At 50.7% G+C, this 104702-nt stretch overlaps 1 protein-coding gene across 10 annotated transcripts; it reads right to left on the bottom strand.

Moving 5' to 3' along the window:
- Positions 1-19419: 19419 nt before the first annotated feature.
- On the bottom strand, positions 19420-102516 carry Ptprf (protein tyrosine phosphatase receptor type F). Of its 10 annotated transcripts, XM_076934344.1 has the most exons (35): positions 102336-102516; positions 95911-95990; positions 88470-88605; positions 80476-80621; positions 80135-80276; positions 68196-68384; positions 59797-59907; positions 49347-49616; positions 47485-48066; positions 47121-47257; positions 46547-46691; positions 42931-43236; positions 42137-42330; positions 39320-39346; positions 37858-37975; positions 37204-37782; positions 36443-36540; positions 35963-36216; positions 35784-35877; positions 34975-35199; positions 34447-34601; positions 31829-31944; positions 29171-29203; positions 28259-28356; positions 24919-25042; positions 24634-24809; positions 23870-23989; positions 23487-23641; positions 23123-23408; positions 22842-23020; positions 22494-22620; positions 22173-22298; positions 21796-21950; positions 21554-21689; positions 19420-21090 (listed from the first exon to the last, which is right to left on the bottom strand). In XM_076934344.1, exons 3-35 carry the CDS (start codon positions 88558-88560, stop codon positions 21022-21024), a joined length of 5763 nt encoding a protein of 1920 aa, XP_076790459.1. In that variant the 5' UTR covers positions 88561-88605; positions 95911-95990; positions 102336-102516; the 3' UTR covers positions 19420-21021. The 10 variants fall into 10 exon arrangements, with proteins under 10 accessions (XP_076790459.1, XP_034357500.1, XP_076790462.1 ...); XM_034501609.2 differs by lacking the exon at positions 29171-29203; XM_076934347.1 differs by lacking the exon at positions 37204-37782.
- Between the last annotated feature and the right edge of the window lie 2186 nt (positions 102517-104702).

Raw genomic sequence — 104702 nt, 5'->3', positions numbered from 1 at the left:
TGTGTCTGAAGTGCTTTCAAAACCAACCCCTCGGTACAGAGAAAAGGAAGAACATAAGGCTTATGTTATGAGGTAAACCGTTGAGGAAGGAGAGAATCAATACAAGTTCACAAGATGTCCTTCGACTTTTGTGGGTTGCAGTGCTGCTGCCGCCACAAACACACTAAATAAATAGGTAATGTTTTTAAACAACTTCTCATCCATGCCTAGATTTTTCAAGGGGAACAAATTCAGGGGAGTTGAGATGGATGGCAAGAGTTTACCAATGTTAACTAAAAGGAGATACTTCATAGAATGGCACATATCTGATGAAAAGGTTGCTTCAAAAAAAAAAAAAAAAAAAAAAAATGAGAGGCCAGCCTGAAGTAGGGAGTTCCAGGACAGCCAGTTATATAGTAAGACCCTTTTCTCAAAAAGGGAGAGAGGCAGAGATAGATATGTGGACATCGTGGATCAACCCTGCCAATCTCAGCCCTTGAGGGGTAGAGGCAGGAGACTCAGAAGTTCGTAGCTAGGCATAGTGGTGGCACATGCCTTTAATCACAACTCTTGAAAGGAACAGACAGGTGGATCTCTGTGAGTTTGAGACTACCCTGGTCTACATAGGAAATTTCAGGACAGCCAGGGCTACATTTTAGACCTTGTCTCAAAACAAAACAAAAAACGTTGTTCAAGGACATCCTTGGCCGGGCGGTGGTGGCGCACGCCTTTAATCCCAGCACTTGGGAGGCAGAGGCAGGCGGATTTCTGAGTTCGAGGCCAGCCTGGTCTACAGAGTGAGTTCCAGGATAGCCAGGGCTACACGGAGAAACCCTGTCTCGAATCCCCCCCCCCCCAAAAGGACATCCTTGGCTACATAGCAAATTCCAAGCCAGCAAGGACCACATAAAACCCCAACTCCAGGGTTGGAGAGATGGCTCAGAGGTTAGAGCACTGACTGCTCTTGCAGAGGTCCTGAGTTTGATTCCCAGCAACCACATGGTGGCTCACAAACATCTGTCATGGGATCCGACGCCCTCTTCTGGTGAGTCTGAAGACAGCTGCGTTAAATAAATATTAAAAGTGTCTCATATATATATTTTTCAATATTATATTTATATTTTCAATATATATAATTTATATTTTAAATATAAATCATGTATATAATTTATATTGATCATATATTATGATATATATTGATTTTTCAAGACAAGGTTTTTCTGTGTAGCTCTGGTTGTCCTAGAACTTGCTCTGTAGACCAGGCTGACTTCTCAAACTTAGAGAGACCCCCGCCTGCCTCTGCCTCTCAATTGCTGAGCACTCCCAAATATTTTAATTGACAATATTAATTTTTCCTAATTCTTAAAATTACATCTATTTAGGCTGCACATGATGGCACAATGCCTTTAATCCCAGCACTCAGGAGGCAGAGACAGGTGAATGTCTGTGACTTCAAGGCCAGCCTGGTCTAAGGAGTAAGTTCCAGGCCAGGCAGGGATAATGGTGAAACTCTCTCTCCAAAATAATAATATGTTCATATATTTGTTGGAGGGCAGTGCATATTCACATGAAGACCAGAGGACAAGTTTTGAGATCCAGTCCTTTTACCCTATGGGTCCTAGGGACTCAACCTGCATTGTCTGTCTTGGCCGCAGGCACTTTTACAAGTTAAGTCATCTTGCTAGCTCTTTGTTCTTGTTTTAAGCTAGCCTTGAGTTCTTGAATTTAAGGTTCTCCTGCTCCTGCTGTTTGGAGTTGGAGAGATTGTTCTGTGGTTAGAAGCACATGTTGCCCCAGCAGACAGATCCAAGAGTTCGGCACCCAGCATCCCAATCTGATGGCTCACAACTGCCTGTGCCCCTGCTTCAGGGGACTGTGAGCTTCTGACTTCCACCAGCAACTGCACTCCTGTGCATATGCTTGCTCCACACACAATACAGTCCATCCACGCACACACAGGCATGAACGTAATTTAAAATGATAAATCTCAAAGTTTTAATCACCAAAATATCTTGTCTAATTTTGGACCATTTTTATCCATTCAGTAAGAACCTTCATCTCACTTCTAGAGCCTATTTACAAGTGCTCTGGCTCCCACCCCAGCTGAGGGAAGCAGTCCCTGTGTAGATTTCCTCTTCTGGTTGTTTCCTGTAAATAAAGCCGTGCCGTATGCGGTTGGTCCTTTGTGTCTGGCTTCTTTCACTGAGCATAATGTCTTTTGGAGAGAAACCCATGTTGCACTTGCATCCGTGTTTCCTTCCTTTCTGCTGTTGAATAGCATCCCATTGTGGTTTTGATTGACAACTGGATTGTCTCCACTTTGGGGCTGTTATGAATAGGGCTGCTATGAACATTTATGCACAATTCTTTGTGTGAATGTCTGTTTGCATTTCTCTTGGGTAGATAACTAGAGTGGAATAATTGCTGGGTTGTATAGAAAATTTGTGTTTATCTTTTTAAGAAACTGCAAAAACTGTTTTCAAAAATGTTCGTTCCCATTAACAATCTATGAGGACTCCCATTTCTGCACACTCTTGCCAACATTTGGTGTTGTCTGTCTTCCTGATTATAGCCACTCTAGTGGGCACGAAGTTGTATCATGTTGTGGTCATAATTTGCATTTTCCCAATAACTAATGAAGTCGACCATCTTTTTATGTGCTTATTAACTGTGCTAATATATACATGAAGGCATCGTCCAAATCTGTTGTCTGATTTTGAATTGGGTTGCTTGAATTGTTATTATTGACTTGCCAGTGTTCTTTGTATATTCTAGATTCAAATCCTTTGCCAGACATAGACTTTATAAGTATTGTCTCTGATTCTGTGGCTTGTCTTTTTCAGTTTCCTTCTGGTGTCTCTTGAACCATGTGAGTTTTCCATATTGATGCAGTTCCAATTTGTCAACTTTTATTTTAGCAATTGTTCTTTGACCTTAACATGGCCTTGGTTCTGATTTGCATCTAAAATACACCTAAGAAGAGAGCATTGCCCTTGACCTCCACTGCACCCGGTCTCAGCCATCCATCCGTAGCTTGATAGGGTAACTGTCATAGGCTCCAAAGTGTCTGCTTCTGCCCAGTTCCTTGCAGTCTCCTCGCCCCAGCAGACAGTGATCCTTTTCTAGAAGCTATTTCATGTCTCTCCTCTCCAAACCATCAAAAGACATCCCAGCTTGTTTTGGAGAAAAGCCAAATCCCTTCAGACATTAGGTCAACTCCTGCCCCAATATCTCTACCCCGAATTCCCATTTGCTTCTCTAGTTCCTTATTCCCTGATGTATGGCTTGTTCCCTCAGCTCCTTGATGAAAATGTGACTTCTTCAGCGAAGTCCTCCGGAGCCACCACTGTATGCTTGCTCTGGACTATGATCTAGTCCTGACCTGTGCTGAGGCAGGAGGATCACAAATTCAAGATCACTGTCTACAGTGATTTTAGGGCCAACTTGGATGACTTAGTGACTTAATGGGACCCTATGGCAAAATTAAAAAGTGATGGGGTGGGGCACTTAGCTAGTAAGAGCACACACACACACACACACACACACACACACACTGAAGGAACACTCATACACATAGGATAAAATATTTTTTTAAAGGCAAATTGGTGGCAAGTTGGGCCAGCAGTGAACAGTGTTTGTCGCCAGCCTGAAGACCTGAGTCCAATCTCTGGGATCAAGATGGTAGAGGGACATTACCCCTCTGGCTTATACTGTGTTTTATTTTGATGCTTACACCCCACCTGACCTGAAATTTTCATTGCAAATAACATAAGAGATAGTCGTTCAAATGATGCCTCTCCTTTATTAGAAGAAGAAGGAGGAGGAGGAGGAGGAGGAGGAGGAGGAGGAGGAGGAGGAGGAGGAGGAGGAGGAGGAGGAGGAAAGAAAAAGGAAGAAAGAAAGAAAGAAAGAAAGAAAGAAAGAAAGAAAGAAAGAAAGAAAGAAAGAAGGGAAGGAAGGGAAAGGTGCTGTGGTACAGTTGAGCGTGCTGGAAGCCCTGAAACCTCTGAGAGGACGGTAGGAGCTTCACCTGCTCCTGACCAGGACCCTGTCACAGGACTGACCACACTCCTACCTAATGTATCCCAGATCAGAGTTCTCCATGCTAATGAGGTATCTATAGACCCTGAAGGTTTAGCAATAAGCATCCCTTCCCTGACATTTCTTCTTGCAAGGTACTTAATCTTTGGTCCGCTCTGAGCATATGGTATGCACCCATTTCCCATGATGAACAATCAATAAACAGTTTAGCACAAAAAAAAAAAAAAAAAAAAAAAAAAAAAAAAAAAGATGGTAGAGGGAGAGAACTTCTGCAAGCTGTCCTCTGACCTTCATACCCCCACAGTGGCATGCATGTGCTCATATATAAACACACCAAAAAGAAACAAATGTAGTTTTAGTACACCTTTAATTCCAGCACTTAGGACACTTAGAAGGCAGAGGCAAGCAAAGCTCTGTGAGTTCCAAGACAGCTAGGGCCACATAATGAGATCTTGTCTAAAAGGGGGGGGGAGGGGGGGATTCATGGTAATACATGCCTTTAATCCCAGCACTTGAGAGGTGAAGGCAGATAGAACCCAACCTGGTCTACATATACAGTTCCAGACTGGACAGGACTACATAGTGAGACACTGTCTCAATTAGTTAATAAATTTAAAAGTTAACAAGTGAATTCTGCGTGTGGGAGCACATACCTTTAATCCTAGCACTCAGGAGGCAGAGCTAGGTGGATCTCTTGAGTTCGAGATTAGCCTAGGCTACAGAGTTCCAAGACAGCCAGGACTACACAGAGAGACCCTGCCTCAAAACAAAACAAAACAAAACAAAAACAAAACAACAAAATTAAAAGTGCATAAGAAGCCGGGCGGTGGTGGCGCACGCCTTTAATCCCAGCACCTGGGAGGCAGAGGCAGGCGGATTTCTGAGTTCCAGGCCAGCCTGGTCTACAGAGTGAGTTCCAGGGCTACACAGAGAAACCCTGTCTTGAAAAACAAACAAACAAACAAACAAACAAACAAAAAAGTGCATAAGAAGCTTCGGCTGTGGCTGAACGGTAGAGGCTTTGCCTAGCATATGTGAGGCCCTGAGATGAGCACTGCCAGGGAAATTAAACAAATACCTATTGAGTGGTATTCTTTCTTTTTGCTTGCATAATGAACTTCAAATTTGGAAGTCAGCAGTATGACTCATTGCCCTTGTTGTATAGTTGAGAGATTGTAAGTATACTAATGACTTTGGCCTTCACCTCTGGTTCAATCACACCTAACCCCTGCCTGTGGCATTAGCTGCTGAAAGTAAACACTTTCCCCTGGGTACTCTTGGACGCTTTGGGCACAAGAATAATAAGCAGCAGAAACCCTCTGATTCAGCCCCAACCGTTGAGCCAGTTCACTGGGCAGGGGACTTCTGCAGCCAGCCCAGTCATGTAAATGAGGAGAAAATCTGGCCTGAACTTCACCTTGCAGACAAAGGGCAGTTGAAAAGACTAGGCATCCTGGACAATGAAATATAGAAATACAAATACACATTTGCATAATTAGACTGGCAAGATGGCTCAACCAGTAAAGATGCCTGCCACACAGCCTCATGACCTGAGTTTGGTTTCTGGGACCCACGTGGTGGAAGGAGAGAAGTGATCCCCAAAAGTTGTCCTCTGGCTGGCACATGTGTTCCATGGCATGTACACATAGAATAAGTACATTTCATTTTTAAAATGAATCCAATAAATCCCTTACCCCACTGAAACTTCTTTAAAAGCCCCACTGGTTAAGAGCAGAAGTGTATGCCTATAATCTCATCCTTCGGGAAGGAAGAATGAAGAAAGCTTAGAGTTCTCTCAGTTACAGAGTTCCAGGTCAGCCTGTCTCTAAACAACAATAAATTAGCTGGGTGTGGAAGTTCATGCCTGTAGTCTCACATGTGGAAAGTAGAGACAGGCAGTAGCTGCAAATTTGAGAGCAGCCTGGTCATATCAAGTTTCAGACCCAACTAAGTCTATAAAGTGAAATCCTGTCTCAAAGAAGGAGGAGGTGAGGAGGAGGAAGAGGAGGAAGAACATGAGGAAGAGGTGAATGGGGAGGAGGAAAGAGAGGGAGGGAGGGAGAAAGGGAGGGAGAGAGGGAGGGAAGAAGGAAGGAAGGAAGGAAGGAAGGAAGGAAGGAAGGAAGAAAAGGGAGCTAGGTATGGTGGCACATGTTTTTAATCCCAGTACTTGGGAGGCAGAGGCAGGAGGATTTCTGTGAATTTGAGGCCAGCCTGTTTTAACTAATAAGCATATAATGAGTTTCAGTACAATCAGGGCTACATAGTGAGACCCTTTCTCAGGGAACAAGGTGTGTGTGTGTGTGGGGGGGAACAGTAAATAAAATAAAATGATAAAACCTGGGTGTGGCCAGGCAGTGGTGGTGCATGCCTTTAATCCCAGCACTTGGGAGGGGCAGAGGCAGGAGGATTCCTGAGTTCGAGGCCAACCTGGTCTACAGAGTGAGTTCCAGAACAGCCTGGGCTACACAGAGAAACCCTGTCTCGAAATAACCAAAAAAGAAAAATGAAAAAAAAAACAAAAAACAAAAACCTGGGTGTGGTGCATGCCTTTAAGCCCAGTGCCTGAGAAGCAGAGGCAAAAAAAAAAAAAAAAAAAAAAAAAAAAAAAAGCAGAGGCAGGCAGATCTCTGAGTGTGAAGCCAGCCTAGTCTCAGAGAAAGTTCTAGGACAGCCAGGGTTACAGAGAGAAACCCTGTCTCTGGGCAGAGGAGGCAGGGATAATACAGGGGAAATACTTCTCATATTTGGTGCTTAGAAATGCTACCAGATATTATTATGCTTAATAACATAATAGAGATAGCACGGAATAATTGTTTAAGATCTTACAGGAGTTCAAATGTTGAGTGGTAACTGCACAGAAGGCCCTTGACACATACCAGAGAGAGCTGGAAAAGGCAAGATTTAGAAAAAGGCAGATACAAAAAAAATCTTTGGCATACTCCACAGAAAAGTCCAGGCTTGGGTGGCATTTACTTGAAACATGATGTTGCCACCAAGTAAAACACCCACCCTGCCCACCCCACCCCACCCCACCCCACCCCACCTTGCCCCTGCTGTGGGAGCCATTGCTACCCAGTGGTGCTGGAGGTTGGCAGAGAAAAGCAGTTTGTCCTTGAGAAGACTTGGTGGATGAGTTCCTGAACTATGGGCAGCTGGGAAGTCGCTGACTAGGGTGTGTGCTCATTGTGAGAGCTAAAGGAGAGACTGAGGAGGGAGTCGGAGATTCTGAGCACTCAATTTGAGCTACAGTTCTTAACAATGAATTTCTCTCCTACCTGAAGGCCAGATAAGCATGTCTCCTTTATCCATTTAGCAAACATGGACTGCTCTAAGAGTCAGGCTCTAAGCCAGGAGGTGAGCGAGACTTTGTCCTGGCTCCAAGTACACAGTCTAGTACAGACAGACAAGACAAGCAATAATTACCACGACAGTTTGCATTGCATTCGTGCCCTGCAACCTGGATTGTTTCCTTGATATTTTTCTACCTGTTACTATTTGAACAGCTGAAGATGCAAGATTTTTTTAAACAAGTCTCAGACACACTTGCTCCTTTTATTTATTTTATGTATGTGAGTACACTCCAGAAGAGGGCATAGGATCCCATTATACATGGTTGTGAGCCATCATGTGGTTGTTGGGAATTGAACTCAGGACCTCTGGAAAAGCAGTCAGTACTCTTAATCACTGAGCCATTTGTCTAGCCCTTTTTTGAGACAGTTTCTCTGTGTAGCCCTGGCTATCCTAGACTCACTATGTAGACCAGGTTGGCCTCAAACTCACAGAGATCTGCCTGCCTCTGCCTTCCCAATGCTGGGATTAAAAGCATGTTCCACCACACCCGGCCCATATAGTCACTGGATGGACAACACAGCTGGACTTGAGTCTGATCTGGTGAGGTCGGGGAAGGAGAGGGCTTCAGGGAGACTCCTGAAAGGACTTGTGTAAGGCGTGCCAGGAAAGGCATCTGTGAAGTGGGAATGATGACGTCTGCAAGTACAGCATGGTGCTTCTCTACCTCTGACAGTTATCAAAAGCAGTGCATGTCAAAGGTGGAAAAACTAGAAAACGCACTTGCCATAGATAGGGAGCGCCATCCCGGATCACTACTGATGTTGCTGGCACTCGTCTTTGTCAGCCCGCCTCTAATTTTAACACTCATACAAGTGCCATAAGGAGCTGACAGAGTACAGGTTCTGAGTCAGCAGGTCTGTGGCAGGTCTAAGATTTTGCATTTTAAGAGTTCCCAGGAGACAGCGATCCTATATATGTGTCTCTATATCTCTAATTTGGGTTGCTTCCAATGTTTCAGCATTATGAATGTTGCTGCAGTGTTTAAATTATTTGTGTTTCCCTTATATAAGTTCCTAAGTATGTGTAGCTGGTAAATGATGAGGCACATTTAATTTTTATCTATGTATGTATGTATGTATGTATGTATGTATGTATCTATCTATCTATCTATCTATCTATCTATCTATCGACTTTTTGAAACAGGGCTTCTCTGTGTAGCCCTGGCAGTCCTGGAACTCACTCTGTAGACCAGGCTGGACTTGAACTTAGAGATCCACCTGCCTCTGCCTCCTGAGTGCTGGGATTAAAGACATACACCACCATTGCTTGGCATTATATTATTATTATTATTATTATTATTATTATTATTATTATACATGCCTGGTGCCTGCAGGGCCAGAAGAAGGACTCTTCTTTGGAAGTGGAGTCACAGGTGGTTGTGAGCTGCCAGGTGCTAAAACAGAACAGGGGCCTTCTAGAAGAGCAGTCAGTGCTCTTAACTACTGAGCCATCTCTCTAGCCTTATCTTTTATATAATTGCTTTTTATATAAGTGCTTTGGGCTGGAGAGATGGCTCAGCCATTAAAGGCTAGGCTCACAACCAAAAATACAATTGCTTATCAGTAATCCTACTTGGATATGATTATCAGTAATCATACTTGGGATATGGAGGTAAGAAGATCAGGGGTTCAAGGCCAGTCTGAGATACATACAGTAAGTAAGTAATAAAAATATTTTTATTTATTCTTGGAAAAATCCATCCATCCATCCATCTATCCATTCCAATATATTTTATTCAAATTTAACTCTAATTCCACTCCCCTGTTTGGCTTGGGAGTTTGTTTGTTTGTTTGTTTTGTTTTTTTGAGTCAGGGTTTCTCTGCATAGCCCTGGCTGTCCTGGAACTCACTCTGTAGACCAGGCTGGCCTCGAACTCAGAAATCTGCCTGCCTCTGCCTCCCAGGTGCTGGGATTAAAGGCGTGAGCCACCACCACCCGGCGTTTGTTTGTTTTTTAATAAGGTTTCATGTAGCCCAGACTAGACTTACTGTATATAGCTCAGACTGGCCTTGAACCCCTGATCTTCTCACCTCCATATCCCAAGTACTAGGATTACAGATAAGTGTTGTAGGACACACTTCCTGAGGAGACAGGAACAAATGTCTACTTACTCTAGGTAGGGAACTGACAACAGACCAAAGTATAGATACCACCAAAGTCCAACTTAGTAAAGCAATGAGCTTTAGTGGGGTTACTTCTAGGAACACGGGTGAAGGGTTACTACAGGAGCACAAATGACTCAAATACAGTTGCATCACCAAAACCCCATCCCTTTATGAGTGACAGCTCACAGAAGCTGGAACCTGGAGCACACCGCATAACCTGCAGGCAGCTCAGCAGCTTGGAAAGTATCTTCTCAAGGTAGCTGAAGATGGGAGACTAATAATAATCCAGTGCTATGGACACTGGACCAACAATGCAGAGTCTTGGGTGTCTCTCAGCAGTACTTACTGTTTATGTATACTTGGGGAGGGAGAAGACTATTGTGTCTGATCAGTTTCAGGGACTTCCTGAAGTGCTGAGAGGTTCCCTGAAGGAAGGATTGTTTTACCTTCCTTTAGAGAATCCTTAGTCTTTTTTTTTTTTTTTTTTTTTTTTACATTTTTTGTATGTTTTTGCTTACATGTACAGATGTGTATCATGTGTGTGCATGGTGTCCTTGGAGGCTGGAAGAGGATATCAAACATCCTGGAACTGGAGTTAAGTAAGGATGATTAGAGCCACTACATGAATTCTGGGAACTGAATCCAGGTCCTCTGCAAGAGCAACAGATACCCTAAACTGCTGAGCCGTCCCTCCAGTCCTAGAACAATCTTAGGCATGATGAGCTTTGGAAGATTTTGTTTGTTGTTGTTGTTTTGGTTTGGTTTGGTTTTGAGACAGGGTCTTACTATGTAGCTCTGACTGTCCTGGAATTCACAGACATCCACCTGCCTCTGCCTCCTGGGTACTAGGACTGAAGGTGTATGCCACCACCCCTGTTTGGATGGAAGGTTTTCTCTGACAGGAAGCTGTTATAAGATAGCATGTATACCACTATGGCTGGCTAAAAATGCTCCATAGTTTCAACTAAAACTTTCTCCCTGCTAAGTACTGAGCATGGGATGACATTAAGGGCTCTTCACATGCTAGAGCAGTTCCCTACCACCGAGATACCACTCTCTCCAGTAGAGAGAGTTTCCTAGAGTCTCATGTTTTCCACACTGACTTGGAACTTACTCTGTAGGTGGCAATGAACGTGAACTCCTGATATTCCTGTCTCCACCCCAAGAGGATTGGGAGTGGCAAGATTATATTCCACCCAGTTTATGTGGTGTCAAGGATTGAACTCAGGGTCTTGTACATGCTGGGTAAGCACTCATTAACTGAGCTACATCCTCAGCATCCAATATGACCTTTGATAGATATTGCAAAATATCTATCAATACCTTAAAAGGTAGAATTGGTCTATATTCCCACTAGCAACATGTGTCCAATTCCCTGTGTCAATATTGATGTATAACTTTTGCTAATTTATTTTTTCTTTTGCCTATTTGACAGTCAAACACCAGCACCTCATCCTTGTTTCAATTTGCATTCCTTTGACTACTTAGTGGGGCAGAGGACCTTTACTGTTATCATGAGATTTAGTAATTTTCTTTTGAATTTGCCTATTTGCCTCCATACCCATTTTTCTAGCCAGGGTATTTACTTTTGCTCCTACTGATTTGAAAGAATCTTTAACTAGTAGGTCAAGGTTTAAACACTCCCCACTTTTTTTTGTTCCAGACAGGATGTTACTATGTAGCCCTGTCTGGCCAGGAACTAGTTATGAAGCCAAGGCTGGTCTCTAACTCACAGATCCATCTGCCTCTGCCTCCCAAGTGCTGGGATTAAAGGCATTCGCCACCACCACCCGGCTTTTTTTTTTTTTTTTTTTTTTTTTAAATTGAAAGCTCAGTATAGAAAGAAGCTGGGTTTTTTGTTTGTTCGTTTTGTTTTTGTTTGTTTTTTGTTTTGTTATGTTTTTCCCAAGACAGAGCTTCTTTGTGTAGTTCTGACTGCCTGGAACTCTGTAGATCAGGCTGGCCTCAAACTCACAGACATCCACCTGCCTCTCCCTCTGAGTGCTGAAATTAAAGGTGTGTGCCACAGCCACCAGGCTGCAAACTAAAGTTTTAAAAAGATTTTAAAAATTTAACTTGTGGGGCTGGAGAGATGGCTCAATGGTTAAGAGCACTGACTGCTCTTCCAGAGGTCCTAAGTTCAATTCCCAGCAACCACATGGTGGCTCTCAACCATCTGCAATTAGATCTGACGCCCTCTTCTGGCTTGCCTGAAGACAACTACAGTGTTCTCATATATGTAAAATAAATAAATAAAATCTTTAAAAAAAATTTTAACTTGTATTTGCATGTGTGTATGTGTATATGCATTTGTGTCTCTGTGTGTTTGTGTGTGAATGTATGCACACCCATACTGTGATAAAATATCATGACCAAAAGAAAAGGATTCATTTCATCTTAGACCTTATATAGTTCATCATCTAGAAAAGTCAGGGCAGGAACTCAAGGCAGGAATCTGGGGGCAGGAAATGAAGCAGAGACCTTGGAAAAACACTGCTTACTGGTTTGCTCCCTGTGGTTTTCTCAGCCTGCTTTCTTAGACACTCTGGGACCTCTTGCCCAGGGTGGCACTGCCCACAATAAGCTGGGCTTTCACACCTACTAAAAACATACCAGACAGGCTTGCACACAGGACAATCTTATGGAAACATTTGTCAATCGTGGTTCCAGTTCTCAGATATGTCTAGGTTTTTGTCAAGTTGACAAAAAAACAACCAGCACATTTGTCTATTCTTCAGATGTGTTCCCATTGATTTTTAAGAGATACACTAAAAATCTGTTAGGAAAACTGAGGGGGAGGGCCTGGAGATTTGACTCAGTTGACAGAGTGCTTGCCCAGATGAGGGATGCCCTGGGTTTGATTCTCAGTACCTCATAAGCTCTATAAATTGGGTTTGATAATGCAGTTCTGGAACCTCAGAACTCTTTGGAGGCAGGAAGATTGGAAGTTCAAGGTTGTCTTCAGCTACACAGGGAGTTTGAGGTCAGCCTGGGCTACATGAGAGAGACCCTGTCTCAAAAAGAAAGAAAAAGGAGGATGGTAACGCTGGGGAGGTGGGGTCACTGGTTGAGAGCCCAGGTTTGATTCCCAGTACTTACACAGTGGCTCATAACTGTCTATAACTCCATTTCTAGGGGGGCAGCCCTTCCTTCTCACCTACTCAGACACTAGACATGCATGGAGTGTATAAATATACATGCAAGCAAAATATTCATACAAATAAACAAGGCAGTGAGTGGTGGCAAAGGCCTTTAATCCCAGCACTGAGGAGGTAGAGGCAGGTGCTGAGTTCGAGGCCAGCCTGGTCTACAGAGTGAGTTCCAGGACAGCCAGGGCTACACAGAGAAACTTTGCCTCAAAAAGCAAAACAACGACAGCAACAAAGCTCATAACATAAAATGAAAAAATATAAAAAAGAAAAAAACCCTAGTAATACACTACTGCAAAAGGAGAAAAAAAGGAAGGAAGGAAGGAAGGAAGGGAGGAAGGAAAGAAGGAAGAAAATAGATAAAAATTGAGAATTTCCCCTAAATAATTTAATGTTCAATGTTTGGAAGAAAAACATGGACTAGTCAAAATAATTTGAAAAATATAAAAAGATGACTGTAGTGGACTAGCTGGGTAATAAGGCAAGTCAGTAAAGCCAAGTTCTGGCTAGACTTGACACTCCAGCAGTGTACTCTGTCCACTCTGCAAGCAAGTACTTCTTCAGACAGCGTCTCAGGGAGCTCAGGTTATGCAGCCAAGGATTACCTTGCCATCCTGATCTCTTATTTGCTTCTACCTCTGGAGTGCTGGAATTGATAAAGGTGTGTGCCACCACGGACAGTGTGCCACCACGGCCAGTGTGCCACCATGGTCAGTGTGCCACCATGGCCAGTGTGCCATCATAAGCACTGAACCATCTCTTCATCCCCTTCAAAATACTTTTTAATAATCAATTTATTTTATATGCATTGGTGTTTTGCTGCACGTATGTCTGTGTGAGGGTGTTGGATCCTCTAGAACTAGAGTTATAGACAGTTGTAGACTGTTACGTGGGTCCTGGGAATTGAACCTGGGACCTCTGGAAGAGCAGCCAACACTCTTAACCACTGAATCATCCCTCCAGCCCCACTCCAAAATATTTTTTAGAAAACAAGGATCTAAGTTAGTGAAATGGCTCAGTGGGTAAAGCATTTGGCATTTAAGACTGATAACCTGAGTTTGAACCCTGGAACCAAAGTAAAGGTGAGTGAACCAACCTCACAAAGTTATTCTCTGACATCTGCATGGATGCTGTTACTCATATGCCACCCCCACATATAATTAATAATAATAATAATATAATGATAATAAGCAAAAGTTTAAGACCACATATGGTGTTGCATGTCTTTAATCCCAGCTCTCAGAAGGCATCAGCAGGCAGATCTCTGAGTTTAAGGCCAACCTGGTCTACATAGCAAATTTTTGGCCAGCCAAGACTACATAGTAAGGCCGGGCAGTGGTGGCGCACGCCTTTAATCCCAGCACTTGGGAGGCAGAGGCAGGCGGATTTCTGAGTTCAAGGCCAGCCTGGTCTACAGAGTGAGTTCCAGGACAGCCAGGACTACACAGAGAAACCCTGTCTCGAAAAAAAAAAAAAAAAAAAAAATACATAGTAAGACCATGACGGAAAATTAAATAAAGAAAAAAGTCTGCAGCAAGGTCTTTTGTAAAGAACCTGGAGTAGGGAAACTCCACACAGAATGTTGATAATCTCGGCCATGCAAGCATCACAAAGTTTACAGTCCTGTGTGAAAAGCTTATGAGGAAGAATGCTCCTCAGACAGGACTCAGTCCTAAGAGGACCTGCATGTCTAATCTACAGGGCTGGATGAGTACAGCCCTGAAACAAAAGGGACAAGAGAAAAATCATCAGAAGACCTGCTTGAAGCCGGGCTGTGGTGGTGCACACTTTTAATCCCAGCTCTCTGGAGGCAGAGACAGATCTCTGAGTTTGAAGCCAGCCTGGTCTACAGAGTGAGTTCCAGGCAGCCAGAGTTAGAGAGACCCTGTCTCAAAAACAAAAAACAAAACAAAACAAAACAAAAAAACAAAAAGGAAAGGAAAAAGAAAAAGGAAGAAACAGATACTTCAAAGATTTTTTTCATAACACACAATTAAAACGCTATTTATTGGCTTTTAATTTTTAGAATGAGAGGCTTCATTGTATCGATGAAACAGAGTATTATAAACACCAACAACATGAGATCAGGGGAAAGGTAGTGGAAGGAGGCAGAGAAAATAGGTACACTGACTTCCTCATTTTCCCGGAGGGTAATCAATAGGGACCATCCACAGGTGATAAACCAGCAAGGAGAGGCTTAAATATCAACGTTTAAAGGCGTGCAGGGAGCGCTAAGACGGATTAAAAATAGTAATATATCTTACAGAATTAGGAGGTAGAAGAAAGGCAGAGGCAAGGGGTCAAGTAAATTTGCTAAACCTGTCACATTTATAGCCAAGGAGTCAACAGACATTAATCTGCTAAAGACATACGAAGTCTTCCATCAGAAGAGCTGGGCGCAAACAGGAGACTTACTTTTCAATTTGGACCCTTTAAAACTGAGCTGGTGTAGCAGCTTAGCCAGAGAACTGTTGCCTAGCAAGTGCACAGCCTAAGGTAGATCCTCAGCAGGTGCACTCAGCACACACCCAGACACAGACAGAAAGAGACAGAGACAGACAGACACAGACAGACAGACAGACAGACAGACAGACACACACACACACACACACACACACACACACACACAAAGATACACACTAATAGTTTTTCTGGCTGGGTATTTGGAGAAAACGAGGAGAGCTTCAACTCCTTCTGTACTACTCAGGCAGGCCTTTAACTTCCATTCCTCCTGCGGAAATTACAGGTCCGCAGCAGCAGCCTCAGAGCTTCCTGGCTACTAGTGACAACTGTATTTGTGCCTCTTTTCCATTTGACCTTATCTCCTGCTACTTTCTGGCCTTTGCTCAGAGTATTTAAGCCATCCTGGTCTCAAAGCACAGCACACATCTCTACCCCTTTGCTCCAGTGACCCCTCTGCCCAGATGCCACCAGCTTGTATGTATAATTGCATGCCTGGCATCCTCGAATGTCAAAAGAGAATGTCAGGTCCCCTGAAACTGAAGTTAAGCTTACAAACCACCATGTGGGCGTGGGAATTGAACCTGGGCCCTCTGGAAGAGTAAGTGCTCTCAGTGGCTGAGCCATTTCTGCAGACCCCGGATACTCATTTTGAAGATGGTGGGCAACCTTTTTCCACAGTGTTCAAGTCTCCCCTGCAACTCCATCTCTGGTGATTAATCTGCATGGTCCACTTGGCTGGTTTGGGAGGCACATTTCTGGGTGCAGTTATGAGTATATTTCCAGACAAGATGAACTGAGAGGGAAGATGCACCCTGAATGTGGAGATCTGGACTGAATTAAGGGTAAGAAGGAGAGAGCTGGCGACACCCTGCTCTACTCTGTGACCCACCATGACCACCTCCGCTGCCTATCATAACAGATGGGAACCATAAGCCAAGAAAAAAGTCCCCCCTCAGTTCATTCCTTCCTTCTTTCCTTTTAAAGTTTATATGTGATGAGAATGCTGTGTGTATATATAATGCATCCATGTTAGATGTGCAGGCATGTTACATATGTGCACATGTAGAAGTCATCACACAATGTCTTCTAATACTCTGCTTTATTACTTCATGGTAGGGTCTTTTACTAAACTGAAAGCCATTTTGGCTAGGCTTGCTGTCCAGAGAGCTGTGTCTGGAGATCCTGCTATGTCTGCCCTCCAGTGGTGGAGTGACAGACACCCACCACCATGCCTACCTTTTTTTTTTTTTTTTTTTTTTTTAAGTGGATGCTGGGAATTTGAACTCAGATCCTCATGACTGGCTACACTCTTACCCTCTGAGCCATCTCACCTACCCTTGAGTTGTTTCTGTCAAGTATTTAGGGAACAGAATAGGAAAGTATTTAATATGCCATTTTTCAATGAAGACGGCTTGATCCCTCTTACTGTACCACCGGGGCACTTACCACCTTCTGACACATTACAAATACATTTATTCACTAATTTTCATATGTATCCTTTGTCTCCTCAAGAACACATGCCTGTAGGCAGCCATCTGTGGGGTTCACTGACGTGTTTACTCTGAACTCTCAAATGGTGACTGCCACATGGTAGGTTCTCATTAGACACCGGAGAAGTGGATGAAATGAAATATTCCAAGAGATAAAACAGGCATAATCAAAGCGACCATATAGCTTGTTGTGAGGATTACATGAAATAATAGACTTCAGATCCCTGGTATAGTGAGACCTCACTATACCACTGGCTTCTGAAGGAATTATATTTTCAGCTGAGACTAAAAAAATGAGGAGTGTATGGGTTTGGGTGGGTGGAGAGATGGAGAGAATCGAGGTGGGAGGAGTTGGGGAGAGGATCAGAATATACTGTGAAAAAAATTGCTTTGCAATTAAAATAAAATGAAAAAAAAAAAAAGGAGTTATCTAGGCAGACAGGAAGGATGCTTACAGAAAGATCTCCAGCCACTGACTGGATGCTGAGTAGATGGTCAGGTCCAACATTCAGAGAACTGGTTTGGAGGCTAGAATAGTTTGCCTAGTATGTGCAAGATCCATCTGCAACATTGCATACACAAACAAAAAAGTGGCTTGTGTGTGTGTGTGTGTGTGTGTGTGTGTGTGTGTGTGTGTGTTTGGGAAACAGGGTAATAAGACCAGATCCTCCAGACCTGGAAAACCAGGGAGTTACAGCTGATTTTGAGAGCTTGGTGGATCTCTTCAGTCAGGTCTACCTGGCATGATCATTCTGGCTGCCATGTTGAGAACGAGTTGGCTAGGACAGGCTTGGGAACAAGCAGACCACGTAGAAGGCATGCCAAGTGGGAAAGGATTGCTCAGGGATGGACACGGTGGCTCATGCCTGTAATCCCAGTGCTCAGGAACAATACCATGAAAGTGGAGCTAGCCTGAGCTAAAGGGTGAGTGAGACTCATCTCAAGCTGGAGGGCCTGGTGTATGGCTTGGGTCAGAAGCAGTGGGAATGAAGACACACAGGTATAAGAGGCCACACGGGCAGGGTTCGGTGCTAGAATCAGGAGAGATGCCTGATTAGCAAACTTAGTGCCTGGGGTGCTAAACTCTGCAAGGGGAGACCTCAGAGGAGCAGGCCTGAGGGTAACAAGAGTGGGGTTCACTTGGTAGAGTGCTTGCCTCTAAACCAGGAAGCCAGGAATGGTAGTTACCACCCTGTAATCTCTGCATTTGGGATGTGGAGGCTGGAGGATCAGAAGTTTATCAGAAGTACATGAATCTGAGGTCTGAACCATGAGGCCCTGCCTGTTAAAAAACAAACAAAACAAAACAAAACAAAACAAAACAAAACAAAACAAAACAAAAACCCCAAACCAAACCAAACCAAAACGGGCATAGTGGTGCATGTCTTTAATCCCAGAACTCAGGAGGCAGAGGCAGGCAGATTTTGGAGTTTGAAGCCAAACTGGTGGTCTATGAAGTGAGTTCCAGGCCAGGCCAGCCAAAACTACACAGTGAGACCCTGTCTCAAAAAAACCAGCTGACACAAAATACAGTGGAGATTTGATACTGTTGGGGATAGAGAAAAGATTTTGAAACAGATACTAGTGTGTGTGGGTCCCAACTCTGGTGCTTAACCTGCCATGTGGTCTCTTTGGTGGAAGCCCTTACTCCCTGATCAGGGAAGGCCTCCCTGATCTACAGCAATCCCTGTGATTTCCGTCTATAAAGGAGTGTGTGTGTGTGTGTGTGTGTGTGTGTGTGTGTGTGTCCTTGAGGGGCAGGTCTGCATGCTGGCATTCAAGAGTAGGCTTGGAATTTACTCTTCCCTTGACATCTCACAGTTCAATCTTTGAATTAGCAAGTAATTCTTCAAATTTCATCCCATCAGAAACCATGGCACGCTGGTTACCCTTCTCTGAATAGAAATGGATTGAGCACTAAACTCTGTGTGCTGGGAAACCAAGGAGGGGCTGGTTTCTAGGCTTGGCCTTTCGAAGTGAGGGGTGGGGACTGATAACCCTGGAATAGCCTGGGGGTCTCATGCTGAGTCAGCACAATGCAAGGCAGGTAGTGTGCAGGCATATCTTCATCCCTTTCACAACCAACTCATTGGTCTGGCTCCACCCATCCCCTTTCCAGCCCTAGGGGATCACTGTACTACTTGGAACTTCCTGCTTGCTATGGCATAGGCTCCCAACCTTTGCACTGGGCCTTCCTTCCACTAGGACTCTTCCTCCCTCTTCCAACTAATTGCTACTCATCCTCTAAAAACACCACCTTTAGGCCTTTCCCAGGGCCACAGCAAGTCTGTGACAACTCTGCTGTGTGTGACTTGAGTATTTCTTTTTCTGATTTGTCCAGGATTCCAAGATCAGGGAGCCTTCTGACCACCAGGGTCAAGGCTGCAGGGTCAGCGAACCCTCCTTGCTGTGTCCGTGAGCCCAGAGGGTCTCACTGTGTGTGTCCAATACCCACATGGCAAAAATTACAAGATTTCTTACTGATCAACTTCCATATGGTCATTTTCTAAGTCCACAGAATTATCTCATTCGTTAGAGCCTGGGAGAAGATGAAGGAGGTGATGGGGAGGTGCACTGCACCCTCCATTTGGCAATCCACAGCATCACAAGGTGAGGAGAGACAAGGGTCTGAGAGCCCTGGGTGCTCTCCACAGCTGCAGCTCAGACAGGTGGTTCCATTTTCTATTCAGGTGGCCATGGCTGGGACCTGCCCCGTCACAGGCACTCACTCAGGTTGGGGCCTCATTGTCCTCTTGGAATGGACTCCTCAGAACCCACCCTAGCCACAGACTTACGATACCACACTCTAGATACAGGAGCTGAGACAGAGGCCCGATATGTAAGAAATCTGATTATTCAAATTTATTACCATCAAGAAGTATGCAATGATGCTGTAGTTTTTCTTAACAAATAGAAAACAGACTGTGTACAACAGTGAACTCTACAGCACTAGCATCCACAAGGTAAAAATGAATGTTTCATCCAACACCACCAACCCCGGACTGCTGATCTTGACTTAGCCTAGCTATATCTGGGGACATCGGCATCGAGTCCCTCGGCTAAAACAGCTATGCACCCTTCCCCGCCCCCACTTACCTATCTAGATAGTGCTGCCCAGAGGAAGAGACCCTCTCCCTGCCCCTCAGCAAGCTGAGATACGAGGACTGAGTGTAGTGCCATGGATACAAGTCCAGTAGTCTTGCCACATTGGTTTGTGAGGGCAACTAGAAAGAGTGGGAAGAGCAGGTCATGGGGGATTTGAAGACAGCTGCAAACCAGGAGAGAAAGCATCTGTCCCACCGAGGACAGACATGTGCTACCAGGCCCACTGGCCTAGACCGGAAGGGCCAGCCACGCCCCCGCTTGGCCCTGAGGTGTGTGGGGCGTGGCATAGGCCCTCACCTGTGCCATTCATTTACCGAGGTGGCCAGAACCCACAGCCTACAAACACCTGCCACACTGCAATGCTGAGGATGATAGCGAGACTCTGTGGGCCCATGGCGAGCCCCAGGCACATTGAGTTGCCTCCCACTTCAGATCTGAAGTAGAGGCCAGGGGATGAATCTTTATTTCTTTTTTTTTAAAAAAAAATATTTTTATGTTTTTTTTTTTTTTTTTAATTTTTGTTTTTTGAACCTTTGCAAACACGATGGTGACGAGGAACGCCTTGCCAGGCTCCCCCAGACACGTCTGTGGTTGTAGGCTATGAATGTTAAATGCACACTGGGGATGTGTTTCTTATCGCCTCCCCGCCCACCACTGTCTGTGGGGCCTAAAAAAAGGCTCTCAAGGAAAAACAAAACCTAAAACAAACAAAATAAAGTGTTTCCCTGCATTTGGCTGGAATAGGATCTCATCTGAAAGGCTGGAGGACAGCAGGAGCCGCACTGCCTCCCGGGCCACAGCCGACTTGCTCAGGTAGGGCCCTAGCTCTGCACAAGGAAGGTGTGTACTGCGTCCTTCCGCAGAAGTTGTACAAGAAAGGATCCAACGTGAACTCAAAAAGGAAAACAAACAAGTCCCAACTCCCACAGCAGCCCAATCTGCAGTGAAAGATCTGCAAAAGGAAATTCGGAGGAAGAGGCTAGGACCCCGCAGTCTACCCCGCCTAATGTATAAAAAGTGAGGGCTTTGCCCCCTTTCCCACCCCATGAGAAGCATGAGAATCGCGGAGCTGAACAGAGAGCTTGAAGCGGGGCTCCCTTTGGGCCCGGATGGACAAGGGCCCAGAGCCAGGCTGCCAGTCCGCCTACTCGCCCAGGTGTTCTGGGCTCTCTGACTGGTGTGGCAATGTTCCCGAAATGCTGTGATCCCAGTGGGCTGTGCTCTGCCGGCAACAGCATCCGTGCAGGAGGGCTGGACGATGGTCGGTATGGCTCAGAGGAGCTGGGTCCCCTCCGGAGCCCCTCAGGGGAGCGTCGGAGGAGAGGGGAGCAGTAGTTACGTTGCATAGTGATCAAAGCTGCCGAGGTATTCCAGGGCCGCACGGTAGCACAGCTGGTATTGGTCCTTTGAAAAAGAGGGGGTCCTGGTCAGTGTGAACAGTGCCAATAGCTATTCCAAACAGAAGGACACTCACACTGTAGCCAGAGGCCACAGGAATAGCCTCTGTTGGCTAAGAGCAGATGCTGGACCCAGAGAACTGCTCAGGTACCCTCCAGTTGAAGCCTCATCGGCCCACTTCTCCTTTATCCCTTGTCCAGGCCTATGCTCACCCCTGCTACTAGAACCACATTTGTCTGTTCCCAGACTCACATGTCTTACAGACTGCTACGTCTAACCCTGACCCTGAAGGCAGCATGACACACTAGAAAGGATTACCAAATGAACATTGCTCTCCTGTCCCTGCATGTCATGCAGGACAAGTAATACCACACAGCTAGAACATGAACAAATACACGTGGGCCAGCAGCTGCAGGTGCAGCTGTGACTTGTAGGGAGACACCTGTGTCCTTGACTCTGGTGTGCATACCTCTGTCTGCACCATTGCAGGGCGCTGTGTACGGAGGGTCTTCACGGTCTGGAACATGTCAACCACACCCTCGTAGCGCATGCGCTCCAGGACAATGCTCAGGGTGATGAACACACCGGTGCGGCCCACACCAGCACTGCTCAGAGAATGGTTGTGTCAGGAGTCCCGCTCCCCTCACGAAGTGAACTTCCCTGGCCTTCGGGACCACTGTCCACCCCACCCCTCCATGGGGACCGTCCCACCTGCAGTGCACTGTGATGGGCCCATCCTGTCCAAACTGCTCCTTGGTCTTGTGCACCTGACCGATGAAATCGATGAAGCCTTCGCCCGTTTTGGGCACCCCTTGCTCCGGCCAGTCTGTAAACTGGAACTGTCGGATTGTCCTTGACTGCCCATCCTGGGAGAGAAGGTCAGGGGGCGGCATTAAGGTTTGTACCTTGGGCCGTCTTAACCGGGAGTACAGCCACACAGGGACTAACTAACTCCCGAGGCCACTCTAGGAGGTGATGCCCACGACTCACATTCCCGCAGTGAGCTGCAGTGCCATGAGGCACAGAGACCCACGTGTGCCCAGGTAGCGTGAGGGACACATTTATGTCACCCTTCGGCCACCACTCACCCGGGCATCTGTGACTTTGAATTCACGCAGGATATACTGGGGCATGTTGTATTCGGCCATCGGGTCAACAACGAAGTACTGATAGCGGGCAGAGCGCTCTGCTGGCCAGTACTGGTGACATTTCTCCTGTGGACAGAACACCAGGCACCGCCCACAATCAGGGGAAGCCAGTCAAAGAGAATACCATGTTTCAGAGGACTTTGGGACAGGATGCCTCAGGTGGGGTATGAGAGCAGACAGTAAAACAGGTCCGTCTTTCCCAAGGGTAGCTAGTGTCCTCCCTGGTATGAGAGGGGGCCCTAGGGGAAGGGGTGGGCTCACCCTGCCCATCTCCCGAAGCTTGGTCAGCATGACGATGATGGTGGAATTGTGCTCCCATAACATGCGCCAGAAGTCCTCGGTGCTCTCTGCCAGAGGCCCCTGTGTAGCTATGTAGGCCTTCTGCTGTCTGGGTGACATAAGACTTGACATGCTGGAGGTGCTGCTGCCCCCACCTGTCCCGACACTGCCTAGCTCCTTAGGACCCTGCTCAAAAAGCAGCCCTCCTCCAGGAAGCCCTCACTTCTGTACCCAACCCACTCTGATCTTTTGGGTTAGCTCTTAACTCTCCCAATCAGAAGCAGACCAAGGTACCGAAAGGCACGGTGGGATAGGGGGAAGGATGCCGACCTGTAGCCATCTAGAAAGCTGGCGTTGATGTAGTCAGAGCCCTCCACACCACGGATGGGTTGCAAACACACCCGAGTCAGCTCATAGGGCATGATATTCACCAGGCGGTTCTTGAACTTGTTGCAGGGCAGGTTGGCACTAATGAAGCGAGATGTGTGGGCCTTGGAGTTGGCCAGCAACTGTGAAGAGGAAGGGTTCCGTCAGGCCTGGCTTCCTGCAAAGAGGCCTTCCCACGACCGAGTCCAGGACCCCGGAGTCAAGCAGGCCCTCTGGAGTCCCACCTTGAACTCAAGCTCCATGGCAGTGACACTCTCCCCGGGAGGCACTTGGCCTAGCTTCTGGATGTGGGCATAGAGGTTGCGAGCAAGCACCTCAGTGTGTCCGCACATGGCAGCCTCTAACAATGCCTCATGGATGAACACATACTGGTCCTCCGTCTGCACCATGTAGTTCCTTTGTGAGCGCATGCATGTCATGTGGCCATAGATGTCCACTGTCTTCTCGTGCTTCATACGCTCCAGCATTGCATCGATGACAATAAAGCAGCCTGTGCGGCCCACACCGGCGCTGAGGAGAAGAGCAGAGCTTGGGGCGGGGGGTCCCCTCATCTCCCACCCCTCCCCTCTGGTGGTGCTGGACTCTCACCTGCAATGCACCACCATGGGGCCTGCATCTAGTGGGTTACAGGCCTTGACCCGTCTCAGGAAGGCCAAGATGGGAGTGGGGTACTCAGGAACCCCATGGTCTGGCCAGGCCATGAACTGGAACTGACGCAGCTCACGCTTCTCACTGGAGCCACTCTGGGGAATGGTCAATAGAGATGAGGTCTGAGGTTTGCCTGCCACAGACCCAGGGAAGGGGCCAGACCAGCTGCTCTCAGGTGATACCCAGAAGCCACACTAGATACTCACCTAACACAGGCTGTGAGAACCCCTCATACACCTCCCAGCCCTGACCCCAAGGCCAGCCAATAATACTCAGGCTACAACCTAAGTGATGGACGAGTGCTTGGGCACTCAGGGCCATACCTTATGGAGTGCAAAGGTGCGCATGGTGTATGTGGCCAACTCCACAGTGTCCACCAGGGTCACCTGAATGAGGCCATAGGTCTCAGTGCCACGGGCTGGCCAATACTGATCACACTTCACCTGGAGGAGGATGGGCAGGACAGGGGAGAAGGTATAGATGACAATGTGATAGGATGCACAAAGGCAGAGCAGGGGAAAGGTCCAGCTTACCTGGCTACACAGGCCCCAGCTCCGGATTCTCACCTGCCCTCTTCCTCACTAAGCTACCACCCTTGCCCTCACTGGCTGAAGGAGGACTATAATTGAAAATTATTTATTCAACACCAGATCGCACCAGGCACATTTTCTGCCAAATTTACCCATAACGTTTATGCCCCATTTTCAAGCTCTGTAAATTTTATGTTCCAGTCAATGCTTCGCAGTACAAAAGCAGACATCGGCGGCTCCTTCCACTAATTAACAGATGTGTGAACACCCCAGGAGCATTCCGGCATCTGGGGAACATGTGAACACCCCGGGAACATCCCAGAAGCCGGGGAACATATTAACATCCCAGAAAATGACAGCATTTGGTGAAACACATTAACATCCCGGGAACCCATAAGCACCTGGGGAACATGCTACATCACATCCCAGCAGTTCCCCTGCATCTAGGGAGTGAGACAATGATCCAGGAAAACCATAGACCTTGGGGAGTCCCTTGAAAACATTCACAGAAGGTGGTACCCAGCGTCACCAAGTCATTTCCTGTCCATTCTCCTCACCCGGGATTTCTCCTCTAGCCTGGTCATCATGACCACTGTGGCTGTACGCTGTTCCCACACCATCCTCCAGAAATCGCCCATGGTCTCAGGCAGCGGACCCTGTGTGGCGATGTAGGCATTCTGCTTTCGGTAGCCATCAATGTAGTTGGCATTGATGTAGTCACTCCCAGGAACACCTAAAGACGCAAAGGGATGTGAGAGCATTAACCTAGGGCCCAGGCCAGCCCACTGTGCTCACGGAATTCTGGAGAGCAGGGCAGAAGGGGCAATGTGCCCCGGGCTCACCATCAATGGAGGTGAGGAGGACTCGAGAATGGTCATAGGCAATGACATTTGCATAGCGGTTCTTGGGCTTGTTCACCTCCGAATTGGAATTCTCCCATGTGAACTGCTGTCCAGGGTCAATGGACTGCCGGAAATGGAAGAAACAGGGAGAGTGAGAGCCAAGCCAAGGGAAGCCTACCCACGGAGCTTTGCAGCTAAGTAACACCTACATTCCCCAGCCATTGGGCTGACACATCCCAAGTCTGGAAAAAGACAAATAGAGGACTCAAACTTCCACGGCAGCCCGTGGAAGAGCAGATGAGGACTGGGTGGGTCATGGGACAGGACCTGCACCCGACCAGTGGAATGATATGATGATAATGTGGCTGCCTGGGCTCCAGGTCCGCACACCATGCTGCCCAGCTCTCCTCTCCATCTCTGCCTTTTCCTACTCTGCCAGTTCCCTTGTTCTCTGACCCTGCTGTCTCTGCATGTAGTACCTAACTCCTCCGCATCTCCTACCCAGCTCTCATCTCATCCTACATCTTCATTGCTCAGGAAACGTTGCTTGGTTTGTTTAGTTTTTTTTGGACAGGGTGTCATGTATACCCTGCTAGGTTTGAACTTACTACCTACTATGCAGCTAAGAATGACTCTGAAGTCCCCATCTTCCTGCTTCCATGTTATGTGTGGGTGAGCAGTGGGATTACAGTGTGTGCTACCCCCTTTATGTGATGCTGGAGGTCAAATCCAGGGCTTGGCAAATTCTAAGCAAGCACCCTACCAAATTAGTTTCATCCATAGCCCATTCACAGGATTTTTTCCTTTTCCCTCTCTCTTAAAATGCGCGTGTGTACATGTATATGTTTGTGTACCTGTGTGGTGGACAACCCTAACAACACTCTGCCCTCGAACCAGGACCTCTCAGTGACCTCTATGGCTCACCAAGTAAGCCAGGCTGGCTAGCCAGTAGGACCATGGTGGCTTCTGTTTCTATTTCCCTGCTCTGGGATTGCAAGTGGCCATTTTACACAGCCATACCTGCAACCTTCACCTTTTATAAGTGCTTCCCTGACTGAAGCACTCCCATTAGCCACCCCCACCCCATTCACAGGACTGTTATGCTGACATGCCAGAGCTGCCCCTACTGTCCTGAAGGGCCCGAGACATCTCCATGCACAAGCTTCGCAGGTCTTTCTACCCCCAGTCCTTATAAAGGCCAGCTCAGTTTCCCATCAAAGGCTCTGTTGTGACCTCCCTCTCAGTGGACAGTACCAATCACTGACCCAGGAAGCCTAGCCAGGTTTGAAGTCCATCTTAGAAACTCCCAGTGCCCCTCCCACTGCTTACTACACCCCCACACTCCCTTCCATTGCTATTCTCAACGTGCTACCGCTGCCTGCAGCTAGTAACTAGCTCCGTTTAGTACCTCCAGGCCCCCTCTCTTGCCCTACTCCAACCCACTGTCCTTCAGCCAGAACAGTCTTTCAAAACATGCAGATCTGAGTATCAAATTCCTGCTCAAAAGCCTCCCATGCTCTTGACTGGCTCAGGGCACAAAAATGCTAACAGCTACATTTCTGTGTGAGCTCATGGTGTGACCAGCACCGTTCTAAGCTGCTGTGTGCATTTTCTCCATCTCTTTACTCAAGACAGGTTTGAGTTATTGTCCTTACTTTGTGGATGGACAGAATCAACGCCTATATCATAGTCTCCTCCGTTTTGGTCCCAGTCTCATTATTCTTTAAGGAGGCTGGCTCATCACTTCTGCAAGGCCCCACCCACCAGACACACCCACCATTGTGTTTGCTATGTATGATTTCAGTTCATGTTGTCAGAACCACATACCCACAGCACCGATTACTGCTCTGCCTGTGTTTCTCAGTGACTGTGTCCCAAGGCCATCTGTCTCTGTATGTCCAACACTCAGCACAGGGACTGGCACACAGTTAGGTGCTAGCAACAGTCTGACAAATGACTTACAGACCATGAAAGAGAAAGTTACGGGACAGCCCACAATAGATCTGGAGGCTTCTAGGACAAAGATTAGGCCCTTTAAAGAAAGCTCAGATGGGAGGAATGGAGGGCAGGTGCCAAGATGATGGCTGTGAGCAGGAGCCCTGGGTGCCAAGGCAGGCAGAGCCTTATAGGAAGGATGGCAAGGTGTGGGGCAGAACAAGAGTGAATATTGGTAAAAAACAAGGAAGGCCACCTTGGCCAGAAGCCAAGCTAAATGCAGGATGCCCGGCTGACAGGCTCTGCCTCTACAGCAGAGGTGGCATCGTTGCTATGCAGACACATGCTCATCTGTCTACCTGCCAAGATCAATTTTCTTCTTTGGAAGCCTGGCCTCTTGCCTTCAGGATCTACCTGGCCCATTGCCCTTAGAAGGGCAACTCCAGTACCCAGGGATATATCCCCCAAACATAACTCAAGAGTGGACACCTGACTAAAAGAGCAACCCCCTGGGTCCAGCTGAATGAATCCATTCATCATCTGTCCATCAGTCATCAACTGTGGCCTATGCCAAGTGCTGGCAAAAGAGCGGCCGACACAGCAGAGATGAAAAAAGGGGGTCTCCTTATCACTTCCTTTCTAATAAGGCTCCCCTGACTGGATGGCCTAGGGACATCCAACTGTCCCTGACAGAGCTGTGGGTGGGATAGGCACTCACAGACCCTGAAGTCTGAGCTCCTAGCAAACAGAGATGAAGACCAGAGTGAGGTGAACACTTGGAGGGCTTCCTGACTCCCTATCTATGAGCTACTATGTGTTTCTGCATGCACACGTGATCACAAGTAGGAGCAAGATGGAAGCTGGCCTGAGGACAATCTTCCTGCCCCTCACTGACAATGGTCACCATGGGAGACTCAGTAACACTGCTATGCAGGCCTGAGGTGTGGCTGGTCATGAAGACAGCATGGGTCAGGTCCAGGTGGCAATCTTGGCTCCTCCACTACTCCTCAGCCGTTTGACTCTGGGCAACTAACTCACTCCCGTTTGAGTACTGCTTTCTGGTATGTAAGACAAGACTGTGACAGTAACACTCCATGGGGGACCAAGTAAGAGGATCCTGGTGCTGACCTGTTCTTTTTGGAGATTAGATATTACAGCCATTGTTACTAAATCAGTGTCTGCTTCTGTAGGCTTGGGCACCTAGAAGGGCCTTCTGAAACATGTCCCAGGGTGACCACCAGAGGGCTATGGTGAGCCTGTGGGCTGAGTCCAGCACCAACGGAACTTTGCTGTTGATTTCCCTGGCCTACCTCCCAACATCCCCAGCCCCAGCTGGAACCCAGGACAAAACAAAAATGGCCTTGGGTAGACTGAGGACACACGGTGGGAGTGGTGTGTGTCTCACCTCATACTCCTGAGAGAACTTGAGCCCATCGTTGGCTTTGAGGCGCTCGATATTGTCTGCCAGGTCAGTGATGGGGATGGGCGGGTGGTCTCGCATACCTGGGGGAGGTGGAGCAGACACACAGGCAGCATCAGTGTGAGTCCTGAGCAGGGTGGTAGAGACAGCCCAAGGCATGTGTGAACATGTGTGATCATGAAGTACTCGGCACTGGTGGCATGGAGACAACAGCACATGCGGCGGCAACAGGAATGGAAAACACACAGTGGCTGGGCATCAGGGGAGGCCAGAGGGAGGCGTGTGTACTGTGAGCACACAGAAGCATGTCCAGATGATCTGGTGCTGCATGGGGACAACAGGGCTCTCTGCCTGCCAGGTCTGTCTAAGAGGAACAAGAGGCTTCTTCCCACAAAGATGGGGCTGCAAGCTCAGGGACATGGCAGCAGCAGATAGGCTAGAAGCTGGGCTCTTACCACACCTGTCTGAAGCAAACCCCTCACCCCTCATTGATGCCAGTTACCCCAGGAGATTTGGTGGCCCTGTCATCCCAGGCACCAAGTGTGTGGGAAGAATGGTCATGGAGTGCAAAGACAATGGCAGAGTGGCACAGAAGTAGAAAGAGAGAAGCACAGACGGGGAGGGAGATACAAAGACAGGCAAGGGAACAGGACAGAGGCACAGGGGGGTCGGACTGAGACCAGAGGTGGCAGGGACAGGGAGATGGGGTGGGAGAGAAGACACTGGAAGAAACCAGGTGGGCACAGGAGGGGACAGAGGGAAGGTAGACAGCTGGGAGAGGGGGGAATAACAGCAAGGGGAAACGAAAGGAGGAAGAGGGGAGACGGTGAGGAAGTAGGAGAGTGTAGATACACTGAAGCCAAAGTGTCCCCAAACTCAGGAACTTTGAAAACTAACTTGAGATATTCGGGCAACTGGGGGCACTGGAACCTGCAAAGAAAACAAACCAAGAAAACAATGGGACAGGAGCAGAGCTCAGGAGCCCTTTTCTGGTCACCTGGTTCTGCGGTTCAACACTGAAGGGACTGTAGGTGACGGGCAAGAGGAAGGGGCACAGACGGGAGTGTGGATCAGGTTCCATTATAAGCTCACATGTCTTCCAGTAACAGAGAGAGTCCTCCCTCCCCCAAAGTGAGAGCTTCCAAACACCACGGGTCTGAGTGTCCTCTTGAGACCCTATAATAAATGTCAGTCCAACCCAGCCCTCAGCCCCTCAAAATCTGACCTTGGCCATTTTCAAATGGTCTCCATACTGGAAATAAAAAATCTTTTAAAATCTCACATTCCTCTCTTCTCGGGGATGTCATGTACCCATGGTATCCTTCACACACTGATATTTGAAAGGGGCTCCGCATCCCCTCTGTTGCTCTTCAACCCATGGGAAGACTCCTGCTTGAAGGCTGGGTCCTACCCCACCTTCTCAATATCACACTACGCTAGCACCCGAGACAGGGAGCCTTTCTGCCCACACCTCTGTCTGCATACTCCCCTAACACTACGCAATCCTGTCGTCATGGGTTTCCCTTCTCCCTTCCTACTCATCCTGGGAGAGTCTGCCCATTCTGAGCTTTGACCACTGCCTGATCCTTGGCATCACTCACACTGGTGGCGTCTGGGCTGAGGTCAGCACAAAGTCCAGACACCAAGGCCACTTGGACATCTCTATGGCAGCAATCATTGAGCTGTCTTTGCATCCGTGTGTGAGCTCAGTTCACTTTCTGCTTTACCACCTTCAGCTTCCCAGAGCCTGCTCTTCTGCCCTCACTCTCCTATCACTTAACTGCCCGACCTCCTCCCCGTGGGCCCGCTCTCCACAGAAGCAGTCAGAGGTATTTTTATAGCAGCCCTGCTGTTCCTCAGATGAAGACCTTCAACAACTCTCTTGGTCGGTCAGGATGAAATCTAAGCTGTTCAGCCTGCTGGTCAAGGTCTGGTCAAGAAGACCTCTGCCTAGCCTCAGTTACTTCTTGGCTCCAATGCTGCAGAAATACCCTTAAGAATTTTAACCTGGCCGGGCGGTGGTGGCACACGCCTTTAATCCCAGCACTTGGGAGGCAGAGGCAGGCGGATTTCTGAGTTTGAGGCCAGCCTGGTCTACAGAGTGAGTTCTAGGACAGCCAGGGCTACACAGAGAAACCCTGTCTTGAAAACCAAAAAAAAAACAAAAACAACAACAACAAAAAAAGAATTTCTGATGTACACACACTGTGCTTCCACTTAGAGCCACCTTCAACCCAAATTCCTGCACAGTGCCCATGAAGTGAGGCACCCTCTGAGAGCAGTCTCTTCTAGCACCATTCTGGTGCTTGCCTTCCTCACAGATCCACTCACTGGTTACAACAGTCTGCTAGGTCCACTCGGCACACTTTCTCAAGAACTCAGTCACCATGCTGTAAGGAAGTCCAGGCTACACAAAGAGGCACCTGAACAAACCACCCAGGGGTTGGCAAACGTTCACTACAAAGGCCAGAAAACAAGTACTAGAGACTTGCAGACATCCAGGTTCTCTTCTACCTTCTATTTGTCAACTGACCTTTGTAGTGCAAACGTCCCCAGAAATGAATGGATATAGTACTGTGCCAGGCAGACTTATTTATAAAAGCAGATAGTGGGCAGTATTTGGCTCCAGGCCATAATTTGCCAGCCTCACTTTAAATGATTCTAGTTCCCAGCTTTCAAATCTTCCAGATGAGGGCCTGGGTATTTCTAGAATAAACACTGAACCTACCGTGCCCTCTCTGAATTCCTGACTCATAAAAACTGTGAGAGAGAATACATAATTACTGTTGTTTTAAGCCGCTAAGTTTAGGGGGTAATTTGATGTGCAGTGATAACCAGCTCACACATACACAAGCCCTCTGTGTACACACATTCCTTCACTCACTCACCCCATTGTTGTGTGCTCACAGGCATCCAATGAGAATCTACCACATGATAAATACAAGGATGGGGGTGCACCAGCCAAGTTCAGGAGCTACGGCTAGAGAGACTGTGGCTCTCTGAGAGACACCTCTGGGGTGTAGGGAAGGAGTGATATTCCAGGTGGAAAGAACAGTTTGAAGTCAATGAGAGCAGCTCAGGGGAAGAGACAGGTATTGATCCTGGAGCTGGGACCCCACATCCATGCACAGTGAACCTGAAATAGTCAGGTGTGAGCTCCTCATCTATCATTCTGTCTGCTACAGCTTCTCACTTCTAACATAGCCTGCTGTATGTGTGTGTGTGTGTGTGTGTGTGTGTGTGTGTGTGTGTGTGTGTTGTCAAGGACCAGAGAGCAGATATAGAGACTGACCACTTGTGACAGAGCTGTGGGCTTCAAGAGGTCCCTTGCAGCCCATATTCAGAGACTAGAAACACACAGGGACCTCTGTTGTCTCTAGAAGTCTCCTAGCCTGTCCACCTGTTGGATATGAATGCCTCCGTCATGTCAATACAAAGGGAACCAAAAAGGAAGAGAAGCAGCCAGAAGTAAGTGTGCATTCAGGTCTTTGGTGGGAGAGACCCGTGGCCTGAGGGACTGAGCTGAAGACCAAGAGGCTGAGGGATCAGCCCTACCTGGGGTCTGGTAGTTAAGCCTCCGCATCTCCACAGGGTCAGAAGAGTGGGCCAACAGGGAGTCCTTCAGCCCGATTGACTGCTCATCCTTTGATGATGGGGAGTGTGTTCTCTTCCTAAAGAAGCAAGAAAAGGCTAGCTAGTGAAGACTTGGAGCATGGGCAGCTCCCATGGCCACAGATGTCTTCCCACCACCCCACCTTATCCTGGGATCTCTGGGTGTGAGCCAGGGGCAAAGCAGCGTCAACATGAGAGAACACAGGGTAGGGATGGGGCAGGGAGACAGCAGGTGTGGAGTGGGCACGGGAGCAGTGCAGCGAGGGAGGAAGGTCAGAGAGGCTGGTGGTTCCTCTAGACAGGAGGCAGGTCACCACTGGGCAGTGGCTGCTGCGACCACAGCTGAGGCAGCAGAAACCATGACGAACAAACATGCACTGGCACATAAAACACACAAACATCACAAGGGACTGGGTCCCAGCTGCCTGGCTCTCAGGGCAAATGTCCAGAGTGGCAGGGGAGGGGCAGGAACAGCAGGGCCCTAGCCAGACAGAGTCCTCTCTCACTAGCGTTGGCTTGTCCATCTAAAAAGGACAGGGTCAGAGACAGACTACTGGGGTACCACCTGCAGTCCCTGCATGGGAGTGTCTGCGGAGAACTTGGAAATACACCCACGCATGTGTGCATCAGGGCACCTTTCCCTGCTGCTCTGCCGAGTGCAGAGATGGCCTCTTGTAGGAATTAGGTTGGAGAAACAGGAGCCTAAGGAGGGTTCTGGAGAGCTCTGTGGACTCAGGGAAGCAATGAGGGCTGCGGCGTGCACATGCTCCGGGGAGGAGCATCTACTGAGGAGGGTACAGAGCTGAACTAACAGCAGCGTGACAGAGCCTGCACCTCGTGCTCACGAGGGTTCATCCAGAACTGGAGAGCCTACTGTGCTGAGCAGGCAGCTTGCTGATTAAAGCCACAGGCTAAGAGGGTTAGGTCAGAGCTCCGCCCCTCCCTGCAGGCCCAAGATGTGCAGAGGGATAAGTGAGGGGGAGGCGTGTACAGAGAGAAGGAACGACTCCTACCTTTCTTGTTTACTAGGTCCCGAGAGACAGGCAAGGACAGAAGAAAGGAATGGTCATTGTTGCTGAGGAGCACTCAGCCCTCACATGACAAGGGACATGTGGGACCCTGATAAGGTACCCACAGGACAACCTCCGGGGGCTCACCTCTGTGTATACACATTGAAACCCAAGTGGGGATGGATGGTGAGGTAAGTAGGTGGAGGGACACTCCTTAGTGCCACCTATAGGTCTGTCTACTGTGAGAGGAAGGAGTGAACTTGCCAGGAAGGATTATGGGGTCCAGACAAGGGCAGGGTAATGACAGGGAAGTGGGTACCTCCATGAGGTGACACATCACACATAGAACAGGACATGTTCAATAGCCAGCCATGTGCCAGCTGCTGGGGGCTCAGCCTAAGCAGCTGTAGGCCCAGCACATATCCAGTGGGGCACTCTGGGATAGATGAGGGGCTGTATACAGATGGGACCAGGAGCCAGAGGTCTCTGAGGCACCAGGGACTAGAAGTAAGAACGAGGAGTACATAGCTACCAGGTGAGGGAGGGGTACTGGAGGCTAGGGGTGGGCACTGCTGCAGAGCAGGAGCCTAGAGACTGGACTGATTTAGTGTGTTGATGTCAAGGGAGATGCTAAAGATACAATTAACCAGGCATTTCAACCGTCAGGCTCAAAGGTTAGGCTTTTAAGAAGAACTTAAATTTTTGTGGCACTCGGACTTGAACCCGGGACTTTGTGCATGCAAAGGCAGGCACTCCACATTGAGTTCCTCACCTTAAAAAAACAAAACAAAACAAAAAAAATAGACTTTTTTTTTTTTTTTTTTGAGATAGGATTTAGCTAAGTTACCCAGGTTAGCCCTGCAGATCCTGCTACCTCAGTCTTTAGAGTAGCATGGTAGACAGAGGCAGGCAGATCTCTGTGAGTCTGAAGCCAGCCTGGGCTAGACTCTAGGGAAGCCAAGGCTATATCCAGTGAGACCCTATTTTATAAAAATCAGAATATATGTGTATATATAAATATAAAATTGTGGATGGTCAGATAAAATATCTGGAAGCAGCTTGGAAGCTGAGAGGGCAGCGGGGCACCTCCAAGGACAGGTGCTACAACTACTCAAGACAGGTAAGTGTTAGACAGCCATGGCTATAACGGTCTTTAGTTAATGTCTGCTGTGTAAGTACTCATGGGGATATGGGTCTGCAACTCAGCCTGGACCTCTCGGGGGCCTGAGGAAAGGTAGCTAGATAACCAGCCAGGACTTAGTGGCAGAAGAAAAGTGCTTACAGCAGGAGACCAGGAAGCAGTGGCTCCTGAAAACTGTAGATGAGACAGACACACTCACACACACAGAAACAGACGGACATGCCTGGGGTCAGCCCTTCTTCATAAAGGCAGACCTGCAGATGTGCACACACACAGAACCGCTGTTTCTGTCCATCCTAGCTTCCCACTGCACCCAGGGGCCAGGCTGAGATGGCCCACTTAACACTGCACCAGAGAGTAGCAGAGGCAAAAGGCAGGTTCTGTCCCACAGAGCCAGGCGTGGCACTCACCTCTTGAATAGGAGGATGGCGATGACAATGAGTATGATGAGAATGACCGCCAGGACAGGGCCTGTCACCCACAGCATCTCGGGCTCCTCCTGCTGCTGAGCTGGTGTCACCTGGACTACAATCTCATCTGAGTAGGGGCTGGAGGCGTAGCGCTTCTGTGGTCCAGTGAAACAACAGCAAGGGCTATGAGTACAGCAAGAAAGCTCCCACCCTCACTGATCAAGCCCAGAAAGGACACTGAGACCAGGATACATGGGGCTGGCCCAGGCTCTACACCCTGTAAGACCGACTTATGGCAGGTCAGCAGGACTGGGTTACCAAAGCCATGTTAGGTCTGGTCCTCACATCCTGAGGCCTAGTGTCATGGGATACCTAGCATACGTCTTGGTCCTCTGGGCTGTCCTAGTCCTAAGATGCCGGAGTCTCAGGGATAATGCAGACCTGGGGTCTCCTAAGGTCTGAGACTGGCCTGTCTTAGATTAAGCCTGGGGTCTCAGGGTTCTGAGAGTCATGCCAGATCAGGCCAACCTGGTCCATGGGCTCCTTGAGGGAGGCAAGCACAAAGCACTGGTAACTCAGATCCGGAGACAGGGGCCGGTTGTAGAAGCCACGGTAGCTCTTCTTGTCCCCCAGGGTGAAGGTCTCAGGAAGCACATCCACTCGAGCTGCCACATAAGGCTTCAGTCGCTCTGCCTGGCGCCGCCGCCGCCGCCGCCGCTGTTTCTCCTCACCCTGGTCGATAGCCTCCAGAAGCTGGCAGAGCAGAGCAAAGTCACATAAGGCCTGGAAGCATAACCTGGGACATCAGCTACTGAGGCTGATATAGGGGCTCCCTCTCCCTAGAAACCCCATGGGGCTGGTCTGGCCATAGCCATTACAGGATACTTCCTGACATCAGAGTGAGACCCTCCTGGTAGCCTATAAGGACAGGCCTCATGAATAACCTCATCCTAACCAGAGAAATCAGTTTCCACATGAGCAGTGAGGAAGAAACAGGTGATTTCATGTGTTCAGGAGAACTTAGGCTTAAGGTGTGAGCCTTCTGTCGGCTCTACACCACAGGCCTCTCTGAGTCCACAGAGCTCAGGATACTGAGACCTGCAGAGATGTCTCTAGTGACTCCCATAGCATGAGATTCTTACCAAACACCTCCTCCAGGGAAGAACTTGTGAGTCCTTCTGGAGTATTCAGAAATCTCCTGGGGATTCCCCTCAGAGTCCCTCTCCCCAGAGAGGGAGTGGCTGACAGCCAGATTTGGACTCCTGGGGCAACACTCAGGGAAAGATGGCCATTGCCCACCACATGGCTACCCTCAGTGCTGATCTTTCCCTAGGCACCTCGTCCAGCTCCAACTCCTCTGGTGTGTTCCATCTTGGTGTCAGCAAGTTCCCGCCCACACGGTCAATGGGCACCACCACAATGTAGAACCACCTGTGTGGACAGAGTAACAATCAGAACCTTTATCAACCGTGGCTATAATCCCTATCTGTACCAGCCTCCGGCCTCCTCTGTATACCTGACTAGCGAGGGGTCCTGCACTTGAGGCATGGAGAGGGAGAAGCGGCCATCCTCTATAAAGGCGGAGGCAGGCAGTGGCTTCTGAGGCAGGAGGTCTGGGGCGGTGCGGATGGACACAAGATGCTGTAGGCCCCCGGCGCTACTGCCACGATTCATCAGGACGAAGGAATATTCTGTGTTGGGTTGCAGGTCTGCAATCAGCTTCCGCATAGAGTGCCCGTCCACCTCCACGCTCTGCCCATTGTACAGGATCTGTAGGGGAAAGAGGAGGAGCAGCTCATGCCTCTGGGTGAGGACGCCCACCACAGGTCTGCAGGGCGGAGAGACCGCACGAGGATCCAGTTCACAGACACGTGTGTGTGTGTGTGTGTGTGTGTGTGTGTGTGTGTGTGTGTGTGTGCGTGCGCTGGGATCGGGATGGCAAAGCAGAGCAGATGTGGGAGGGGGCTCTGGGCTAGGTTGGCAGTCGTCTACCCACCTTGAAGGGCACAGCTGACTTATAAGAATCAGGGACCTCCCAGCTGAGCAGCACAGATGTCTTCATTGCGGCGGCCACACGGAAATTCTTGGCAAACACTGTGGAAGCATGAGGAGGGAGTGAGCTCTGTGGCAAGCTGGGGTGGGATGAAGGGGCCAGAGGATGTGACAATGGCTAAAGCACAGGAGTAGGGGAGGGAGGGGACATGAACTGACGGTGACAATCAAGTACCCCCAGGCAGCTTCACATTGCATAGTCCAACTCCTAACCCAGGTTCTTCCACAGTGAACACTGAACCGGCTGTGGACACCACCATGCCTGTGGCCAGATCTCCGAAAGAGCCTCAGCTCAGATACCAGGTCAGGGTAGCCAGGGATTAGTGGGTTGTGGTCACGAGATGTACATGGCCACATGGTCTCTGGATGTCAGTAGATTAGGCCCCAAAATGATTAGTGCCACAGACCAAAGTAGAGCAAGCTGCACACCCTAGAAGGTGATGTAGCAAAAAGAGATCAGTGGGTCAAGATCACAAGAGACTGGAAGGTCACGCAGATAGGTCAGTAGGTCAAGGACAGCAGAGGTCAGGGCCGCACACCCAAGAATGTGGTGCCTGTTCGTTAGAGGTTAGCGGTCACAAGAGCGTGAAGTATCACACAGCAGAAGCTGGTGCATCAGTTGCGAGAGGTCAGTGGGTGAAGGACAGCACAGGTCCCTAGGAGCAGTCACGCTTGGGCAGCCAATGCCATGACCACAGCACACACCTTGCTCCATGGGCATGGTCCGGGACTGGATGCTGGGGCTGAGTGGGCCGGCGCCTTTGCTGGTATGTGCACGGACCTTGATGTCGTAAGTGGTGTCTGGTTTGAGGCCCAAGAGTGTAAGGTGTATGTCGTCAGTGACATTCTGGACTTCATGCTGGCTGTTGATGTCACGGAAGACCACGGTATAGTTGGTGATGCGACCATTCCTCTCTGCCAGCACAGGCGGGTCCCAGGCCAGTTCCGTAGTAGATGTGGTCAGTCCTGTCACTCGAAGGTTTTGAGGAAAGCCAGTGGGCACGTCCTCAGGGGTTGTGATCTCTTTCTCAAACTCTTCACCTGGGCCAGCCCGGTTCTTGGCAGCAAGCCGGAAGATGTAGGTGGCCCCTTTGTGCAGACCGGTGACTGTAAAATGCTGGTCATCCTTGCCAAAGTCTATGGTGTTGGGTCGTGCCTCGTCTGCCCGACGGTATTGCAGACGATAGCCCAGCAGCTCTCCAGGCAGCTCCTTGGGTGGGTGCCACTGCAGCAGCGCCGTGTGCATGGCCGTGGTGCTGACCATCATGGTGGGCCGTCCTGGGACTGAACAGCACGCACTGGGCTCTGGTGCCGCCCTCCCTGCTGCCCACCCAGCTTTGTCCCTGATCCCTCACTCACCTGCCCCTGTTGTAGTAACCACTTTGGGCTTGCTTCGGGCACCATCCCCCTTAGTGGTGTAGGCAGCAACGGTAATGGAGTAGGTAGTCTCAGGGGTGAGGCCACTGATGGTGGTTTCCTGAAGGCGAAGGAGGAAAGGCAGGTCCCATTATACTGTGTGAGAAAGAAGCTAGACTATCAGTCATCTGAAGACTGTAGCCTAGGGTACCCAGGTACATAGGACCAGGGTCTTGGGAGGTGAAGCTGGACAAATCCTTACTCAGCTAGAGGCAGGACAGCCAGGTGGAATGTGAGCTAGGAGCATGCCACACACCCCAGGAGCCCCATGCCTGGGGCAGACAGCTCACCCTTCCTTTCAGAGAATAACAAGGGCTACACTGTTACTTTCACTCCATTGTGCTGTAAGTGACACCTCATGAGGTCTCTACACACATACAGACAGAGCCTTGTATGCACCAGGCACCTTCATGTCTCTTGGCATGCAAATGTATACAGACTACCATCCCTCCTGAACTAGCTGGTGCAAGGCCACTTACAGACACTAATGTGCGCGCGCACGTGTGCGCACACACACACACACACACACACACACACACACACACACACACACACAGTGAAAGAGAGAGAGCACGCACAGGATAAAGGAGAGGGCCAAAGTATAACAATGTGAGTTAGAGAGACGCCCATCTACTCCAGTGACTGATATCTAATCCCTCCTGAAACCACGTAAGAGGGAGAAAAAGACAGGACACAGAATTCCTCAAACCCGGGAACACATTCCCCTCTTGTTTCCACTGATAACCAAATAGTCAGCCACTCCACTTCCTTCTACCTTAGCAGATCCTACCCACACACCCAGGCAGCAAAGGCATCATTTCGGGACATGCGGAGAAACACCATAGGAGACCAAGCCACGCCACACAGAGAGGAGGAGGAGGAGGAAGAAGGGAGGGTACCACCATTCAGTAGGAATAGGGCTGTCAGCACCAGCCCTGGTGTCCCTCCAGCTCTAAGCCTCAGGTGGGGCCAAGTACAGATGCCAACAACCCTATACAGGGCCAAGCTGGAGGGTCTCCCAGGGCTCGGGCTCTAGCAGTACCGGTGCTGGACCTGGCTCCCAGTGCTTCTCCCAGCCTGGGCCTGAGCAGGTGATTTTTCACTCTAGGGATCAATAAGGCCTAACGATCGAGATTGGATTTAACTCCATCCCTGTCTGGCCAGAGCAGGGGCCAGGTCCTGGTCGATTGTGAACATTGGCCTCAAATTGCTGCTCGACAGGCGAGGAGTACAGATTAGAGGAACCGCCAATCACCGCTCAGCCTGGTGCTCATGTCTACACGCCAATTTTCTCTGGATGTGGCTGGTGCCCTGTGGATCTTGGCAACACAGGCTGGGAGAGGGGGAGTGTCCCGTGAGCCCAGCCTGACCCAGTCTTGCCCGTGCTTGCACACCTGTTACTTACATAGTCCTCGGACTCCTCTGGTCTCCACTGACAGCGGGAGAAGGAGAAAAAGGGAGACAGGATGGTGAAGGATTTGGCCTGGAGAGGACCTGGCCCATGGAGAACTGATAGATAGCTCTGAAGTACCCACTGAGGTGATAGCCCAGGACCAGTCCCCACTCAAAGACAACAAGTCCCTGCATCACTGAGCACCAACTGTGTGTGCCAGGCCTGTCTGCCGAGGGCAGGGAGACATGGTAGACTATCAGATATGGAGATAGACTTGACAGCTTAGGCAGAGGGAAGACATTAAGGGATGACTACATACCCTGGTATGCTTAGAGTCCCAATGTCCTGCTATGGCTGTTTATCTATCTATCTATCTATCTATCTATCTATCTATCTATCTATCTACCTACCTATCCAACTATCTATCCATCTTGCTCTTAGCTGAGACACTAAATTAGAGTCACCTGAGCTGACTGTCCCAGAACATAAGTTCTGGACTTACTGCTGGAGTGGGCCACAAATCAGGCTTGCCAGGGAGATAAAGGCTGAGTAGCCAGCACAGAGCCTGGGCATTACCCCAGAGCCACAGGGAGACCTCACACCCCTGATTTCAATTCTACAGGTGCCTGGAGTCAAACTAGGAAAACTAGTTTCTTGGCTGGTAGTGGTAAATTCTAACACCAGTGTGCACTGGTATGCTGGGTGATCAGGTATATGGACTGAAGACTCTAATGTGAAGCCTTGCAGTCTTGAAGCTAGGGGTTGGCTAGTGAGGGGCAGGCCCTGTTTGGAGTCCTCTAGCCAGATCATCCTCATATAGTTGGTCTGACCTGTCCACTAGTCTGGTGCTGGAGTGCCTGCGCACCTGCTATTCGAGGCAGCTCTGTCACAAAGTCTTTGCGACAAAATATAGAGAGGCTATAGAGTTCTGGAATGATTGTGTCTACTTTGCAGAGTGGGCTGGGACCAGGTCTAGTTAGGGTTCCTTACATGAGGGGAGATCTGGGCTTCCCAAGCCCTGGTGTAGAGTTATCACAGGTAGGTTCTCCTGCATCAAGTAGTGAGAGAAAAATGACAGAGGGGTAGATGGGACAAGGAAGAGGCTGAAAGAGGAGTAGGGAGAGGAGAGAAGGAAAGGGGACAGAAAATAGCTAGACTAAACCACAACAGTAAGAGAAAAGCCAAAAGGAAGGGACAAAAGGAAGTGTTGAGTCTCATATAGAGGGAACACAGGGGAGGCAGGCTGGGTTGTACACATCTGATGGGAATACACATCACATGTTTTTTCTGATCTTATTGGGGCCCTGGGCTACACAGATGGTTCTACTGGGTGGATAAGGGCAGGCTGGGGTGTCCTTGACAAGAGTCACACAGGGGATACCTAGGCCCTGGGGCCAGGCTGGATAAGTGCAACATCTGGTCTCCCACTGGCCTAAAGCAGAATGACCCAGTCCCAGGGGGTGGGAGGCTGCAAGGGCAGGCCTTGTCTTCCATAGCCTCCCTAGAGTTGGCTTGAGTATATTTCCTCATAGAGAACACAAATATGGGGACAATGTCCCTGATCTTATTACCCAACCCCCTTCAAACTGTAGGGGACCAGCACACAAAAGTACCCAATGTGACTTTCCTGGAACCACAGTGGCTGCAGCTGTGGGGCCAGGCTCCTAGGATGGGAGGGGCTGGATCGAGTCATTCTCTGGATGTTTCTAGGCGGGTGTGTCTGCTGAGACTTTGTGAGGAGCCCTCAACCTGCCCCAGGAATGCAGGCTGGTGAACACACCCACCTCCCCCACCCTTGGGTCCTTCAGCACAGACAGGTTGGGAGAAGAAAGAGAGCACCCTCTGGGCAGAAAAGAATTTTGGCTCAGAGGGTAGAGCCTAGCCAAAGGTATGAAGGCTGTTTGTCTGTGTGGGGGATCACTCCTCAGCACAGCCTGCAGAATATGGGGTTCCCACTTGGTTGGGGAGGGAATCTAGGCTCATTCTGTTGGAACTTGGTGCTGGCCTAAGAATCCCCAGGACCTGGTTCTGGACAGGAAGACCAAGGGCAGACAACTCAGTTTTTCCAATACTTGATTAGTCCTTTCTCAGGGTAGAGACTTGGCCTCCCATACAAGTCCTGTCACCCACATGCTGGCTCATTTTGGCCATACATATAACCTCACAACGCTCGGGGCTCCCTGATGGAACAGCAAGGTGGGGTCAGAATACTCCAGGGGGCTCACTGTAAGCTTGTGGGCAGAACCCCACAAGACAGAAGCTTCCAACAGGAAAGAGTTGGCAAGCTTAGCCTCTGAGATAAACACCAGGGGTCAGGAGCTGACACTCAGGTGATTATTTGCAGAGCTTTGCCTCAGTCACTGGCTTAAGGCCATAGAGGATAGAGAAGTCTTGTGCCTCTAGCTAGGCAGGGGATGGATACTCAGAACAATATTGCCTGGGACAACAGTTCAGCTCAGAGCCACAGCAAGTGTGCTTTCTGCAAACCACAAGGATGAAGCCAGTGCTGTGTGCCGGGGGACTGGGGTCTTTGGCGGTAGCCCTGTGAGTACTGGCAACTAAGACCGCTACCATGGTGGAAGGGGTAGCAGGACCTAGGTGAGCACAGCTTTAATAATCCTAACACAAAACCCAAGCCTCTCTGGAACATGGACCTCACCTTCCGATCTCAGTAACTCCGGCCCTGACAGATCAAGGCAGCTCCAATGATCATAAAATGCATAAACACCTCTGAGGGCAGGCATTGGAGGAAGAAATCTGGGCTCTAGGGAGTAACTATGACATACTGGTCACTGTTTACCCTGCCACCCATGACCATCAATGACATACCTGAGCCTCAGCCAGCATGACATCCTGGATGATGGGTTGGCCTCGGGGCTCACCATTTTCCAGCCGTACATAGGTGACCTGGTAGCCACGAATCTGTCCGTGCTGCTTGTTGGGGACGGGCAGCTTCCAGGAGACATGCACAGCAGTGGAGTTCAGAGGCTCAACTTCCACCTTCCGTGGTGGCCCACTAGGCACTAGGGGCCAGGCAGAGAAGAGACTCAGACACGGAGGAACTGAGCCTGACTTAGGCATGTACAGCTAACTTTAGGGCTGAGACTCTGCACCCGCCCCCTTGGGAAAGGCTCCAATGATGTTTCTTTGGCTGGCTGATTTGCCTGCCGTGGGCCATCCCTATAAAGCCCTCTGGCAGGGCTACTTATTCATGGGGAACGTAGACGTGGGGAACAGCCAGAAGTGAGGTACCAACTCTTCAACTACCTAGGCTCACATCATCTGTCACAAACTTCATTAGTATCCAGCCAAGGCCCACTTGAGTCTTTTGCACCCATCTTTCCAATCCTGGCTTTCATATTAGGTGGGGCTGCTGCTTCTGCCATAGTCCTTTATGGTTTGAGGCTTCAGCTATCTTGGAGACAGCCCAGAAGCCAGGGACCTGGATATGGGTTACCCCACCAACTACACTGCCCAGTGTTTAGACCATTAAGCCTAAGTTTAGAATAATGAGTCTGTCAGGTCCTGTGGAGAGTAGATCCTGGGTGCTTGGCAGGCAGCCCCAGATGGCATGCCTCCCGTTCCCACCCCTCCTCATGACAACGCTACCCACTGTGGCCTACCGTCCTCGTCTGTGCGCACCAGTACCGGGTTGCTCTCAGGGCCAGGGCCCACATCTGTGTGTGCCCGCACCCACACCCGGTACTCCGTCCACTTCTCCAGGCCCAACAGGTCCCAGCTGGAATGCTCACGGCTGATGCCGTCCACCACGTGCCGCTTACGGTCCTCGCCGTCCACTGCCTCATAGGCCACGGAGTACTGGGTGATAACGCCGTTGCGGCTGTCAGCCGGCGGTGGAACCCAACTTACCCGGACCGTGGTGGAGCCCGTGCTCACACATGTCACCTTCTGGGGAGGGGCGGATGGGGCTGGGAAAGACAAATGGGGGGAAAGCAGGCAAATGGAGGGTGGGGATCACAGGCACAGTGACCAAGTAACAAGGGACCAGAGACTCACCCAGCCATCCTGAGGCCCTCTAGGCATACTGCTGCTGAGATAGGCCAACTCCCTCAGAACTAGCTTTCTACTGTTAAACACACACACACACACACACACACACACACACACACACACACACACACACACACACACACGGTATGTGCAGTGTCTCACATGCACATATGGAGTTCTAACAGCGTCTCTCCCATGCATATGCCGTCTCACACAAACATGGTATCAAATATATATATACACACACCAGAACACTCGGAGAATATAATTCTCTCTGGGGATAAGTGGTGCCAAGGCCGCCTTTGGTTTAAGTCTACCTTAACCTGTGCCTGCATGGGCAGGGCTCTGTGCTTAAGCTCATGAAAGTCTGAGGCTAGTCACAGGGATGGCTAGTGGCCTCTGCAGTTTGGAAGGAAAGTATTCAACAGATTCCTTATGAGTTAGGAGGTGAGTGTGTGCTCTCTTTGTGCCTGGTGACTTTTCTAGACACCACATCACTACCAACAGAGGGAGCTTTCTTTTACCTCAAGTTTGCCACTCACTGTCTAGGTAACTTCAACACCCTACAACTCACCAACCAGTGGCAGAGCACCACGCCAGTGCTGGTTTAACCTCCCCCTGTGCACCCACCTCTTGTCCCAGCTAGGTCTCCCCAGGCCCCAGCATTCTACTCTTACCCCTGAGGGTCACATCACCCACTTTCATCCTTACAGCCCTGAATATTCAGCCGTGACTTAAAGTCCCCTGGGTTTACCACTCTCACCAATGTCCTACACTCACTTCCTTGTCTTTGTATGGGTGTGCAGTGTATGTATATGTGAACACGTGTACCTGCCCCACAGACTCCTGACTCAGCCTTCCGACACTGCTAGTGCTAAGGTGCGTATGTGACCATGCCCCATCTTTTATGTGGGTGTCGAGGATTTGAACTTAGATCTTCATGATTACGCAGCAAGCTCTCTTACCTGCTGAGTCATCCCATAAGCCCATCCTTTCCCCGCCATCGCTTGACCCACACTGGGTAATGGATACTGCAGCACTGAGGCAGGCAGACAAGGCATCCAGCTGGCTCCCCCGGGCTCTCTGGGCTACCTGCTGAGGCCTACTCTTATCTTGCTCACTCTGCCACTTTACAAATCGTGTAGTCAATCTGCACAGCTCCAGTCGCCTATAGGCATAGAAGCTTGCTGCCTGCCTTCCAACAGTACCTGCTTCTATTTCTAGCTCCAAGCCCCTCTTCCTGTTCAATCTCAAGAGTGGGGTCCAAGGCCAAGCTCTTTCTCACCCACATTCTGCCCCTTTCCTTCTATCTCCAGAGACTTTACCAGCTGGCCCTCTCCACCCATGCTTCCAGCGTGGTCCTCCAGACTCTCACAAAAGCAAACAGATGCATTTCAGGAGTTCCCACCTTCAAAGAAGACCCCATCCTCATTGCTACAGGCCACCCAGTTACTACAGCCCCCTCACAGTGAGCTTCTTGATGACATCTTAGCATGCTGGCTTACTTCCTCACACACTCCAAGCCCCCGCCGAGCTACCACACAGCCCCCAGCCTGTTTTCCAACTATTTCTAGTTCCCTCTGCCCACTCAGCAGCAGGTTCAAGTCCACCCTATAAACTTCTTCTTTGTCCTCTTCCCACCCCTAGATCTCATTTCTAGTCTTCTCAGGTCTGCCTCCTCCAGCTTAGGGCCCCACACCTCCACACTTCTGCCCCTGACAGACACAGCGTCTGGAATCTGGGTGTCTGAAATCAGGTATACTGCTCACACCTGCTTCCATGCATTTCCTGTCCTGGGGGAGTGCATGCTATCGGAGCCTCCCATATCTCTATTCCACTGCTCCGAGTCTTCACTCTATCAACAAGCCCTGGCCAGGAAGTATCCTAGGTAACCCCACCCCCTATTACCAGTTCAGCCAAGCCATCGAACTTCGCCTAGTCCACAGAAGAGGCTTCTAAGTGGTCTCTGCATCTTGGGTCACCTGCCCATTTTCAGAGCCACCGGGCTGGTACAGCTTTGGTGGCTGCTCTGAGAACAACAGTCTGCAGAATCTCTGCCCAGGGCCACCATATTCCCTGTTCCTTTTACCTAATTAGCTTCCAAGCTTGCTTCAGTTGAGATGAAGTGTCATATCTCTGAGACTGAACTCTCTTTGACCTTGCACCAACAGTGTTTGCCTCTGACCTTGCACCAACAGTGGCTCCAGTACTGCCATCTCTCCACCCTCCCAGCTCACTCTGCACAAATGTAATTAAGAGCTCATTTGGGTAATTACAGGCACCACTGTATGTCTTGGTCCACTGCAGGAGCCCTATGGATACAGGCCTTGCCTTCTGGCCACACTACCAAACATAGAGCATAGCAGAGGCTTCTAGAATAAACTTATGATTACAAAGTCAGACAATCTCTGCACACAGTCCCACCTCGTACAGACTTAATTGACATTGTCAGCTTATGGTTTCTGTTTTGCAGTGACACTCAGCCAGCCACACCCACGAGCATCTTATCAAATAGGCAACCTAGAAGGCACTGGCATACTGACTGTAGATAAGCCATCTAGTATCACACCAAGCCACATTCTTGTGCCAATCACAATCTGGGTGTGACAGACACAGTCTTACCCACAAACACTGACACACTCAAGTGCTATTGGCTGGGTATTCACACAAACTCCAGATGGTTCTACAAACAGTCATGTTGTCACATAAGCCATGTGCTCCCACAGGCAGATGTGGGGACACACACACACTACCACACAGTCACATTCTCATGGACCTGTCCCCAAGTGCAGAGGCCTCAGAGAGATGACACAGCTCCCAAGGAACTGTGGTGGGGTACGAGGAGGGGATGTGGGTGATGAGATGTGGGACCATGAGGAGGAAGACAGGTATCTATGCAGTCTCAAACTATGATCTAGGTATGGAAGGAGAAGGACAGAGGACAGAGATGAGTGATAGTCACACAGAACTTACCTGTGCAGGATATAAGAGTCACAGAGGTAAGAGAGGGTCAGAAGGCTGGGCAGGGAGCAGAGAAGGCAACCACTGCCTGGACATAGACTAACAGGACACTTACCTGTCCCTTTCTTGGGGTCCAGACTCAAAAACCCAGCCTGGAGTCCAATACTGGACTCAGCAGACCTGACCACCCACCTGCTTGAAAGGGAATGGTATATGCCTATGTGCAGTGTACCAGATGTGACAAGGGTGGCCTGAGCAGACACTTACTGGACTGTGCTGTACGGGCCTCTACGGTGGGAGTGAAGACGCCCACCCCCAAATCTGAGCGGGCAGCCAGCTGGAAGTGGTACAGTGTGTCAGGCTTCAGGTCCTCCAGAGTGTAGGAGGAAGTGGGGTCGAAGGTCACCTTGTGCTGGAAGAGCAGAGAGCACTTACTGACTGCTCAGATCTCAAAGGCCACTCAGAGGTTATTCCCCACGTGGGCCGCAAGCAGCTGGCAGAGAACCCAAGCCCCACCCCACACAGCCACACAGCCTCACAAGAAATGCATGGCTTGACTCATGCCACAGGCACCTCAAAGATCACAAAGGCCACCAGGGATCTATGACCCCAGGCGAAGCCTCAAGGCTAGGACAGTATCACATGGGCCGAGAACCCAAGAGAACAAAGGTAGATCTTAGAAGCTTTGCCTCTAGCATGGGGTGGTGCAGACTACAAAACCACATAGGCTACGAGAGCTGCAGGAAAATCTAAGGTCTGTAGCCTGCCTTTGTGTGCCCACCACAGGCCACCAGGAACCGGGGGATAGCCTCCTTCCACCCTTCTCAGTCTCGTGACTCACCTGCTGGCCTTCCTCCTCTGCTGCCCAGTACACCAGCTCATACTTGACAATCCGCTCCTGCGGGGGCAGCAGCCACGAGAGCTGGATCCTGGTGTCCGACTCTGCTTTGGCCTGGAAGTCTGCAGGCTGTGCAGGCACTGCAACGTCCATTGCAGGACATTGTCAGCCTCACAACACCTCCAAAGGCCCAATGAGAGGGTGCCAAGCTCTCACTAGCTTGGCCTACATCCCCAGTGACCAAGTAGCTGTGGAATATGGCATCCTCACCCTTCCCAAGCTCCAATGTCATAGCCTGAGGAAACAGGAGGGACCCTGCCCAAGTCTCTGTTGTCAGCTGTCCATCTAAAACAAACCCCCTACCTACCTCCCTGCTGCGTCTTGACTTGGATGGTGGGGCTGGGTGGGCCGTCACCCACGGCAGTGAAGGCAAGGACTCGGAGGCTATAGGTGATGCCAGGCAGCAGGCTGCCCACGGTGGTAAGGAGTCCTGCGTCAGTGTTATGTTTGTGCCAGGCGCTCAAAGGGCGTCGCGAATCTGGGGTGTAGTAGACGCGATATCCCCGTACCAGGCCATTGGGCTCCTCAGGCGGTTCCCACTGTACCAGCATGGTGCTGGCACTCAGCATTCGGGCCTGCACACGGCGTGGAGGGCTGGAGGGTGCCTGCTCACCCGTGCGTGCTCGAACTGCCTCACTGGGTGGTCCTCGCCCAATGCTGTTAACAGCCAACACACGGAAAGCATATTCTGAAAAAGGACTGAGGCCACCAATGCTGTATCGGGTGCTGGCCACACCATCCACTTCCTGGAAGGGGCCGTCTGTGCCAGCTGCACGGTACTGGATGCCATAGAAGGACACAGGCTCAGTATTTCCAGAGTCCCATGTCAGGGTAACACTGGTGGCGGTTGTCTCGGTCACCACAAGATCAATTGGAGGCTTTGGCAGAGCTGAGGAGAAAGAATTGTTAGATGCCATGACTCTGAGGACAAATCCAAGGCATCAACCAAGCACAGGGTACAGCCACCAGATTGTGGTTGATACCCACAACCTTCCTTCAAAAAAGGCTTGAAAAGCTTGAGGTAACTTCTTGGGGCAGCTACTGAGATAGTGCAGCCAGGTCTGATGGTGGTCCAAGGAGCCATGAGCCCTTTAGTATGTAACATATCACCCTTAGGACCCTACACACACACACACACACACACACACACACACACACACACACACACACACTGGATCGTCACATTAGCATATGTGATTCACCCAACAGACTTGGTCCTATCAAGTCCCACACAGTTCACATGCCTAGACTAGAAAGAGGGCTACCTGTTGTTCATCTACACTCCCTTGTACCAAGTGTAACACACACACACACACACACACACACACACACACACACACACACACTGCACAATGCACTATCTCCCAAGGGATTGGCCTTTAGAGTTCAGAAAGAGTCATGAACTTGCTAGCCCTGCCACCAGGACCCATGGTTTGGCTCAAAATGAAGGTGGCAAAATCCCAGGCCCATGGTCGCTCCATGAAAAATGGCCACTAAGTCCTAGGAACCCCATTCAGTGCCACAATGACTCGTGGTCGTATTTCTGCTCTTTGGAATTTATAGTCTGGGGAAATAATCAGCAAATGAGTTGATGGTAATTGTGAATGAGAGGGAAAAACACAGCCTCTCCTTAGATGGGTGTGGGGGGTGGGGGACAGAAAGTCTCACAGTGCTGAAGCCTGAAGAGAGATGCTAAGCCACTGACTGTGACAGAGGAGGTGCAGGCATGGGACTAGAACAGTGTGTTTTTGTGCGGCTGGCAGAAATTGAGAGTGGGGACCAGCTGATGTTCCTGGGTAAATCCCAGAGCAACGTGAGCCCCTGAAAGCTACCTTTTGCTTTCGTAAAAGAAAACAGTATAAGGCTAGGTATGTAGGTGCTTCTCTGGTGTGTGTGAGGTCCCGGGCTCCACCCCAAGGAGAACCAGGAGGAGTGGCATGATTAATCCTAGCTCACATCCTGATTTCCTTTCGGCAGTACTGGAGAATTGAGTCCAGGGCTTCCAACATGGTAAATACTCTACCAACTGTGCTGCAGTCCTTGGGGAGCAGAGGCAGGAGGATCTCTGTGAGTTCAAGACCAGCTCCTACTTATCTGCCACAGGCCTGAGGATCTAAATCCCTCAAGACGGAGGAGAACAGCAGCTGGCTGAGGCACTGGTACACTCACCTTTTACTGTGACCTGGGCCGTGGCCTCTATCATGCCTAATGAAGAGATAGCCACACAGGTATAGTTGGCAGATCGCATGACATTGCTGAGCTCCAGAACATTGCGGCCAACTGGCATCTCGTCCTCTTTGGTAAGCTCCTCGGCGCCCATCATCCACTTCACATACGGCATGGGTGCCCCCACTGCCACACACGTGAGATTCACGCTGCCACCCGGCATCACCTCTTGGCTGCTGGGAGGGATGGAGAAACGAGGAGCCACACGGCGCACTGTGGGAGGAGGGAGAGAGGCACTCACAGGCTGGGCAGGATGCAAAGGTGAACAGAAGGGCAGGGGCCCCTCATCAAGGAAGCCTCTCTTGTCAGAGCCAAGCCCATGCTCAGAGACAGGAGGAGTGGCGTCCCTGGGGCCCGGCTCACCATTTCCCACCTCACTTTGGGAACAGAAGTTGTCCCTGCACTCAGGGACCATCTGGAACACCTCTTAATGAGAACTTGCATAACCATGGTCTTATCTTATGGCATGAGACACCCAGCCAAGGTCACACAGGACTCAGTCCAAGAGCCAGGCCTGGTTAGGGCCACAGTCCAGGTGGTCCTCCAATGACCACCCTTGCTTACTCCTGACTCCCCTCCTCCTGTGTCTCCAGAGGGACCAGATAGGGGCACCAATGAAAGAAATCCAGGTCCTCAAGAGCATGGCTGGGGCGGGCAAAGGATCAGTCTGGGAGTAACATGGCCACCTTCTCTGGAGTCAATGTCTCCACCTCCAGGCCATGGTCCCAGGAGAGAAGAGAAAATGGCACAACTACCTGCTGGGCCTTGGCTGTGCAGGTCAGCCTGGGACCCAAAATGTGGATGGCCCCTTAGGAGGGCTAGTCCGGGGACAAGGGGTTGGGCGGGCCAGGGACGTGGTCCGCGGGCAGGATGGGCATGATGATGGCAGTAACATGATGAGGATGCCGAGCAGACGGCTTTCTGCACCAGTGAGTAAGGATCTCAAGGAGGGTGGCTGAGCCTAGCCACGACCCCCCAGCCTTGGACTCCCCTGGTCAGAAGCTGTCCTGGGCTTCTCAGTCCAGGGCAAAGCCTGGAACCACCCTGAAGTGGCAAGCTTGGCAGAGACATTCAGAGCATGCAGAGGGGTAAGGTGGACAAGACCTAACTACACATAGGCATGCTTGGCATGCAGACAGATCATGCAGCTGCTGGCAGAGACTCATACGTATCCTAGATGGTCACCCTACACAAAGGGCCAGAGAGGACAGGCAGCAAGCCTAAGTGACCTGCTGGCTACTATGAGAGCACAGGTCTCTAAGGACTCTCGCTGGGGAGCCCAGACATGCAGAGGACCCATGGTACCACATAAGAAGCATGTTACAGCATAGCCTCCAGGTCACAGAAGCAGCGGTGGAATCCCCGGAAAGACCATCAGGTTCAACCTCACCTCAATTCCTAGGGGGTCAAACTGAAGCTCAGAGCTGAGACATTTCCTAAGTCACTGAGGCTGCACTAAGGGTCTGCCTAAGACATCTTTCAAAATCCATTTCCCTCCAAACACATAGTAAATGCCACTAGTTAACACCTCAATAATACCACTCCCGAGGTCCCTCCGCCTCTCACCCTAGCCAGCTCTGGAGCCCTCCACGACAACTGGCGTTCCCCTGATTAACACGTTTCTGCATGGTTCCAGATGCTCCATGACCACCCTGTAGGACCTTGGGTAGAACTTGCTTCCACACCTTCTATGCCAGTTTCACGAAGTCCTACATGTGGAATCACAGCACTGGCAGCTCCAGTCTGTTCCCCAGTCACATCAGACATTTACCAGGAGTGTACTGAACATGTCCAGACTTCCACCTTTGTCCTGAAGCAGCAGCACCCTTATTCTTTCCTTTCTCTCCTCTCTCTCTCTTCCTCCCTCCCACGCTCCCCTCTCGTCCCCTCTCTTTAGAGAGCTAGGAACTGAACTCAGAGACTCATACATGCTAGGTGTTGTACTCTACTACTGAGCAACATTTCCAATCCCATCCACATTTTCTCCCCGGGAGCCATCTCTCCATCCTTGGCACTCGGCAGCACGTAATCTAGATCTGGCTACTAAGTAACAACCTTTGGACCAGAAAGAACCTTTGGATGTTTGCACAACCGATGAGAGCAGCAACACACTTTACAGGGGCAGCCAAGCTTAGGTTTTCCTTTCCTCAGGCCTAGGAGGACCTGCTCTAGTACAAAGGTAAGAGCAGTAGAGTAACTGTGAGAGGCAGTGCCAAGCAGTGGCCTGACACTGAAGACCTGGCTCCAGCCCTGCCCGCCACCAAACTACTTCTACACTTCCTAGTTTTGTAACATGAGACTCTTTGTTTTGCCTACTCTAGCATACATGGGGTTCTATCCTAAGTCTCCTTTAAAAAACTTACTTATCTAGTTTTTTTGTTTTGTTTTTGTATATACAGAGACGTATGGCCCTGGCTGTCATGGAACTCACTTTATAGACCAGGCTGGTCTCAAACTCAGGTCCGCCTGCCTCTTCCTCCCAATGCAGGGATTAAAGGCCTGTGCCACCACTGCCCAGCAAAAACTTATTTTATTATTCATTTATTTAAATTTATTTTATTTTTATTCTAGGTATATGAGTGTTTTGCACCGCATGCATGCCTGATGCCCGAGACGGTGGTGAGCTTCCATGTTGGGACTGGGAATGGAGCCTGGGCTCTTTGTGAGAACAAGTGCTCTTAACCACTGAGCCAAAATCTCCAGTCCTAATTTTTTTTTTTTTTTTGGTTTGGTTTGGTTTTTCGAGACAGGGGTTTTTCTGTGTCGCCCGTGCTGTGTTGGAACTCACTCTGTAGACCAGGCTGGCCTTGAACTCCGCCTGCCTCTGCCTCCCAAGCGCTGGGATTAAAGGCATGCGCCACCACTGCCTGGCTCTAATTTTTTTTAACTTGTGTGTGTGTGTGTGTGTGTGTGTGTGTGTGTGTGTAGGCCTGCACAATCATAAGTGCACAACATGTATGTTGGAACCCATGGAGGCCAGAAGAGGATGTTGGAGACTGTAACTGGAGTTACAGATGGTTGTAAGCCACTTTGTGGGGGCTGGGAACTGAACATGGACCTCTAGAGCAAATGCTCTTAACCCTTCAGCCACCTCTCCACCCCCTATCATTGATCCTTTTGTGTCGTTTTTCAAGACAGGGTTTCTCTGTGCAGCCTTGGTTGTTCTGGAACTTACTCTGTAGAGGAGCTGGTCTTCAGCTCTACCTCCTGAGTGCTGGGATTAAGTGTGTGCCATCACTGCCTAGCTTCTTTATCATGTATGTTAATATCAGGAGTCTACATGGCTGATGACACAGTATCATAGACATGGCAGTTCTCATGACAAGGGGAAGGTGTGTCCCAGGGTCATGGCTACCAAGTGCCCCATGGAAACAGACTCCCTTTCAAGAACTCTCGACCAGCACAAGGTACAGGCAGGCTTTGCCAGGCCGGGGCAATGGACACTCTTGAGCTTCAGACCAGGTCCAATAGCTGGGCACTACAAGGTGAAGAATAGGTATGCAGGGCTGCATGTAAACCAGGTCCAGGCCTAGCAAGAAATGGAGGAGTTCAGAACACAAGAGTTGCTAGAACTGAACAGGCCTCTCTGTCATCTCCTTTTCAGTGAAGGACATGGAGTTAGGTACAGAGGCAGCCCCCTCCCCCCCCCCACACACCCACCGCTTTCACTCTCTTTTCCTTTCTTTTTGGGACAGGGTCTTATATCCCTGGCTATCCTGAAGCTTAGTATAACACCAGGCTGGCCTTGAACTCATAAAAGTCCATCCACCTGCCTTTGCCTTCTGAGTGCTGGGATTAAAGCCATGCATATCACACCTAGTGGAAAGCTACTCTGTGCTCTGTACAGAGGGCTCCTATGCCACCATGTCTCAATTGCAGATGGGGGCCAGAGTCAACACTGACACAGGAAGTGACACATCTGCCTTTATATACTCAATAAGATTAGGTCTGTGTGGTTAAAGCTCCCATCTTGGAAAGCCATGAAGGCCATGGGGCTTCAGCACTGGCATAAGATAGGGCTCCAGATGAGTACCAATGGGACTTCTGACAGTGATACAGGGGAAAGGTCAAGGCCAGACATCTGGCTCTAGTTAATGGTGGAGCCCTAATGGAAGAGGGGCCACTGGGTACCAGACTCAGGGGGTTATGCAGCAGGAAGTAGGTCTTTGGCAGAAAAACCTAGGGCTCATACCTAAATAAGTCCAAATTTTTATCCTGGATAGTCCATGGTGGATGTGGTGTTTTCTGAGCCAGCGAAGGCCTCGGGGATCAGCCTCAGAGCCAGGCCAAATGCCCTGGGCCACTCCTTTCCATCTCTAGCCACTGTCAGGATACTGGGGCCCTGTGGGAACTGACACTAAGAATGGCTTCTATCTTCTCTCCAAGATGCAAGCTAGAGGGAGAACTCTAGGGGCTACAGACAGGAGTGAGGTCAGGGTCACCCAGCACTAGGAAAGGAACTCAGCCAGAGGCCTTAAGTGTTCCACATCCCTACATAAGGGCACTAGGGTCCAGCCACATGCAAAGACTCCTGGAAGGCGATTGGCTAGAGCTCAGGCAGGCCAGCACATCCACAGGAAATGGTGTGGGGGAAAGAGGCAACAGTGTCCCAAGTACTAGAGGCCCTGCGTCCTGGCCCAGCCTAGACATCTACCCGTGCCAACAGCTAGAAGTGGTTGATGCTCCAACACAGCATCTCCACCATCCTCCCCCGGCTGCCACAAGCACAGGGCCTCCAAAGGGAACAGGACTCACCCTGGATTCGGTCTATTGACAGAAGCAACAGCAGGGAAGGAAAAACTGGAGCTGGGGAAAATGCACTTAGGGTCTAATCTCAGGCTCCAACAATGCTGGTCTATTACCGTTCCCCGTGCATCCTTAGTGCTGACATTTTATAGACAATTTCCAAAACAGGGCCCTGCCATTTCTGGATTATATTTCAGCTGTAACTTTTAAGTCTAATTATTTGCGCTGACAACCCCCTATAATAGGGTGGTGCGGCGCCTGGAGGTATCAGCACTCAGTGGAGTGACAGCCTAATCGCAGGGGGAGGTAGCCCCGCAATCTGCATTCACTTGCGGAAATTTCTCTGATGAAAATAACACAACATTAAGGAGGGGATAAGGGGCAGGATCCACTGTATCAAGATAAAATAACTCTTTAATAAATAACCTTGTGGCTGCCGCAGAGCAGTAATTAAATGCTGGCACACCCGGCACACAGTTTTAAGTAAAGCTAGAAAAATGTAAGATGCAATTATCAGCACCAAACAAATTACCAGTCCGGCAAGTCCCCCCGGAATATTTAGAAACTCATTTCTCCTTCCCGTTAAATATTTGTGTATGCGTTTATTTTTGGTGGGACCACAGGGTGGGTGTGGGAAAGAACAAAGGATGCAGAAGGTAGGTGGAGGGGTATGGGGGAATGGCCGAGGACTGGGCTGTCTGCTGATCACTATTTTCTGAACGTCCTGGCAGATCCGCCTGGTCAGCGAAATGGTGTAACCGAAATGCCCCAGAGCTCAGGAGTGCATATGGATGGAGGCTTATGTTGATATCTGAGCCCAAGCTGCAGCCTCCTCCTCACTGGCTCCCTTGTCCTCCTGGAGTAAACTCAAAACCACAGAGCATGATGTAGAGGCCACCTGGTAGCTTGGGTCTGTCGTGTGCTTCTTCCTCAGACCCCTAAAGCCCAGTGATTAACCCTTTACACCACATGATATGTAAAGGTCCACTAGCCCCTTTCTGGCCCAGTACTGGGAAGGAGAGGCCTGGCTCCAAGGGGACGGTTCTGGGAGGGAATACAGGTTGTTTCAAGAAGCCCTGCCCAACCTAAGGCTGAGCTGGACTGATACTCAAGGCCCCAGCAAATTGCAGTGACAATTCAGTCACTCCAGGCATAAGCAAACTGGATCTGAATGCTCAGTGCCACTGCACAGCATGGGACTAACGGCTGTTAGCTGGCCAGTGAGCCACATACACTGTACCCTCCGAGAGGCAGAGGCTGGCTTGGAAGCTCAGGTAGAGGGATCTGGGCAGGCAGGGTGACCTTGGTTTGGATCTGGTAGGAGACAGAAAAGATATAATGTTGGGACACCTACTCAGTGTACAAAATGATGCCACTTGCCTTGGACTGCGGCCATCAGGGTCTTTGGGAGGCAGAACAAGGCTGGTCTTAAGTCTCAGAACAGCCAGGCTGCTTCGCGGAGCATTGGTAAGGCTCTGGGGGCCTCAAGGACAGGGCAGACATTGCAGGACTATGTCGTGTACTGCAGGATCTCAAGGGGACAACTCACTCTAAATTAGCCTCCTCCTATTGTCTCCTGTAGTTCCACCTCTCTTAGGGAAATGTGGCCTACATAAGGGTGGGTGGGGAGACTGCAGAAGCTTCCCTGACCCCCTACATGGCAAGCACTTCAGCCTTTACAGTTTCTCTGACAGAGATCCCCACAACCATTCCTGGAACAGAGAGCTAGCCCAGTCCAGGTGCAAAGCTGGGTGCAGTTCTGTGGGGTACAGTTTTATGCCGTGCACCATGCATGTATGGCCACTCCAACAGTGGAGCCTGGCTAAGGGGACATGCAGACACACAGTGCATCAGGGACTCAAGCAACAGGAACATGCAGTGCAGAAGGCCTGCCCACCCATCCCTGGTCCTGCCTGCCAGCCAGCCCAAACACTGAGAAGAGGCCAACTGGCGGGCAGGCGCGGCTGGAGCGGGCCTGAGGGAGCCGACCAAGCCCGCTGGTCCCAACTGACGGGCACAGTCGGTGGGCGAACTGTAGATGGATAAGAAGTGAAAACGACCAACCTTCTCGCTGATCTGAGAGATGAGAGTTTGGGTTGATGGCAGAGTGCGATGAGGATGAGAGGGAATAAAAAAAGACAAGGAGAAACACAGAGAGAGTAAAAACAGGCCAACCTCCATCTGCCCACACAGCACAGAGACAAGACAGGACTCCTGTGCCCCTCGCACACACACGTGCACACAGGTGCACACGGACCACGCCGCTCACAGAGGACTTAGGACTCATGGAGGGACACAGTGGACAGGGTGGGCCCACCAGCAGGTGACAGGGACGATGAGGGCAGAGCAGGTAGGAGTAGAAGTGGGGCACGGGCCAGTCCCCACGCCTTACACACCCTCACTGCTCAGACAGACCCTACCAGGCTCTGGGGTCAGGGCCCACCCAGCTCACAAACCCACCGAGGCACACAAGCCACTATAACCCCACCACTGTGAGGAAGCCCCATGCTGCGTAACACTAGTGTGAGGAGCACGTCTGGATGCCTGTGGGAAGAAAGGCTAGGAGGCAACATCCTCATTTCAGACAGCGAAGACTCAGATGCCAGGTCTCTGAAGAGAATGGGAGGCTGGTGAACTCCGTACAGGTAAGCCAGGCCTTGCCAAGGGCAGGGTTCTGCCTTGGCCCTGGCAGCTGTATGCTTGAGAGCTGGAGGGGAGAGACGCCACGGATGGAAGGAGAAAATGAATCACTCGGGGAGGGAGTCAGATGGTGATGAAGAAAGAGGCTGGTCCACCCAGCGTGCCTGGGCCTGCTAGACTGTGGGTGGAACTGTAGGCAACTGTGAATAAAGTCAGATGTAAATGTACGATGTGTGTCCCCCAGCGCTAGCCCAACAGAAACCCAGACAGCTGACTGTCGTGTCTCCTGTGCACCTGGCAGTGTGCTGGCAGCTTTACATGCCCATGCACTGCCCCATCGTTTGTAGCAGCCCTAGGCCTCAGGGAGGCAGGGAGAGCCCCGACAATTTGGGGAACAGAGGAAGAATGAGGGGAGGCTAAGTTTGAGATGAGTCAATAGACAGAAGAACAAAGTTAGAGGTGGAGACAGAAGAACTCAGGAGGCAGCAATCCTAGGCAAAGGGTCTCCACACAACAAACTGACTCTGGGTGCCGGGGTCTGGAGAGAGCTGTGGTTATTTAGACTGGTCTGATTAAGCACTGCCATTGGTACCTGAATGGCTAGGCATGCTTCTAAACACCCTTCTGTGTATAGAATGTCCCTCAACAGAGATGTATTCAGTCTAAAATATATCAACAGTGCTAAGGATAAGAAACCCCTGAGCTATATATAACTCACACTAGCCTGAACCAGGAGGCTTAGGGCCTGACAGAGTTGGGGACTTCCATCTCTGGGTGATAACAGGAAGTACTATGGATTGAATCTTGAAGCCACTATACTGGGAGACAAGAGTCCAGCAGACATGCACGGGGTGGGGCGGGTTCTTCCATGCCTATCCGCCCACATACAGAGTTACAAACACAGAGCTAGAGGTTAGCATTACACAGGCTTCCCGGAGCACTGCTGGGGGCTGATGGGGCTTTGTTAGGCACAAAGAAAAGCTGGTCACACTGGGACAGGCAAGAGTCCCAGTGAGCAAGTCTTTCCTTATGGTCTGTAATCCTAGACCTGAAGGTCCCCCATAGATTTAGATGGCTTCTAGATATGAGGCAGGGCCTGGAGGGTGAGCTGCAGAAGCCAGGTTGGCTATGTTAGGCTCTAGATAGGAAGGGCTGAGGGTAAAGGCTCCTATACTCGGCTTCCCAAAGCTCTTGCAAGTGGAGCTTATCCCAAGAGATGGGATAAGGCAGGATCCAGCTAGGGTCATGTCCAAGTCAATCATGTGTGGACACTTTGGACTCTGAAGGTAGGGATGATTCAAGGAGTTAGAATCTCCTGGTCAATGCCTTAGCGGCCACTTCAACCCATTTCCAGAGATAACCATTGCCCTGCTACTGGTCACAGCCAGCATGACAGTGCTAGCTGGACAGGTGTGGTGCCCAGCTAGGATGCCCAAACCATCTTTTTTGAATCTGAGTGGCCTTTTCCTGCTTTGGTACCGCCTATGGCAGCTCTAACCTAGGAAATGGCCATAAAGCAATGCTGAAACAGCTGGTTTGGGGCTTACAAAGGTTCTGCCTGGATTCTCCTCTCTCTGGTGTAGCCATGTGCAGACGGGGCTGCCTTGGCTGAAGAAGGAGGGGGAGGCTGGTCATTGTGAAGAGTCTTATCTCCCAGAGGAAACTTTACAGACTCCTGTGCCTTTGTTAAGATACCCAGCCTGGATCAGCCTGGGGTTAAGAAGTGTGCTCTTTCGAGGTCTACTCTCTGCTTTCAGGAAGTTTTTGGGTTCCTGGTCTCCGTCCCGAGGATGTTCCTAAAGATAGGCAGTGGGTCATCTCACTGATTGGTATACAGGACACCCAACAACAACAGTGATAGGTGTTTCCCAACTCCCTCGAAGGAACACAATTAGCCCAGCACAAACAGTCCCATCTGGTCAACTAACAGGCTAATACCTGCAACCTCTCCAAAACCAACCTGTGCCCTGGGGCACAGCTGGCCCTCAGTCAGTAGCTGGCAGCTTGCACCTCTCCATCTTGAGTAAGCAAGTCTACTAAACTGCTTTGAGAGGAAGAGAGACCACTGCTATCACTTGGGCTCCATGAGCTGGAGACACATCAGAGCATCCTCAGAAAGATGGGAGGAGGCTTTCAAGTGTTGGAGTCACTACTGCAGGGGAGCTGCAGGGAAGCTTGGTCTCTTTCCTTCAGCAATCCCCAACTAGGGATCCATGCTTTCTAGACTATCTCTTGTGGTATCAGGGAGGGCCCAGGTGGCCCTCTGGCTGTAAACAGAGGCTGGACACCAAAACAGTCCCAGACCCTTCAGCTGTGGACCTAACTGTAAATAGCACCCAGTTCGTTTTGCCCCAACTAGGATTGTCCAAGGCAATATACCCATAGAAGCTCACGGCTACCTCAGCCTTAACCAAAACATGACGGGTGGAGTCGGTGATAGAACACAGCAGGCTCCTCCTGGAAGATCTGTCTGGTCCATTCCTGAGCCCTGCCAGATCTAAAGTTTAGAACCAGAGTCCTAGAGCCCAGCCTGCTAGGGTAGCAGGAGGAAAGTCAGGTCAGACATGCATATTCACATGTAATTGTATGTGTCAGTGCCCTACCTCCACCCCCAACACGCGCGCACACACACACACACACACACACACACACACACACACACACGAATAGCAATGTCTGCTCAGAAGGCTCCAGACTCCCACAGGGCTCTGGGACCGGGCAGCAAAGACCTACAAGAGATACAAATGCTCCCAGGGGTGAGAGGGTGGAGGGAGTGTCTGCTTCCCCAAGGGCCTGAAGGGAAAGAAGGCAAGTGGTGGCGGCTGCTACTAGAATGCCCACTGGGAGCTACGGAGGCGGTGGCTGCTAGTACTGCTGCAGAAAGAGACGAGAAGGAAAGACTTGCAGAGTCCCTCCAGTATCTGCACCAGGGTCTCCTCCAGGCAGCATGCTTGGCAGGTGAAGCCTGGCTCCAAGCTGACAGAGCCAGGTGTGGCCAAGTTCTTACCTCGCACATACAGGTTGGCGGGGGCCGAGTAGCGTGTGCCTGCAGAGTTGGTTGCCACACACTCGTACTTGCCTTGGTCAGACTCCTCGCTGCTCTCAATCTGCAATGCACCTGTGGGGGGGACACAAGAGAAGACGTCGGTCATGGTCCATGGTGAGTGTGGCCTGGGACACGAAGGCCTCGACAAGTATGGCCACAGCCTATGGTCTGCAAGGCTTACAGGAAGTGCTTTCTGATGAGCCAGGTCCCTCTAAGCAAGAATCAAGACTGTGTACTTAGAAGCAAGATCCACCCAGGGGCTGTCTATAGAGTGCCCACCACTGTTCTGGGTCCTAAGGCTATTCACCAACAGTCATGTTTATCAATAATGTTCTTGTCCCCAAAGCCTTCAGACCCCACAGGTCTGGAATTCCCGAACAAGCAATGTCCTCATCAGACCAGAGCCTGAGAAACTATCATGTACTCTGAAGGAAGGGGCTTGCCTGGGGACTTGGTGCACAGCAGCCTCGGCCCCACACTCCCACCATCTCCTCCCACTCTCCCTCCACCCTGCTAGCCCCACCCTTTCCGGCTACTTTCCTCAGCTTGGCCCTGCTAAAGTGCTTCGACCCACCAAGGCTTCTGCATAATTCAGAAGGCTAATGGAGACTGTAGCTCCCACTTGGGCCAGCGCCCTGAGGGGCTGCTCTGGCCACAGTCGGACAGACAGGAGCCAAGACTGGGGTGGGGGTAGCTGAAAAGACCCTCTGAGAGGATGGATGAAACTTGCATTTGGGACCTGCACTGTCAGGTCGAGTGAATGAACCCAAGGTGGAGGATCACTTGCATGGATGCCGCCCCAGCCCCAGCCCCACCCCCCAGCAATAAACACTTGGAAACTGCTAGTGAAAGCAAACTGGGCTATCTATCTATGACAGAGAAACCCACAGGGCAAAGCACCACGCCCCTCCCTGGAACAATTTGACAGACAATTACACCCACACAGGACAGTCCAACGGACAGCTAATAACCCCCACAGGACACAGTCTGACAGAAAGCCACCTCCTGCATGAACAGCTGGAACAGCTCTAAAGAGCTTCTTCCTCCACTCTGACTGACAATCACGCCTACACAGGACAGACAGAACCTGCCAGGTCCCACCTAACTGGACCGGACAGGAACCTCAGAGGGAATTTCAAGCTGTGTTCTCACAGCCCAGGCCCACAAGGAGACACTCTGGGCCCAAGCTTCAGCTTCTTCAAACCCCGTTCTTTCCCCTTCCACCACAAGCACCATGGTAGCAGGAGCTCTAAACATCAGAAGGCTGAGGCTGGCAGCAGGGGTGGAGGGATGCCACCACCACAGAGGAAAAGCGCTGGCCTGTCCATAGCCTTGACCTCAGCCTCCCCATGGACATCAGATCGGAAGGCAAATGCCAAGCAACTGCAAGAACAGTGCTGACTGGCAGCCAATGGGTCATATTCATGGGATGAATGGACACTGTTATAGCAGACAGTCACCCAAACAGGTGAGGATCAGGGCCCTGGCTGGTGAGGTTTGCTCATGGTCAGCTCAACAGAGGTTTGGGGAGACAGGCAGCTGGTGTCACAAGTTGAGGACAGGAAATAGTGCTTGGGACTGCAGCTGATGGAAGCTCCCCTGGGACAAGAGCCTCCTAAGTCTGGTCAGGAGACCTGTGCTGTTAGTTATTTTTGTCAACTTAACACAAGCTAGTCATGAGAGAAGAGAAACTCTCAAATGGAAAAAAGCCCCTGTTGTATTTGCTGGCAGACAAGTTTGTGAGATATTTTTTTGATTAACAGTTGATGTAGGAGGGCCTGGCTCACTGTGGGTGGTAACACCCCTGGGCAGGTAGTTCTGGATTTATAAAAAAGGAAGCTGGGCAAGCCAAGGAGAGCAAGTCAGTAAGTAACTCTCCTCCACTGTCTCTCTCTGCTTCTGTTTGAGTTGCTGCCCCAACTCTCCTCAATGACAGACAGTAATCAGCACATGCTGACCAAATGAACCCCTTCCTCCCCAAGTTGCCTTTGGTCATGGTGTTTATCATAGCAATAGAAAGCAAACTAGGGTATTACCCGGTACAGACCCTGAATCTATTTGCACACAGACGTCTCCAAAGCTGGTACTGACACCCCAACCCAGTAGTAGGGAAAGCAGGGTGTGTGTGTGCTAAGGAGACAGATGTGCAGGGAGAGGCAGAGAGAGCACGGAAACCGAGTCCAGTAATCAGAGTGACAAACAGCTGTCCCCAGACCCAGCTTCTCTCCTGAGCTCTCTAGCCTTCAACAGAGGGCTGAGATGTGCCCACAAATATTGACGAGTGTGGAAAGAAAATGGCGGGATAAAAACACAAACTACCATTCTGTATGTGACAAACTGTGCATACCCATCCTCATTCTCCTGTAGGTCACACAGCCCTGAGGAGAGGGGGTCCTGGCTCCAGTTGTAAGAGGAGACAGACTTGAACCCTGACCTTTTCCAGTCCAGAATCTATGCTTTCTCATCAGTAGGTTGCAGAGCCCTGTTAAGTGAAGGCAGTTCAGGGGGGCTGCAAGCTGACAGGTCAGCTGACCTAGTTATACATGGGTCTAGTTATTTCCCAACTGCCATCTAAAATAATCTAAAATCTCTAGTCCTTGCTGCTGAAGAGATATAAAGGATGATCCTCGTTTGACCACGGAACCAAAATACTAAAGGAAAGGTCAAGTAATAATCTAAGAAAAAGGAGACCCTCAAGGGGAAGGGTCAGACTTGGTCACGCTCCCCAACCACTTTCTCCTGGAGAAAGTGTCTCCGTCTACGCCAACCTTAGGTTCAGGCTAGGATTCGCTATGGGAACCAAATGGGTCCGTTCTGTGGAGCTGCCCTAGAAAGCCTGTGTGGCAGGGCTTGCCATCCTGGGTGGTCTCAGCTAGTATGTCCACAATGCAGACTTGTAATGGATGAGTCCACGGGAGGAAATGACTGAGTGGAGGTGTGTGGTGGCTGGTGGTAGAGGGGGGCTGGAGCTGGAGATGAAGAGACTGGAGAGGGCAGGATGGGTATGGGGAGGTGACAGACTGGACGGGATGGAGTGGAGGTGACCAACAGCGACAGCAGTGGTGTGGTGTGGCGTGGTGTGGCGTGGCGTGGCGAAATGCACGGACAGCATTCTTACCTCTGATTGGTGAACCACCTGGCGAGGTAATTTGAATGCAAATAAGATCAGAGAGAAACATTAGTACAAAAGGAAGGAAAGCCACACAAAGCCAAATCAGATAAAACAAAACACCAGAAAGGGCCTTAACTACATGGAGAACTTGAGGCCTCTGTGTAGGTGACTCAAGTGTTGTATGAACAAGCACCAGGCTGGGCCAGGCTGAGTGTGGGTGAAGCATGTCCCCTGGGTCACTGGCACTGCTCTGAGAAGCAGAGAGCTGGAGCTGGTGGAGGTGTTGACAGGAATCAGGGAGGCAGGACTGGGCTCCTATGACCCTTGCTGGCTGAGCTGATGGAGAGAAAGACCACCCAAATCCCACAGGGTAACGTCCAAGGAGAGCATTTACCAAAACAAAACCAGGGCAGTTAAGTAGGCAGGGTTAAGGGGAGAGCTCACATAGGTTACCATGAATTAGGGAGCCCCAGACACAGACCAGCCCTGGCATCCAACAGGGGAGGCATGGGACTCAACTCACAGCCCAGTGGCTAACAGCCTATAAAACCCACCTGTCCTATTAAAACAGAGTAGTCAGAACTCCTCAGCCTATCCGGTGAGAGCAAAGGGCCAGCACTCACCCCTTGTGTGTTTGGTGTTTCAGATCCCTGGGATCAGGAGTCAAAAGGGACAAGCACTTGTCTTCCAAAGCCAGGCCTGTTATGAACCGAGTAGGTCTGCCTCCAACAAGTGCCTGTCCTGAGACTTCCACTTTAACCAGTGGGGCCAGGAACCTATAGACAGAACCAGACCCATGCCTATCCACCCCTTGGATCCTTCAGTGGGGGTGGGTTGGAAGTGCCAGAGATCAGTTCCTGTCTCACTGAACTTGGTAACACCCACCTGGAAAAAATACCTATCTCTATGCACAAATGAGGAAAAGGAGGCCTGGAAACAGTAAAGAGGCTTTTACATGAGGCAACAGGATCTAACCAGTCTAACTTGGAGCCTTCCTGATGGACATCCTGCAGATGTGGAGGCTAGAAGCAAAGGTAGTGGCTGGGGGAGGGAGCAATGTGTTCACACAGGAAAGTGAGAATAGACCAACATAGAGATTCTCCGTGTGTGTGTGTGTGTGTGTGTGTGTGTGTGTGTGTGTGTGTGTTCTCTCTCTCTCTCTCTCTCTCTCATTTGGTGGTGGTGGGGGGAAATCACTGAGAACCTTTTAGGGAGTCCACTAAAACAAAGCGTACAATTAGTAGTTCCTACAATACTAAGACTGGGTGGTGGAGTATGCCTGTAATCTTAGCACTTGAGAGGCTGAGACTGGGTGACTGCAGCAGGTTCTAGGAGAGGCTGGACTCTAGAGAGGATCATGCCAGCCAGGGCTATACAGTAAGGACCCTGCTTCAAAAGCAGAACTAGCTGCCCTATTTCCCTGCTTTCTCTTATGAATATAAGTGGCATTTCCTGACGAGTACATAACCTGTAACACTGTTTACAAGCTGAATGCAGCCACATTTAAGCTCCACATTAACAACGAGGTTTTCCTAACTAAATATTTTTTGTCTTAGATTACACAATTATCTTTTTTATTTTAGAATGTTATTTATGTTAATACTTCATAGTTTTTAAATTATTTTAAAATAATTAGTTAATATTAAAAATCTTCTATCTTAAGTATCTAAGACGGTAAACATCAATAGGTATAAGCCAGATAAACAAAACTACCTAAAGGTCCTCTGAATTAAAGTTAGCAATACTAAGACCAGAGAGCTGACAACCACTGACCCTCCCATGGTCTAGGTCAGAGCTGGGGCAGGGGTTGTAGTGTACACAGCCTGGCACTGAAGCCCTAAGCCTGTGGTTCCTGTTCTTTCTCCACTTAACCTATTGTCTGAGACTCTGGCCTTTCTGTTTCACTACACAGGTATATGGGACTGAAGGGGCCCAAGTGTCAACCTTCCCAGGAGACTTGTGCCAATGAGCTCAGAAACTGACTGCTCACACACTGACTGCTCCATTCTGAAGACCCAGGCAAAGGCAGAGCCGAGCGGCGTAGTAGATGGGCCCTTCCAGTCAGAGCTGGACCAGCCAGCAGAGTGAGAAGCCACAACAAGCATCTCATCAAAGGGACTAGAGGCCTCCTCCTCAGCCAGAGCTGCCATCTCCACTTGACAGCCCTGATTCTGCCACTGCCACAGCAGGCATCCTTTCTTCACGGGCTTGCCTCGGGTCTCAAGCTCAAGTGGCTGAAAGGGGACTGTGGCAGCAGATCACGTTGCTGCAGCAGGGAGAGAGCCCTTCAAGCAGAGCTGACACCTAAGCAGTGCATGTTGCCAGCCCTTGCTCTGGGGTCACACCATATGCAGACGTGTACAGATGTGCTATGGCTCGCAGATGCTGGGGGCGCTGTAGAGACCATCAGAGGGACCGGAGGTCTGGAGAGCAAATGTCTGGAGCTCTGATAGATACAACTACTTCTCAGATTCCAGGGTTAGGACATGCTGTTAGAAGATACTGAGGTTTCCTCCCAGGAGAACTCCCAGGCCCTCCACATGCGACCCCTTGACCTGCAGAAAGTGGATATGATCATCATAGTCTGTCCTATTGCAGAGACAATGCAAGAGACTCCTAGGTAATAAAGGGTAGGAAAAGCACTCTGTAAAGGGTGATATGAAAACCATAAGGTCCTTGAAAATAGGCAAGTGTATAGGGACCTGAAAGAAGGGATGTCCCCACCCGGCTTCATCCCAAGCACTGGACACATACGCCCTCCCCAGCCTATCTATGATCCTTAAGTCACAGCTTCCTGGTAGCAGGAAAGGTCAAATGAGTAGATACTGTCTTCAGTGATAAGTCCCAAAGGTCAATAAAATAATTCCTCAACGAGGATGTGGAGAGAACCAAGTATGGTGGGGAGGGGCACCGTACCAAGCAAATCTGTCCCAGGTCCTCCCATATCCAGCCTAGGTAAGTAGGGCTGGAGACAAACGCTGACAGCATGAAGCAGGGGGGCTCCTGAGGGAGTAGCCGGAAGCTGGGTACAGGCGCCCAGTGGGGGACGCTAAAGAGAGTAGAGGGCCAGGTGAGCAAGAGTGGGTCATCGTGGTCACCTGCAAGTGTGAATGAAGCGGCAGGAGGCAGGACAGAGCCTTTACCACAAACCAGGCCGCAGAGTGTCACCGTTTCCTTAATGCAGCTACTTTGCAAGATATGAAGACTGACAAAGTTAAGTAAGGCCAGAGAGCTAATAAGGTGCATGTAGATAGGACAGGCTGAGATAAAGCCTGCATGTGATGTGAGCAGGGTCCCCTGGCCAGAAGCAGTATCTGACCACGCAGGCAGGGTCAAGGGTTACGAGCCCAGGGTCCAGCACTGGCTCTCAGAGTCTAGGGGGAAGATGAATGGGCAATACCAACAGTTGCTGGAGGACAGAGTTTTCAGAGTGAGTCTAGAGGCAGGGAGAACAGTGCTGTCCCAAGATAGAAGAGAGGCAACAGAAAGAGAAGCGGGCACCAGTTTGAGATCCATTTGGTGAGGCATGAAGAGAATGTGGTTCCTTACTAAATGGGAGTGTTGGGTCTCTTTCAGTTGGGGGCGAGTTGCCACTATTAGAAAAATGGTCAGTGGGTGCAGGGAATGGCTGTTTGCAAAGAAGTCATTGGTCATCTCAGATAGGGTGAAATCCAGATGGCACAGACCTGGAGCTGGTACAGGATATCTGGGCTGGGTTGACCAGTATAGGTACAGATAAGGAGGTAGCTACTGAAGCACCAGGAACCATGGGTTTGCCTGCCAGAGGACAGACTGTCAGAGCAAGGGTGAGGCTGGCAGGTCTCTGGGCCAGAGGAACCAGCGCTTCAGGCAAGGACAATAGGGCAGCTTGAGGAAATCAGGGGTGGCAAAGCCCAAGGGAGGGCAGGAGGTTTGCTCAAGGAGGAGGAAGGGCTGTTGGCCACTGTGAGGACAAGAAGGAAGAGGCATGTGCAGCATCCAGGGGAGTAATGGACAGGGGAGGGGTGGCACAGGGTCTGGCACACAGCAAGCGCTACATAAATACTTGATGAACAAATGCTGGAGACAGCGGGCCTTCCCAGAACTGCTGCCTGCCGCAGACAGTCAATGCCATTCCGGGGAGGAGTCAGGCCTGTAGGGAGGACCGTCTGGCAGCATGGGGAACCTGCCTGGGGGCACCCATGAGCGAATACAGGGGAGCAGAGCCATGCCGGCCTCTGTGCTGTGCTGGGCAGCAGCCACAAACGCTGCCGGACCATTTCCTGCCTTGATTATGGCTGTTTTAATTAACTGCACTACAGCTGCCTCCATCTTGTTGAGTTTTAATTAAATTAAATGAGCTAACACTTCGTGGGCTGTCTCAGGCGGCCGTGGCTGGGGCCGGAATCCTGCCCTGCTGGGTGGCTCATCACTCCCTCTTCTTCCTGGGTACCAAAATGGTGTGGGCCTGACAGGAGTTGCTAGGGAGGGGCTGGGACTGGTGTGCACCTCTGAAGCCACCAGAGCCTTAAGAGAGGCGGACACATCCTTCATGATGTTGACATCAGAGCTGACAGGCAGCAGGAGCTCAAGCCAAACAACAGAGGCCTACCTTCTCTGCCAGCAGAACTTTGGGTGCCAAGTCTGTGGGTCTAGCCTGAGCTCCTAGCGGGTGTAGAATGCAGCCCAGCTGATTCTGAGCCTCGTTTCCCACCCCATCCATCCCTACAAAATAAAAATCCATTTTCTTGGCGGGAGCTTCACAGGCAGATCAATCAATGGGACAACACTTCCCTCTTGGTCACAATGGCATCCTTGTTCCCAGGGCTCCAAGGTGGCTCTGGTGGCCACAGCACAGAGGCAGATCCCCCCCTAGTTTCAGGCTCTTAGGCTCCATTGGAAGCCTGAAGAATCGAGTATCACTGGCCCCTCCCCCAGCAAACCCTGCTGCCCAGAGAAGCAGAGACATGGGCTGGGCTCTGGGAAAGGAGATGGAAAGCCAGGGCACCTTCCTCAGGCCTGCCACGCTGGCATGTCATGCATGCCTGGAGGAGCAAAACTGGCCAAAAGTGTGGTGCCTGACAATCCCAGAAGGATCAGGACAGAGCTAGCCACCACATCCTGTTCCCTAAGCAAGAGCTGGTCTATGACATTAGGAACATTCTAATCAGTCTTCCTTAGAAAGTTCATCCCCCAGCACCTAAGTGGACTAGACTGGAAGGTGTCTTCTCCGAGGTATTCATGACACCTAACTCTGCCCTCAGCTCACCTGAGCGCAGCTGCTTGATACGACCGTTGCTTGCAGCAGGGTCCACAGGAAGGAAGTCTTTGAACCAGGAGATCTCAGGGTCTGGATTCCCACCAGCTGCACACAGCATGGTGGCAGTGCGAGCCTTCTCCACCACCTTCAGTTGAGGTCCCATGTCGATAGTCGGGAACCCAGACGGCAGCTGGTCCTCTGCAAACAAAAAGTGTGTATTAGAACTAGCTCTGCTCACCTCTGAGGACCTCTCTGTGTAGCTTTCTCTTCACTTCCAGGTTAGCTGGGACCCATAATACACTTATCTTTTCTACCCCTGACTTCTAAGTACAAGCCCTACCCCAAATGAGGAGTCAGAGTCCTAGGTCCCTTTTGGCAAGGCAGGGGGCTGCAGGAGGGCCCATACCACCACATCCCTGCTGGGGAGTTGCCAAGTCTGGAAGTACAGACTAAAGATGTCAGCACTTATCTCTCTAGGTCCTGGGAAGAACAGAGATCAATCCTCTGCTGGCTGCGGCAAAGTGCTGTATGGACGTGGGGTGGGGGAAGGTAAATAAAGTCCTAAAGCATCAATAGTCACAACCCTACCCAAGGCTATGCTTGTCCAGCCTCCACATGTCAGCACACATGATATCCTTCCTTGGCCTGCATCCCTTCAGCTATACCATGTGGCAGAGCCTCAGGTCTCTGACCCTGGGCCCTGCCCTACCGATGACCTAACTCTAGTCTTGCCTTTGACCTTTAGGCTTTCTTACTCACACCTGACCCTGAGGACCAAGATAAGGCCTGAGGACCATGTCTGAGTATATGTAGGCTAAGAAGACAACAGTCAATCAATCAATCAATCAAACAAACAACAACAACAACGAAACAACCCTGGTCTTTCCTCCCAATGTTTCCTAGAGTTGGCAACTCACAAAGGAAATCACTTCCACTTGATCCATCCCCTCCTCCCGTAGGTTCCCTGAAGCAGCCCCAATGAGCTTAGACAAAGCTGCCTGATCCCCATCAGAAGCACCAAGAGCTGGGAAGACAGGCCCTGGAACAGTATAGACCATGTGAAACTGACATCTACCACACTACCTACCACCTCTGGGGCCTGTACATGTTCTTTACTCACTGATGCTCGTCTGTCTAATGGGTTTAGGTGTCTACCTCGTAACGATACCCTGAAGACTCCATCAGAAAAAGAATCCAGGGTGCTGAGGAGTACCAGACTTAGAATAGGCACTCAGTAGCTATTAGAAGTTATAATTAACCAGGCCTGAGCCACTGGGGCAGATAGAATATACTGGAACTATAGCCCGGGGCCCCCTTTCCCATTCTAGGCTGGTAAGAAGTCCTTCCCACTAGAACCAAACCATCAAGTGTTTTCCAGAACTCATCAGTACCTCTCCTCTTCCCAAGCTTGGTTCTGGGCACGCCCAGTGAGGGCACAGGGACTCTGCCTACCTTTTGTCTACCTTTTGGCGAAAAAGCTGGGCAGGGTGGTGCTCTGCTCTTGCCTCTGACATGCCCAGCACAGGTTAGTGTGTAGGAACATTTGCTGTGCCCAGGCTCCCATGTCAGGAAGACTCAGCCTCAGAGGGAGAAAAGTAAAGGGCAGAGAGACAGCACCCGCTTTTCCTGACGCCTCTGACAACCCACGGGGAGCACTTGGGGGCACAGATGAAGCTGGAGGAGCCACAGCAGGCAGAGGAACCCCAATAAAGTTGTAACTTCTAGGGACATTCTAGAAGGGTATCTGGCTGGGGTAATGGGAAAAGTCATCATGACCCTGAATCCCCAGGCTTGGCCAGAAATTGGCTATACACTTCCCTGTTTGCAGCCCTATAAATTCCAATGTAAACCCTGGGTCTCTTTGGCTGTACGATTCCACAGTGCCCTGACTCTCAGCTGATTCTTGAAAGGATCATATTAAACAGCAGCAGGAGAACAGAAAAAAGAGAGAAATGAGGACTGCGGACGCACAGCTTCCTTGGCCTGCTACCACTTGGAAGATAAGAGTAAGACCTGAGGCTTCCTCCCCACCCCCTTCTAGCAGCCGGGATGCTCAAGGCTGCTAGATCGAGAGCTCTAGTCACTGACCAAGGAAGGCACCAAGCTTGTTCTTCCAGGCTCTCACTCCTATCTGTCTAAACACTTGGGGTGCAGACTGAGGGTGGCTAGGTCCTGCCGGAGTCAGAGTCCAGGATTTATCTAGACGCACTGATCAAGAATGAAAGCAGTACAAATGCTTGCAGCCCAGTGTCCCAGGGATCTACTCTGAATTCTTGACACGGGTAAGGTCTTTGGGACCTACGCCAAATTAAGGACAATTAATTTTCTTCCCTCAATTATTACACCCTCAAATGGCTCTGTCCTTGGCTCAGATCATCCCTCAGGCACTACCGCCAAAGCCTAAAACCTGTGAGTGTAAAGAACCATCTACTAAACCGCAGGATCCAAAAGCCAGTCCCTGGTGCCAGCTAGGCTCCCAAGCAGTGCTGGGAAGGCTGCTCCTTAGCCCATTCCAGGAGGGGAAGTCAGCCCCTGAGGGCTGACCTGAAGATGCTACTTCCTCCTCTCCCACCTGGGAGCCTTCAGCACACTCTTATCAGTCAAGGACAACAGACATTCCTCAGATGCCTGTGGAGTGACTGGCCCCTTGCCACCTTCACCCCCCAGTACCACCAGAGCTGTGTCTATAGTAGTCTGAACCACTCAGGTTAATGACCAAGGCAAATTTCTCAAGAGGATGCATGCCACACTGTCACTTCCAACCCATCAACAACTGAGAAAACTGAGGCCTCTGGACACAGGGATAAAAGGTTCCAAGCATGAAGCATTCACTCTGTTGCAGGTACTCTCTAACAGCTTTACAAAATGACAATCTTTACCAAAACCCTATGAGGCATATGAGCAAATGGGGACTTGGCAGAAATCTGGAAACCCGCCCAAGGTCACTCAGTTAAATCGGAGGTGGGGCTTGGAGGAAAGCAGGTGGTAAGACCCTGGTGCTTTAGACTAGCAGGCATGAAAAGGTGGGCAGGGCAGGGGAAGGGAGGGGCGTCCCTGGAAAGAACCACGCCCTTCTCCCTCTCTCCTCCCTCCACTGGCTTTCGGCTACAGGCTCTACTGCAGACCCCCCATACACATACGCCCCTTCGTTTTCAGGTGCTGTAAAGGAAGCCCAATGCTTCTCACATGTTGACACCCCTGGCGCGCGCCCGTGTTCCATAAGGCGGATGCACGGGTTACGCTATAGCCCCTCCAAACACGTCCTGTCAGCACAGGGGCTGCTGGTGCGGGAGGGCCCCTCCCCCCTCCAGGCCACCCGGTAACCATGGCGACGGCAGAGAGGCGGGTGCCACGGTGGAAGGGCTGCGCGCTCTTGTGTCCGAGCGGGTACGCGCCTCCGCGTCCAAGTCCTACTGGGCGCCGCCCTTCCCGCCCCCACCTAGGCGGAGCAGCCGCGCCCCCTCCCTGGACCCTGCTCCTCAGTTGGGAGGGGGGTGCTCCCCCTTAGGCATTCCAGCTCCACCGACGCAGCGCACCCAGCTCCCGCCTGCTAGAGTCCAGAACAGTGCAGGAGGCTCAAGTTGCCTCTGCATATACAGTCCGCAGTGTCAGCCAGGTCCTCCACTGCACTGTTTGCAAAGCAGAAAGAGAAGCCCACTGGCTTTGGGGGACTTTGGAGAGGCACCAACCCAGTAGCCTAGGCCTGGATAGCCTCTACACATAAGTACCACACGCAATCGAAAATCTGCCTACCCCTGCACATATCTGTGCACCTAGTGTGAGCATCCAGTGTTCATGAATGGCTCCTGCACCCAACCGGCCCTTCAGATAGTGCGGTTTTAAGACCTGACTCCTTCCCTGGAGAGGTCCTGTTGTCTCAGAACTCAGAGGCATGTGGGAGGGCGTGTCTAAGGGGTGGGGTGGGGAGGATACACACGACAGGGACAGGGAGCATGGTTGATATCCCTCAGCAGTAGAGCTAATTACTGTGACTCCACCTCTCATCTGCTATCTTGGTGACTTCCTGGAGGAAGGAGGATCAAGAATAATCATGCAAAGCAGAAAGCTTTCCTGCACACTGCCTGAGTAAAGACTATAGCGAGGATGGAGGAACACTAGATAGCAAGGTGAGTCTGGGGTATGTATGTACTGGAGTTCTGATAGACGGACAGGGCAAGGGTGGGTGGCAAGTTTAGACCAGCAGGCTGCAATGACTGGGGGAGGGAAGCTGCTGAAGGCCCCTAGAGAACACACACAGGTCTCTTTGTCCAGTGAAGCCTGGGATGCCTAGGGCGGAGTCTGGGCCAGAGGCAGGGGGCTGCACCAGGAAAGCTAACAGATGGAGATGCCTTAGAGGGGAGGGTGGTGGCAGTAGGGGCGAGCACCGGCACCGTCTGTCAATGAGACCTCTTCACCCTTGTTTACCCAGCTTCGTGGCATCTCTGAATACAGGCACATATGCGTGTGCACATATCCTGGCTCCCCAGGGTGGCACCGTCTGTGAGGCTGACCCCTCCTCTATGCATGAGTGTATCACCCTGTCCCTGAACACACAGACACCTTAGAAACATGCACAGCCAGGGACCTAGAGAACTACGTGGAGAAAGAGACAGGTGCAAAAATAGAAACCTACATGTGCCTGTGGAGGGGCATCTGCAGTGACAAGCACCTGTGGAAACAGACTCCTGCAGGCAGATCCAGAGGCAGCATGCACAGAGGTGTGGGAACACGGGTGTGAGGACATGCAAAGTCAGACACACATATGAAGAGACACATGCACCTGGGGACACAGTAAGACCAGACTCACAAAGGAACCTCTGTAGGTGGCCAGGCCCCACCCTGCCCTTTGGCACTCCAAGGAAGCCCAGGGCCACCTCAGTCCAGTCCCCAGAGCAACTCCATCCTCAGCAAAGACAGGGTCTAGACAGAGCCCTCCCAAACCTGTAAGTTCTCTCGCTCAGTGCCTAGCCAGCACCCCACCCCCAGGCTCCCAGGCAGTAAGGGGGGCCTAAGGGGCCTCAGGGCCCATCTCCCTTCGCAGCTTTCAGTCTCGACTTTCAGCTGTTTTTCCAAGAGAAAACTCCCACCTCTTCCAGCACTCAGATTTCATCAAACTTGGCATCTTAAAAGCCTGTTTTGTTTTTGAGTCTGAGCTGTTTGGGGCTTGTCGGCAGCCACGGCCTCCCCCTCTCAGTAATCCCCCCTCCCTTGGGTTTCCCTGGCACTCCACAGCATCCCACTCAAGCTGGCAGGTGAGGCCTCCCCACCATGCGGACTCAGTGGACCCAAGAGCCATTGCCTGGTCCACTGTGTGGACTCTAGCCATTGCCTGGTCCACTAGTGTGGACTCTAGGCTTTGGCTCATGCTGGGCTCTCCCTCCTGAGGTTCCTCTGCCCCAGGCCTGCTCCAGAAATTTTCTTCTTAGCAATTTACCCCTGTAGGTTCAGAGCATGCTCCCAGTCACTCCAGACCACTGGCAGCCTCCTACTTGCTCTGCAGCCCCCGGCAGCCCTGCTGCCACCCCCAGGCTTCCGGAAGCCTGCTCACCAAGGTCAGTGCCAACTGCAGAGCTAAATCCAAAGGACACTGCCCAATACTCATCTTGCTTGGCTTTTCCTCCTTCGTACTCTCCCATTGCCTCCCCTGCTCTGGCTCCCCACCCTTAGCTCCCTGGAACCTCCTCCCAACAGCGAAAGCCAGTTCCTGGAGATCTTTTTGGCTTGGCTTCTTGGCTCTCAGGATTCCCTCTCCAGCTGCCCCTCAAGAGTGCCAGGCAAAGCCATTCGAGGCCCTCTCACATCTTTTTTTGGATGCCTGCACACACCTGACTTGACAGATTTCAAATTAGACTTACCAACTCACCTCCTCAGACCTGGGCCTCTTCCTGTATTTCAATCTTAGATAAAAAATTGGTTCCGCTGTCTACCAGCCTTGAACCAGGAACCCAGAGTCAATCACCACTGAGGATCTCACAGGCAGCTGGGCCGGATGTTACCTGGCATGCTCTTGATCAATCTCCCTTCCTCTTCTATTCACAACAAGGTTCGTGCAATGCTAGCTTTTGCTAGCTAGATTGACTACATCTACCTCTCATTGATACACTTCCACTCTACTTTGCATCAACAAGGACTTCTCTAAAGCATGAATCTGCCCTCTCCCCTGGCAACCAGGGTGAAGAGGATAACTTACCAAGAACAGAGAATATACATCCAGAGGCATCTAAGACCTCCAACTTTGAGAGCTACTTCTAGTGCTGCTGGTTCAGACCATGATCATAAACCGGGGGAAAAGGGCAAAAAGCACAAAGTAGGCCTGATAGACACCTGTGACCACAGGGGTGGAGAGACAGGAGGGCACAGGGAAAGTGTTCTGTGTCCACAGCTAACAGAAGAGGACTCCATTCAAAAAGGAGTTCACTGAGGTCTTCAAAGACTATCAGAACTGGAAAAACATGAGAGGATTCCAAGAACCAAGAAACCCCGTGTCTGACTTTCCAGCTGCCACACTGTCCAATTCCAGAAGTGCCTTCCTACCCAAGAATATCTTGAGTCTGAACCTCCAAAATCTGGCTATAGCATTCCATATCTTCATGGTCCTGCGAACTATTATGGTTAAAGGAAATGGAGGTTACGTCCCAAAGGCCACTGGCATGTTAGTGTCATTGCCAGGGGAGAACAGGGGTTGCCTAGAATTCTAGGTTTGGGACTTCCTATAGTAGCTCTTCACTCTAATCTTTCCACCATGGGGGGAAGGAATAGAAAGGCGTAGGGTAGGAAGATAGGTGGGGCAGGGAAAAATGATCCCTAGGAAAACACACTCATCCTGCCCAGCCCAGGCAGGACACCTCGGGCAGGGTCATAGGTGGCCCATCATCAGCCTCTTCCCCTGGAGCTATTTCCAAAGATTCTATGTGTGTGTTGGGGGAGGTGTGTGCGTGTGTATCAAGAAGTTACCTATCACCCTAAAGCCTCAGAGCCCACAAGGGTGAGAGCAAGTATAGAACACATGATTGCGTGTTATACTGAAATACCCTCGACCTTGGCCATTGCCTCATAGCCTGCTCTCCAGGTGGGCAATATGAGACACTCTAGCTGGATCCAGCCGAGTGGCATAAGTGGTACAGCCTGGCCCACTTAGCAGACACACGCGCAAGCAGGTAGAAGGACAAGTGAGATAGGTTTGGTGAGGTAGGTGGGGGTTGGGAAAGAAAGGAGAGGTCCTAAATCCTCCTAAGGACAGGTTTAGTCAAGACTCGAGCTGGAGCTGCCGAGGTGTGACTGCAGGGGATGCCAACAATACTTAAGCCCCACCATGTTGTCCAGCTGTTCTAACTGACTGACAGATCCAAGCTGAGACTCTGTGGGGTCCCACGGACAACAAATCTGAATACAGCACCTGACTCTTCACCAGCACAAGACTGACCCTACACATCCAGCTCAGACTGCTGACTCTTGCTATTCACAAGCTAAGGTATAATACCACCTGCTATAAACCTGTATCAAACACACACACACACACACACACACACACACACACACACCCCAACACCACCACCACCACCACCACCACCACCACCACCACCACCACCACCACCACCACCACCACCACCACATGAATTCCACAATCCACATGCTGCCTGCTGTGCACACGTGCATGTGTTCACATCCTACTACTGCACAGAGCCCATAAAGTACATACCACCTGGTTATACATCATGACCCTCCCCAACTGCCTGAGGCACACACGTGCACCTTGCTACACAACTCCTTTTGTGTGATGAGGCACACTCCTGGTACACACACTTCACACGTGCTCACACCACTGTAAGCATATCATCTGCTACGCCCATGAAATGACAAACATCCAGCCCTTGAGCCTGGCTCCCAGGACAAGTCAGAAAAAGTCTATCCCTACTCCACTGCCTCTTTTCCCCATCTTCCTTTGGGCATTCTGTGTCCCTTTCAGAACTTACCCAGTCACTAGGGCTCCACCCACACCTTTGGCTGTCTAGCCTCCTCCCTGAGGTTTTTCCCAACCATGGTTCTGCCTGGCCTGGACTCTGCAACCCCTCGGGACTCTAATGACCTCCAAACTGAGCTCAACACCCTCACTGTCCCCCTCCACCTCTGAAGGGAAAGCCCAGAATCAAGGCCTCACTCCCTTCCCCCCATACCTCCCCTCCCTTGTGAGGGAAAATGTCAGATTCCCTGTCTCAGTGGCGGCAGCGGGCGGGTTGGAGGGGGAATGATTCAGCCACCGCCTCAAGAGTGCAGAGCGAGAAGAGCTTTTCCTGCCATTACCCGGCGAGGGAGAGGCTGGCGCGCTAATGGCTTCAATTACCACTCAGACAGGAACGCTGGGCGGCAGGGCCCTGGTACTCATCACAGCCCAGGACAGGACAGGCCCACCCCCAGCCAGCTTGTGCTGGACACCCCACTCTACCTTACAGGGATGTTGGCACACCTGCTGGCCATCCCAACATAGTAGGCTAGGTCTCACACAAGGTGCACCAGAAGCACAGTCTTGCTCCAGTAGCGGCAGAGGGACCTGGCATGGCAGTGTCCCTAGAGGCCACAGAGAGAGTGGACTGAGCTGGACCTGGGGTGGTATGAGGCAAGGGCAGAGGGCCCCAAAGGAAGTATAATACTGGGGTTCCCTTTTGAAGATACACTGCTCGTGCACTGGACCAGGCTCCCAAGGTATTCTCCAGGCACTGCCCAAAGCACCTATCTCTTGATGCACAGGCTTACTCGCCTGTGTTTAGAGGGCACATGGAGTGTGAGACATGAGTAAGGCATTCAGGCACTATTTTCCAGCCCCTAAACAAAGTTTATCTCTCACTACTAATATTCCATGGTGGTCTCACAAAAACAGCCCTGGCTCTCCCCTCATGTCAACCCCAGAGCTCCATAAAAGCCATCTTTTCACCTATTGCAGGCAAGCACCCCAGCTTTCCTGCCCCCCACCCAGGAAGAACGAGGAAGAAATGAGGCAGGGTTGCTTTAGGCTGCATCCCTGAGGTCTCATCCCCTGTGACATTCCTTTCTGCCAAACCGTAAGCTGGTTAAGGTTACAAAGACAACAGGACAGGTCAGCACTTCCCCTGGTTGGTGCAATATCTCAGGAGCAGGAGGGGCCCATGAGGCCCACAATTCCAACCACTCTATTGTAGAAAGGGACCTGTCCCACACTTCATCAGCCATCGTCCAGTCCCCAGAGGCATCAACATATATCCTGAAGCCCAGGACTGAGGATAAAAATACGTGTCTAGGCGGGCGTTGGTGGCGCACGCCTTTAATCCCAGTACTTGGGAGGCAGAGGCAGGCAGATCTCTGAGTTCGAGGCCAGCCTGGTCTACAGAGTGAGTTCCAGGACAGCCAGGGCTACACAGAGAAACCCTGTCTCGAAAAAAAAACAAAAACAAAAACAAAACAAAACAAAATACGTGTCTAGTACCGGGGTCCATTCCCAACACCAAATAAGAAAGAATAACCTCTAATCCATGAAAAGAAACTCTTGATCAGTAAGGCTGTTTCTAATGGCAACCTCTGAAAGTGTGAGTACTCTTCCCCAGGCCTTCAGAGACTTTTTAAAGGGTAAAGTTGACAGGGCAGTGGGATGTCTTGCAGGAATTAGCTCTCCATTCTCACAAGGAGACTACTCCCCTGCCTGAGAGCCTCAGAAGATACCCACCATGATAGAGATTATAGTTCCAGTCTTTTAGACTCCACTCAAATACAAGGCAGGGTAGGTACATTGACTGTCATGCCAACAGGTGGAAGTCTGGGGCAGAAATCCTTTCTCCTGGGTCACAATTGGAGATTAGAAATGACCAGAAGGAACCTCTGAGCCAGTGATTTCAGCTCAGTGCTGGTTGTCTGGTCCCCATCCCCAAATGGAATGGATAGTGGGGCACAACTCAGATGACACCAAGCAGCAGCAGCTCAGGTGTCTGAGCTTCACAATGAACAATGAGATATAGTTTACACTGCAGTTAAAGCTCAACACTAGCTTGGACAGTGGGTACGATATCCTGGATTCCAGATGGAACAAATGAGGCCCAGAGTCCCCGTCTTCACCATTTTCATCTACAGCCCCTCCACAGGGGGGCCTAACACATCTCTGTTAGAGCCCACTGATTCACACAGATGCAAGAATTACTGAATGGATGCATGTGTGAACACATAAAGCCAAAGCGTAAAAATGGCCAATGTGAAAAGATGTTCAACTGCTCTTGTAATCAAAGAAATGCAAATTAAATTGAGATGCCATTTTTTGCCTATTAACTTGGCAAAGCTTTTTTTTTTTTAATGGTAATTTCTACTGCTGGTGAAGATGTGCAGAGAAGAGGCCCTCTTATGCCCTCCTTGGTAAAAATATAAACGGATACAATCTTCTAGCAATACTGAAGGCTTTAAAATGCAATGTCCCCTTTGACTTAGTAATTCTACTCCATGAACCTAGAATCAGGAAATGATCGGCAAAGCGACAGTATCTTCATGGACACATGTGACACCTTATTTATAAAGCCTGAAAGCTGAGAACATATGCACCCAACAAAAAGGGAACAGCTAAGTAAATTAGGGTGCTTCTATGTGACAGCTTACCCACAGCCATTAAAAATAATGGCGCAGAAGAATATTTAATGGCAAGGAAAATCTTCACAATATATATATTTTTTTAAGCGAGAGCTGAGGCGATGGCTCAGTAACGGGCCTGCGGAGCAAGCATGAAGACCTGAGTTCAGTTTGCTAGCACCCATGAAGGAGGCTGGGTATGGAAGTGAGAGCCTAGAACCCCAATGCTGAAGCACGCAGAGATAGGTAGACTCTTAGAGCTTGCTGGCCACTAGGCTAGCCAAATAGGTGAGTTCCAGGTTCAGTGAGGGAGCTTGTCTGAAAAACCCTGGGTTTGCCCTCTAGTTGGACAAAAAACAAAACAAAACAAAAAAAACAAAAAAACAAAACAAAACCAAAGTCATGGAACAGTGTGTGATCACTATTCTGTTTATATATATTAATACAAATATACATACATGTCTACAAAACATACACACAGAAAATGGGCCACCAAGAAATAACCAATAGCACTAGGGGTAGGTGAAAAAGAGATTATTATTTCTCCTTACACACTATCCTATGCTTCTCAACTTTTTAACAGTGAACAGATATCGGTATTGCATTTAAAAATGAAAGCAACAATCAATACAGTATTTTGAAAACGCACATTCAGATTCATGTATCCATTGTGGTCAGGGTTTAATCATGTCACTTCCCACCCTATTTGCGGCTTTCTACGTCCTCAAGAAAGGGCTCGTTCCTCAGCCCGATCCTCCAGCCTCACTGAATGACTCCCCCCTCCTCTCCGTGTTCTCCAGCTCTCCAGCCGCCACTTGAAAAGCCTCAAATTGACCACTCAGAGTTCTGGAAGCTCTGCTCCCCTTTATACCTTGGGCCTTGGCAAAGACCTAGAAGCAAAGTGTCCATATTCCTTATAGAATTCACTGGACACTGACTCAGGGTAGCATGTATCAAGTGACATTCTGGGCTTAACAGCAGTTCAAGCAATGTGAATGAATAACTAAAGGAACGAGCCACCAAATGAGAGGAGACACTAACATTTACATGAAAGCCCAGCTCCAGCTCCTTGATCAGGGTACCAGGAGTACACTGCCACCGACTGCCAGGCTTCACTGCCACCATCACATAACCCCAGGGCCACAGAGCTGCAGCACCATACCTCCAACCTGACCCAGACCCAAGGGAGCAATGACCCATCGCAGCAGGCGATCACAAAGCTGCCAAGCTCACTGCTGGCTTCAACACAGACCAGTGACCTTGGCCTGTTGAGCACTGACTCTCACCCACCCCAGGGTGGCCAGTCCTGGTGGGCTCCGCCCACACCTCAATCTAACTGGCTACCATGCCATGTCCCTCTTGGTACATACCTTCAAGTACTGACAGCTTGGCACTCGTGTTGATCTCTCCGAGACTGTTCGTGGCTGTGCACTCATAGATGGCTTCGTCTCGCTGCACTCGTAATGGCTGGATCCGCAGCACTGACCCTGCTCCATCGTCAAACTCAATTACCTGTCACAGGACAGATGTGGTCACAGCCTGTTAGGGGTGTGGGGATCTACTATAGTTTTCCTCACATCCCCAGAAGGCCCTTGAGGGAGACTAAGAACAACAACAACAACAACAACAACAACAACAACAACAAAAGACCACACAGAGAGCAGGCCAACCCTAAGGCCTGCCCAGTCCTCCCGGCCAGTCTAGGACGAACCTCAAAGCGCTGGGAGCTGACTTTCTTTCCCTTCTTCATCCACGTGATTCGAGGCTTGGGTTCCCCCGTGGCTTGGCACACGAAGGAGGCCACCCCTCCCGACAGCCCAATCTGGTCCTCAGGGACCTTAACAAAGACAGGTTTGCCTGGAAGAGACAGAGACACTAAATCAAGTGGCACGATCACATCAGGCATGGCCAATTCTACAGGTAGCAGGCCTTGGGGACGAGGGGGCAAGAAAGACTTAGAGAAAACAATAATAATACTTAACTTTTATACAGTGTTTAGTAAATGCCAAGCCCTGTTCAAAGAGCGGAACCCTTGTAACTCTTTGAAGCCGAGGAGGTGGGTGCTATAATTACTGTTTACAGAGAAGAAAATCAGGGTGTGGGAAGGTCAAGAGATTTGTCCAATGTGACACAGCTGGTAAAGGAGTGAAGTCTGGAGTTGGGGGCTCCACCTCCAGTTGTGTCCAACTCCTGGTCATTCCAAGCTCCCGGAATAACAAAAATCAAAACGGTACTGGAGAACTGCTTTCTGGGAAGAGTGCAGAGACTTTCTATCCACCCTCAGCCCTAGGCAGACCCTCGGGCTCCTCCTCTTCCTACTCCTACATTCCAACAGCCCCAAAGGCCTGGACATTCCAGCTCCTGAGAGGCTCTGGATGCCTTCCCAGAGGGATGCTTTCCTCTAACTCCCTGCTCCCACCCCTGCCCCCACTGGCTTGGCAACTGCCTTCCCACAGCATGGGCAGCTCCTGAGTTCGTACTCCAGAGGAGAACAGGGGTTCAACCAAGGCCCTGCCATACCCTGGTTTCCATGCCAGGGCTGACCCACAGCCTCTTATTCCTTCCTCCATGTCCCACTGCCCAGGGTCACAGCCCCAAGAAACCTGGCTCGTTGAGACGTAGCAATGCCTTGTTAATCCTGACAGTGGATCCATTTCCTATTATTCAAGCCAATGCATGGGTCCAGGAAATCCAGTGCCTTGGGAACTGGCCCTTCAGATGACCTGCTTGTTACTCATGAGCTCAGGCTCAGTTTAGGCTCTGGCAGAAAAGTACCCACTGTGCACCAGGTACTTTATGTCATTTCTTGCACAATCAGTGTTTCCACTTTATAGGCTGAAGGACCAAGTCACATACTCAGAGTCACACAGCCAGTGAGTACTGACACATCTGGGACCCAAATTTAGACCCATCAGAGTCCAAAACACCTGACACAAAAAGTTCACAGGAGACAGGGGACCTTGTTCAAAGACAACAGCCAGTGGTGGCAAAAGTCAGACAAAAGCAGAGTAGTGGCTGAGGTGAGGGAGAGGCAAGGTGACTGTTACGGCACGCTGTAACTAGGAAAGAGATGCCAAGTGGAGGAAGGTTTGGAAATTCTTGGGAGTTTTATCTGTATTGATGTATACGTGCCTGCTTGTCTGTATGTGCACCATGTGCATGCAATGCCCACAGTGGCCAAAAGGGGGCATTAGATCTTCTAGAACTGGAGTTACAGGTGGCTGTGAACTGCCTGGTGTGGGTGCTGGGAAGCTAACCCAGGTCTACAAGGTCACTTGCTGCAAGCACTCTTGACCACTGAGCCAGCTCTCCAGCACCAATTCTGGTGTCTTGGTTTGGTTTTTAAGGAGCCCTCGGGTCAGTAGGTCCATTACCACCCGCATCTTAGAGACAGGGAAACACATGCAAGTGGGGAAAGGAACCAGGACCAGTGAGTCAGTGTTCTGAGGTGGAGCTGGGCTTCAACCGACATTCTAAATCCTAAACTCACTTTAAATACCTGTGTCTTCCCCAGGAAGGAAACTGGGGACCCACCATAATCTGTTCCTAGGGACTAGGCTGAGCAACTCAGAGGGCCCAGTGCAGGGGCGGGAAAGACATGCAGGTAACCCAGAAGTTCTAAAGTCTTTTCTGCCTCTACTGCCCCCAGCTGCCTCTGGAGAGAGGTGTGGATCTTTCCTAGTTTGTAGAATTTACGGAGCCTTTCACTGCTGCCAATGCCTACCTGACAGGAGGCCCCCTCGGGGTCTACTGAGGTCATCTCTTAACCCCTCCCCCACCCCAGTAGCTTCCAGCTCCCCATCTGCACTGCTACCACCTCATATGCCATGTTTCCTCCACCTCCGTGGGACAACTGGCTGGCTGAACAGGCTGATGGCCCTGCCTTTGTCACCCCCACCCCACCGCCTCTATTCTCTATTTCTGAAGCCAGAAAACAAGCCTCCCCCTGATCGAATCTCTCTGATGACGGAGGCCTCCCACTGCTCTTTACAATGAGTGAGCTCCTACCACTGCAGACAAAGCTCTGCCAGGCCTGATCCAACCACTCTCCCCAGAGTCCTGGCTTTAGAGCCCTGAATAAGCAATGCTCCCTGCAGCCTCAGGGCCTTTGCGTAAGCTGCACTTTCTGTTAAGAGCCTCTTAAGACTACCCCTTACCCACTAACCTCCTAAGTCACCTTTGAACATCAGCATCTCAGAAAACTATCCCCTACTGCCCCCAGCACCCCAGTAGCTTAGTCCATGGTTTTAAGCTGCTCTGCCTCCCACAGTACCCCCACAGTTTCAGCATTCACAGGAGGCTACAGCCTTCCCACCTTTTTGGTTCCCAAACAGACCATAACCCTGGGCAGAGCAGATTCCATGTCTGTCCTGTCTTCTGCCCCGTCCCACTGTCTGACTCAGTTCCTGACACCCAGGGGTGTAGAACAGAGGAAGAAAAGGACAGAGGAAGGCATGTGAGAGAAGCATAGAAGTCTGGGGCCTCACGTACTCCTTCCCTCTAGGCAAGAGAGAAACCCAAGGAATAAGTGCCCCTCCAGGTCCTGCCTCAACGTGTCTACAGTGAAACCAGAGACTGGAACCTGAAGAACCAGAAAGACTAGGAGTGTGCTGGGGTGGGGTGGGGTGGGGCCTCCCGAGCCAAACAAAGAGCAGAGGCTGGGCAAGAGAGTCAGGTAGATCGTGAGCAGCCAGGAGGAACAAGCCTGGAAGCTGTGTGGGGGCTGGACTGTGCCCAAGGCCTGGGGCCATCAGGGAGGTAGAACTACTGCTCTCCCTTGGAGGCTGGAGAAGAGCCAGGGTACTGCCCAGGATCAGGCTGGCAGTGCTACTCCAGTCTCAGGCTACCTAGGACTGGGGCCCCTTCTATGCCTAGGTTGCCTTGCTTCCTACTAAGGGGACCCTCACCGAGGCCCAGGACACCTGGCTCTTCCTCATTCCAGAGGCCCAGCTAGCCTTGGATCTTCCCTTTCCTCAGGAAACTTTCAGAGATCAGTCAAATCTTGACTCTACACTCTCTCCCCAAATCTGCTCCTGCTAGCCTCTCTAGAGTCACCCTTTTCCATTTCAACAAGTATCTTGTTTTGTACCCACTTGTCAGCGGTCAAGCACTATGCTGAGAACTTAGCTTGGGCCCTGGTGTACTTACCCACCAGCCAGGCCTGCCTCTGTGTATACCCTGCATTCCTTATTAGCCCCTCTTCCAGACTGTGAAAGCCTGTCCCATGCCCGACTGCCAGCTGGGGTGCCAGGCAGGTAGGTAAAGCCAGGCTGCTGTGGCCACTCTGCCCTGGGCCTTACCAGCTGTTGGTGTGTGTGTGTGTGTGTGTGTGTGTGTGTGTAAAAGCGTGTGCATACGTGTCATGGTGCACATGTGGAGGTCAGAGAACAACTTGGGGAGTCAGTTCTCTCCTTCCACTATGAAGACTCCAGAGACTAACCGGCCTAGTGGTGAGTGCCTTTACTTGCTGAGCCATCTTGTTGGTCTATGAACAAAACTTCTGAACCAGAAAACAGAATGTCATCTGAACAAGCAAGGAGCTTTGTGTCACAGTTACCTGCTGTGTCACCCAGCCCTGTGGGTAGCTACTCACAGTAGGATACCCTGGGCCATTCTTTACATGTCAACAGCTGACCCTATACATGAGAGGATGTCACCAAAGAGAGGGGTGGCTGGCTTGGGCTAGAGGGAAGCACACCCCCTGGAGACATGCAGACAGGCAGCTCCAGAGACAGCTAAACTGGGCCACCTCCAAGGCTCCTCCACAGGGACGCTGATTGCTATTTTGTGCCGCCCCTGAGGGGCACATATACACAGGCACATAAACAGTGTTGCACACGGAGGAAGAAGCACACACAGCACTTTAGGACCACAAGGGCAAGGGGAGCCGCTGGAGAGGTGATTTCCCAGACCCTGAGTGGCTAGTGAGCTGGGGACTCAGTTAATGAGCTCCTGTGACTGCTTCTGGCAACCTTCCCCAGCCCTGTCCACTCAAGGGCAAGCCTAGCTCCAGGAGGCACTCCAACAGGGGGAGAACTTAATAGGTGCCAGGTGCCTTGTCCATGTGACCTCAGTTAACCTTTACAGGTAGGAGTGATTACCCCTGTTGTGCAATAGGAAAACAGGCTCAGAGAAAGCACTTGTACCGGAAGCTCCAGAGGGCAGGGTCTAGACGGGCCACCCATAAGCATGAGGGGGAGGGCCCTGCCATGTTCCAAGGTAGGAGCTTTGGAGGAGGGGAAATGGCAAAAGAGACACACTCCTCAGTGTCCTGCATCTCTGCTTCATACCACCGAGCCCTTCAGCTACCAAGCACCTTGCTCAGCTCTACTGCCTGCAAATAACCTGCTCATAACCATAACATGCACCTGGTCTTGGGGGACCCTGTCGCTGGGCTGTGCTGTCTTCGGGCTTACTCTGGCTTTCTCATAAGCTCATAAGGCCAGGGGTATGACTCTTTCTTTCTGCCAGTCTCAATTCCTCATTGGGCAATACGCTATGTTAGCAAATGCCCACTCATCTTCAGGGGCCCTCTATTCCAGGAAGCCTCTCTCAAGATATTCAAGCTACTGCCTGTGCCAGCGCTGCCCCAACCTGCCCCCACTGTTCTATTAGCTCACAGAATTGTGCCCAGCTTGGTGGGTTCTGTCTTGTGATGGATGGGTCTGGAAGGATTCTTTCTCTCCTAGCACCTACCACATGAGATCAGCAGAAACCTCTGCCTGAGGACTGGACCAAGACCACCTCTATGCCCACATCCATATGTCTCCTCCCTCCCACCCACCCTCAAGAAGGCACAAATCCCTGGGTTGGGGAGATGAGCTGAGGGAGGTTCCAGAAGTGTGTGTGCATGCAAGCAAGTATCCCTCTGTACCCAGGTTTCCACTAGAGCTGACTAGGCATCAACGATAGGCCTCCAGGCTAACTCTTGGCAGCTGCTTCTCTCCCCTGCTTCTCTCCACTCCCGTCTGAGGCCAGGGCCCCCATTCATTTGTCTCGTTAAGAGGCCTATAGAAACACATTTGTCCGCTCTGCGCTTCACTGCTCTGGTCGTCAATTCTCTGGGGGCACCCGCCCTGCCTTCTGCAGCAGCCCTGTCCATGTCTGGCTGCTTGCCCCTAGTGAGAAGTCTTGCAAGTTCAGTCCAAGGCTGGCCACGATGGGGAGAGATTCAAACAATGAGTGTAATTTAAAGGTAGGCTGGAAGGGCAGACCCTGACTCCTAAGGTTGGCTTACTACAACCCCTAGCTGATGGCTCCTAGCCTGGGACAGTGCCCAAGTCATGGCACCTGGGGGTGCACCGTTAGCAGAGGTAGGGTCTCAGCCTCTTCACCTAGTTACCACCTTCAAGCCCCTGCTTGGTCTCTGTAACCAAATTACTAAGGAGCCAGCAGGAAGATTCCTGGAAATCTGCCCTAAAAGCAGCTCCACCTCACTCCTCCCGACTCCTGTGGCAGCCAGGACTGCCCTGCCCCTTTTATTTATTCACTGACCCCCTCCAGACCCTGAGCTGGAAATGTCTAAACTTCCAGGACTCCCAGCCTACCTAGGGCAGATAGACCAAGGGCAAAATGCCACAAGAGCATGCTATGAGAACTGCAGAGGACCAGAGCATGACCACACTGCTACAGGAAGTAGTGACAGTTGAGTCAGACCTGGTCACGTAAAGAGAAAGAAAACACACCCCTCCACCTTGTTTGTTTTTGGAGACAGTCACGTAGCCCAGGCTTGTCTTCAACTTACTATGTAGCCAAGATTCTCTAAAACTCTTAATCCTCCTGCTTCCACCTCTCAGATGCTAGGGATACAGCCCTGTGTCATCACACCTGACTGTGAAAGTGGAAACAGAAAGCATGAAGAAGGCCTGGACACAGGGAGCTCTGTGCAGCCGAGAGGAGAGAACATGGTAGATTCCAGGGGAAGAGGGACAGTGAAGGGTAGGGTAGCAGAGAGTCAGGCACTAAAGCTCACCCTGCAGGCAGTTGGGGAGCGAAGGGATGCAACCTGATTCTCACTGTGGAATAGAGAACAGGTTCGGAGGAAAGGGACTGAAGGCACGGAAATCATCAGAAGGTTTCCTGATGTACACTCAAACTCAAGCAGAAGCTGAAGGACGCTTGGCAGAAGGGGGCAGGGAGAGCGAAGTGGATGCATTCCAGAGACACTCAGAAGCTAGAGGCCACAGAACCTGGAGAGGGATCACATGAGGGATAAAAGGGAGAGAGAAGCTGGGAGAAGGCCCAGCTTTCTGACTTGGTGACCAGGTGGACAGTTATGCCAGTCACAGAGAAAACCAGGGGGCAGACAGAATGGTGGGACTGAGAGGTACAGGCAAGGGTGTGCTGGGTCAAAAGGAAGATGGAGAAGGCAGTTATTCTCCCAGGCCTCAATGTTTCTCAAAACTCAGTGGCATGTCTCTCCTGCTGTCTGGGCCCTGAGACTATCTGAGAAGAGTGGCAACAGCCCTTTACTATCCGAGGGCCACTGGCTACGTCAATGTCAGTCACACCTAGGGTGCCAGGCCCCTCCCTCTCCTGCCCCTGCAGCTCCAAGCTGTCTCCCATCAGCCCCAGCCAGGTCTAAGAATTGCCCCCACACTCCTCCTTTCTGAAGTTTTCCACCTGACTTCTCTTCTAGACCTCTAGCCCTGCACCCCACTGGCTAGACTCTCCAGAGAAAGGCCCTCTCTCTCCCATTCTCCCCTACCCAGGGCCCAGCCTGTGAGGACAAAGGGAGGGGTGCTCCAGGGCCACCCTCTTCTATGACTGGCTCCTGAATTATTAATGAGCCATTTAGATAGAGCCTGGTGGGACAAGGCTCTTGTCTAGAGACCTGGAGGGGATAGAGGGATCCCTATGGCCTGCTGTCCTGGGGCCTGACCCCTGGGTTGGCCCTGGACTGCCTCTGGGTTCAAGACAGGCTGGGAATAGCCCCTTCCCCCCAAGGGACCTCAGCTCCGACCTTGTCCCTCCCCCCAGTCTGCAGATTGGCTAAGCCTGTCCTGTGCTCCGCCTCCTACCAGTAACCAAGCAGTGGTAACCATGGTGACAGGGCGGGCTATGGCCAGTCTTCTAGTGCCAGGCAGGGGGAAGGGCAGCAGCAGGGAAGAGACCAAAGTTCAGAGTTGGATTGGAGTAGGGGACAAATCATCCCCCCCAACACACAAACACACAGACTCACTTTCATTCCCTGCCCCCTCCCTCCTTCCTGCAAGCCAAGTGACACAGTCCTTGCCCATTTTCCAGGGATTGCAGGCCTGGAAGGATCTGGGTAAGTGAGCTTCTCTGAGTCCTCCCTGGACCTGTGGACATGTCTGGTACCCTGCTTTCTTCTACTCAGGGCCTTCCTCAGAGATCTGCAATGTGGACAAAGCACACGCCTATGCATGTCACACAAAGACCATGTGAATCCGAGACACCACTCCCCAACTCTATATAACAGGGTCACGCTTAGACATGCACCCCTCTGCAGAGCCTAAGGGATACCCAGGTGCTCGGCGGGGTGTTCAGAGGAAGTAGGAGCAGGTACTACTTAGAAGAGAGCTTTCCCAGTGCGGGTCTCTAGGGCAGGAGGACTAGAGGGTTATCTATGGTCATCCTGTTTCTTTTCTCTGTGACTTAGTCCTGAATTGCACTCTAGAGACCTGCTAGGAGGTAAGTCACTTTTCAACATGGTGTATCTGTATGGTGAGGAGTCAGACTTACTGTCGCCATGAGCACCTGCCATCAAACCAAGCATCACGAGGGCAGGCACAAGGGGCACCATCCTCCTCCCTGGGGCTGGCTCTGGGGCCATCCAGGGTTCTAGCTCGACAGCCAGCCACAGCCCAAGACAATCCACCTATAATGGAGAGAAGGGTAGAGCCAATTAGCCAGCATCCACCTGAGTTCCCACTGTTCACATGCTCCTCCGCTCCCTCACCCCTGCCCACCCTGCCCATTCGGACTGAGTTCAGCAGTCTCACACTGGACTGTGCAATGGGTACCCAAGCTCCCTCACCACTGAAGGTCAATCCATCCTATTGAATGAGTGCAGAGGCCTTCAGGGCACCCTTTAAGGGTTAGGAGAGAGAAGAAAGCTGGTTAGAAACTAGCACGAGGGCGGTCCATTCAAGATCTCAAGTTTCCAACTCACACCATTAAGGGGATGGAGACAGGGAAATGGAGTCAAAGATATATACAGGTTGGGACAAAAACCAAACAAAACCAAGACAGAGACAGGAACAGAGAGCAGCCAGGCAGGTTTACACAGCCCAGGGACATCTCAGTCCCTGAGCTATCCTATTGCTCTTCCTTGGAAAGCAAGTGGCCAGACCCCAGCACACTCAGCAAAGGCCCCAATACACAGACTTAGCAGCAGTTGATTCCACGTCGTCAGAGGCTCACAGCCAAAGCCACAACCCGTCAGGGCTCGCCAGGACTGCTCTCTACAAGTTACAGTTGCCCTGCCTGGTCACTCTCAACCTACCCAATTCCCATGGCTTCCTATCCCAAAGAAACTATAAAGAGGCTGGGAATTGGAATTCTAAGCCCGAGCTTCACCATCCATGTTTCCTCTTCTCTTGTTCTGGGTATCCCAAGCAGATGGGGGAGGGCTGTGCTTGGGGCTACCTGAAGCCTTCCAGACCTTGCCCACCCTCCTGTCTACATGCTTTCCCACTCTATAAACCCATGCTGAAGCCTTTCAGTGGCCACACTATGTACTGGAGACACCTCAGCCCCAGGGGTGGGCTTCTAACTAAAGGTTCCTCTTCCACGTTCCCTGCCTGGAGGCTTAGGTAACATGCAGCAGTGCCCACCAATTCTGCCCACACTGCCATATACAGGCCATTGGCATATGGCCAGGCTTCACCCATGCTCTGAAAATACAACAGGGTATAATGGAGGCGTGATTTTGGACACAACTTAGTGTAGCTGAACCTTTGCTTTGCTGCTTTGTGGGTTCTTTTTTCTTCCACCCTTTCAACCCCCTAACATAGGAGAGAAAAAAAAAAAAAAGGGTAGCAGAGAAAGGGGGCAGCATTCTCATTAAACTGCTTTCTGCTGAATAGGGTGTCGAGCTCCTTGGGACAAGTTTGATCTCTGCAGTCAGGATATCTAATTTCTTCTTCTCATTCCTTCTTTGTGCATGACTACTTAATAAACAGCAACCAACCAACAACCAAGAACTCCACCCCCCCCCAACCTCTCTGGTATTTATACCCTCTGAAAAGTCCCCCAAATTCCAAATATCATGCAATCGCAGAAACTATCTACCACTGGAAAAATCATGCCCCTGCTAGAGCACGAGGTCAGTCATAGTCAGCTGCTGTGGACAACATGAAGCTGCCCCATAGCCCACACCTGGGATTAAAACAAAAACATTCCCATAATATTTCTTATTTTTCAAAAAAACAAAACAACAACAACAACAACAAAAAAAAAAACCAAGAATAAAAACTCCACAAATTTCTCACTACAACTTGGGACCCCATGGTACCCCACAGTGCTAAGAGAGTTTTCTAAGTAGAAGGCAGGTGAACAGGAGAGATAGAGCTCAAACATGGCTCTGCTCCTCCCTGGGACTTGAGACCTTATCTGAACTCAAGACAGTCAAGTTCATGAGGTGAATGGTAAGGCAGGTGGGGCTGTGAAGTGAGTCAGGGGCTAGAGGCCGTCGGTAAGGGGAGATGTTCCTGTATCAAAAACTTATCCAGCTTGTAAGAAAAAGCCATAACACTACACACATGGTATAGTATCCAGCACTGCTTATTCCAGGCTGGGAGTTCCTCTGAGGGACCACAGAGCTGAGATGGTTTAGTCCACAATGAGGCCATACATTGCTATGTCAGGATGGGGGTCCTATACTGTTAAAGTCTTATCTGGGCTTGTTTATCACAGCACCATGGTTATCTTAATGTGGCCATCAAGACATCAGGTGGTGAACTGCCTGGCCAGGTTACCATGGGAAGCAACACTGTCCTCAGACAGGACCCTAGCTTTGGTACCATTATCCCAGGTACAACTCAGAAGTGTGATACACCACAAATCAGGCAGAGTGGTCTAGGCAGGTCTCATGAGTGAGACATCACAAAAGCCAGAATTTAACTTCTGTACTCAAATATTCCAGGCACATTTTCCCAACCCCAGCACAAACACCATATGAACATAATCTTCAGCACAAGTATCCTGGGGACACATCTCCCTGGTACGGACATAAAGGGATGAAACAGAATAGATGTTACACAGTACAAAAATGCACAGCACAGTCATCATGGGACAAAATTCCCCAGTACAATTACAGAGCCTTAATCCCCTGTAGCTGTACAGCAATCACAGCATGGCTAACTCCCGGGTGCAGACGGCATCGTGTGGGGGTACACAGAGGGTACAGACATCTGCGGGTACAGCTGCTTGTTAAGGAAATCACAGGAATGTCCACAGAGGTGTCACAGACATGGGGTGGGGGGTGCCGATACAAACTATTAAAGGGGAACAAAACTCCTCTCAGTAAAGCCACCATAGTGTCTCACTCCCAGAACAGGGAAGTGAAAAATCTGGCCACAAGTGCTATCTGAGCCCAATCCCCAGTAATAGCAAAGGCCGGTGGCTCTAACTTGGTGATTCAAGACCCCTGTGTATGTCAGGTAGATTGTTCAGAACACTATGTACACTTCCACAGTATAGCAAATAGGTAGACAAGTTGAAAATAGGGGCCAGAAATGGCTAAGAGTTAAAGGCACTGGCTGCCTGAGGACTTGAATTTAATTCCCAGCACCCACATGACAGCTCACAACTGTCTAACCCCAGTTCCAGAGGATCCAACACCCTCCTCTGCCCTCTGTGGTCACCAGACACACACATGGTACACAGACATGCAGGCAGGCAAACACTCATATACAGGATATATTTAAAACTTTTTCTTTTTTCAGTTGAAAAGCTAGACATTCCCCACCAAAGAGAGCTGCTCCCAGTGGTCCTTGAATACAAGGCCACAGACAACTAGAAACACCAGGGGACCCTGGGGACAAACAGGGAACCGCTCTAGCAACCACAGTCTCCTGAGCCAGGGCCTCCCCCTCTCAGCAACTCCCACCCCTAGACTCTGGGCACCAAGCCTGCCCCAGGTGTCAGGCAGTTCAGTCTGCCCCAGCTCCAGGGCTTCCTCCCTCATCAGAAGAGAGGTGAGCAGCCCTGAGTCCCAGGCTTGGGCTTAAGTCTAGATGTTGGTCCTGCCCACACCCTGGTCTCCAGGTCCCCTGCAGAACGAGTCTGCCTTGCTGGACTGCCATGGTCTCGTGCACCCACCCAATACAGCGGTGCATAGAACAGACAGTCACTCCACCAGCATGGACGGGTGAGTTTGTGCCCGGGCTCTCAAGCTCATCTGTGAATTGCACTGCGGACGGTCAGTTCTACCAAACTGACACACTTGGTCAGGAAAACAATTACGTGGCATATGATATTATAGGATATAATTGAGTGTAATTTTTCTACATTCAGAATGGCTTTGATATATCTTTTTTCCTTGCTACACCACTGTAAAGCTGCCAACTGCCCTTTCTTAGGAAGAAATGTCCTTTATTCTCAAATTTTGTCCTTGGTGCTAAAATATCCTTTCTTGTATGAAGTGATAGGGACAGCAGATAGCAGTTGTTGTTTTTTTTTATAATGCCCTTACTTGGCAAAATAAAAAAAACCCTGCTCACTCCCTGTCTGGCCCTAAGCACTTTTGGAAAATGAACTGTGTGGGAAACCGAAGAGCCTGGGAACCACTGCTCTGAGGAAGGAGGGATCTGCAGGCACAACACCAAGCCACAGGAGTTGTGTATGTGTCTCATGGAAAATGTGTGTCACTTCCATGAGGTCCACCCTAACCATCCCTTCCAGGCCAAAGAGGACCCCCAAGAGACCATGTGACGCCAGGACCGAAGGATTCCCGGATGGAAAACAGCTGGGATCATTCTCAAGGCCCCCCTCATGAATATGCAAACACAGATTGATTTGTTTCCCGTGGGCATGAGTTATTATTCACAAATATTAATTAGTCTCCAAATACCACCTGTTCCTCTAGCCTCCCCCACCACTCCTCCTCAGGCCAGGACCCTGGCTCCCAGGAGACTGGAGACCAAACATAGCCACAGGCACAAGAAGGGGCATCCAGGGTTCCACAGTGTGCTTGGCCAGGGCTTAAGCAACAAGATGCACACTGGGCCGGGAGAGCTGTGAGCTGTTCATCTTCTAACCTGTGGCGGCAGCTAACCGAGCCCTTTTGTCATGTCCTGGACAGTTCACCGAGTGGTACTGCAGCAGCAGCCGCTGAGGCAGAAACAGGTCTTGTCACTCTTGGGGAAGGGAAAACCAACATGTTTCCAACTCTCACCAAATCAACTGGTGGATTATGATGGGAATAAATCAGTCTTATACTTGACCCAGGCCCAGAAAAGGTGGCTGGCAGGAAGGAGCCCGAGACTGTCTTACTCCTCCAGCCAGGCTGCCAGAATCCATGTGAACAGCCAGGAACAGCATCCCCTCCCACTTCAGTATTAGGGATCCTCTAACTACACTGAGGCCCCTTTTGTAACCCTCGGCTTCTGTGTGTCTGGGGAGTCAAAGGGGAAACCACGGGTGTCAAGATATCTGTGAGTGGCAGCCAAGACCCTAACAGGGGCCTCGTTCTGAAACAAACAAAAATCAAAATAGGTTCTTTCTACAGCTACAACCCCTTAGTCTTTTCCCTGAGGATGTGGGGGTGGGATCCCTTAGATTAATGTTCACCAGGTTTACCGCCTTGAGGCCTCGATACCTCATATTCCCTCAATTGCAAGAGATGCTCATCTTCTGCCCAAGCCACTATCCACTTCAGAACCGGTTTAAGTGATCCATAAACACATCTTCCAAGTGATTCCCACTAGGTTTCCAGGTTATACAGTTTAGTGAAATCACAGAGGTGATACAAACCAGCAGTTCTCAGTGCAGGGTGACTCTGCCCTGCCACAGGACATGAGGTAATGTCTGGAGACATCTTTGATTGTTAGGACTGGGGATGGAGGTAGGTGGTACTAGCTAGCATCTAATGGGAAGAATCGGGATACTTGAGACATCTTATAACATCAGGCCAGCCCCACAAAGAAGTATCACCTTGTCTAGAAAGTTTACAGTATCACAACTGAGAAAACTTGACAGATGACAAACGTTCAGCCTACAGTCTGATCTAGCCCTGGAACCCAGTCCCCTAAGAATCACTTACACCTTCAGACACAGGCAATCCTATCCTTCCTGCTCTGCAGACTCTCAAAGCATCTCTCTCTACCCCCAAATTAACTCAGCCTCCAGGAGCGGGGCCCCACACACACCCCATCTCCACTCTCCAGACAAGCCATTAACAAGCTGCATCCCAAAACACAAAGAGGGCTTCTTTCCCAGCCTCTTCTGGGCTCTTAAGCAGATCAGCCCCCTCACCTGAGGATGGACAGAAGGGTATCCTTACACCCATTCTCCCCAGCTGACCTTTCCGGCCTATGGCGGCCCCCTTTGTCCTGCACAGCCAGCCCTACTGCCCATTTCACCAAGTGTGAACACTCACAGCACCCACAGTCCTCTCCTTCTAGACCAGATCCATTTCTTTAAAAAAAAAAAAAAAAATGTATTTGTTATAATTGTGTGCGGTTACGCGGGGGTCAGAGGACAACTCTGTGGAGTCAATTCTCTGCTTCCATGTTTACCACTGAGTTCTGGGAATGGAACTTGGGTTGTCAGGCAGCACATTTACCTGCTGAGCCTCTTCACTGGCTCCAGATCAATCTTTGTCATGCCTTCCTCTGTTTAACCATCTACCTAGAACTGTTCGATAAACAGGGAGATGGCGAAGAGGCATGGGGTCTTGCCTTCAAGCAGCTTACAGAGACAGGCCCACCAAGCTCAAGGACAGCCTGTTATCCAGGTCAGCAAATCCTTGAAGGCCCTTTCTTCATACCAAACACTCAACTTGTAGGGAAGTTTGAATTTACCTCTCCTCTATCCCAACTATCCCTCAGTGGGCATCCTGCCTTCCGTCACTGCCTTCCAATTCATCCTGAACACAAGCCAATGGTGCCTTTAGCTCACAAAAATGCAAGCCTAGGGCTGAAGAGATGCCTTAGTGGTTAAAAGTGCTTTAAAGCTCTTGCTGGGAACCCAGGTTCAGTTCCCAATACCCACACGAGGGTTCACAACAATCTGTAATGAATCCAACCCCCTCTTCTGCCGCCACAAGTGCCAGGCATACACATGGTATATATACATATATGTAGGCAAACATACACATAAAATTAAAATAATCCTCTTTTAAATGCTTTTTTGTTTGTTTGCTTGTTTTTTTTTTTTTTTTTTTTTTTTTGAGATAGGGTTTCTCTGTGTAAACCTGGCTGTCCTGGAACTCACTCTGGAGACCAGGCTGTCCTCAAACTCAGAGATCTGCCTGCCCCTGCCTCCTAAGTACTAGGATTAAAGTGTTCCCCACCACTGCCCAGCTTTAAATGCAGATCTAATCATGTCCATGGGGTGTGCTCTGTCTGCTGCTCTGTTTTGCAGGAGGCACCACTAGCCAGTGTTCCGTGAGTGAACCGACAGAAGAATGTAAGGGTGCTGTTGATTTAGGAACCTTCGGTACTTCCGAAGGCCCCTTAGGAAGACACTACAGCCTTCGGCCTCACATCCAAGGCCACCATGTAGACTCCTAACTCTCTGGCCTTGTTCCCTAAAGCTCCAGCCCACTGCCCTGAGTACCCTGCTCCTTCTCCCATACGCCTCAGTTGACAGGCGCTCTGTTTTCCACACATGGTGAATGGAGAAGCAGGCAGACTCTGGTGTCATCTGGAAGCCTATGTCACACCTACAGCAGCTGATGAACTTCATCATTCCCAACCTACCTTTGTCCTCCATGCTAGCCAGACAGCTCCCCACCCTCATGTCCCACCCCTCCACACGTCACGGTGGCCTGTCTTTCCCACCTCCCTAACTAACGCTCAGATCCCTTCCGTCCCTCATACACCTTACTGCCTCTCAGCCATGTGCACACAGGACAGCTCATCCACAACTTTATATGCATCTCACAGCAAAAGCCAAGTCATTCAGCCCGGCCCACAGCCGGCCCTGCAGCCCTGGCCACACACTGGGGCACACTCACCAGGTCTCTGCTTGCTTATACCAGTCACTCTCGCTGGGCAGTCAGCACTGAGGGCAGGGCACCAGGGCCTCCGCTCCTTCCTGGACAAGGAGGAAAAGATGAGAAAACATTAAGAATTTCATTAAAGCGGAATATAAACAGACAGAGACAGACTTTTGAAACTCGCTGTTTATGCAGGGAAAGGAAAGCAAGTTATAGATCTGTTGGTGCCGGCTGACCCCATTTAGTAAGAATACCCATCTGGTTATTTCAATGCATTTGTTTGATGTTCCATTAGCACCTACTATGTGCCTCCTCATCTGTCCACTTCCCTATACCCATGAACAACCCAGGTCAAGTGTCGAACCATGGCCAAGTCAGACCATGGGTCTGAATTCTGTGGTGATCCTGGAGGAGAGCAGTCACCCACCTATCTCTGGAATTCCCACCTGGCAGTTTCTCTTCTCACTAGCCAGCCACAAGAGTGCCCCCTTCCAATCTTCCAGTGTGCCCTACTTTCTCCTGTCTCAAAGCCCTGCCCATGCCGACCAGTTACCACTCAGAGCTCAGACCCAACAGCACTTCTCAGGGAAGCTTTCCATGACATCGGCAAGTACATGCCTGGACTTTGCCTCAAAGCAGTGACCACAAATGTATTTATTTACTTACATGACTCTGAGTCACTAAAATAAGTTCAATAAACACATGGGGCACACTTTGCCTGGCTCAACTCACTATCCCCAATGCCCAGCAGGAACCCAGCACATAGTAGGTGCTCCGTCAAGGTGAGAACATGAGTTCACAGGAAACAGCCCAGCCTGGAGGACACGCCCCCGCACATACACCAGCCTTCAAAGAAGCTTCAGAAGCAGTATTTATTTTTGACTTTCTGCTTCTCTATAATTTCTAAAATGAAGGTGTGCCCCTGGTTGCCTCCTCTGCTGGCACACATGATACGTCAGAGCCCTGCCCCTTCCTTCTAAAACTATTACTGAGCTCTCACTAGCAATGTGCATGGTCCTGGTAGGGCAGAGCTTAGTCACCCCCATATCACCTCATCACTCATATCATGCCCACCAGAAGCTTGCTGCAGCTCATCCATGGCTCCGTCTGGGCCTCACCCCACACCGCAATCCTGCCACCTGGCTCTTCTCTGAACAGGAACCTGTGGTGTGGGGGAGGGGATGTGGGAACACCCTCAGTGACCCAGGACTGATGCTCATCACTGTTCACAGACTAACAACCTCCACACACACCTGTCCTGGCTCTCACCTTTCTTTTAGATTGATTTGATGTGCATGAGGGTTTTGCCTGCATCATATGTGCACCATCGGTGTACATGCTCAAGTTCAGAAGACGCATTAGATCTCCTGGAACTGGAGTTATGGATGGTTGTGAGCCACCATGTGGGTGCTAACAACCAAACCCTGGGCGTCTTCAAGAGCAGCCAGTGCTCTTAACTACTGATCTGTCTCTCCAGTCTCTGTCCTCCCTTTAGACTGGTCACCTCTGGGAAGTTAGGGAGCCTTCTTAGATAAAAAGACACTGCCTCACCCAGATCTTACCAACCCAGCCTCTCTACAGACCCACACACCCTCTGCCAGACCAGAACCAGAGGCCCTGGGCCTTAGGATGCCAGTATAGACTTCCTATCCCCAGTCTACCACATTTCTCCACAACACTCGCAGTGGCCACTGCTCCTGCAGCAGGCTGCCAAGCAGGTCTGGCCAGAGAAACCAGCTTCCAGTTGCAAACTCAAAGGCCCATTTGTCTGGAGATGTCTGCCCAGCCTCACAATGCTTGCCATACAGCACCACCGTTGCTCAGGAACCCAGGCAGAGGAATAGTGTTCAAGGCACCACATGGTGTCACACCCCATGCCAGCAGGGACAGGCCCTACCTAAAACAGGAACCATATCTGAAGGGAGGCATACTTCCAAAATGGCCATGAGGCAGATCTCTGAAACCCACAGGACCTCAAGGCTACCAAGACCCCAGGGAACACAGACCAGCCCACGGCAGTATTCTAGAACAATGTTCTGGACCACACCAGTCCAGGATCCAAGAGCCCCAACAAGACTATCAAGTCACCTTTAGTCAACCACCAGCAGTCCACAGAACCACTCCAAACCCACAAGGGGACAAAGCCTAGAACAGTCCAGAGAACAAACCATCATAGGCATCTAGAAGGCAGACTGGGCTTAACTGGATAGGACTTCAGTGAGGAATCACACTGGCTTCAATCCAGAAAGGTCTCAGACCAGGCTTAGGTAACAGCCATGAGAAGATCACATAGAAGGCCCTTGCATCAACCTGGCTGGCCTCGGTTGGGCTCTGTGTCACCTGCCAGGCTGAAGCCCAACCCACCAGTGGGACCAGGAACAAGTAGAAACCCAGAGCACAGACACTGACTGAAGCAACCTCCAGGCAGCCCTGGGGCCACATCACAAACAGTCCCCAGAAGCAGCAAACCTGAGTCCTCAGACTCAGAGGCCCAGAGCACAGAGATCTGGTGCATCTGGACCTTGGAGGCAAAAGCAGAACAAAGAATCTTGGGAGGAAGAAGGCATTAAACCACTGAAGCTGCCCTTCCTCAGAATCCTCTTTATCCACCTCAAGAACTCTCTTCTCTAGGGCCCCACCTCCAGCCGTCTCACATCTACCTGTGCCCTGAAGGTCAAATACGCTAGTACAAAAACACAGTCCCATCAGTGAACATGAGGCTGGGGGACAAGGTAGCTGTTCCCCAACCCCTGCCTGGTTGAGCGCCCCACCAGTAAAGCCCCAGTCCAGAGCAGCCGTGCAGGTGACTTTGCCTGGCCTGTATGTGTATCCAAAGACAACTCTGTGACTTACTGATTCTGATGGAAGAGTTTATTTTCAGCACAAACATCAAAACAACTGCCACCAATACAGGACGTGAGGCCCTGTCCCAAACACTCTGTCCTTACCTTTAATCTGCCTAACAACCCTACGGAACATGCAGTTTTCTCATACCCATTTGAGAAATGAGGTTCAGAGATGGTTAGCAAGTTTTTCAAGGTCAAGTCAAACTCCAGCTGTTCATAATGTGGGTTCCTGGCCACTGTTGACAGCTGCCTTGCCTGAGAGAAGTCACTCCTAACCCTCATGTAACCCCAGGTGTCTTTCTTTGGCTTAGACACTACCCACACACTAAAACCTCTTGTAGGATCCTGTACCTTCACCAAAACTCAAGTGCTTCAAAGACAACACACAGGGTCTGAGCTCAATATCCACCCAGCCTCCACCTTTCCTCCCGGGGCCATAGATCAGGGACTTCAGTGAAGCCTGGGTCCCTCCCTCACTCCACATCCCACCAACCACCCTGTCCTATCAAATGTGCTTTCTCTGTGGCCTGGTGCTCCTCCCTGACAAGCTAGCTTTCTCTCACCTGACTTTCTGCATGCAGCATCCTTCTCACTCAGAATCCTGTCTCCACCCAGAACTTCCCATAGCCCAGAACCATCTTCTAGGAAAGCAATCTGGCTGTAGCATGACCCACGGTCTCCATCCACCCAAACCTTAAGCTACTGGTCTCTTCCCTCTGGGTTTTCAGAAGTCACAAGTACCTCACAGAACATCCAAGGCCCTGTGAACTGCTGTGTCTCTGAACACACCACAAAAGATAACATCTCTCAATCGTTACTCATACTGTCTAAACTTTTTAATTAACTAATTAATTAATTTTGCAGGGCCGGGAACTGAATCCAGGGCCTCGAGCATGTCAGGCAAGGGCTCACCCCCTGCATTATTTCCAGTGCTGCTCATATTCATTTTCTTCCTTCCATCCAAAGCATCCTTTCTCTTTTTCAACTGGCAAACTCCTACTGATCTGTCAAAGCCCACTTCAGAGAGTCCATCCTTTAGTCTCTGAGACTCATCTCACCCTGAACCTGCAACCCTCCCCATCACAGGAACTGCCCCAATCTTCTCACTTCGGCTTGGAGTGACAGTTGCTCTATGTGGCTAACACTCCCGATTCAGCAGCTGCTGAGAGAGGCTTCCTTTTCTTACACAGCTGCTAGTCCCACAGGAAGCAAGAGTGCCAGGCCAAAAGTGCCTAGCCCTGTGCCTGGCACACAGACAGCAATCAATAACAGGTTACTGAATCACTTTTGCTTTCCCACCAAGTGCCTGCTGACTTGCACAGATACACAGTTCTCTTGGCTTCTCACAGCAGTCCTGGGGCCCACACTCCACTTGATTCTCATTCTACAGGGGACTGAACCTAAGACCCGCAAAGAGATCTCCTTGCCATGTTACTCTGGAACATAGAGGTTGCTCAGGCTGGGGGCTACCTCCTCCCACTAAGGACCTGGAACTGACTCCCAGTACAGGTGACTGGGAAGTAGAGAGAAAGCACAAAGCACAGGGGCAGTATTATCCTGCCACACACCAATACGACTCACAAGGCAAGGTTTCCAGCCAGCCTGCCCTTGCTGCAGTCCACTCCACCCCCAGCAAACTGCTTCTCCAGCACCCAGAACTAAAATCCTCTTCCCATAGCCCTAAACACATGAGCCTGGACAGAGGGAAGGGGGGGGGGGTACAGCTGCAAGAATAAGGAAGGGAAGAATCCTATTAAAACTGTCCCCATTAAAGGACAGGAAGAGGAACACTGTAACTCAAATTAAACAAAACCATGAAGAAACCAAATTAGAATGTGCAAGAAGGTATATGTACAGCAAGGCCCGCGACTGAGCGTGCAGGGCACACAGGTGCGCGGTGTGTGCAAGCACAGCAGGTTTCTGCAGGAGGGCTCCTCCTTGCAGGGAAGGTGAAGCCCGCTGGCAGAATGGAGGGTGAGCTGAGAACCAGAAGGAAAGTGGGAAGGTGGGGCCTGTGGGGTGTGTGGCCTGAGCCCTGGCTGAGAAGGAAGGCTTGTTTTTACGGAGTCGTTGGAGCCTTAGGCAGATTCACATAATCTGTAAAAACAGGGATTTTCATGCTCCCCGAAGCAAGAGTTAATACGGAGCCAAACAGAATCCCCCAGATTTCCTGTCAGACCTCTCCTCTGGATCCTATCAGATTCCTGGTACCTCCCAAAGGATCCCAGACTGGGCCCTTCATGCAGGAACTACCATTGCGCTTCCTTTTCCAGGCCTCCCAACCATAAAACACTTCCCTGTATTCCCAGGCCAGAGCCAGTACCAGGTCACTCAGGATGCTACCCTGGTCGCTTCAGAAGCAGAAGTAGAGCCTTCCTCAACAACAACCCTTGGTCATCCAGCATCCCCAGGCCGGGCCTGGCTGCTCTCAGGGTGGTCCTCCCTCCCATTCCACAGCTCCGGGCAGGTAGGGCTCCCACCCCACCTGCTCAACTCAGGGGCCCTGCAGAGGGAGGGGGTGAAATGGGGAGAAGGGCTAGCCCCTCCCCCTCCCGGGGTAGAAGAACCAGAGGGGCCGCATTCCAGAGAAGTGGGGGAGGGGGCCCGACAGAGGGGGATTCAGAGACACCAAGCAGAGAGACACCTAAGGAGGGAGCTACAGAGACATGGAGGCACAGAGGCCGGGGGAGAGGGAACAGGGAGACCCGGGGAGAGGGAACATGGAAACCTGGGGAGAGGGAACACAGAGACCTGGAGAAAGGAAACACGGAGACCTGGGGAAAGGGAACAGGAAGACCTGGGAGAAAGAACCCGATACTCTGGGAGAGAACACGGAGACTGGGAAGGAAGAGAGACCTACGGCTGGACAAGCTGGGACCGCAGGGAGTAAGATCGGGAGGCAGTGAGCGATACAGGGAGACGGAGACATCTAGGGAAACCGAGAAAGGCGCCCGAGAAGACGCGGGTGCAGAGATTGGGGACCGGGCACACCCGAACGGGACGGGACGGGGCGGGACGCCGGGAGGCGACTGAGTGAACTTTCGGAGCGGGTCCGAGCGCACCCGTCCTCCCGGGATGAGCCGCTCTGGGGCCTCGAGGGCGCCGCTCGGGGTGGGGGTTGGGACCGCCCGGCCGGCCCCTCCCCGGCCCGCGCTCCCCACGGGGAGCGGGGAAGGGGGGCTCGCAACTCACGCCCCGCTCGTCCCGGGGCCGCACGTGCGCCCGGCTGCCCGCGAGACCCGGCGTCGGCTGCGGCTCTTCCGCCGGCGGGGAGGGGGCGCCGTGGGACGGGGAGGCGGCCTGGACCCGCCCGGGGCCGGCGGGGGAGGCTGAAGGCCGCCCCCGGAGCGCGACCGCGGCGGGTGGGGAACCGGGCGCCCACCGGCGCGGGGAAACTTTGCACGGGGGGCGCGGGCTGCGGCTCAGGTGCGGCGGGGGCTCGGTCGAGATCGCGGGCGCGGCAGGTGGGGGCGCGGCCCGGCCTCCGGGCGCCCCCGGGCCCGCCCCCGGCTCAGCACCGCGGACGCGGGGGCAGGGTGGGGATGGCGCGGAAGGGCCGCGCATCGAGGGGCCCGAAGGGGGCTCGGGGTCACTCACCGCCTCTCCGGGGGCCGTCGGTCTGCATGTCCCCCCCTCGAGCCGCTGAGGCCGCCGTTCTCAGTCCGCCGCTGCCGCCGTCGCCCGCTCCCGCCACCGCCACCGCCACCTCCACCGCCGCCCGAGCAAGAGCCGGAGCTGGAGCCGGAGCCGCCGCCTCTGCCGCCGCCGCCACCACCGCTCCCGCGCCAGCTCCAGCCGCGCGCGCCCGCCCGCCCGCGCCCGCGTCCCTGCCCCTGCCGTGCGCGTCCCCGGCGCCGCCCCTCCCCTCGTGCACTCTCGCTTGGAGAGGAGTGGAGCTGTAGGCCCAAGGAGGCTGCAGACCAACCCCAAGTCTAAACCGCCTGCAACGCCAAAATTGAGCTTAAACCTCAGTAATGAGCGCGGATAGACCCAAACTCTGACACAAAGTCCAGACCCTCCCAAATCCTCACATGAACCCAATACTTCTCTAGGGTACCCCCGCCACCAATAAAGCCCAGAGCCACCTTTGAACCTAATGTTGAGTCCAGACCCCAAAATTTGCCTAGCAATCAGAAAAAGTAGTAGTTTTTAACTGAACCCCTATAGTGTATTGATTCCAGTTACAGATTCTAACACTAAATGGCTTCATTACTTCTACCTGGCCTAAGTTTGATATTAATAGCAGCCCCAACCCTTGATCTGAATGGAGCCCGGTATAGATATTGAGACCCCTTATCCCCAAGAAAATCCTAAGCTAAGGCAGCTGCCTCACACTGTACCCCAATGCTTTCCTGTGTTCTAGTCTCTGCTTTATTTCTATCCCAGATAAGAACATTTCCTCACTGGGATTCTTGATTTTTTTTTTTTAAAGATTTGTATTTATTTATTTATGTGTGTGTGTGTGTGTATGCGTGCTCAAGTGCTGGAGTTACAGGACGATGTGAGGAACCCAGTGTGGGTGCTGGGAACCAGACCCAAGTCCTCTGCCTTGACTGCTGACCACCCCAACCCCGAAACTCTCAATTTCAATATTGGAATTGGGTCACGGGAGAAGGGGGGAGAACACACCCTAATGCAGACCAGACACTGGTCTCAATATCCCTCCCTTCTTTGTGATCATTTAGTACAATAACCTGATCCAACTCTAATAATTATGCAACCCAAGATAAGACTAGCTTTGCAGAAACTCCACAGGAACCTTTATCTCTACACTGCTCTTCCCCTGCGATCTGACCTGAGGTCAACCCCACCCAGAGGCTGACCAATATCCCAACATCTACACTAATTCTAGCAGATATAAAGTGATGCCCAGTCTCTCAAGACCCAGGTTCAGTATAAGCCTTAGCACTGAATTTCAGACTCCCTGTCTACAGCCATACCAACCTGAAACCATCCACTCACATCTGAAGTTAATAGACTTCATACCAAATGCAAATGCATGTGCTACCGTGTCTGGTGTATGCAGTGCTGAGAACTGCTATGGACTAAACTAATAACCTACTTGAAGATTTATATTCCAAGTTGTGCTTATAGGGACTTGGTGATCTCCAAACAAGAGCCAGCCTTGGCACCAAAGCCTTCAGGCTCCTCACATGAAATTATCACTTAGAAAGTCTTCAAGGGCCGGGCGGTGGTAGCACACACCTTTAATCCCAGCACTTGGGAGGCAGAGGCAGGCGGATTTCTGAGTTCGAGGCCAGCCTGGTCTACAGAGTGAGTTCCAGGACAACCAGAGCTACACAGAGAAACCCTGTCTCAAAAAACCAAAAAAAAAAAAGAAAGAAAGAAAAAGAAAGTCTTCAAGGCTACACTAGCCCTTTCCTGTTCCCAACCCCACACCATGTGTCTTCACCATTAAGACAAGAGGTGAGACCTCCTGACCTCTACTGCCCTGGGTCAGGTGAGCTCTTTTGTGAGGACTCTGATCTCTGTATAGCATCTCTCTGATTCTCCTGTGAATTTAAAATCAGATAAGGAATAAAAACAAGATCTGGGGACTGTTGAGGCTCCTGGATTCTCAGTGGTTACCTGCCGAGTTTAGGGGTCTGGGTTGAGGGATCAAGTTCTGGGGAACACCTAAACCACAACCTGCTTTTGTCTTGGAGTTGTATTCACAAACAGTGCGCGTGCGCCCCCTGGTGTACGCTAAGGCAATAGGACTGGCTTCCGAGAATCTGGGCAATTCAGCCCAGATGACAAACAGATCAAAAATGAATACTTCTAAGGCAGTGGTTTTTCACCCACGGGTAATTTTGTTGTGCTATGGGAGAGCTGCTGCAATTTTTATGCATCTTTAAATATATTTTGTCTGTTTTTCAGAACTCTGACTGTTTAGTTCCCCAATTTAAAAACATATAATTTTCGACCTCCTTTTTGCTGACTGCTGGAAACAGCCCTTTCCCT

Source organism: Arvicanthis niloticus, chromosome 5 (genome assembly GCF_011762505.2).
Source record: "Arvicanthis niloticus isolate mArvNil1 chromosome 5, mArvNil1.pat.X, whole genome shotgun sequence".
NCBI classification, from domain to species: Eukaryota; Metazoa; Chordata; class Mammalia; order Rodentia; family Muridae; genus Arvicanthis; species Arvicanthis niloticus.
This window is presented reverse-complemented; position numbering and strand designations above follow the sequence as displayed.

Excerpts from the sequence above, each read along its gene's own strand:
- Ptprf (XM_076934344.1), bottom strand. The coding sequence starts at position 88,560 with ATGGCCCCAGAGCCAGCCCCAGGGAGGAGGATGGTGCCCCTTGTGCCT. Across the intron at positions 22,299-22,493 it reads AGCTTCGGGAGATGGGCAGG|GAGAAATGTCACCAGTACTG; the intron begins GTGAGCCCACCC and ends TTCTGTCCACAG. Across the intron at positions 21,690-21,795 it reads CCCATCACAGTGCACTGCAG|TGCTGGTGTGGGCCGCACCG; the intron begins GTGGGACGGTCC and ends TTCTCTGAGCAG.